This window comes from Equus przewalskii, chromosome 8 (assembly GCF_037783145.1).
Source record: "Equus przewalskii isolate Varuska chromosome 8, EquPr2, whole genome shotgun sequence".
Taxonomy (NCBI): domain Eukaryota; kingdom Metazoa; phylum Chordata; class Mammalia; order Perissodactyla; family Equidae; genus Equus; species Equus przewalskii.
Window position 1 is genome coordinate 9,539,877 of NC_091838.1, and position 144,179 is coordinate 9,684,055.

Sequence of the window (144,179 nt, forward strand, 5' to 3'; positions counted from 1 at the left end):
ACACACACACAACATGTGAATATAAAAACATTAAGTTCAAATTACAATTTAGAAAATTAGATAATTATGTATGCTAATCATTTACTGAAAGCATATAAGATATGTCAAAAGCATAGTTAAGTTACATAGTGGAGGTTAAAAAATTGAATTATAAAAGATATAAAACTCCAGTTTTTAAAAATGTTTTGAGGGGACTGGCCTGGTGGCACAGCAGTTAAGTTCGCACATTCCACTTCTCTGTGGTCCAGTGTTCTCCTGTTCGGATCCCAGGTACAGACATGGCACCACTTGGCATGCCATGCTGTGGTAGGCATCCCACATGTAAAGTAGAGGAAGATGGGCACAGATGTTAGCTCAGGGACAGTCTTCCTCAGCAAAAAGAGGAAGATTGGCAGTAGTTAGCTCAGGGCTAATCTTCCTCAGGAATAAATAAATAAATAAATAATAAGGTTTTGAGAGGACGGGCCCCATGGCTGAGTGGTTAAAGTTCTTTGTGTTCTGCTTCCACAGTCCAGTATTCACAAGTTTGGATCCTGGGCACAGACCTACTCCATTCATCAACCATGCTGTGGAAGCATCCCACATACAAAGTAGAGGAGGCTTGGCACGGATGTTAGCCTAGGGATAATCTTCCTCAAGCAAAAAAATAGGATTGGCAATGGATGTTAGCTCAAGGCAAATCCTCCTCACCAAAAAGAAAAAAAAAATTGATCTACACTTTCCTTTTTATGATTCCACTATTATTAGGACCCCTAATAATATAATTGCCTCATTCAAATGGCACCTTTTAATTTAGGATAACTAGTTCTTTAGTTTTATCCTGATTAGGATAGTCCTTCTTCCTGAAAAGATTAAGGTTGATGGAAGAGAATGGAAGTCTATGAAGTTCTCAAAGATGAGAACAATGTATGAATCCATTTATTAGAACACAGAAAATGAAGCGTGGAATTCATGATGAAAGAATTAAAAGGAATAAAAAAAAGTAATTCCTAGAAAATCTAGTAATTTTTAAAGGTTGACCTGAAAAAAGTGTACACATGAAAATCATAAAATTAAAAGACCCACATAGATTCATAGGTGGTAGAATGAAAGTAGATTATCACAGAAAAATTGTACAGAATCACAATTCTAAAATATAGGATAAGCCATGAAAATCTAAGAAGCTTGATAAGTTTGGAGACAACTCAATGGGAAGCAAAAACTTCACTTTGCCTCACTTGTCTTTAGCCCACTCAGTATAACTACACGTTTACAGTGGAAATATTGATGTGTTTCATCAGAACGGGCTGCTCCAGACTGCGGTGGTGCTCTGTACAATGCTGCAGATTTTCATTCTAAAATCTGAAATGTTCTGAGATCCAAAGATCACCTGTTCTCGAGGGTTATAGACAAGATATCGTGGACATCTGTAACATCGGACTTGGTTCTCTCCTCCCTAATTTCCATTAATTCACACTCATCCATAGTAGCCCTGAGACTTTTTTCCTCTGGGCCTCCTATCTTCCTCCAAATCAATTCCTCCTTTATCTTAAAGTTCATCTTACAATCTAGTGTGTTTTTTGGGTAGGGGACTGACAAGGAGGGGTGGATAGGAGTTTGGGGAGCATAGTTCATAGAAGGATGCTTAATTACTATTATTTTCCTGGAATGTGTTTTAGATTTCATAGGGAACAATGTAGTAGGGAAGTGTGGTGTTTCTTATTTCAGTAATGATTTTTCCCCTTGAGTAGCACTGTATACGATGGAATTCTCTGATGTCATTACTTTAAAAGATGTTGTATAAAACCCGATATTTTACTGATGTATTCTTCTAATTTCATGAGACATCAAGGAAAAACATCACAATGGTAAATTGATTGAGATAATCTTACAATATGGTGGCTACCCTGGGTTATCTAGAGGATTCTAAGTTTTGCAGTCTACCATAGGATTTCTTTAAGTACAGCAGCATCTTAAAATTCCAGATATATCAGCAACTAGAAAACTATTTCGTAGCATCTATGATGTGCATACACTTTAATTTCTCAGAAGCTTGAATATAGAAGGGGTGCCAAGGATGTTATGGTCTGACCTCCATATGCTTTCCTATGCATAGAAAATGAAGATGCAAAGAGTTAAATTTTAACTTTCTTTCCCTCTTTATCTCTTCAAAATACAGTATTTGAATCCTGGCTCTTCTTTCTAGCTATGTTATCTGGGAAATATTTCTTAGTTTCTGTGCCTCAGTTTCCTCATTTTTAACACAGACGTAATAGTAGTATCTACAGATAGCATTCTTAGGAAGATTAAAGCTCTTGGCAGAGGGCCAGGAATGTCATAAGCTCTCAATAAATGTTAGCATTTACTATGGTATGGTTGTGGCTTTTGTTGTCTCACTTCCTAGCCGAAAGATGGTTTGTGGGTGGTGTATATGAATATATCCAAAGGGGAGGTTCAGAAGAAGGTGAAACTGATCGCTTGACAACCTCTGATTCATTCCTTTATGTTTCAGACAGTGTGTTGAATGCTCAGGGTACTTGCCTCTTATGAGGCTTATGAACCCACAGATGAGATAGAAATAATGTACTAATAACGATGGAGGATAAATGTCCCAATGGTAAACAGTATGCTTACCAAATACACACTGATTGTGATTTTATTTTAGGTAAAGTAAAAGTAATTAAGTAAGGAAGAAAGATAGAAGATAGATAGATGGAAATTATATTTTTAGCTATAGCACATATAATTTTTAAGATATGAATAAAAAAGCATTTGATAGGTTAATAAAAATGTGTGCATGTTAAAATTGGTAAGCATGGATGTAATACATTCCATCTGCCCTAATTACAGTTTTATTGTCAGCATGCAAGGATTACCAACAACCTTATATTATGCCAACCATAAGTTCTCAACATTAGACAAAATGTATAGAAGCTCACGCATTTCTCTAAAAAGTTAACCGCATCTAACATTGCCAAACGCAGCAAAGCACCGCCTTACAGGGGTAACATTCAAGTTGGTTAATATAATATTTTTCTCTCACAAGTAGCATCATGTCACTATAATTCAAAGATATTGATGAAGAAGTAATGGCTAAAGTGAAATTTTTGACATCTGGCAATATAGCCATATCATATAGATCATTTCTGTTATGTTTTGTCAAAGAATGTTAAATTTTTCCTATCTCAACTTTCACAAACACAAATAATAGATCTCTTTCCATATTCTCCGCAATAACATTTGCAGTAAATTTAATTTATAATACTGTCCGAAGTATCCAGTGCTATACTGCCATTGAGATTATTGAAATGATAGTTCTGCTAGATAATCTATCAATCCAAATGGCAGAACTTGGACCAATCTCGTCTATATTAAAATTACCTTCCCTGTAAGAAACCTATAATTCTTTTCTTTTCTTTTACAACTTTGTCTCTATTTTGAGTTTTCTGAATAATTGCTTTCCTACTGATCAAAAACAAATTCTGATATACCAGGTACACTGTCATTGATCACTCTAAGTACTAATGTATGCATAAAAATATGTTTATGTTTCAGACTAAAACTGACATGGCTGTAATAAGACCCCATACACAAGGTAGCACATCACTATCTTTCTACCTAGGGAGGAAGCCAGCTTGAGCTTTATAAGAATCAAGATTTGGTCTAAAAACATACTGATGACCTGCTTGCCTATTATTCCTTCCATGTCCTCCTTGCCTACTCTGATTTGTTACTATAATACAGTGAATGTATTGCTATTAATTGCTACAGTGCCACAGAGTGCAAAATGATGACAAAAATTTTACAGCTATATATTTTTCCCATCATAGTCATGAAAAGTATTGTGTGAGCAGTTTGTCTAGCATGGTAAAGGATAAAATAATATAGCATGCTTTTAAATCATTCTGTATGATGATTTAAAGTGGTAGCTTGTAAGACTCTGGAAACTGAATTTACAGGGTTTTTTTCCACTACAAGGGCATCAGTCGTATTGATTTTTCAAATCTTTAGTAAGCAAGAGAAAAGCCATGCATAGGAATCTCCAAACCGGAATTTCTTTTCAAAGAATTTTGGAAAGCTTGAAGACCAAAACCTAAAATATAAACGTAGCTGCAGCATTCAAACAACTGACTTTGCGGATTAAATTGACTGATTTCCTTAACTAAATTAGTTATTGTTGTATCATGGTCCGCAGAATTGGAAATTCTAGTTGAAGTCCTTGATGTCCTTTGCTTCTTCATTGTTATCTATGTTTTTTCTTTTTTGAAGAAGATTAGCTCTGAGCTAACATCTGTGCCCATCTTCCCCTACTTTGTATCTGGGAAGCCTGCCACAGCGTGGCTTGACAAGTGGTATGTAGGTCCACACCCAGGATCCAGGCCAGGGAACCCTGGGCCACCGAAGTGGATCACCATAGCTTAATCACTAGGTCACTTGGCCAGCCCCTTCCTTGATATTTAAAAGACAGAAGTCTTCGGGGTTGGCCCTGTGGCATAGTGGTTTAGTTCACATGCTCTGCTTCAGCAGCCTGGGGTTTGCAGGTTTGGATCCCGGGCACGGACCTAGCACTGCTCGTCCAGCCATGCTGTGGCGGCATCCCACATGAAATAAAGGAAGATTGGCACAGATGTTAGCTCAGTAACAATTTTCCTCAAGCAAAAAGAGGAAGATTGGCAACAGATGTTAGCTCAGGGCCAATCTTCCTCACAAACACAAAAAAAGATAGAAGTCTTTCTTCAAAATGGAGAGAAAGGTTGTTCCTCTCCAAAAGGAGTTGGAAACAAAAAAAGATGATTAACAATAGAATAAGCAAGTTCTCTCAAATAACATCTGGGTTAAAAATGTCATTCACAAATTTTTTGTTTTAAAAATTGAAGGAGCAAATAACAGCAGTTATGAAAGCAGATGGGGAAACTGAAACTTTTAATGGTCTGGGTTCTGGTGTTAGTTTCTCTGATTTTCCGAGAAGACATCAAAAGATGAATATCAGTGGAAATTAATAGGGTCTTTCAGATAAGTTTCACATCTCAACAGTTTGGGAAAGGCTAAAGCAATCAATGAGGTCAAGTGAGTAGAAAAATAATCGGCTATTTCCCACTGAGTAGATAAAGCAGCTTAACTGCTATCATTGCATTCTGTAGCCTCTTAGCATTAGGTATTAAAAAATGCAGATGAATTTACAAAACAGTAAATAGAAGTTTAGTTAGAGAATAAGCCAAAATATGTGGTTGTGGGTGTCAGTGTTTTAACAAAGAAACACTTTTTTTCCAATTCTACTTCAAAGCACCTAATTCAGTCATGAAAGGAATTATTTCTAGAAGGAGGATCCATGAATGCCTACTGAGTGGGGGCGCTACCTGCTGCTACGCATAGGGCAGAAAGAAAAATACTGTTCCAGACATGAATCCATGGGAATTTGTACGCACTTACCTTTTATTGCACCTACAGAATTAAGAAATTAGAAGCAAACAATTTACTACCCTTGAGGGAAAAAATAGAAGCAACCAGCCAAGGATCTGATGTTTTTTGTAATTTAACAGTATTTTTCAAGTAGGTAGTTCAATCATATGGCTCACAATCAAAACAGTACTAGAAGTTAGAAATTAAGATGTTTCATTGTGTCTGCTGTCTTGGTCCAAACCATTTCTACCCCCCAAGGGCTACCACTTTAAATGGTTTCTGGTATAGACTGTTCTTTTTTCGGTACAGTCAAGTGTCACATAACATTTGGGTCAACGACAGATCCTGTATACCAAGGTGGTCCCGTAAGATTAGTTGTCTAGATGTACAGTAGGCCACACCATCCAGCTTGTGTGAGTACACTCTGTGGTGTTCACACAACAATGAAATCGCATTTAGATCATATCCCCGTCGTTTGGCGATGCATGTCTGTATATAAAGAACATACAAACATATGACTAGATGTAGAATATACAAATATATTCTTATCTTTTAATTGAAAAATAGTACAATTTACTTCTCTTTGTTGTAAAGTTCTGAGTTTTAATGGAAGTATAAATTTGTGGAACCACCTCCAAATCCAGAATCCAGATGAGTGCCATCACTCCCAAGAATTCCGGTGCTATCCCTTTGTAATCACACTCTCTCTCCATCTCTAACCCCTGGCAACCATTGCTCTCTACTCACTCACTATAATTTTGTTTTTAATAAGGTCATTTCAATGGAATTTTATGACATGAAACCTTTTGAGTTTGGCTTCTTTCACTCAGCACAGTATCTCTGAGATCCAGTTGAATCATTGCATCTCATCAACAACATGTGTGAGTGCCTTTTTCGCCAAAGCCTCTCTAATTACACTTACAAACCTACACACACGCATACATACACACACGACTTCTTTAGGGAAGAATTAGAAAGGTTATCAGGACAGGGCAAGGCAAGAACTCTGGCGTTAATCACTTAACTTGGACCACTGTGTCAGGAAAATTGCTTTTAAAAGGCCAAGAAATATTCTGAAACGATAATTTGAATAAGGTTTGTTAAGTCAGTCTGGATCTCTTTTAATAAATTTCACCCATTCTCTTGTTTTTATGCATCCATTCCTTTTCCAATGAGTTGCTTTGTTTTATTGAACTCATACATGCTCTTTTTTTTTTTTTTTTTTTTGAGGAAGATTAGCCCTGAGCTAACCTCTGCTACCAATTCTCCTCTTTTTGCTGAGGAAGGCTGGCCCTGAGCTAACATCGGTGCCTATCTTCCTCTACTTTATATGTGGGGTGCCTAGCACAGCATAGCTTGACAAGCAGTGCCATGTCTGCAGCCAGGATCCGAACTAGCGAACCGTGGGCTGCTGAAGCGGAATATGTGCACTTAACGGCTGCGCCACCAGGCTGGCCCCTCATACATGCTCTTTTTAAACACAAAGACAGAAACATTTCCTCCTACGTTTTGTGAATATTTCAATACAACTCTATATATTTGTTTACTTGCTTTTTATTGAATTACTTTGCTAATTGTCTTCATTTCTTAATTTACTTTGGCTAAACACAGCAGAAGTTCCAGGCAGGAAAATTTAAACTTAGACTATTCTTCCTAATATAGGATCCCACAATTCTGGGCCTGGATTTAAGTACAGGGACTCATAGTTGTTGTAACAGATACATCCAATATTTAAGGTTTAGTTTCTTATTAACTTTGAAACTTAGTATTAATTCTTCAATTCCACCTTTTAATGATCCTAAATAAAGGAATTTTTGTTGTCGTTGCTATAATATTGTAATTTATTATTTATGAACAGGGTAATTGCAATTTGTCTCTAAGCATTAATTTTGGATTTATTCAGGATTTCCTATTTAGGTGTTGGTTCTATAGTTAAAATGACTCCTTCACAGCCACTATTCTATTTCATTAGCATATATTTTCAAGCTTTTAGAAACAATTTATATGAAAAATATACTTATGGGCCTTGAGACTTAGAATTATTTATTTTTGACATAGGCCACTAGGTGGGAATTATTATACTTTGAAAGTGAAATGAGAATTATATACCCAACATTAGAAAAATGTTTAATTAAGCAGGCTTGTTCCAAGTATAATATTAAAATATAATTACTCCACATACAAGAAATTTAAGGAAAATAGATATAAACCAGACAAATTTTCATGTGAGATTTGAGTAGTCTTATTACTTTCAAGTTAAACCTTTTGGATCCTGTTTATTAAATAGTCAAATAAAATTAATTTTATTTGCCCAAAATTGCTCGTTTTAAACTTTGGCATAACTTAAAAGTTATAGCAAAAACATATACACTAAGAAAGAAAAAATTCTCTGAATTAGTTTGTTTTCAATAGTCTAGTCACTGTTTCCTAGTGGTTTTGGTTTAATTACAAATTGATTTTATTATAGTCTAATATAGACTTGTCCTGGATTTATACAGATAAGTTGGATGAATGAAAATAATTTCTGACTAGATTATTTTCAATCAAAGTACAGGTACCAGGTAAAACCACTTCTTTCAGCAATTTTTAGCAGGGTTACACCTCACATAGTGCTTCCTATGTTTAGTGTTAGACGGATGTTTTCAGTGGGACTTTGAGAAGCTTGAAGTTATTCCAAGAAAAGTGATCTAAATGTTATAAATTGTCTGAAAACCATTTTATTAGTTATGGTTTATTCATTCCACACCTCCATATAGTGCATGTATGTAGTTGCATGCCAACTATGCACAGATGTTGTTCCAGGTGCTGAGAATGTATCTGTGAACACGGCTATTTGCGTCCATGCTAAAATGGCTGGAGAAGTTTGACCTGCAAGCAAAGATAACGTTTTCACTAATTTATACATTTTTGGACAGAATCACTTTCAAAAATCTAAAGCAATATAGACAACAAATATTTATTGAACATCTACTATGTTGTAGTCATAGTGCTTGTTGTAAAGATGCCAAAACATAAGTCATGGTCCCTACCCTTGAGAAGGACACAGCCTGGTACAATTACCAAAGCAGAACCATGGCTGGTATAAGAAGGAGCCATATTTGGATCAATACAAAGTAATTATTAACTATCATATCATTTTATTACAAGGCAGCCTCAAAAAGCAGTAGGCTGACTTATACTGTAATGAGCTCCTTGTCACTCAACAGCTGAATTATTACTTTTCAAGGATATTTAAGTAATCCTATAGAAGGCAACACGGAATATTACATTTGAAATGGACCTGGTTTCTATTTCCCACTTGGCCACTTCCTGAAGATATTAAAGAGAAAAGTGACTCATTGAGTCTAAGTTTGTCATTACCTTATAAAAAGATAATGCGACCTGCTTTTTTGGGCTGTGGTAGGAATGATCTGAGAAAACACGTTGAAGAATTTATGTGATCTGCAAAATGTATGCGTAAATGTAAGATTCTAATATTTTGGTAAGAGCAACAATGTACTGTTTGAGATGCTAAAGGCTAAATAACTCTAGGTTTCCTTCCCAAACTAAAGACCCCCAATTCTAGAGCTGGAAGAGACCTCCCAATTATGTCATTTTGTAAATGTTAAAACTAAAGACATACGAAAGTAAATAAGTTATAGATACACAGATATAAAATTATGCATATGCTAGCTAATGGCCAAGAAGATCCTATAAGTAATTTATTTTGCCTTTTTTGTCTTCTCTCCTAAAAATCATGTAATGTTTGAAAATTTGTTTACTGAAAGTGTTTTAACTCTTCTTTCTATAATGTTCTTCTGGACTCCTTGTAAACAGAATAGATATTATATAATAAAAATATTGATACTGGAAATTTTCACCTACTAAAATAGGATTTCATAATTATTATTTTGAGCTTTCTTCATTTTAATAGGATTTTGAAAGATGACCAGTAAAAAAAATATTGTACGATGCTAAAGTATTTGTCATCTGTGTAAGAACATATTTTTATGACTGCTGAATGCAAATAATAATATTTGCAGTTAGTATTTTACAATTTTCAAACATTTTTAGGTATGCTGTAAAAAATGACATATTACTGATTTGTTACAAATGAAACATTGTTATAAATAATAACTTTAAAATAAGTTAAATCTCAGAAAAGTCAGGACACATAAGCTGATAATCTTGTAAAATCAGTAACCAGTGTACATTTCATGACTCTGAAAAGCCAAAAGAATAACAGTTTCTTATAAAAATACATTTCTGGTACTACCTTATTATGGCTTTTTATTGGTTTCAGGTGAAGTGGGGAATAGTTAAAAATTATATAATCTGACAAACTATAATTAATTTCCATGAATAATTAATTTCAAGGAAACTGACTTTATCTGAGACCATTAATATGCCAACAAACATGATAACAAATTCAAATATGAACTATATATTTAACTGAGCTGAGTGAATAGAATTACAACTTCAAAATAATTATAAATAGATCTTAAAGACTACAAAGGCAATATGATTAATGACCTTTTACCTAAACTTAGATTATAGAGCATGTTTACTTGCAATTGAGTGTGGATGTTTTTGAGAAATACAAGATATTCTTGGAATACTCACTCTGTTTATGGCAAATGTTTTGAGTGGTTTTGCCAATAAGACTGATTAACTGAGTTTATAATCTCTTGGCTGGCCCTGTATTGTCTTGAGATCATGTTTAAGAGCAATTTTACACAAGACTTAGATTCTTCAGTAACCAAGAACTATCACCAAATGGAAATCTCAATGAAAGTACCATCACACAGCCAGTGGTATTTCTTTGCAAATATAACTCTGCCACTGTGACAAAATGTGACTGGCTGATTTATGCAACCAATGGCCTTCTCTCATTAACAAAGGTCACTAACCAGTAGTGTAACCAAGTTTTGGTTACTTGTTTGTTTAAAAAATATGTAGTCATGACAGAATACTCACTACGAATATCTAGTAGGGCTTAATGTAATTGAAACATGTCCTTTTTTGGTCTTTGGTTATCTGTGGAGACAAACTCCAAAGAGAAGAGAGAATTTAATTATCTAGTTAAGTCTGAGGAACAAGGCATTTTCATCAAAACCTTTCAAGATATTAGAAAAATAATATTTTTGGAAATTATCCAAATACTGTAACATTGGTGGCTGTGTGCTAAAATTAACTGATTGCCACAATTTTCCAACTTATTTTCAGTTTGCACAGAGAACCTAAATAGCCATTTAAGTTTGATAAAAAAAAAGCTGCAAAAGCAAAATTTTCTATGTAAGAACAAAAAGCGTGTTGAACTTATTTTATTAATATGTTTTAATGGGAAACAAATGGGAATGGTTTTGTTAGTTTCTGAATTGCATTTTCTTTCCTAAACAACATTATCTTACAAAAGCAGTAAAAACAAGAGCTATATGTTAAACAAGGACTTTTAAAAATATACAATCTCGTGTTTATTTTAGTCACTTTTCATTTCATGACCAAATGAAACACGCATATAATTTTGGAAATCACATAACTGAAGGAGAAATCAAAATCATGCTCAAATATATTCGAAATAATCACCAGTCGGGAAAGCACGCCCTATTTATTTTAAAGGTGCATTATTGCCTGATTTAAAGGCAGACAGGGGCTGTGGGGCCACATTCCATGACAGAGAGCCTCTAGAGACATCTTTGATCATTCTTTGTGATGCATAAAATATGTCACAGTTGTACTATAAAAGATATCAGCCATCAGGTAAGGCTGTCATTTGCCCTTGTAGTATTATATTGGAAAAATACAGCGTTTTTCTCTTGTTTTTGTATGGGATTGCTGCTCATGAAATAGCAGCCTATTTAGTCTGTGTGCAACCATTATCATACTCCTGGTTTCTTTCAAAAGAAAGTAGTCATAAATAAACATGCTAAAGAGAATAGATCTGGTAGATATTTTGTTTCAACATTCACCCATTTCATAAGTTGTTATAAGCTGTGAATATGTTAGTACTGGTCTACATTAAAACTCAGTTCTACAAAAGGATTGCATATTTCTCCAGAGAATAGCGGCTTTCATTTGATTTCTATTATGCATACATCTTAGTTTACTTCAAAATCTGAACCTGTGTCATAAATAATATTCCTAACAAAAGAACAATAGCAGTAAACTATTCCAAAATGTTATATTCTTATTTCTCAGCTCCTCACATATTTTTCAAATTATACGTGTCTGTGTGAATTGGCTTTGCTTAACATATTTAAGATAAAACAAACTAAAATTATTCGGGTGTTATAACAGCAGTATCTTTCCATTAAATTTCCCTTTTGTGTATTAATAAACATAAAATCTTTTTACCTTATACCAGAATTAATGTTTCCTCATACTTTTTAAATGGCAATGAAACTGATTTAAATATTTATTTGTGAAAAAAGATTAAAAAATTGTATGAAAAATTTGGGAATATTATAATATGAAACACAATTGAAAAGTGATTTTTACCTTTAAAAAAAGTCTAAGTAATTACTGAAATTTTTACCTAGTTTAATGATTTAATTGACTCTTTGAATATTGGCAATATTTAGTGAAGAGTTTGTCAAGTATAATTTTCCTGTCTGAAAGCATTTGGCTACTAAAGCAACAAAAACCCAAACAAATAAGATACATAAACTCTGTTGAATGTGTATTAAATGTGAACATCTGACAAGAGTTTTGCTAAAAGAATACAAATACAACTTTCAGATATATTTTACCTTCTTATTAATTTGTTGCCTTTTGAAAATACAGATTCTCAATTTATCATTTGTGTGTTGCAAAGTATTGCTTCTTGCACTTAAAATTTTTTCAACGTATTTATAAATTGGGAAAGAGGAACCCTTTTTAATGGAGAAATAACATACGGTCTAACAGACCAGATCGATTAAGGCCTCCATCTGGCTCAAGTCTAGAAAAGTTGCTGCCATATGTTTTGAACAGCACAGCAAAACTAACTGTTTTATACTGTCACCACCTCCAGATCTGTTTAATAAATTGCATTTTGTTTAATATATATGCGTATATGTGTATATGTACATATATATATATGAAAAACATCAGGTACACTTTTATCTGTGGTTGTCGGCTTAATTGGAAAGCAGACACTACAGAACATTTTTAAAAGACCCTTCGTCTTCATGGTTCAGTGTGAAAGGCAGACAGCTTTAAATAACAGCAACAAAAAAAAAATAGGAAAAAAAGAGAGAAAGAGATACAGAGTTTGCTGTAATTTGTGTACTCAGTAATGTTTTAATCTTAAATGACTTTAGATTATTGTACAATGATAGCTCATATTTGAGGATTACTAGAAAAGATAGAATAATAATAATGACATTTTAAGGGAGAAAATTTTATAAAACTCGTGTGAATATTAAAGACTGGTTATATCAAAAATGTATTCAGTAGTCTTGTTTTTTTAAAGCTAAAATTTCATAAAGATAAATTTAAAAATCAGAATATATATGTTGCTGTTGGAAAAATAACATATCAGGTTCAAATGAAATTTAGGAATGTTAATCTCTTTTGCAGCTGCTATTTTTGTTTTATGGTATTTTTACAGCTGTTTTTAATTTCTTTTAAGAAATACTAAACCTTTAGGAGAATTCCCAAGTGAACAACCACAGTACAGATAATTGGTTTCATTGCAATTCAGATTATGAACATCATTTTTCAGTTGTTACTTTCAAACTATATTCATAGCTAAATCTGTAAGCCATTTTCTTTATTCAGCTACTATCAAAAGGGGAAAAATCAGTTAAAAGCATCGCAGAGCCCTACTCTATCTGATAGGGTGTGATGTTTAAAAATATTTACCTTCCTCAGTAGAACCTTAATATATCCTATATAGTATGTGCAGATGTAACCTATATTTTTTATCAAGAAAAGCAGAACAACATAAATTATGAAAATTCTTTCAGAACTATGATTACTTTAATCAATTTCTGAATCAGCATTTATCATGCAAGCCTATTTCTATACCTAACATCCTTTCCTTTGATTAATTATTACTACAGACTGTATATCTTCATTTAGAAGCATCCTTGATTAGCAGCCACACCTATACCATGCAGTTTTTAATAGAAGCCACCCTTCCTATGCAAGCCGCAGGGGAAAGTAATTAAATTTAATAGAAGCCGTCTTTGTTTTATAGCCACCCTCAATTTAAAGCCACAAGGGTAAGTAATTAAATTTAATAGAAGCCATAGCTTCTAAACAAAGATATACAGTATCAGTTAGGTATGCAGAGGTTTAGAAATAAGAAATACTCCACCTTGGGAGTTGTGAAGAGCGTAGGTTTATACGAAGCAATGTTAAAAAATGTAAAAGTTCACAAAATACCTTAAGTGATTCAAAATGGGCGGGGAAGGTGGAGTTGTCACCCTGCAGTTTTCAAACGGCAATAAGAGAAGTGGGGCTGCTGCATGTCCTTGTGAAACCACAATAGCTTGGACAATTGCCTGCTGTGAGCACTCGATGCTTCTTTCTGTCTAATATCAGTTGGACAAGACCAGCCTTTCCTACTCAAACGTATAATGCCTTAAATAGGTTAGAAGCAACTCATGGGAACATAAGAAATTTGATGTTCATGCTTGTTTATTTTAGATCTGAGCCGATAAGCCTTTTGTTGTGTTGTGTTGTGTTGTGTTTGTTTGTTTTTTAAATTATGGCAATGATGGGTCCTCAGTTAGTTTACCGTGTCTGTAGCCAACGGCTTGTAAAACCTGTATCTAGACCAGAAGAGCCGTTTGGATGGTGAATTTCAACCTGGGGACTGTTTGGGTGCCTTGTCTTACCACACCATCTAAGTATTTTGATGGACGTAAAAAGAGGCTGATGAAAAGTATTCTAGAATTCACACTGACCACATGAAAATTTTTGAGGCTTTTCCCCACAAAGTAGTATGTGCCATGTAACCAGTTTTAACTCTTAAATTTTGAGTTTTACTACTGCTTTTAAAATTTCAGTTTTTCAAAATCGTTAGGAATGTGTTCAGTCCACACTTTGTTGTAAACAATGCTTTAATAATGCATAAGCTTCAGATAGGGCAGAAGGTCAAAGTGGCAACAAAGCAGCTGGTGGCACATCCAGTGATATTCTAAGTTCATTGCCCTTAAAAGATAGTTCACAGTTCCCTAAAAAGAGAGGAGAGGAGGGATTCCGAGATTCACCAGCCCAGATGGTAAAAGACAATAAGAGCTTCCTGTAGGCATATGGTGCACAGAGAATGTACTAAGAATGTGTTAATAAGGAAATTAAAACTTGTATTTTAAGTAGCATGTGACCACAACATGGACGGTGACTAGGAGAGTTGAGAACTCCGCTCCAAGAAAGTCTGTATGTAAGAGAAGTATAAACAATGGAAATTTATAACATGCAAATTTACTGGTCAGATAGCTGCATGTGCTTACAAATTGCTTGTTATTAAGTTGTTTTTCCTGAACACATGTACAAGCTTATGTATTTTGTGATTTATCAGTAGAAAATGAAGGTTTGTAACTAACAACTGTTATCTAAATTATTTCAAAGAATACGAATCCTCTATGTGTGTAATAGCAAATTCTTTACAGTGAATTGCTCTACCTGTCATACTATCTGGTAGCAACTGACAAGTGTGGTCTCTCCAGTTGCGAGGAATTAAAGCACCTCCAAATTTAACCAGCAACCACAACTTTCTTTCGATTAAAGAAATCTTAAGTATCAATGGAAATAATCTGGTATTTGTTACTGTCTCGTCTAAGTACGTATAGATTTTTTTTTCATTATGAAGGTTCAAAATATTCAGGGTTATACATATGGACCGTTTTAGATTTTATTATTATTATCCTAACTCATCTGAGAAATTTTTTCATATTTGTATTCCCATTTTTCCTTTTTATCATTCTTTTCATCAATTTTCCACTTTTCTCTCTATCAATTTATTTCAAGCAGGATTTTTCTTCTGTTTGGATTATTGAGAGAGAATACCTTCACACAGTATGCTCCCCGCCTTGAGGCAAACCCATAACCTTTTTCTGGTTTTCTGAGGGGATTCTAATATTTCCAGAGCAAGGAAAAAGTTAAAAAGTCTCACTTCCCTGCCTTGTCAGGAAGTCTCCCGTTGCCCAGCTTGATTTTACCCTGTGTCACTCAGGTCAGTCATTGCCCCTACACGGACGAACTCATTTAGATGGTGAAATCAAATTATTTGGAACAGCTTGTAATGAATTACACAACTCTACTAGTGGAAAATATAATGTCGAACTGTATTCTTACAGTCTCAAGGAACTACAAGCGGCAGGTTTCCTATTTTATTTACATATACATTGACATCCACCTGGAATGATCTGGCAGTAATGAGAGGAAACGCTTTTAAGGTCTCTCCAAACCCAGCTTTAATGGCAAATGGCAACTACTTCTGTTGAAATCATTGTCTGATATGATTGTGCCAAAATTTTCAATTTTACTGAAGTCTATAAATCATCATGTGTTTTTACTATTTAAAACTCTAAGGAACAAACTCTGAATGGAAAACATTTTGATTTTCATTAACAGCGTTAAAGAGTGTTGCAAGTCCCTAAAGGAAACCGAGCAAGATGGTTAGGAATTTGAGAGTAGCGTGTTATAGTTTATCAAGACATATGTGCCAGCCCTGCTTCTCCCATTTTACACATGCACAACACACACATGCTCATACACACAACACATTGAAAACTGATTTCTTCCCCTGGAAATTGTGAGAGAAAGATAAGTTGTAATTCATTGCAAATGGTAATCATGGCAATACACAAAGCACTAAGGAAAGCTCAAGTATTTAGATAAAGTGACTTTATCCAAAAGATTACAACACAGCCCTATTCTAATTGCCAGAGCAGTCTCAGCTTCGGAGAAGGGGGAAAAAAGTGAGTGGAATGTGGCAGAACATCAAGCCTAGCAAATTGAGAGTGGAAATACGGTTAGCAAAGCTATGGATTCAATTCTCTCTCCATCAACGGAGGTAAAAAATGAGTCCAGGGCCTCTCTATTCTCCTTCCATTAAGATGGAGGGGGTGCGAGAGAAGAGGAAAACCCGAGCACAAGAAGCAGCAGGGGCAAGGGAAGAGATATTCCTCTGGCCATCTGGTCACCTGACTGGGGACAGCAATTCTCATATGATAACTGGGTTCTTACTTTAATAGAAAGGACATGCATATACTGAGACCAACCAGAACCCAGATAGCAGCACCAATATTCTGAAGTTCTATTCTGCAAAAGTAACACATACGTGGGCCACGTTAAAATGAATCTCTATTGATGTATTTTTCTGAAGCCTGTATATTTGATTCCAAACTAGACATATATTGTGCCAGTCTCCCTTTTGAAAAAAAGTATTATAGTTAAATAATTACTTTTTAAATTTATGATGTTCCATTCAATGATGGATATAATGATCTAATTCTTCATATATATTTATTTTGAACAAAATTCTATTTACATTGACTAACAATGATGTTGGAATGAAACAATGAAGAACTTTGAATGTTGAACATTTGCAAATACTATGAAAAGATTGGTTTATGTTTAGCATAGTTTTTGTGTAAGTTATTTCCTTCTAATTATTATTTTATTGCCCATTCTGAGATAATTCAAAATTCTCTCCCCTAGACTCCTTCACCACTCCTTTTCCAATCTTATTCTTTCCAGTAACATAACCAACAGCTAACCTGTTAATGCTGACTACGAATGATTGTAGATTTTTTTAAATTGTAGCAAAAAACACATAACATGAGACCTACCTTTATAACAAAATTTTAGGTGAACCGTACAATTTTGTTAACTATAGCACAAAGTGGTCCAGTAGATCTCTAGAACTTTTTCATCTTGCATGCCTGAAAGTTTCTACACATTGCGTAGTTACTCCCATTTCTCCATCCCCCCAACCCCGGCCAGCCATGGTTCTGCTTTCTGCTTCATTGAGTTTGACTCTTTTAGATACCTCATATATGTGGAACCATGCAATATTTGTCCTTCTGTGACTGTCTTATTTCACTTAGTATAATGTCCTCAAGGTTGACTTATGTTGTAGCACAAGATTTCCTTCTTTTTTAAGGCTGAATAATTTTCCATTGTATGTTTATACCACATTTTCTTTATCCATTTGTCCATCAATGAACATTTAGGTTGTTTTCACTTCTTTGCTATTGTGAATAGTGCTGTAACAAACATGAGGGTGCAAATATCTCTTGGGTATCCTGATGTCAGTTCTTTGGGATAAATACCTAGAAGTGTGATAGCTGGAATCATATGGGAGTTCTTTTTTTAATTTTTTTTAGGAACCTCCATGTTGTTTTCCATAGCGACGGCACCATTTTACATTCCCACCAACAGTGTACAAAGGTTTCAATTTCTTCACTAGCAATTGTTATTTTCTGTTTTGTTTTGTTTTTAATACTAGCTATCCTAACAAATCTAAGGTGATATCTCATTGTGGTATGGATTTATATTTCCCTGAAGATTGAAGATGTTAGGCATCTTTGCATATGCATGTCAGCCATTTGTATGACTTCTTTTGAGAAATGGCTATTTGATTTCTTTGCTCACGTTTTAATCAGGTTATTTTTTTTGCTATTGAGTTGTATGAGTTCCCTATATATTTTGGATATTAACTCCTTATCAGATACATGGTTTACAGATATTTTCTCTAATTCTGTAGGTTGCCTTTTCACTCTGTTTATTGTTTCCTTTGCTGTGAAGAAGATTTTGGTTTGATTTAATCCCACTTGTCTATTTTGGCTTTTATCGCCTGTGCTTTGTTGTCATATCCGAGAAAATAATCACCAAGACCAAAGTCAGGAAGTTTTCCCTTATATTTTCTTCTAGGATTTTTATGGTTTCTTTAAGTATGTAATCCATTTTGAACTGATTTTTGTGTAAGGTGTAAGATAAAGGTTCGATTTTGTTGTTTTGCATATGAATATCCAGTTTTCCCAATATCATTTGTTGAAGAGACTATCCTTTCTCCATTGTGTATCCTTGGCAGCTTTGTTGAAGACCAGTTGACTATGTATGTACAGGTTTATTTCTGGGCACTCTATATTGTCCCATTAGTCTATGTCAGTCTTTATGTCAGTACTGTACTATTTTGATTACTGTAGCTTTGTAATGTATTTTAAAAATCAACAAATGTTATGCCTCCCACTTTGTTCTTCTTTTGCAAGATTAGTTTGGCTATTTGGGGTCCTTTGTACTTCCATATGAATTTTAAGACCTACGAAAAATGCCATTGGGATGAGATTTTGATAGGGATTGTGTTGAATATGTAGATGGCCTTGGGTAGTATGGTCATTTTAACGATATTAATTGTTCTGATCCATGAACACCGGATATCTTTCCATTTATTTGTGTCTTCTTCAATTTTTCAAATGTTTAGTAGTTTTCAGTGTATAATATTTTACCTCCTTGGTTAAGTTTATTTTTAGTATAGTATTTTATTCTTTTTGATGGTATTGTAAGTGGGATTGTTTTCTTGATTGCGTTTCTGAATTGTTTGTTAGTGTAAGAAATTTCACTGATTTTTGTATGTTGCTTTATATCCTGCAGTTTTACTGAATTCATCTATTAGTTCTAATAGTTTTTTTGTATGTGGAGTCTTTAGGGTTTCTCACATAAAAGATAATGTCATCTTTGAACAGAGTTAATTGTACTTCTTTCTTTCTTATTTGAATGTGTTCATTTCTTTTTCTTGCCTAATTGTTCTGCCTAGAATTTCCAGTGCTATGCTGAATAAAGCAATAAGAGTTGGCATCTTTGCTTTGTTCCTTATCTTAGAGAAAAAGTTTTCAGTTTTTTTTTACCATTGAGTATGATGTTAGCTATTGACTTTTCATATATGACCTTTACTCTGTTGAGGTAATTTCCTTCTATTCCTAGTTATCAAGTGGAAGGGTGTTGAACTTTGTCAAATGTTTTTTCTGCTTCTATTGAGATGATCGCGTGATTTTTAATCCTTTGTTCTATGAATGTGGTATATCACATTGATTGATTTTCATATATTGAACTATCCTTGCACCCCAGAGATAAATCCCACTTGCGTAAATCCCAGATGGTATATGATCCTTTTAATGTCCTTTGAATTCAGTTTGCTAGTATTTTGTTGATGATCTTTGAATCCAGTTTATGCATACTGGTCTGTAGCTTCTTTTTCTTCTGGTGTCTTTTCCTGGCTTTAGTATCAGGGTAATGTTGACCTCATAAAATGAGTTTGGAAGTGTTCCCTCCACTTAAAATTTTTTGGGAGAGTTTAAGAAAGAATGCATTAATTCTTTAACGTTTGGTAGAATTCACCAGTGAACCCATCTGGTCCTGGGGTTTTCTTTGTTGGGTGGTTTTTAATTACAGATTCAATCTTGTTAATAGTTGTAGGTCAGTTCAGATTTTTTTCTGTCTTTGTGGTATGGTCTTATTAGGTTGTATATCTCTAGGAATTTATTCATTTCTTCCAGGTTATGAAATTTGTTGATGTAGAATTGTTCAAGTAGTCTTTTATTATCCTTTTCATTTGTGTGGCATCACTTGTAATGTTTCCCTTTTCATTTCAGTTTTTATTTGCTTCTTTTTTCTCTTAGTTAGTCTAGCTAAGAAATTTTGTTGATCTTTTCAAAAAACAAACTTAGAGTTTTATTCATTTTTGTCTATAGTTTCCTATTCTCTGTTTCATTTATTTCTGCTGTAATCTTTATTATTTCCTTCCTTCTCCTAACTCTGGGCTTACTTTGTTCTTCTTTTTCTAGTTCCTTGAGGTGCATATTTGGGTTGTTTATCTGAGATCTTCCTTCTTATTAATGTAGGCATTATTACTATAAACTTTCCTCATAGTACTGCTTTTGCAGCATCCCATAAGTTTTGCTTTGTTGTGTTTTCATTTTCATTTATCTCAAGATACTTTATAATTATCCTTTGATTTCTTCTTTGTCCCATTGGTTATTCAAAAGTGTTTTGTTTATTTTTCACATTTTTGTAGATTTTCCAGTTTTCCTTCTGCTATTGGTTTCTAGTTTCATTCCATTGTGGTTAGAAAGATACTTGGTGTGACTTCAATATTCTTAAATTTATTAAGACTTGTTTTGTGACCTAATATGTGATCCACACTCGAGAATGTTATACTTGAGAAAACTATCTATTCTGCTGCTGTTGGGTGGGATGGTATACATATATGTCTGTTAGAATCATTTGGTCTATAGTATTGTCCAAGTCTTCTGTTTGCTTATTGATGTTCTATCTGGATGTTCTATCCATTATTGAAAGTGGGGTATTGAAATCTCCTACTATAATTGTGTTGCCACCTCTCTTTCCCTTTAGTTTTATCAATGTTTCCTTCACATATTTAGGGGATCTGATGTTGGCTGCATATGTTTATAAGTGTTTTATCTTCCTGATGAATTGAGCCCTTTATTGTTATATAATGTCTGTCTTTGGCTTGTGACGGTTTTTAACTTAAAGCCTATTTTGTCTAATGCAAGTGTGGCCATCCCTGTTCTCATCTGGTTACCATTTGCATGGAATATCCTTTCACTTTCAGCCCATGTATGTCCTTAAGTCTAAAGTGAGTCTCTTGCAGACAGTATATAGTTGGGCTTTCTTTTTCTTTTTTAATCCATTCAGTCCCTCTGTCTTTTGATTTGGGAGTTTAATCTATTCACACTGACAGTAATGATTGATCAGTAAGGATTTGCTATTGCCATTTCGTTAGTTGTTTTCCGTTTTTCTCATAGCTCTTTTGTCCCTCTTTTCTTCTGCTGTCTTCTTTTGTGTTTCATTGATTTTTTTAGAGTGATATGCTTTGATTTCTTTTTCGTGTTTTGTGTTTGTCTATTATAGGTGTTTTCTTTGTCATTAACCTGGAGCTTACATAAAACATCATATAGTTATAACAATCTATTTTAAGCTGATGACAATTTAAGTTCAATCACATCTAGAACCTCTACACTGTCACTTCTCCCCTAGACATACTTTATGCTGTTGATGCCACAAATTACATCTTTTTGTGTTGTTCATCCATTAATACATTTTTATAGTTAGTTATTTTTATTCTTTTGTCTTTTGACTTCTACACCAGAATTAAAAGTCATTTAGACACTGCCATTATAGTATTACAGTAATCTGCATTTGTCTATGTATCTACCTTTACCAGCAAGTTTTATATTTTCACAGGATTTTGTGGTACTGTTTAACATGTTTTTGTTTCAATTTAAAGGACTCTCTTTAGCATTGCTTGTAAGGCAGGTCTAGTGGTGATAAACTCCTTCATTTCTTCTTTATCTGGAAAAGTCTTTATATCTCTTCTTCATTTTTGAAGGACAATTGCTGGATATAATATTCTTTTTTCTTTTTTTTTTTTTTTGAGGAAGATTAGCCCTGAGCTAACATCTGCTGCCAATCCTCCTCTTTTTGCTGAGGAAGATGGGTCCTGAGCTAACATCTGTGCCCATCTTCCTGTAGTTTATATGTGGGATGCCTGCCACAGCATAGTTTGACAAGTGGTGTGTAGGTCCACACCCAGAATCCGAACCAGAGAACCCAGGGCCACCAAAGCAGAGCATGTGAACTTAACTACTGCACCACCAGGGCAGGCCCTGGATATAGTATTCTTGATTGGCAGTTTTTTCTTTCAGCACTTAGAATATATCCTCCCACCCCTTTCTGGCCTGAAAGATTTCTGCTGAGAATTTCACTGATTCTTATGGGCTTCTCTTGTACATGATGAGTTTTTTTTCTCTTGTTGCTTTAAAAATTCTCACGTTGTCTTTGACTTTTGAAAATTTGATGGTGTATATCTCACTGTGGATGGCTTCAGTTTCATTCTGTTTGGGAGACATTGGGCTTCTTGAATCTAATTGTCTGTTTCCTTCCTTGATTTGAGAAGTCTTTGGCCATCTTTTCTTTAAATAAACTCTCTTTCCTTTCTCGTGCTCTCTCTCTCCCTGTCTTGTCTCCTTCCGTAATTCCCATAATGCGTATATTGATCCTTTGTAGTGTTCCATAAGTCTCTTAGGCATTCTTCTCTCTTTTTCATTCTTTTTTCTTTTTGCTTCTCTACTGGATAATTTCAAATAACTGTCTTCAAATTTGCTGATTTTTTCTTTTACTTTATAAAGTGTGCTTTGCAACTCTTCCAGTGATTTTTTTTTTTAGTTCAGTTATTACATTCTTTGTCTCTAAAATTTCTGTTTGGTTCTTTATTACATTTTCAATTTTTTTGTTGAAATTCCTACTTTGTTCACACATTGATTTCCTGATCTTGTTAACATCTTTTTGACTGTTATTTTGAATTCTTTGTCAGATAATTCATATAGTTCTGTTTCTTTTGAGTTAGTGTCTGGAGATTTACTTTGTTCTTTTGATGGGATCATATTTCATTGTTTTTGTATTTTTTGTAACTTTATTTTGGTATTCACACATTTGGAAAAAAAGCCACCTTTTCCAGTCTTTATGTACTGGTTTTACCTGTCCATAATCCTGTCCAAATTTGCCTTTCCAAAATCAGCCTGGCTAGATATTCTGGGTGCCTCTCAAACATTGTGTTTGGATTTATCGTCTCTGTAGATTCCTACTTAGAGGGATATGCCAAGTTCTTTTTTCCAGGAGTTTGTAGTTTCTTGCTACCTTGGTAACGGTCTTGCTGTGTCACAGGTTTTCTAAAGCAACAACACACAACATAGCTCTTTTTTGTTCTCAGCACTGTTTAGTTCATTTAGGCTGCTATAACAAAAATATCAGAGATTGGGTGTCTTAAACAATAAACTTTATTTATCATAGTCCTGAAGGCTGGGAAGTTCAAGAATAAGGCACTGTCAGATTTAGTGTCTGCTAAGAACCCTCTTCCTGGTTCATTATTCGCTGACTTCTTGCTGTGTCCTTACATAATGGAAGGGGTGAGAGATCTCTCTGAGGTCTCTTTTTTAATAGCATTATTGCCATTCATCAGGGCCCAAACCTCGTTAACTAATCACCTCCCAAAGGCCCCACCTCCCAAAACCATCACAATGCAGACTAGGTTTCTGCGTATGAATTTTGGGGAAATAGACATTCCATTAATAGCATCAGCTCCCGAGAATCTAGAGCATAGAGCATTCTGTCTGTGTTCTGAGATAAGTGAGACAGAAGCCAGTTCTTCTAGCAGACTGCTGAAAAGCTGAAATGTTGAACGCACGCTTTACTCTTCTTTTTCTCCTTGAGAGAGAGGCCACTGAGCTGTCTCAGCCTCTGTTTGCTGTACTGCACATCCTCAGGAGTTGCAGCACAGCACTGGGCTTTTTTGTTCTCAGTGTCCCCTAGGCATCTAGAGTACGCTGGATCCCATCAGTGCTCTGAGACAGGTAAGACAGAAGCCAATCGCTTAGGCAGCCTCCCTGAAAAGTCAAAACGTTGGGCATGTGGTCCAATCTTTTCTTTTCCTTCCCAGGGAGAAGCTGGGAGCTGGGAATTTCCTCCCAGTTATGTAGTGCTGTGCCAATAGCTGCACTATGGTGAAAGGGTGCCACAAATTTTTCTACCAGCTTTGATGTGGCTGGTTTCATGCTTGCCTTGGGTGCAAGAGCCTCTTAACTGGTATTTAGACTTCTCTCAAAGGAAATTTTTCCATGTATTATTGTTGGTTCAGTGCTTCCTTGGGAGAAAGGAGGGTGCTGGCCTTCTTATTCCACTATCTTTCTCTCCTTCTAATTACTTTAATATGAGAAAACCTTAATATCTTTCTGGTAAACCTTACAAAATTTAAATTGATAAGAATATATATTATTAAGAAAAAAACAGAAATTTGATAGTATAACGCACATTTTAATATCCTTTTTGTTTAATTTTAATAAAGATTGCAGTCTTTTGCTTATGTCAAGTCTAGAAATTTAAGTAATCTTATTTACAACATATGTATATTGTAATGTGTGTGTCTGTGTGTGAATGCATCAAATCCAATTTTAAATATTACTGTATAAATATAACTTATAGCAATAGAAAATTAGCCATGCAGTTACACAGCTTATAATATTAAAAACTATATTATAATGAATGTTAGTTTGCATTTGGTGATTTTTATTTTATTTTTATAGTAATTTTAGAAAGAGTGTTCACCTAATGGGCATATGAAATGTAACAACGTTGACTATGAACCCTAAACTGACTTTTCATAGAGAATTTTGTTTTAAAATTTGAAACTCTGTCATACAACTTTAAGTGGTGTTTTAGCTATAATAGTATCCAAACAAGGGAAGATTAAAGGACACTATTAAATGTAAAAAAAAAAATCCTAGAAAAAGAATACCTGCTTTTCCAATTATGTGAACCATTAACCATAAAACCACTGAGGCTTTAAAGCTATAAAAAATTGGGAGGGAAATGTATGAAAAAATATTGAAAACCAACAAATATTTCTAAGTTGAATATAAATTTAAAATACTGCAGAGAAAACTAGCTCAAGCTGATGAGTGAAAAATCAAGGGGAAATTCTTGCCTCTCCAGTTCTGTCACATTATCTAAAGATTTATGTGGTCTGAGTTATCATTCCTTAGAAAGACAATAGAACAGGATTATTTCCTCATGATTTCTGGCAAAGAAAGACTCTGCAAAGATTGATCCTATAATATCTAGTGACAGGAGTGTGGCTTCATAAATTTCCTTCTATTGGCATATTTTTGCTAAAGATGCAGCTAAAATGTTAGAACAGACTATGCCAAAAATACGTTATATAAATCATAAGCTTAGGTGAATTTAATGTCCCCGAAACTCATCTATGCCCCTCAAAGAATATCTTTATTGAAGCAAGTGAAACTAATATCTATTGCTGTAGAATTCAGATACAAATTTTGGCAATAAGTAATCAGATTAGAAGTGTAGAACTACATATGTTGGCATGATTACTCTTACTGGGGGGACAAATCAATTAATAGCAGAATTTTAGTTAAGAAGAAAAGAGGAGGAAAAGAGAAACCAATGGTACATTCCAATATGTCAATCAAGATTGTGATCTAAAGTCATTTGATAAACTAAAAAGCAAAAACCCTGCTTCAGGTAGAAATAATATATCATCATTTGCCTCAGTTATGTAGATAATTTAAGTGAAAGTAGACAATGTGATCAAAACATTCTAGATAACAGCTTTAGTTTTCCATTTCACCTTTTTATTTTGGAAATATTTTATGCGCTACATATATTATTAGGGGAGAAGCTGGAATCAGGGCCCCCAGTACTGAGTCAAGAGAATACAGTGAAGCTGTTAAAGATAGTAAGCCATAGAGAAGTATTAACCATTTAGGTAAAAATGTCTTCTATGATTGTCCCATCAAATTTGCAGAAATTATGGTGTAGCTGAGGTTGATTTTATCTGCCTGTCTATCTAATTTTCTCCACCAACATGTTTAACTGTTAAATAAGGGGCAGAATTAAACTTCAATTAAGTTTTACATAATTTCTTGAGATATGTTTCATAGATCCATCAGATATAAACAAATACACATTTACTTTCTGGTGTATTAAAATATTCTAAGGACCCTAGAGCATTGAACGAGTGAAGATATTTATGAGAAAGACAAATATGATTTCTGGCAACATTTCATTTTATTGCATAAAATGAAGTATGAAAATCTTTTTTTTGGTAAGGAAGATTGCCCCTGAGCTAACATCTGTGCCAATTTTCCTCTATTTTATGTGTGGGACACTGCCACAGCATGGCTTGATGAGTGGTCTGTAGGTCTGCATCTGGGGTCCAAACCCCCAAACCCCAGCTCGCCGAAACAGAGTGTGTGAACTCAACCACTATGCCACTATGCCAGCCCCTACAAAGATATTTTTAATCATAATTTAGTGGTTAAAAATATCTTCCCTGTCCTACAAAGTAAGATATGTTTAATTTAACTGTAACGGAAGCTATACAGGTATATGAAAATAAGTGAAACCTCAAGTGACAGAATTATAGATTCCATTCAAGTGGAAAGTGGAAAATTATTCTAAACCTAGCAACACTGTGGAAGGCCCAATGGTGCCAATGAAATAATGTGGAAACAAATGAAAAAAAATGAGCAGATTTGTAGCATTTTATGCAATGAGAGTAGATATGCAAGATCGTGACAGTAATTTAGGCTGAGATATTTGCATAAAATCTTTAAAGTTCATAGAGCAGAAAAGACAGAGAATTGTGAAGAATTAAAGTATTTCCAAAGTAGAAAATAAAGTAAAATCTCACTTTCCATCCACTCCGTGCCTGCATTTATGTAGCTAAGTGCTGCTAAAGACTAACGAAAAAGCATACTGAGTCTTAATTTAAATTTCTGTCCTTTAAATTTAAGTCTATAGGTCCTGCCCAACAACCCCTTGTCTAGTCCAGTTCTTTTACCCCTTCTTCTGTCCCCAAACCTTCAACCTCTCCTTCCCCCTCCTGGCACTCAGCTCATGATATTGCTTCCTCCTTCAAAGAGAAAACACAAGCAATCAGAACAGAAAAGCCACAAAATCCCCAAATTGTATCTATTTACTTAATTGCATTTTGGACTATATATTCTGGTGAGTTTCTCTGTTCCCATCTAAGACCATTAGAATTCATCATTTCTTGTTTACTCAAACGCTTCGCTTCTTCGCACACATCACTCCAAAAATTCTCCTTTGTTTATTTTGCATCTTCAAATATTTCCTTTCTAGTGATTCCTTACTATCAGGATACAAATTATATAGAATATCAATTATAATACTAGTTAAACTAATATTTTCTTATGTGTCACACCAGATGTTCTTGCCCTCATCAGTCTCAGAATTTTGGATATTTTTTCCCACTTCAGCCACCTCAGGGTTCACAAACTCTGCATGGACTCCAACCAACTTCATCTTCTGCGTTACAGAATGCACTACTTCCCTCTCACCCCAGGCTGTCCCTTTTTATGCAGAAGTTTGGGACACTATAAGATACTCTGGGTGCTAAGCACCCACAACCCAGAAATGCAGAGGAATTAACACCTTGCAAAACATTTTGCTAACAGAGAAAAGGAACTAGCAGATAAAATCTTTCTTACTCTCCTGACCAGAAAGCCCTGAAACATAATAATTCATTCGGCTTCGGGAGAGGCAATACCATGAGCTCCAGCTATGAGTCGTGTTTGATATCAAGAGGTGGTCAAGTCAACCCCCAGCCCCATTTTCCTCCTTCCTCGCTCAGTTCTGATTTTCCTCACTTTCTGGGATTATTCTCTCTAGTAAAGTAATAGCACATATAACTTTATATCTAACTCAGCCCTGGGAAACCAACATGCTCAATTTTAGTCCTTAATAAACACACACACACACGTGCACACACAGCTTTATTAATCTGACCTCATTTGTTTGCATTCATAGATAAATGTCTTAAAATATATTTTTTTAATACTCTCTATCTACATTTCCTCCCTCTCCATCCTCTCTTTCTCATTCCTCATATCTCCCTGGATCCTGCACCCAAATTGCTCTGACAAGGTCGCCAGTGACCTCCATGTTGTTAAGTCAAATAGACAACCAGTTCTTACCTTTACCATATTTCATCACATCACTTCCTAGAAACACTTCACTCCACCGGCTTCGAGGAAACAATGGTTTTCTGATTTTCCTCTTCTTTCTTTTTCAGTTACCATGACTGGTTTCTTATCCTCTCCTGGAATGTTCCAGGATGTGAGTCCTTTGCCTTATTCTCTTTCCTATTTACACTTAGTTAGTGATCTCATCTTGCCTTGTGGCTTTGAATATCAGAGAGCTGCAAACTCTCAAATTCATATCTAGCACACGATCATCTCTTGTCTTCTTGATTGTAACTTATCGCCTCCTTGAGATCACTATTTAGATATCTAATCATCTCAAAATTAAAGTAATCGAAACTGAACTTCTAATTTTTCGTTTTAAACCTGTCTCTCTCTCTTCTCCAACAAAATCCATAGAAACTCCAGCTTTCCTGTTACTCAGGCCAAATCTGGAACCACCTTTGGCTCTTCTCTTCTACACACCATGTCCAGTCTGTCAACTAATTCTTTTAATTCTACATGTGAAATATATATACATATTTTTACCTCTTTCTGTTTTCTCCACTACTGCCACACCAAACCATGTCATCATTTAGCTTCTCCTGGATTATTTCAATGGCTGCTAGTTATACCAACTATCATCCTTCTGTTCCTACTATTTCCCTCCTATAGTTTATTCTTAACAGACTGTGTTTTCTTAATTTTTATTCTTTCAAAATTTCATGTCATGTCACTGAACAGCAAACTCTCCAAAATCTTCCCATCTCACTCAGAGTGAAAGCCCAAGTGCTCTTTATTCTCCTGAGGCCTTGTTTGATCTGGTCCCTCCTTTCCTGCTCTTCTTCCCATTCATTGCTCACTCTTCTCCAGTCAACTGACTGTCCATGGAAACTTCTAGACATTCTTTTGTTTCCTGTTTCCTCTGCCTAGAGTGTTCTTCCTGAGATATCCAACTGCTTGCCCCATACCTTCTTCAGGTCTCGACTAACTCATCTTTTCAAAACGGCCTAAACTGAACACCTTATTGAAAATTTCGAAACTCTCACCCCTGTACTTCATGTCCTCTTACCCTGCCTTATTTTTTCTGTAACATATCACCATCCAATATGGTGACTTATCATTAATTTCTTTATTTGGTGTTTTTCCCACTGGGATGAAAATTTTATCATGGTACAGATGTTTGACTGTTTTCGTCACTGCTATGTCCCTAGTGATATAAATGGGCCTGCCATAACTATTTCTTGAATAATTTATTGAATAATTATTAAATTAAATATTGAATAATATTTATTGAATAATTTATTCAGAAGGTAGAATTTATTTTATATTTCAAAATAAAATGATTAGTGAAACATAGGCCTCATAAAATCAAATGATATGTACTCTTCAAATGAAAATCAATGGTACTGTTTTATTAAGATTATGTGTTTGAAGATCTTGCACTTCTGATTCTTATCCACGTTAAAGCTGTAGCTTTGGGAGGTTGTATTTTTTTAAGGTTATAAGAAGAGCTCTTCTCAAAAATTGATCTTTTTAAAATGATAGAATTTTGCCAACATTTTATGAGTTTCATATTGTATCTAAAAAAAGTGGAGATGTGTAGAAATAAAAATCTGGACTATAATTAAAATAAACTACTGAAGATAAAGATGATGAAATTATCTTTGACAGTGTAACTGTTACATGAAAGCTATTATTTTAAAATATGTGTATGTAAAAAGACAAAGCTATTCAAAATGCAGGATTAAAAAAATTCCAAATAGCATGAAAATTAAATATTCCAAAAATAGAATTTCTATGGAATATTAGCCCTTAAGATCTGATGGAATTCTGTGATTAAATGAGGCTTGCTTACATGTTTTAGGAAATTCAGAAATATATACTTCTTTGCAAACAAATATTAAATCAAAGATGTACTGGCTGTTAAAAGAACAGTCGAGCTTGAACTAGACCTACTAAATCAACCAAAGTCAGATAGACCTGGAATTGTCTTTGACCCATTTACAGTTCTGCCTTACTTGTGTGAAATCAGTAAGTTCCTATCTTTTCTTTGTTTTGTGTTTGTAAACTTCGCTGTGGGTGGTTGTCCTGGAGGCAGACATTAACGTGGTCAAGAGGACTTAAGAAGAGCAATTTATTTCTTAGTCACATTTAATAAGTAGCAAAGTGGAATATGAAACTTAGCTTGCCTTATTATCAATGTTTTAATACTTAAATGTATGTATGTATTTAATTTGAGCCTTAATGAAAATTGAAAAACTAGCTTAAAGTCTTTCCATGTGCCTTTTATACAGATCCCGATGTTAACTTTTTATTAATTTGCTTTGTCTGTCTTTGTGTCTATTACTGTCTTTGTTTCTATCTCTATCTACTCTCCACCCAGATGCTCTTTTTCCCTTTACTGTTTGAGATTAAGTTGTATATATGATGAGCCTTTATCCCTAAATACTTCAATGTGTGTTTATAAAATCTATGATATTCTCTTATAGAACCACAAAATAATTATCAAAATCAGGAAATTAATATTTACATAAAGCTATTGTCTAAGCAATATACTTTATTCAAATGTCAATATTTCTCTCACTAAAAAAAAAATTTGTTTTCCTTGTCTGTGCTCCAGTCCACTCATTTGTTGCATTTAGTTGTCATGTCTCTTTAATATCATTTAATCTGGAACAGTTTCTCAGTTTTTCTATTAATTTAGTTTTTCTTTCTTTAATGACCTTGACATTTTTGAAGAGTAAAGGCCATTTATTTTGTAGAATATCCCTCAATTTGGATTTGTCTGATATTTTCTCATTATTAGATTCAGATCATGCATTTCTGGCAGAAAAACCACAAAAGCGACACTGGGTCCTTTTAAGTGCACCATGCAAAAGGCACAAGACAATCAATAGTTATTGAGCAAGGCCACATTTGCACTTTGCAAAACATGACTTTCTTCCTGTATTCCAAAAGCATATTTGTTCATTTTCACTTAAGGAAACATATTTATAGAGTCTCAACCACCATGTGCCAAGCAGAAAGTATGTAATAAAGTGTTATAAAAGTTCCAGAAGTGGTGGTCAAATGTTAGTATAACTGAGGAAAATCCCACAGGAGTAGTGGAACTTTAACAGGACCCTGAGTTATGGAAGGATGAAGAGTAGAATGATAAAGGACATTCCAGACAAGGAAACCTGGAAAAATGGAATTCATCACCATACAAAATTGGTTAACTATGCCCGGTTCATTCTGAAATCTTATGAAGTGGCTGTGGTACATGTGAAATCAATTTTTCATCACTCAAACTATAAACCACAATTAATAAAACTATCCTCAGCAGAGATTAATTTTCAGAAATCCAGGATGTCTTTTGATGTTCATAATAGTATACAAAGTCTGAAGAATAATATTTTTCCTTGGTCCAACCATCCAAAACAGACTAGAGGTTCAGTATTTTGCTTCCATATACTTAAATATGTTTGACTCCATTTAGCTACCATGCATTGTTGTCGCTGTTGTGGCTTATTTATTTGTTTGTTAATCAGTGGAGGCTCATCAACTCTGAATTATCTGCCAACTGAGCTTATCTGATCCTTATTTCTGATGCAAGAGGCCATTCTTCATTCTAGATCAGCCCTTACATAAATCAAAACACATATATAGAGCAAGTAACTGCTTTAACATTCCATTAATTTAAGTATTCAAGGACTTGAGAATATAGATCTGGCTAAGAAGCATATTGTACGTTCAAAATTTGGTAATGTTCTTAACAGCAAGCGTCTCCTTTTTTATGGTATAATTATCTGATTATTCCTGAAGCTTGCAAAAAAAGAGCCAAACAATCCTGCAATTAGGGTACAATTGTGCCTGAAATCTTAGAAGTTCAAAGCCAGAACATTGCAACTTACAACTTATAACTACCACAATGGGTACGTCCCATATGCATTTGGTTTCTGTATAGCACATTACTCTATCCCATAAGAGATATGTGAGCTGCAGCTGATATGCATAGCTCAGTAATGAAGGTTAAACAAAAAAAAGAAAAAAAAGGAAAGTTACTCTCTTCTAAAGCATAAGTTACAAAATCACAAAGGTGAAAAGGTTTGGAGGTATTTAATTTCCTTTTCTGCCTTGAAAAAAAGCATAGGAAATAGAGCAAACACTAGATACATTTTATTAATCACATAGTCCAAGTCAATTCATTGCATACATAGGAATGTGAAATGTCAGGTTCAATTAAACGAGCGCCAGTAAAGTAAACCATTTCACCACATGAGCATATTTAAATCATAACACAGTCGGCTAAGTGCTCTAAACATTCAAATAAGCATATGTGGCTACTTGACTCTTTAATTATTGAAATAGAGACATTGACTTCCATGTGTGATGATGCAAACAGACCACGTCTTCTTATAAATGTTTATTCCTGGATTTTGGCTTGTAATATATTTTTTAAAGTGGTGTTTTATAGCAAAGAGTAGTGGGATTTCTTCATATAGTAACAAAACCCAGTTTTTCAGATGCTTCAGCTGGTGAAGGATGTTGAATCAGTAATTAGCACACATTTAGAAACAACATATGCTTCAGTATTTAAGCAAATGAAAAATTAACTGTTTAGCTCAAGACAGACATCTCAGGAAGGTCTTCATATCCATTATTATTGTAAATATATGCATACACATCATAGGTATAAAGAGTTAACTTTTGTCATAAATAACAGGAATATGCAACACTGGTTGAGCGCCAGCTTTCTACTAGACAATGTAACCAGCCTTTTACAAACAGTTCTAATCGTCCTCTAAATCCTGCAGAGTCAACATTAGTGTTCCCATGTTACAGGTGAAGAACCTTTTTTGGACAGGTTAAATTACTTGCCTAATGTTGTTTAATTAAGAATATGGTTCAATAGGGGGTTTCAGGTTAGATACGTTGAATTTCATAACCACTGTAATTATTCTAGTGTTAAACATAGAATCAGTCATTTAGGTGACATTTCATGGAGATTTTTTTCACATACTTAAATTTTATTTTGTTTATCCTATAAGATAATTTTATTATATAAGATTTGTAATTTTATTTACATTTAAAAATATTTATTCTGATGATAAAATAAAGATACACCCACTGAAGAAAATTTTTTTCTTTCTTTTTTTTTTTCTCTGAGGAAGATTCACCCTGAGCTAACATCCATGCCAATCTTCCTCTATTTTTTGATATGTGGGCCACCACAACAGCATGGCCGCTAGCAGAGCAGTGTAGGTCTGCGCCCAAGAACTGAACCCAGGCTGATGAAATGGAGGGCACTAAACTTAATCAGTAGGCCACTGGGACTGGCTCTGAAGAAAAATATTTAAAAAGTAAAAGGAAAAACAACAAATTTCTACAATCCTATAACACAGATGTAAACACTGATAGGAACATATTTGTATATTTCTTGCTAGTCTGCCAAAAGGGCATTTATCTGTATAACACACAATTGTATACACTGTAATCTAACAACGCAAACATTTATCAAGTACCTATTATGTACCACTGCCTCAAGATAAAGAGGTGAATTGATAGAAAAATGCTTGATTTCTTATTGCATAGACATGCACATATACGTATTTACTTATTTTAGACAATATCAGATATAAAACTGTGTTCAACTTTTACTTTCCATGATATCGAGCAGTTTTTCAAGTTCAACCATTATCAGACATAATTTTTAATAAATGTTATAAAGTAAGTGGATACATCATGATGTTTGCAAAATCTGGGTTCAAATTTTAACTTTGCCACACTCTGTATTCCCTTGAGCTAGTGACCTAACTTCTTTAATATCCGTGCCTTCAAATTTCAAATGAAAATAAAAATTAGTACATATTAACAGGACTCAGGGAGAATTCATTTTTATACTTTATGTAATAAAACTATCTTTAAATTATACTTTTATTATTATACACTCATTTTATTATATCATAGTCAGCTGATATGGTCTATGAAATGCCTGGGAACCCATCTGCCCATATTAGCAATTGGTCCACTTGTTTTATTCTGACAGCCTTCACATACTTCCAATAAAATATCAAAGAATCAGTGGGCTTATCAGGCGTGAAGGCTTAGGACCTGTTCTGAAGCACCACAGACAGAAAAAGAAAATCTGACCAGACGCTTAATCCCGCTGCTGAGAACTAGTCGATGCAATCCTGGATGGTGCTGCCTATTGCTGGAGCAATATCCGTCTGATTCATTTCCCTGCTCAAGCTGAAAGGTGCTCCACATCCAAGATGCCGTCCTTCAGGCCACAAACACACATAGCCTTCATTCCCAAGCACAAGTCCCCCTACCGAAAGGGGACTTCAAATTTCTGCTGCACCGAGCCAAAATCAGTTTCCCCAATATCATCTAAGCCTTGGATTTTCACTCAAGTCACCCGACCAGTCCCTTTTCTTTATGGTGAGTTCTTATTTAAAGATAACTCAGTGTTGTTTCTTGTCCGTGTAACATAGAGTAGCTCATCTTAGATGCTCACAGATGCTCTAAAAACATGGACCTATACAGGAGCACGATCAGGATCTCTCTGTTCTCTCAGGCTGCTCCTCACGTTCAGTGCGAGAGTGAAGAAAACCCAGACGTCGTCTGCTTCCCAGTTTTGGCTGAAATGTCCTCTCTCCCACCTCACTCTGTTATTTTCTTCCCTCTCCTCCCACTCAAGGCACGTAGCATAAAATTCTCAATAAAGATGGCTTTTAACAGGCAGGAATAGAGATTGCTTTTAAGCAGCTTTTGCTTTTAATCTGGTTTTCCCTGAGGCAAAGGAAAACAAAAGTCTGGCTTTTTGATTGGGGGGAGAAACAGTAGAAAGTCCTAGTACAATATATATTAAAATATAAACTTATATTTTAATAGATTATCCTTCTATACTGATTTTGTTGGACCTCAGTGTTCTGATGTAATGTATATCTAGTAAGAAGAAAAATTTCATATCCTTTGTATACATTAATTTATTAAGAGGTAGTTGGTTTATGGAAAGGTGAGTATAATCTCTGATGTGCTATTTTACAATAATGTCTGGAGATCTTTGTAAAAAAAGTCTTCTTAATTCTTCTATTTATAGTTACCCATCTAAAAAAGTTTAGCGGTTGAATTTAATACTTAGCAATTATGCTGGCCAAGCAATATGTAGGCAAGTATTTTAAGCAGTTATGTCTCTGCCAATTCTGTGCTGCAATTTTCAACCCTACTATTCTTGATATTATATAAACTGTAGAGGGAATCGGTTATGTAAACAGACTTTTTCAGAGCTAAAATGAAAACTTGTGATTTACTTAAATCTTACTTGTCCAGACTATTCTCTGAAATCAATAAATTTTATAAATCTACACTATATTGAATTGGTTTGGAGAATAATGGGAATTGCACATTATGTTTTTATAATAATTTCCATTTATTGAAATGTACAACATGACTGGTAAAGTGTTTAATGTTGTACATACATCATCTCATTTAATTCCTGCAACAACATTGTGAAATAAAGATTAGCATTAGACTCTTTTTGCGGTTGAGAATTCTGAAGGTTAGAAAGATTAAGTAATTTACTGAAGACCACTTGACCAACAAACGGCTGAAGAATATAAGCCTATTTTTTTAACAAACTGTGATGTATCTTGTGCAAAGATGGCTGCCCCAAATTTCTCCCTTTCCTGTATGAATATGCTGCTCCTCCTACAGAGATTGATTCTATTTCCCATCTCCTTGGATCTTGGCTGTCTCTGTGATTTATTTTGACCAATTTAGTATGTTGGAAGTGATGTTTTCTGCCAATTCCAGGCCTAAACCTAAGAGGTCTGCCAGCTTACACTTTGTTAATCTTGGACAACAACTGTCATGTAAAGAAGCCCAACTACCTTGCTAGTGAGAGAAACATGGAGAGAACGATGCCTTGGAAGAATGAGTGTCTACGAAAGCAAAGAGAAATAGGTCCAGCCAACCCTTGGCATTATAGCCGTCTTATCTGAGAGACCAGCCTTATGCATGAAGCCATGTGGATCCTCCATGCTTGGTTTAGCTGTCTCAACCAAATCACATAAAGGAGAGGACCAGATGGCTCTGCCAAATTGCAAAATTATGAAAAAAATATGTAGCAGTTGAGTTTTAAGCACTAAATTTTAGGTTTGTTAGGCAGCAAGAGATAACTGAACCACCAATATAAATTACAACTTCTTTGCTAATAAACTCTTTTATTGCATTTATTATTTATTATAAAACAAATCTCTTAATGTTTACTTAATTTAAGCAAATTATTTGGTATTAGCGTTTCACAGATGGCAAGAAAAAGTCATGATACAAATGTGAGCAAGAAACTGAGTGAAGAGTAAAATCCTTTGTTTTTATCTATATTTTCTGCTACTAAAACTCTCCTCATTAGCATTCTTAGTGTTTAAATATTCACAGTCACCATAAAAAATTGTCCAAAGAAAATCATCTCTGGTAATACCACTGTTAAAAGCATCCTTTTAGTTGACTCCATGTTCCTAAGGAAACTATTCACATTTATTAAAACCTACAATGTGGCTGGTAATGTGTTTTAGGTTGTATATACCTCAGTGATGTTCTTAATGAAAATATTAAGGATACTTAAAATATGTTTAAAATCTGATATGAATTTAAAATAGTTTATATATTTGAGACATTATTATGAAATACACAGATATACTCTTTTAGATTAATTAGGAAATTGTCCACCAATCTCTATTAATTTTACATTTAAAAATTCTCTAGCTAAAAGCAATTTGCATATAAATCGTAATTCCATCTCATATATCACAAGAATTTACAAATTCTTTCCAACAAAAATGGTATTTTAAAAAATATTTAAAACACCAAACATTTCAAGATGGACAATAAGTGTTAGTTTCCTTTCTTTTGCTGATATTACTTGGGGGCAAGTATGAAAAATTTGAAACATAGTTTATGAACGTGGGGATTGTTAAATAAATTATGCTACACAGCAAGACGAAGTGCTATGAAACCATTTAAAACTTTACCCACATTCTAGGTAAGAGATACTAAGAGATACTAGGTCAAAAAGTATCTCATAAAGCAATATGTAATAAAATCTCATTTGTTAAAATAGTTGCATGTATAAATATACAATTCTAAATTTTTACAACTGTAATGTTTGAAAATTATGTAATAAATGGGTTTTACTTATACATGCGAGGAAAAAAGAAGGAACATGGACACTGGAATCAAAAGACCTAGATACAAACTCTGACTTTACGACTTAGTAACTCTGTATGATTTCCAGCAATAGCCTAACATCTGGATCTGTTTCCTCATCTGTAAAATGGGAAGAGCCATATTTACCTTAAAAATTATGATAGAAGTCTAAGAGTACCTGATGATGCTCAGTAAACGGCAATAGTTCAAATTACTATAAATGCGAGCACAAGTCAGATCCTGGACACTCGTCTCCATCTACCAGCTCTGTGCTGCCCTGTCAGAGGAATGGTTTTCCGTTCCTTTCCAGTGGGTCTGGGTTTCTACAGGATGTTCTTGGCATTACCCAAAAGTCTGAACCAAATTTCAGTGAAAATGTAACAATTGTTAAAAATCCCTAATATACTCGTGGCTCAATTAAATGGGAGTGAAGTTACGGGGCACCTGCTCATGGAATGTTTTCCTCAGAGTGGAGTTTGCTCAAGAACACCATCTGAGTGATGATGTGGTCATGGTGAGCATTTATTGGAAGAGTTTTTGTTTGATTTGTATACTTGATAAACGTTACCTTTATTGAGATGAAATACTTACCTTTACAGTGAAGAAAAAGTAATTGATTATAAGTAGAAAACTGAAGGACTGTTTGATGTGAATGTCACAAGAGTGATCAGGTTTAAGGAAAAAAAAAATCACTGTAACGAACACCAAATGATTCACATTGACCGGAACTACTGAAGAAATAGAAAAACAGCAGTGTGGCCAAAACACTCACATAAGGTCATTCAGTGACAGAAAACAAAATAACACAAAAGGGAGATTCTTATTATTAACTTTTGGGATTTATATATTATAACTGAAGTTCGGAGTGGATTTCATGCAGTGAAATTTGACAAAATAGTTCTTATAACACAGGCCAAGTTCTAATGCTATTTTGAAAAAATATGCAATGTAGGAAAAAGATGCTTCTTCGAATATTTATTACAATGTGAAGACATTACTCTTATTAGTTATAATTAGAGAAACTTAGAATATGAAAGTGAAGTGTCTTCTTCAAAGTAGATTAGTTTGTATTTGAGGGAAAATCACATCCATTGGATGGGAAAGCATCTGAACCCCAGTACTATCGGCACTGACATCGTTGTATTTGATAGCTACACGGGCATTCTTCTGTGCACTGTAATGAGATGATTTTGTACAATTTTTTAAATAGATATCTGCTCATTTTGACATATGAATCTAAAGATTTCATTTATGTTAAAATTCTGATTTCTCTGGGTTTTCATGTGTATGTTGCCTTTGTTACAGTGATGAAAGCAAATATAAAGAAAATATACCACTCTGTAAAAATGTTTGCCATATGCACACACGATTACAAAAGGAGAAAAATCACGTACTTAAGTTATTCTCGTACATGATTTATTCCTTTGTTTTTCAATATTCCTAAATAAACATTTAGCAAGTGTTTACTATGTGCTAAGTATGTGGCGTGGTTATATGGATAAGTTAGTTAACAGGAAAAATATGAGCTCTGAACAAAATGCAAAAGTGATGTCAAGAAATCCAGGGGCCTCTAGGTTTATTACATAGCTGTTTTTGAAATGTTTCCACATAGTCACTGCAAGTTACATAAACTAAAATTAACTCACAGATAATTGGGCATTCTATAAAATAAGTCAAATAATGCTATTTATAGTAAATATAAGAAAGGTTCGTATAAACTTTCCACTTTTTAATTTGAAATTATATAGACAGCAACTACAAAACTATAATTTTATGTTAAAATAATGGGCTATCTCAAGAGCAGCAGCTACACTCAATATTTAACTGGGGCCCGTTCGATAAGATAGGTAGATTTCAGTTTTGATATTGATATATCAATAAAGGAATGCCATTAGCTAAATCTCTCTCTCTCTCTCGGTCAAGAACATGGATAAACTACAGGACATCTTGCTGTATTTTTTATACATTCGACTCTGACAGTGTTTGTTGATTGTAAATGTTACATGCTTACTAATACAGCAATGACATCATTTGAATTCAACTCTTAAAACAAAATGCATTCAACTACTTGGAAATAAGGAGCGAGTTTTCAACAGTAATAACATCTGGGCTTTCTGGAAAAAAATGATATTGCATAATTGATTAATTCATAATATTACACGATACTTTTAAAACAGTATTTTTCTACCAAAAAAGTTAAGCTATACACTGGCTGAGAAAATCATCACTTCTCTCTATATTAAACGCTTACAAGAACAAACAAGAATTTTGGTTCTATTAATTTTTTTTAAAAAATCCTATTTCTCCTATAGGATCAAAAGCTAAAAAGCTTTTGGCTCAGGTTAATTGAAGATTAAGCAGAAAGTGTCAGATAAGCTGTTTAAAAAATGAGTTAACATTTGCAGCTACCTTCTTGAATGAATCACAATGATTTGTTAATGAGCACACACATAAAAAACAGAAATTAAGTGGACACTAAGCCGGAAAAAAAAATCATCTTTCTATAACCCCTCATTTCAATTTAGTACTCACAAAGCCTTCTCATCTTTTTTATTGTTGATTGACTTATTAATGTATAAATGTTATAAAATCATTTCACAAGTTTACTGACAAATAAGTGCAGGGACACTTGCCAAAGTCTGAATCACTGATCTGTGCAATATTCCGTTTGGGAAAAACAAAAACATCTCTCTACTGAAAAATCAGTGTTTGAAAACAGTTGTTACACTTTTCAGATTCAGAGCAATCAGAGTTTTCTGTAATTATTAGTGGCCAAAACTACATTTTGTTTTCTGAGCACTGTTTCACGTACTGCTGAAAGCAAGTAAATAATATATCACATTCTATTTAAATGTCTCTTTAAGATTTATACATTTTTTGATTTAAATCTATTTAGGATGCATTATAAATGTTATGCTACTCTAGAAACCTTTAAATACATGTGTAGGGAAAGGTGCAAATTGAGAAGCAATTTTAAATGGGATGCAGTAGAAACAAGGAATAACGTTACTGTCTTCCATTCTAATTAGCAAAGAAAGGCTACTGTCTGCTCCATCTACTGTCTCCACACTTGACGGTGCTGTGGTCATAACTCATCAAGCACTGGGATCCAGGAAATTTGTTAGACTTCAAAAATGAAAAGACCTGCATAATTTTTATTTCTTAAATAAAACAAAGTCTGATTTAGAATACAGATGTTTCTGTCTTTGATGTTTGAATGTTCTGGGTAAGCATATTAATGAGACTCAGCTGTATTAGTTTAGCTCAGGTAGATTGGAGTTTTATGATCTTGTGAAGTTGAAAGAATAATTGTGTTTTTTTTATAAATGCCTTTTGTGGGTCATCCCAAAACAAAAAATCTTTAAAGCATAGGTTTTCCTTTCTCATATGGCATACTCTTTTGAACCAGAGGACTAAGAATATTGACAATATTTAGTAAACCTGCATCAGGGGGAACTTTCTTGTTGAAGAGGAGTTTGCTGGTTACACTTAAGTGGCTCAGAAAATTTTAAACAAGAAGAATAGTAGACATATTTTCCATGGTTGGCCTTTTTCCATGCAATGGGGTGTGTTTTTTAAAACACATTCTTGGCCTTTATCGAAAAACCACAGATAGCTATAATTTGGGTAGCTTTTACAGATAATTTATGACTTTTGCACTCAACTTAATGGCCCATAAAAAACTCAAACCAGCAGTGTTAGGACATTGCTTTAGCAGTCAAAAGGATTCTGCAGCCTGAGAGGGTATTTAGAAGGGGACTTCCATGTCAAATGGAAATGTTGAATTGTACTTAGAACGTTTGTTTCTTGATACAAATATTATCTGTTTCAAAGTTACACCCTGGCTACTCTAATTCTTGCCAATAAGGTTGAGAATTCTACAAAACAAAATCAATACCGTTTCTGACTACCTCCTCTTTTTAATATGCTCATATTGGATAATTCAAATTATCAAGTTAGAAAACTACCTCAAATCTGCTTGTCACAATTTACTGCAGCTAAAGTGAATGGATATATTTCAGCCAGGGCAACAGATGCCTATGATTTTTTTCCATGGGTCTTGAAAGTTACCGTCACCTGCTGCTGTTTGTGATGAAACCCCACAGGAAATGAATGCCAAAGGTACAAGATGAAAGAGAAAGTAATTTTCGGGGAGGAGAGTAAGAGTAATTTTGCACTGTGAGGTGAAAGGGTGAGAAACCAAAAGACGTGTGAGGAATTACTTATGAAACTGGAAATGAAGGTAAAAGTTAGAGGCAAAGGAAACAAATATAGGAAAGAGAAAAAGAAGAAAATACTTAGAGCCACAGAGAAAGATATAGGAACTATAGATTGAAATACACATTGAAAAGGTGCTATTTAGAAATAAAGTCATTGTTACATACATAGAAAAATCACAAACCTAATAAAATATCATATACAAACTCTATATATGCTTGATGGGTGAAAACATTAACAGACATATTCTTAGGCCTTTCCTCTTACTCTCCACCATTACGGATAATTCTATCCATTTTTTTTTTTCTTTTTCTGGTCTTTTTTTGTGAAGAATCAAGGAAATGTGCAGTGAGGAAGAGCAGGAGATGCAAATCTATAATTATTATTGGAAAGGAGAGAAAACTACAAAGAGAAGATTATATATAATATATATATATGAGAAAACTACAAAACACTGTGGGCTGAGTTGAGAAGTGGAAGGGGTATGGGTGGTTACTGGGTAATAGATAGGCAGGAAAAGGAGGTATGAAGTGGAGACATTATTGCTATGTATTTTCAACTGGGAGACATCAGAAGATATGTTTAAACATGTTTCAATAAGCTGGTTGTTGTTGAAACTATGTTTATTTCAACGTAGCACTGTTTTAGCACTGGGACACTATATGGGTTTATGTGAAATGCACACCAACAAAATAGAGGGTTTGTTCTGACTGAAAATCATTGTTAACAAACCTTTTTATCACCGCTGATGAACAAACATATTCACCACTGCTTGTCAGTATGAACTGCATAAGTCAGCCTCTTTCTCTTCTTCTGGATACCATCCCACAAGCAAAAAGAATAATGGGGGCAAATCTCTGATAACTCCAATTTGCATTAATTCAGGAGAAAGATATATGCTCTAAGGACCATCTAAGTGAGTCAAAATTAGTAGAGATGAGAAAATAGCTGCTCACAATGAAACATAAAAACGAAAAGTGGAGAGTGGCAATATGGTTCAATAGTAGTAGCTCTAAGAGCGTGAAAACAATATTGCAATTCCTAAGAAAAAAAGACTCCCCCTTGAAGTCTGAAAGTCATGTATGCTGATTGATAAGGGGTACAGTCTCTGGGATGAAAATGCCACATGATAGTAGGTTTTCTGAAGCCAGTTGTGTCCATAGAAGCAGAAGATTCAAGACTATACAAGTGATGATGAAAGTGAGCCCTGTTAGTAGAGAGCAGTGTTTCTCCATACAAAAAGAAGAAAGGCCTTCAGGAAGAACTTAGAAATGTACAGAAAAATAAAGCACACTAATGAGTAACATATACAGAACAAGCACACCATTTGTATTAGTTTTCTATTGCAGCATAACAAATTTCCATAAACCTAGCAACTTAGAAGAAATCTATTATCTTACAGTTTCCATTCTCAGCAGTATGGGCCTGGCTTAACTAGACAGCACCAGACTGAAATCAGGTATGAACCAGGGATGCAGTCTCATTTAAGGCTTAGGGTCCTCATCCAAGGCCATTCAGGTTTTGCAGAATTCATTCCCTTGCAGCTGTGGTCCTCAGTTCCCCATTATCCTTCTGGCTGTAGGCTGGAAGTTACTTTCAGCTCCTAGAAACTGGACTCAGGTCCCAGACATATTCCCCAACATCACAGCGTACTTCAAAGCCAGCAAAAGGATATCTCTCACGGAGCAGCCCAGTCCAACTATTAAAGACTTACCTGTTAGGTCAGGTCATCCCATGTTAGTCTCTCTTTTAGTTAACTCAAAATCAACTGATTAGGAACTTTGGTTATACCTGCAAATCCCTTCATCTCTAGCCACGTATTATTGCTTAGAGGTATGACAGAGGTTCCGTCTGCACTCGAGAGAAGTTTACAAGGGCGTGGACCATTTAGGCCTTTGTAGAATTCCATCTTCTACCCTATTTATGAAAGATACTACAATAAAAAGTAAAAAAATAAAAAAGTAGTAAAATACAAGAACATAAGACTTTTACTAGAAAAAGTTCTTACTCTGAAGCAGATGAAAATTACGACCAAACATTTTGCAATGAATTTTTAAAAATATTAATTCAGCAATCATTTCTATGAATAAAGCCTATAAAGGGATAAAAGATGAAACATGAGCTGCCAAATCTCAGCTATAAAAGGAGAGGGAAAAAACACCTTTTACAGATAGGAAGATAAAAGAGAAAGGACACAAGGGAAAAACAGATATTGTGTAAAGCAAGGTAAAGGACTATAGCATAGAAATGAAAGAAATGAAAAAATATACAAAATTAAAGAAAATATAAAGATGATATAAAAAGAGAAAAATGATGACTAAAACAAATAAGATCCACTGTTCGTGTCATGGAACCCCACCCTCTTAGGAAAAAATAAAAACCTAAAGAAAGAGACTAAATATTTTAAAACATATGATTTCTAAAAATGAGAAATAAATATATGAGAATTTTAGCGTAACAGAAAAAGAGCAAATACAAAAATTTTAATTGATGGAAAAGTACTCAAAAATTATAAGAAACATTTAGTTCATCTCTTTTAAACTACATTTGAAAATTTGAACGATATGGATAATTTCCTAGGAAAACATAATTTATAAAAACTGTGTAAACTCAGTAATTTCCATATAAAATATAAAAAAAAGTTATTATGGAGCAATCTCACCTGAAATGAATAAGGCCATATATTTCCAAAGAATTGTTATTAAGCCATTAAATAAAAATAATTGTAATGCTTTCAAAATAATTTCAGAACCAAAATGCATGGAAAATTTCAAGTTCTTTCTATGAAGTAATATATTTATAAAGCCTCGTGAAGAGAATGAGGTATAAAAACTACAAGACCATCACCCTAGAAGTTTAACAAAGTGGCAAAATTCAACATCCATACGTGAAAGAAAAACATGTACTAAAACAATAGTAGATAAAAAGTTCCTTAATATGATTAAAATGTAGTTCTATCAGTCCCAAACCCATTATCAAATTTAGAGGAGTTATACTAAATGTATCCCACTAGTGTTGGAAAAATATGAGTGTCTAGTATTTATCACCATTTAAAAAATTAACAAAATCCAGATATTATACGTGATTACACAAAGTTTAAAATCTTGTATATGGAAAAAAATAATAATTAAAACAACATAAGTAAAGTCAAACGACAGTTGAAAACTGAAAGAAAATATCATAAATCACATTACAAGTTAATTTCCTTAGTATATAATGAGCTACTACAAACTAATAGAAAGATTAACAACCAGAAAAAAATATGTGATTAAAGAGCATCAACAGAGTTCACAAAATATGAAATACAAATAGCCTGTAAACCTATGAAATAGGGTCAAATGTAGATTAAAATTATAGTTAGTAAGCAGTTTTCACCAAATTGGCAAAAAGTCAGAGATTTGATTGACCAACACTGTGTCTAGGAATCAGGCATAAAGAAAATACTCCTGATAAGAGTATTATTAATATAACACCTATGGAAGACAATTTGTCAGTCTACCAAAATTACAAATTTATGTAATTTTTGATGGAAAAAAATCTACTTCTAGGTATAGATCTTGCACACATAAAATCATGCATATGTTATTAATTGCAACATTTTATAATAGAAAATATTGGAAACGACCTAAATGTCTACCAATAGGGGACTGATTAAATAAATTACAGCATACTCCCACAATGAAATTCCATGCATCCGAATTCCATGCAACAGAATGAGGAAGCTCTCTATGGAAATATATGATAATACCTGAAAGATAATTTTAAGTGTAAAAAGGGACAGAATTGTACATATTACACTCCTGTCACTTATGGAAGAAGTTCAGGTTGACATGTTCAGAATCTATTCACATTTTTTTGCATAAGCTTAAGGCTAATAAAATGTGTGTTGGAGTGCAAGTAGGATTAGGACAAGGTTTGAATAAGACATTTTAATATATTTAATAAATATAAATATAAGTATATAATAGATACTTTTTTAACTTATTTGTATTTTTGAACTACATGAATGCATCCAATTAATAAATGCTTTTTTTAAAAGTCATAAATGAGTTATTTAAATATATAAAATCACTTAAACATTTAAATGTTTGCTTAAAGATGAGTAATAACTGAATTAGATGTGAGATCAATATGAAAATGTAACTCAATATATCCAGGTTATCTTAGAGTTAGGGTTTATAACATACTAATAGAGGAAAATGTTACGAAAACATTATCGTATACAGTATGCCTTCTCTTAAGTGTGGGTGAAATTGTACTTGAGTTGGATAGAAATGAGAAGAAGATAAATACCGGGTGCTGTAGTTCCCCTCTCCTCTGAACACATTTTGCTTTTCCCTGGCATGAGATTTTGGTTGGTCTTTGTTTTTTTCTTATAAGTTTTCTCCATTTAAAAATTTTCTTTCATGAGCATACACTCCTGTATTTAGGATGAAGTAATTAATATTCTATAAATTGATATTTTTCTGATTTTTAATAAAGAATGGGACAGTTATTTTAAAACTTCTTATAGAAGATGAAGAAATTAGTTTATTCCATACTCTAATTTGTTCCTTCTCCAACATTTGCGAATTAAATCTGTGTATCAGTCTTTCAAATCTGTCTCTCTTTTCTCTAACACTTATCTATTAAATCATTCCTTGAACATTTACTTTATTACACCATTAAAAATGTATTTAATTTTTTTTCTGTTTAGCTAGTTGTTTTCAGTATATGCTGCCAATCTTTTCTAAGTTTCTCGTTTTGAGTTCTTAATTTCATTTATACCTTTTAGCGGGTAAATTATATAAAAAATAAGTAGTTTCCTTTTTTTTCCCTCTTGCCTCTTTCAAGATTTTTTTTATCTTTGATTTTTTGAAGTTTGAATATGATGTGCCTAGATGTAGTTTTTTTGGCATTTATCCTGCTTGGTGTTCTGTGAGCTTCCTGGATCTCTTGTTTGGTGTCCGACATTAATTTGGGGAAATTCTCAGTCATTATTGCTTCAAATATGCTCTTTTCTTTCTACTCGTTCTGGTATTCCAATTATGTATGTTATACCTTTTGTAGTTATCTCACGGTTGTTAGATATTCTATTGTTTTTTATTGTTTTTCTCTTTGCTTTTCAGCTTTGGTAGTTTCTATTGACAAACCCTGAGACTCAGAGACTCTTTCCTCAGGCATGACTGGTCTACTATTGAGCTCATCAAAGACACTCTTCATCTCCGTTATAGTGTTTTTGCTCTCCACTAGTACTTTTTGATTCTTTGGTAAACTTTTTATCTGTATGCTTATATTATCCTCTGTTCTTAGGTTTTGTCTGCTTTTTCCACTAAAGCCGTGTCAATGCAAAATAGACAGTGTCCATTCTATAGATAGGAGAGAGAAGCTGTTTTACTTGAGCCAAATTGTGAATTACATAATTCAAGAAGGCATTTTCCAGAAAGAAAGAAAGTGTATTGCAGAGGCATGGTTTTCAGTACACTCTTATACCTTTTTAGAACAAAGAACATACATTGAACACACCCAGGATACATATTTATCAAAGTTTCAAACAGGTATTCAGTTGCAAATTAGCAGGTCAACATGACCCTGACGTCAGAAAGGGGTTAATATGGACCTTACCAATAGGGCCTTATGGATACCCCCAGGGAGGGAAGTATACATTCTTTATCTTAATGGTAAAGCAGATGGACAGTGTATGTTTGGTAAGCCATAAACCAGGCTTCTTTAGTCCCAGCCAAATCAGTTTTGAACCAGAAGTTACTCTCATCTACCTCAATATGTGAAAATCTGTTGTCAGCCCTTAGCATATTATTCATAGCTTTTAAAAAATTTCTGGTCTGATAATTCTAACACGACTGCTATATCTGACTCTGGTTCTGATGCTTGTTCACTCTCTTCAAACTGTGTTTTTGGCCTTTTTTGTGCTCTGTAATTTTTTTGAAACGCGAACACGATGTACCATATGGAAGGAACTGTGGTAGCTGGGTTTTTGGTGATGCAGCGCTAAGGTGTGGGGGAGGGGATGCACTTTATAGTCCTGAGCTTAGGTCTTAGTCTCTTAGCAAGCCTGTGCCCTTTGACTGTGAATTTTATCTGTACTTCTCAGTCTCGCTTCCCCCTCCCTTCCAGGGGACAGAATGGCTTGAGTTGGGTACTTTCCTTCTCTCAGTTCAGTTAGGCTCTGCTAGGACACCAGTTGGTTAGGCTCTAGTAAGCTTCTCCTGAGGGCAAGCCTTGTTACCTAGAACAGAGTGTTCACGAATTTCAAATGGCCCGTTTTGTCCTTTCCCTGCAGGAAGCACCAGGGGCTTTTTCTCCAATGTTCAATGGGAGATCCTAGCTGAACTCCTGCAAGTGAAACTCACAAAAGTGCCCCTGCATCCCTGACCCGGCATGACTGGGTCCTCTGGAGTTTTTTTAACTCATAGACCTGTCCCCATGGAGCCTCCAGCAATTTGTCAATTACAGTTCAGATTTTCCCTCCCAGGCAGGGGCTAGTTTCCCATGGAGGTTTCTGCTTCAGTAAGTTGTGATTCTCTGTATCTCTCTATCTGATTGTTCAGTTTGTTCAGGGTTTCGCTTTGTTGTTAGGAAGAATGGCAGCTTCTAAGCTCCTCACGTGCTGGACCAGAAGCCATAAGTCCATCTTGTTTTGCTTTTAAGTTTATTTGTTCCTTTGGAGTTTCTTCTCCTACTCAGAAAAATTGAAGATGTGTTTTTGAAATAACACAAAATAGATTCAAGAATATATCTTACGGGCAATTTTCCCCCTGTTCTGTAATCCTTCTTAATATCAAAACTAATGGCATTTTTCAGATATTCCATTTTAAAAAGTTTCCACCAAATTTTTAGAAATGCATGATGATCAACTTTTTAATCATTGATAGTTGGAATGTATAAACATGCAATATAACATAAAAATATACTCACGATTTATAATATTGCTATAGGTTCGAAGCCTTAAAATAGGAAATTTGAAAAATTCCTTTTCATGTGATTCCATCAATGAAGAATAAAATGTGTGATGTATTTATACTTGTATATGTTGCATAAACATGTATATTCCTGACAGGAAATTGCCTCCATATTGACTGGGTTTGTATGATGATCAAATCTTCCACTTAAAATATATGTTTGATGAGTAGAAGAAATTTCCTCAGACTAACTTCTGACTACATGCATTTCAAACCTGTTTCTTCAAGATTGCTGACACATTTTTGGTAGCAGCCCAAATCATGTTGCTATATGGCATTTTAGCTTGCATATTTGGGCCATGGCACGAGATGGGTTAGCACAGTGGGTAGGGAGGTATTCCTATACTGGGACAATTATTGATAAATAACTAGCAGAACTGACTACAATCCACATACACATATCCCACTAAACCAGAATAGGCCCCCAATGAAATTAGCTAGATCTGGAAAATGCCACTCCCTTGACTATTGAAGTCCACTTGATAAGAAGAAACATGTCAGGAAGGAGTTTGGGAGTGAGGGGTCCTGAAGCCTAAGCTTCATTAGGTGGCTGTGAATCAGTCTCTCAGAAAGAAATACCTTACTATCCCTCAATGGGCCTAGAATTGCAAAGAAAGCTTCAGGGCAGGCTGACTTCCAGGAACCTGACAACTTTTATCTTTTTCTGCCAAGTACAAAAGACATTAGCAGACTTCTGAGATGAGGAAGCCCTGAATTAGGAAGGTGAAGATTTGGCTTTCCTCACAAATGTGCCCCTTACCAATGTGACCGCAATTCAAAAAATAAATAAATAAACAACATGGAAAAAAAAAAAAAAAGAGGTAGTTTTCCTAGCAGACAAAGAGAAGAGATCCTCGGAGGTAAAGAAAAAAATGTTTTTCTTTAAAGAATTTCTTAGAGTGAGACTAAGAAAAGTACATACATCGATAAGTTTTTTGCTCAAATTACCATGAAAATTTATTTTACAGATTAAAAAGTCTGACGTTCAGAGACAGTGAACTCATTTATGTAAAATCGCACAGTTACTCCGTGTCAGAACATATACTAGCACTCAGTTCCTTGCCGCTAGGCTCAGTGTGTTTGTTTACCTCATTGTCATCTCACCATCTTTTAAAGCCACCTCTTCACGTCCCAGAGATATATGTCCAACATCATATAATATAAATTTGTTCTGAAACTTGAAAACATATCTGCTCCTTAAGCCTGTTCAAAAATGTTTCCCATTGAGGCGGGCCCGACGGCCAAGTGGTTCAGTTCGAGAGCTCCGCTTCGGCAGCCCAGGGTTTCCCCGGTTCGGACGCTGGGCGCTGACATGGCACCATTCCTCAGGCCATGCTGAGGCGGCATCCCACATGCCACAGCTAGAAGGACCCACAACTAAAATATACAACTGTGTACCTGGGGGGCTTTGGGGAGAAAAACAAAAAAATAAAATCTTTAAAAAGAAAAAAAAGTATCCCATTATATATTGGGCTAGACCATATGAAATTGCAACACCAGTGGACCAAAAATGGTCGAGTGGCATTTTCACACAATTCAACTAACATTCACTGTATGAAGATTTTTGAACTCTGGGGCATATTCTCCCCTTTACTATAAACTTGGAATTCCTGCTTCTTAATTCTACACAGAAACACTTCTTATCATTTCCATCAATTAGGTTAGCAAATTGTTGTATTTGTACACCAAAAAATGATTAAATATAGGCAATTTCATATTGTTTGATCCAACATTTCAGATGTTTAGAATACTATAGCATGCCCTCTCCTTGATGATGCATTTTGAACTTTAGAATTTGAAGATTCAGGATTCATTTATGAAGTGAACTTTAAGATTTTTCTAAGATTCTAAACAGCAACTTAAAAATATTAAATGAGCATTAGTTTACTCAAATGGAAAATAAAATAAACAATTTTTTTCCTCATATTTGGAAATGTTCCATTTGGAGAAATACTAATAACTTATCTTCTTTTAACAACTTTCTAAGTCTAACTAGCCTCTATTTTGATTTTAGTATATTCAATTTCCAGGAAACAATCTTCAGTATTACATTATTACGTCTGTTGTATAACACTGTAAAAATTAATTATCTTTTTGTTTTTTTAATTTATTTTTATTTTATTGAGGTCATAATAGTTTATAAAATTGTCAAATTTCAGTTGTACATTATTATTTGTCAGTCACTATATACATACACCCCTTTACCCCTTATGCCTACTCCCTAACTCTCTTCCACTCTTGTACTCACTAATCTGTCCTCTTTGTCCATGTGTTTATCTTCCACATTTGAGTGAAATCATATGGCGTTTGGCTTTCTCTGTCTAGCTTATTTCGCTTAACACCGTACCCTTAAGATCCACCCATTTGTTGCAAATGGTATGATTTTGTCTTTTTTATGGCTGGGTTGTATTCCATCACACATATATACCACATGTTCTTTATTCATTCAGCAGTCAATGGATACTTGGGTTGCTTCCACATCTTGACTATTGTCAATAATGCTGCAATGAACATAGGGGTGCATAAGACTGAATTATTGATTTCAAGTTCTTTGGATAAATACCCAGTAGCAAGATAGCTGAGTCATGTGGTATTTCTATTTTTAATTTTTTGAGAAATCTCCATACTGTTTTCCATAGTGGCTGCACCAGTTTGCATTCACACCAGCAGTGTATGAGGGTTTCCTTTTCTCCACATCCTCTCAAACATTTGTTGTTTTTTGTCTTGGTATTTACAGCCATTCTGACAGGTATAAGGTGATATCGCATTGTAGTTTTGATTTGCATTTCCTTAATGATTAGAGATGTTGAACATCTTTTCATGTGCCTGTTGTCCAACTGTATATCTTCTTTGGAAAAATATCTGTTCATATCATCTGCCCATTTTTTTATCACATTGTTTTTTTTGTTGTTGTTGAGTTGTATGAGTAAACATTAACTTTTGATACATTATAATATCCATTTACTAAACTAAGAAACATATCATGATTATGCTTTCTTTTGTAAAAACAGAAACCACTTTTTCTTTAAATAGCAAAGCTACCATATATGCACTTAGACTGGTATGCAACTACTTTCGACCTACAAAGATGACAGTTTCATGTGGTTCAAGCTCATATGTATTTTTCTGTATTAATTGTCCTAACAATATATTTATTTTAGAAGATTACATAAATATATATATAATACAAACATATATAATATACTATGAGTCTTTAATTTTATAAACATAATGGAGAAATTTATGTAATTTTTTCAAACTTAGTGTATATTCACCGAGATAAAATAGTCAAGATTTATCTGCATTATTATTTTATTTGTTAATATCTTTGCTATCATTACAACAAAGGATGAACCTCAAAGAGTTATAGTTCTCAGGAATAGTTCACTGCATTCGTGTATATGATAGCTAACGTTGAATTAGGCAATGTTCTTTTCTTCACAACATACTTACAAAACAGTCAATTGAAACACAACATTTTAATTAAGTCACACGTATTTTAACAAACATCACTTTAGCTGGTATTTCTACCTGGTTTATAGAACTGAGAAATCCTTCTTACAAGGGTTTAATCAGTGAAAATGTAGGAGCTACTCTTTCTAGGGGACATTCTTTTTTTTTTTTATGAATGACTTCTCAAATAACGTAAAGAAAAATATGGTGATTAAATTATGCCTGTCTGTTGTATAAAATTTGTACTACACAGAATATCACAACAAAAGAAAATCAGCTACAATCATATCACCAAAGAAGACAGTCAACTCTAAGTCCATGTATTTCTAGCCTTTTTACTCTCGTATTTCCTTCTGCCACCCCTGCTCCTGAGTTCCAACCCTAGGCACCATCCAGAGTCCTGCATGGCCAGACCTTTGGACCCGCTGTCTGCCCTGCAGGCCATGGGAATGAACCAGCTATTTTCTGAGCAACCATTAGATTCTTCAGAATGTAATGAATTACATGTTGATCACTTTAAGTTTGTTGAGTAAAGGAGACAATTTAATTTTCAGCAACACTATATTCCTCTCTGTTGCATTTCTTTTAAATCCGCTTTAAAAACTAATAATTAAAGAGAAGCAGTCATTTTTGGCCCCTGCATCTTTGAAAATGCTTTTCTATCAATCTGCAAGCTATCCTTATTCCATTTTTTTTTTTTTTTTTGAGGAATATTAGCCCTGAGCTAACTACTGCCAATCCTCCTCGTTTTGCTGAGGAAGACTGGCCCTGAGCTAACATCCATGCCCATCCTCCTCTACTTTATATGTGGGATGCCTACCACAGCATGGCTTGCCAAGCGGTCTCATGTCTGCACCCGGGATCCAAACTGCCGAAACCCTGGCTGCCGAAACGGAACATGCACACTTAACCACTGTGCCACTGGGCCAGCCCTCCTTATTCCATTATACTTCCTCCTCCGTGGTGGCTAGCTGTGGCTTAATTCTCAGCTTTCTATTTCAAGATGACTTTTGTGCACAGCATCTTTAAAGCCTGTAATTTTATTTTTTTCTTTTCATTATTTGAATGCCTTTTTTTCCTGTGGTAAATTTCTTACCTTGACAAAGGAATCTTGCATGTTCTTTAAAATATTTCTCCTCCATCTCTGATTATTTTCCATTTGATATAATTGTAAGAAATATGTAACTCAATCACCCTACAGAGGCATTCTGCACCCTTAAAAATAATGTGTACTAGAGACTGCCCAGTGGCACAATGTTTAAGTTCACACGCTCTGTTTTAGTGCCCCAGGGTTCATGGGTTTGGATTCGGGGCATGGACCTATACACTGCCCATCAAGCCATGCTGTGGCAGCATCCCACATACTAAATAGAAGAAGATTGGCATAAATGTTAGCTCAAGGGCAATCTTCCTCCAGCTGAAAAAGGAAGATTGGCAACAGATGTTAACTCCGGGCCAGTCTTCCTCACAAAAAATAAGTAAACAAAAATAACAATGTGTACTAATGTGTTAGAAAAAGAGTGGAGAAAATCCACAAAGGAAGAAACAACCACTTAGAATGTGTTGTGTAAATATTCTAGAGTCAAAGGAAAGGGGGATAAAAAGAAAAACATAATTTCATATACCTTTTTCTTGGGTTTATAGCTATTTTCCATTGGGTATGAAATGGGAAGTAATATCTTCATCAAACATTCTGAAGCTGTGACCTTTAAATCAAACAGTATGCAAGGAAATAATTTTCCACTGTAAAATTTCATGTTCTACAATAAGTGGTATGTAAGTATCTGCATATTTATTGTATTAAGGTAAATGGGTAATTTGTAAAATGCATTTGAAGATATTAGAAGAGTCGGACACCCTCTAGCAGCTCATGGGATGTTGCTAATCAAACTCCTCAGCTTCAAAGGGCTGATGCAACATCGCCACATTCTCCATAAGAGCAGCAGTTCCAGGCATCAAGGTGATATAATGATCACAGACGCAAGAGAAAGATTTCAATTAAGGGTAGCATAGCAGCACGCCACTACAGGCACACAGCATCATGCTAATTAAAGTGCAATAAGCCAACAAAAGCCATTGAACATTATACTACCAGAGGCAAAATAGAAAACTGATGAACCAAGGCAATTGTTTTGTTTTTAAAATCAAAGTGCCGATACGCTACTGACTAGCAAAATAAGAATGAATACGGGTCTCTGAGGAATGGAAAAATATCAAATATTGAAATTTTAAATCAATTCTTTAACCAGCTTATAAAAAGTGGAAGAGTGAAGCCCTGAATATGCAACCAAATTATAGTAGGTAAATATTAATATACATTTTTACTGCATTAAAATTAATGCTAAACATTACCGAACAGATATCTTTATTGAACATCTAATGTAAGAAAAGCAATAAGTTGACTAAATTATCATGTGTTCTTATTCTTATCAGTGAAAAAGTCTCCTTGAAATTAAAACATGTTTATGCTTTAACATTTTTCTTTGTGCATAAAACATCATTGTCTCTGTGGGAAATGTGGCATTATATCAATGGTGGGTAGACTGAAAGAAATAGGCAAGTCAAATAAGTAAGCATCATAGTACACAATTGTAAAAATCAATTAAATAGGTCAGTTTAATGCTTAGGAGTATCCTATTCTCTAGGAACTGAAATTGAAAACAAGTCTGTTTCAGCATAGGCTATAATCACTGGATAGACGTAAATAAGTGAAGGAAATTATTTTATAGATACAATAATCAAAACCATTTCAACTTTGTGGCGATGTAATTTGGGTTTGTAGTCTGTGGTTTGAGGGCACGGTGCACATGAAAGCCTGTAAGACAGGTCCAAAACATTTTGAAGAGATAGAAAGAGTATAATTAAAAATATGATGGGTGCTCAAAGGAATTCTTTGAAAGATCTCAAATAAGTAGGACATTAATGAGAATGTCATAAAACTGTGGCCTGGGCTATGATTCTTAGTTGTATAATGTGAATTACAACATGTAATTACAGCATTTACAATCCAAGTTACGAAATCAGCTTGCATTTATGGACAATGTCCACACATGCTGTTGTCAATGGCTGGTGAATATACACAGCAATCACTGTGGTATAACAGAACTCCAACACTCATCTTTTATCTTTGAAAGCCAATTCATTGAAATCTAGCATTTTAGTTAAACCTTCCGCAAAATGTTTAAACAAGCATGCTTGAGGCATTTCCATAATATTTTTAAATGAAAAAAAGACACAGAGTGTCACAATAAAGGATTTCCAATCAAGTTAATGTTTAATAACTCTGTCATTACTTAGTAGTTAAATATGATTGTTCCTAATTCTATCAAATATCAAAAGTTGTAAATCATTTCAGCCAATGTTGAGAGATATATATTCACAGGTCATAGGAATATGTTAGATTTACTGATTCTTTTGTGGACTGGAAAGCACTGTAGATTTCACAAAATATAAAACAACAAAAAGAAGTTGTCTATCTCCAGTGTTTTTATCTGCAAGTATATATTACCTTTAATTGGATGAAACTTCTTCACCAGGTAGTAGAAACAAACAATAAATTGGTGTACATTTCAAAATATGGGTTATATATCTATATGTTTGCTTTAAAAAATAGAGCTTGAAAGGCAAGATTCAAAGGAACCTGTTATTCTGCACATGTACAAAGGAAGTGGTTTCCTTAGCAACAGGAAATAGGTGAAAGCTCTCAGGAGTGATCCTTCCACCCATGCTCCTTTTGAGTTTGGTAACATTTCCAAGCTCGTGAAGGAAAGATCGAGTGAATTTATTACGAAGAAACAATACTGCTATTTAGGGAGCTTTCGCAGCATTTGTGAATTGGCAAATGCCTCATTGTTTGCTCTTATGGGCATGACAGTAGTAGTCATCCTAGAGTCTAGGCTTTTCTTTTCCCCTTCTCTATATTCCACAGATGTTTATGCCCTTAAAACTATGTTGGGAATTCTTAATAACTTATAAGGCCCATCCTGATAAAAAAGCTACACATAGCGACAAAATCACGTTTTTGTACACATCATTGGTTATTCCATTAATATCTGAATTCACCTACCACTGTGTTAGCTTCTTTTTTTTTTTTTAAGGGAGACATGGCAACACCTCTTCTATAGGAAAATTTTTAAACACCTTAAGAAGAACTTTATATTAATTAGTTAATGCCATGGATGGGTCTATGGTTAGTCTAAATCTGAGGCATATAGAGTTTTTGGTTTTGGTTTTGTTTTTCCTTATGGTCTGAGCACTACCTTTGTCTTTTGGAACAATAAAGATGTGTGAGAAATGGAATGAATGAATTGTTCACTTTTGACATGTTTTTTCTTCGAATCATCAAATCCTATTTCACTGTAAGAAACTATAGAAATAAGAACTTTCTAGGCAAATTCTATTTAAATACTTAATTCATCATGCGCTATGCTAGAGGCACGGAATATAAAGACGAATAATGAACAGCCGTGACCCCCAAAAGGCCTGCAATCATTTTTACTATGTAACTTCAAGAATTCGAAATAACTTAGTGATTAGGTCTATTTCTCCTGTAATAGTTCATAATTCTATAAATGAACTCGCATCCGATATGAATTTTATAATTATTATGTTTAGTAATAATAAAGGACAAAAGAGAAGAGTGATCCCATGGAATTTGCATTTTTACTGACAAAAGTCTTGAGCAGAAATTTGATGAATTTAGATCTTTTGAAAAAAATTTTAAGTGATAACTCTAATGAAGCAAACGGGACTAGGGTAAACACATTTCATAGAAAGAAAGCTTAAGTGCTTAGAGTGGAAGTGAAGGTTGAAAAAAAGGTGACTTGATTTTATTGAAATAGTATAATTATGCAAAATCCAATAGCATATCTCGCAAAATGTCATTTATCTCAAAATAAAAATAACTTTATTTCTGATTGTAAGTAATCCATGTGCAGATAGACAATGCAGAATAGCTCATAAAAGTAAATAGAAGATGCTAGCAATCTCATCATCCACCTGATCTTATTCAATGAAACAAATACAAATAATAATTTTAGAGTAGTTGATATTTATTAAGTTCTCAGTGCCATCTCTTGTGCAATATGGTATAAGTACATTGAGTTCATCTCATTTAATAAACTTTCAAACAATGGGGAATAAGTAATATTAATATCATGATTTTATAGGTGATGAAACTTTGGCAAAATAGAGACTAAAACAGTATGGTCATGTCAAGCAACTAGACATAGAATAGAGATGTCTATTAAATTGTACAGATATATTATCTTTCTTTCCTTTCAAAGAAAGCAGTTTCATACAAGTTATTCTATTCTACAATTTTATTTCTACCAATTTATTTCAAATGCAAAATGTAGCATTAATGATAAATCAGTAAGTGATATTATCTGAATAATCTAGTTTACCCATTTTGCAGCTATTAAGGAAGTTTAAAAGGAGAGAAAACAGATTATGACTGGAAAACAATGACCATTTATTGCTAAAATGCCAACATGGTCTTTCTCAAATGCTGTACAAATCCACATTTGCATATTTCTTTTGATCTCCAATAGTGGCTGTGCAGGATTAGAAGGGAAGACATTAGCTTCAACGACATGACTAAATTTATTCAGGCATTTGTTCAAAAATATTAATTGAATTTTGTGCTAGTTTTTTTTTAATTCAGTAAGTTCTGTAGATAGACCAATGAGTAAAATAAATTCATTGTATTCAAAGATCATACATTCTAGATGGTCCCTAAAATCTGTTAGAGAAAGATGAAGAGAAGAGTCCTGGTGCTCCATGAATGCAGAGAGCACAGGAAGCGAAGGAAAGGTGTTGTAACCCCCAGTGAACATTTTGTTAATGAGAATTCAAATTTTCCTAGCTTTTGCCTCCTTTGTTTTCTTTTATATGAGGATCAGGGGTGGTCTTTCCTTTCTAAGGAATTCCTTACCTCTTTTCAGCTTATCTTTCATGTTGTAAAGTCTTATCAGAGTTCCAAAGCTCCATGGGGTGCTGTTCCAAGATAGAGTTAAGAAGATTGCATATTCAGATTTTGCATCACTGTGCACATTTGCAGAGTTAGAGGTTTGATTTTATTATATATTCCAAGGTTAAATATACGAACAACCACAATTCCTTGCTTTATACAACTTTTTATATATTTAAAAGTATGGTTATCCTTCATACTGCTGTTCATAGCATCATTTCAGGTGAAGAAGTGCTTAATATAATGGTAAAAATTAAAGTCATTGAAGCATTAGAAAGACTAATGCCCCCAAGTATGGAGTTAATGTCACCATGGCAGAGAAATAAATCTGAATTTCCATACTCAATCTCTACATGCTAGTTAAGTAGTCTCTTTGGTCAGGTCCTGATAAATTCACTGTAAACAACCATGTATTCATTTATTCAGGAGACAGATTTGTAAAGCTGAAAATCAATGATTAATTAGCCACACTAAATATATTTAAAGGAAACATTAATATTGGTCATGTGTATTGCTTTTTAGATAGGCTATTTCAAGATATTTTTCCCCCCAAAATAGGGAGTTGCTTCATAAATATAGAAATGGTTCATGAGAATTGAGAAGTTTCATGAGGGTGATTCTATCAAACGTGGTAGTGTATTGAATTATATGCTACAAATTTGAGGATACTTCTGATTATTTAGAATTGGAGCATTTTCATCCTAGGGACTGGCTAGAGAAGTACTCGTATATTCTTCTTCCTCAACTTCTGTTTTCCCCCCCAGGCTCTTTGATGATGATTGGCATTTAGTTTGTACCTGTTATTATATCATTCTTTCTCATTTTAACATACTCCCTTTCCATATTAAAATTTTAAAATTTCCATCTTCATTTACATTTATTAATGACTTCTGGGAGGCACCTTAATCATATCAGTAATGAGTTGTTAGCTTCAATTAAAAAAGGTGGCCCTTCTCTAACCTGGGTGTCCTTTGCCTGATCTTTCTCTATCAAATTTTACAGGTTACACTCAAAGCCTGGCTGTCCATTGATTCCATGAACCAGTTTTCCACAGCTCTGTAACTATGCCATTGATTCCTTCCCTTCTCTCTCTGGGATTGTAAATGACATTTAAAAGTACAATATATGTTGTGTAGTTTTTATAACTACAACATAGAGAAAGACAATATAATACATAAAAAAACGATCAAGGACTCCTGACATAGAAACAAGTAACTTTCTTGTGGCAGTTTTTCTTATAAAATAAAGATATTGAACATTAATGTGGTAGAAGGTAAAGGAGAATCATCACCTCATTTTCAGTTAGACCTTTAAAGCTTGATGGAATACATGGTATCAGGGTGCCCTTAAATAGGAGAAAGTAAGGATGGGCAGAAAGTGAGAGGAGAAGGAAAAGTGATATGCAATGTATTCTAAAAAAATCATGTAAGTTGGTAGAAGCTTTAAAAATATTCAAATTCTGCTTCTTGTTATACTATTAATCATAAGTGACCTTGGATATGGTAGACTTTGATAAAACTCTCTGCAGAATGCTGAATAACCAGATGTCTACCTTAAGATTTAGACAGTATAAATTTATGAAGCTGCGTGATAGATTTGTTGCTGTCGAATGGAGTGATGGGAATCACTCACACACAGTATATCAAAACCTGCTATTAGCTAATAGGATACTTATGAAAACATACGTAAATGGATAATTCAAATTAAGTTAAGTATGTCCATTTTTTACATAACATGCTCACTCTGCATTTTTAACGTTCCCAACATCCTTCTTGGTGCTAAGGTCTCTGATGGAGCAATCTACCTTCCATCTTTTAAAAGAGTCTACACGGATAAGATTAGGCATGAAGATTGAGTCTCTACCAACCAGTACAGTAATCCAAGCTTTTGCAGGAAACTTCACCTCTCCATCTCACATTATATTCAAAATCCCGTATCTGCAGGAAGATTTCATCACAATGTTTGGCAAATAACTTTTTTAAAATGTGGGTAGGAAGTGTAGGAGTCTCTTGCAGAAGAAAAAGTCACTAAGACCATAATCTGGACAAAATAGGGCAGCAATAAAAATGTAATAAATATGACAATTTGGAGAGACAAATGTGGGAAAATGTATATCAAGTTGGATAATGAGAAATAAGACTATTTGAGAGAAAAGTCAAAATACCACAATTATATGATTATCATAGAGGGAAGAGCTAAGGTGAATATGAATGAGGAAGACAAAATAAGTGAAATACATAAAATTACACAGAAAATAAAAAATTTAGCTGTAATTGAATTTTGTTAGAATAGTCACAGGGATAGAAATTTACTTCTCAATATGAAAGAAAAGTGTATTGAAAGGCATTGAAGATCAATTTCTCTATTGTAATTTAGCAAGTGCAAAGCAGGACTTTTGCTTTGATTAAGGGACATTAGAAGATGTCTTGTATAATCAACTCTCTCTCATTCTTCTTGTTCTTAGATTTTATTGTTATTTTACTGTTCAAAGAAAGGGAAATAATGGTTTTGAGCTTTAAGGTTTGGATAGGTGGCAAGATTTAAAGGATAATTGCTGTATTCTTCTGAATTTAAAGGGTGCAGATTGAATTAAGTTTTCTTCCCTCACTGAAATAAACATGTGTATATATACACACATACATACACAATTAAGTGTTTTGAGTAACAAGTACATAAAAAAGATAACACAGAACAAAGAACATAGATGAACAAAGTAGCATTTCAGGAAATCAAACACTTCCTCAATCACAGTATTTTTTATTCTAAATACTTTATATAATGTATGTTAAAGTATTGTTTTAACCTAACTCAAAAAATGAAGAAAAAGGTAATGAGAAAAATGAACAGGTTCATAAAACCCTTAGTCATGCTTTCATACATGAACTAATTATCATTTAACATTCAACTTGGTCATTATATTATTCCTCCTGAGTCACTGAGCAATCAAAATGAACAATTTATTAAAGTGAACATATTATTAAAAATTGCTCACACTAGGTCTACTGGTAACATATGCGTTTATTTCTGACACTTTCATATGGGACTAATTCAACTCAGGTCAAAAGAATTTATTAAGCAACTGCTAATTAGCTATCATGGAGAATCAGAAAGAAAAATAAAAAATGAGGAGAAGGAAAGGACCTTTTATTGAAAATGTTATCCTTTCCCCATTGAGTGTTCTTGATTAGTTGACTGTAAATGCATGTGTTTACTTCTGGGCTCTCAATTCTCTTCCATTGTTCCGTGTGTTCGGTGTTTTATGCCAGATCACGCTGTTTTGATTACTATGACTTTGTAATATATTGAAATCAGTAAGTGTGATGCCTCCAGTTTTGTTCATGCTCAAATTGCTTTAGCTACTTGGAGATTTTGTGATTCCATACACATTTTAGAATTGTTTTTGTCTATCTCTGTGAAAAATGCCAATGGAATTTTGATAAGGATTGCTTTGATGGCTTTGGGTACTACGGACATTTTAACAATAGTAATTCTTCTAATCCATGGACATGAGGTATCTTTCCATTTGTTTGTGTCTTCCATTTCTTTCATCAAAGTCTTATAGTTTTCAGTGAGTAGATTGTTCACTTTCTTGGTTAAATTTATTCCCAGGTATTTTATTGTTTTTGACGGTATTTTAAAGGAGATTGTTTTCTTTATTTCTTTTTCAGATAGTTTGTTATTAGTGTATGGAAACACAACTGATTTTGGTATGTTGATTTTGTATTCTGCAGCTTTCCCGAATTCATTTATTCGTTCTAACAGTTTTTTGGCGGAGTCTTTATGGTATGTATAATATCATGTCATCTGCAAAAAGAGGCCATTTTACTTCTTCCTTTCCAATTTGGATGTTATCTGTGCAATACTCAATGGGGAAAGGCTAGTCTCTTCAATAAATAATGTTAGGAAAACTGGATGTCCATATGCAAAAGAATGAAATTGGACCCTTATCTTACACTACACACAAAAATTAACTTAAAATAGATTAAAGACTTAAATGTAAGACCTGAAGTCATGAAACTCCTAGGAGAAAACAAAGAAAAAGCTTCTTAACGTTGGTCTTGACAAAAACTTTTTGGATACGACACCAAAAGCACAAGCAAAAATAAGCAAGTCAGATTACATCAAACTAAAAAGTTTCCATACAGTGAAAGAAATAATCGACAAAAAGAAAAAGCAATCTATGGAATGGGAGAAAATATTTGAAAACCGCATATGTGTTAAGGAGTTAAAAACCAAAATATGTAAGGAATTCATACAACTCAATATCAGAAAAACAAATAATCCAACTTAAAAAATGGTCAAAGGACCTGAGTAAGCATTTTTCCAAAGAAGACGTAGAAATGGCCAGAAGATACCTGAAAAGGTGCTCAACATCACTAATCACCAGGGAAATGAAAATAAAAGCACACTGAGATATTACCTCACACCTGTTAGATTCAGTATTATCAAAAAACCAGAGATAAAGGGCCAGCCCTGGCAGCCTAGTGGTGAAGTTCTACACATTCCCCTTTGATGGCCTGGGTTTGGTTCCTGGGTGTAGACCTATATGACTCTGTCAGCTGCCATGCTGTGCTGGTGGTCCACATGCTAAAAAATAGAGGAAGACTGGCATGGATTTTAGCTCAGGGCAAATCTTCCTCTGCAAAAAACCAAAAAACCAAAAACCAGAGATAACAAATGCTGGCAAGAATGCTGAGAGAAGGGAACCCTTGGACAAATGTAGCCACTACAGAAAACAGTATACAGCTTCTGAAACAAATCAGAACTAGAACTGCCATATGATCCAACAATTCTACTTCTGGGTATATATCAGGAGGAAATAAGTTCACTATCTCAAAGAGATATTTGCACCCTCATGTTGATTGAAACATTATTCACAACAGCAAAGGTATGGAAACAACCTAAGTGTCTGTTTATGGGTGAACGGATACAGAAATGGGATATATATATATATATATATATGTTATTTATTAGCGTTTTGAAGTCAGTTCCAACTCCTAGCAACCTTGTGTACAACAGAGCAGAACCCTGCCTCATCTTTTTGTGCTATCTTCTTATCTTCAGGCTCAGTATAAGACAATGCTCTACTGCTATTCATAGGGTTTTCATGGCCAATTTTTCAGAAATGGGTGGCCAGTTCGTTCTTCTAGTCTGTCTTAGTCTGGAAGCTCCAGTGAAACCTGTCCACCATGGGTGACCTGTCCGCCTGCTGGTATTTGAAATACCACTGGTGCAGCTTTCAGCATCACAGCAACATGCAGCTGCCACAGGATGACAATTGACAGATGGGTGGTGTGGTTCCCTGACTTGGGCTGCAGTCATGAAAGTACCGAATCTTAACCACTGGACGATCAGGGCTGGCATGTATATATATATATAAAATGGAATATTCCTCAACCATAAAAGAAGGGTATTGTGCTATTTGAGACAATGTGGATAAACCTTGAAGGTGTTATGCTAAGTGAAATAAGTCAGACAGAGAAAGACAAAAACTGTATGGTCTCACTGTATGTAGAATCTGAAAAAGCCAAACTGAGAGAAACAGAATGCAGATTGGTGGTTGCCAGGGGCAGGAGATGGGAGAAATGGGAGATGTTGGTCAAAGGGTACAAACTTTTAGTTTAAGAGGAGTAAGTTCTGAGAATCTAATGTACAACGCAGTGACTATAGTTAAGAATATTGTATTACATACATAAAAGTTAAGCCAACAAAAGCTAAGCCAAGGGAAACTTGTTCTCATCAAGCAAATAGAGGTATTTCTAGACATTATTGGAGCCAATCCAGGCCAAACGAAAAGAGTAAAGTCTGGTATCATCTACATTGACTAAATATGTGGTGACTGAAGTGCAAGGAGTACACAGAACCCAATAAACAGCAGAAGTGTGGAATAATAAAGATCTCTCAAAGAAGGAAAAAGACAGATGTCAAATTATTGTTCAGTGAAATTCTCATTGATCACCTCCTTTCATTAGAAAGCTTAAAATGACACAATCTTATATTCTTTACCAATATAGAACTCTTCACAAACTAGCTATTTTCTCTCTAGCATTTCTAAAATGTTTGTTTCACCATTTGTTTGATGGGTTGAGAAATTTATTTGAGCAACATTTACTACACATTTTTGCGTCTTTCTAAATTTCTGTCATGTAGTACTTGTCACATCTTTAAAAAATGAATATTCTATAGTCTGAAATATAAGGAAAGTAGCTTTGTATGTGCATTTTATATACATCGAAAATGTGACTTTACTGTTGAATTGATTTTCTAGTGGGATTATTAGGTTTACAGATCATTTGAAGAGTTCTTATAGATTTCCTGGACACCACATTATCCAGAGAACTGGAAAATAATTCTGTGAATAAGAGATGTTATTCTGAAATGCCAAGTAATCTGACACATTTTTTCTCACATTATATCTTGTTGATCTGACAAAAGAGGAAGAAAGAGACAGAGATTTTTGTTAATATTACTACTAATTCCCTGTAGTTGGATTGAAACAGCATCAGAAAGGAAGTGTCAATATGAATTTCTTATGAACCTCTCTTCCTAAGTTATCTTCAGAACCTGAACTCAATTTTGACATCTCAAATTGATACTTCATATCTTATGAAGTTCTCTATTGTGCACAGTCCTGACTCAAATTTTTGGACATTTTCTAAAACTTGATTCTGCATTCCAAGAATAAATATCTGCTACAATATTTAGTAGGAGCTCAAGCTCCACTGGAGACCAGTTTGGGAACTTGTGGAATAAATAATAAATGCTTTTACTCTCCGTTAGGGACAGGGTGCTTCATCCCCTCATGACAATGAATTACCAGTTATATAACTTCACAGTCACATTTCACACATGCTGTAGTTTGAGGACCAGACTCCAAGTAATGATCATTAATCGCAAGCCTTTGAATAGATTCTGGTTGGTTTTCATTTACAGATTTATTTTTCTGCAAAAAAAATGTTTCTCACCTTGATTAAAGTTATCTTTAAAAATTAGGAGGAAGTTGGGGCTTGCCCCGTGGCCAAGTGGTTAAGTTCACACTCTCTGCTGCAGGCGGCCCAGTGTTTCGTTGGTTCGAATCCTGGGCACGGACATGGCACTGCTCATCAAACCACGCTGAGGCGGCGTCCCACATGCCACAACTAGAAGGACCCACAACGAAGAATATACAACTATGTACTGGGGGGCTTTGGGGAGAAAAAGGAAAAACTAAAATCTTTAAAAAAAAAATTAGGAAGAAGTTAAAGTTATTTACATAATTCATGTCAAACATAAATGTTCCTGGCTACAGAATAAGTAATTTTTTGTTTTGATAATTTATACCAGTATTTTTGTTGTTTGGTTATATAGTACAGCTTTGGTTGAGACTGAGTTACCACACTTGTTTTCAGGAACTAAATATGGAACAATCAAATAATTCGTAATCTTTAATGTAATTTTAGTTGAAAAAATCATTAATGGTTTTATCCATAGGATTTATCAGATACAAGTAACTACCAAACTCTATTTCCTATAGTGATATATAGACCCAATACTAAATTTTACAATATGGACCTTGGAGTCAAGTGTAAATTTTGTACTAAGTGCATAGCTGTACAGGATTCTTTATCAACAAACTTGCTATTGGTTTTGTAAAGTCCAGAAAAGAGAATATGTTCTTCTCCTATATCATCTATTATTATATATGGCCAGCCAATTTCAAATATGGGAAACTAACTATTTTTTGTGGCTTTAGAAGTTGTATTGGTTATGTTTCATTTTTCATGTGAATGCTGACATCATCGTGATCCTGCTACACAAACTGCTACCCTAATTTCAAGCTCCATTAGAAACATGGGAAATATTGTATTGCTTACATTTATAGAATTGAGGAAATACAGGGTTTCAAATAATATATAACAAAATAAAGGGTAATACTGTTCAGCTCTTGAAATATACAGATTATATATCTAATGTAATTTGCCTTTTCATTATTATATTTACAGTCCTTAGAATTAAGTAAATGTTCTAAATAAAATTATTTTTTGAAAATTTTCAGTGATCATTATATTTAGAATCCCAGTATTTTTGGTAATAATCCTGCACTTTGGGACATAAAAATAATTTAAAATAAAAGTTCACTTTTGAGTTCAATAATGAATTGTTCATGCGGATGTATCTCAGAATGCATAATACATTCTAGAGTGGGAAGAAGCTTAGACCAAAACTGTAAAAATTATAATTCCTTTTAAGATATTTTCTACAAAAGTATGTTTATTCTTGAGCTGATAACTTCCAAATTTGCAACCCTCCAACCCTTACATCTCACCTAAAGATCAGATTTTAATAGAAAACCAGCAGCTTGTTATCACTACATATGTTTCTGATAGGTATATCAGACTGTGTGTGTCTAAACGGAATTCTTGATGTCTCCATTCCACTCATTTCAAATAATGTCACATTTTGCTCAAATAAAAAATCCAGGCTTCTTCATTTTCTCTCAGGAGTTAACAGGGGCATTTCTAATCTTTCTTATTTTAATAAATATCCCAGAAAAATAAGAGTACCACTTACCCCACTCTCCCATCTCTGCCTGTCCTTTATGATGTATTTATTCAGTTGTTTCCTAAATAGTAGGAGCAACATGAAAGTCAATAAATGAGGAAAAGTGGCTAGAGATTGCATTTAAACACATATATGCAAAATACTCACAAACACACATATACGCATGCACACACTCAGCAGTAACAAGAAATCTGGTCATTTTGCTACATGGCTTCAAGTGAAAGCTCCATTTTCAGATTTACCACCACAGACCCCTGTCCATTAAAAAAAAAAATTCTCAGCTTCAGTTTGGAATCTTTCATTCAGCAGTTCTTTCAGTTTTACTTCCAAGAATCCAATAACCTCTTCATATTTCCACCACTGACTACCCACGTTCAAACCAACAACATTTTTCAACTGATTATTGCCACTCCCCAGAGCACCCGCCAACTCTCTTTTTATAGAGTAGCAAAAGCTTTCTTCTCAAAACCTAAAGCAGAATATTTCTCCCTTCTGCTTAAAACTCGGCAATGACTACCACGCAGTCAGAATAAAGTTTGAGCCACTCATTATGGCTTAGCTTTAGAAGATTCCTGTGATGGTCCTTGTTGACTTGCCTGATATCATATCATAAGATTTTCCTTTTATTCACTACATTCCAGCCACCTTGACCTTCTTTCTGTCCTTCTAACACTCTGAGTAAATCTTACCATGGGGTCTTGGCACTTACTCCTTTCTTTGACCGGAATTCGTTTTCCTCGAGTCTTTTTATTATCCGTTCCATCACAGTTCTTAACTCGAATATCACCTCCTCAGAGAGGCTCTCCTTCAACAACTAAATAGAGTAACTCCAGCCCAAAGCTCCCCATTCCTTCACTTGTTTTGGTTTCTTCATAATTATCACCATTTGAAATTGTGTTGTGGGGTTGGCCTGGTGGCACAGCAGTTAAGCTCGCACATTCCCCTTTGGCGGCCCGGGGTTTGCCGGTTCGGATCCCAGGGGGGGACATCCCGCCGCTTGGCAAGCCATGCTGTGGTAGGCGTCCCACATATAAAGTAAGAAGATGGGCATGGATGTTAGCTCAGGGCCAGTCTTCCTCAGCAAAAAGAGGAGGACTGGCAGTAGTTAGCTAAGGGCTAAACTTCCTCAAAAAAAAAAAAAAAAATCGGAGTGAAATTGTGTTGTTACCATGGTTATTGTAACCACCCACAATGCCAACTCCACTAGAATATGAGTTCCAAGAGGGCAAGAAATAGGATTTGCCTGTCTTATTCACTTTTTGTACCCATAGTACCCAGTGCAAAACTTATAATATATTAGGTGCTCAATAACTATTTTAAATTAATTATAACTAAGATCTTCCTTTCACCATGAGATCCAATCTTTGACACCCACGGGGTACTTATTTGATTCAAACAATCAAACTTGATTATATCTCTTCAAGCTAGGTAAAATGTGAAGTATGTGCAGATCAGTGAGGAATTCTCTTCCCTTTGACTGTTGTTGATATTGCCCCACAGTTTTACTGATGAGAATTAGGTATTTTAGCTTTCCTGGTATGCTTTATTTCTCATTGCCTGATGATACACAATGACTGAGACAAAGAAAACTATCAGTTGTACCCGGCGTAGATACTACTTCAGTGATCAGGTGTGGTGTAGCATTGGTCCAACCTTAATTATTCAGGCAGTATGATGGGCAAGTACAGAAGAGGGGGCAATTCTTTCCACCAGTGCTGTCATTAGTTTTGGTCAGTCCATATTCCTTAGGCCTAAATTTCCAATGTTATGGCTCAGAGCTCTTATCAGCTCAGAAGATTCTGTTTCAGGGCAACAAAATACATAACTAAAGGTTCTTTAAGCACTAAAGAATATTTACCATTTCACCTGATAAGAAGACAGGTTGAGCTATTCAATCCTGTCATCAAGGAGCCAAAGCTCTTACTGCTCTTCATTCTTACCTGCTCTTCCTTCTCAGAATGGGTGCCTGGTTCTCTGCCTTGTCCTGAATACATTGTTAGAAGGTAGCTGCAGCAGTTTCAGGCATCATATTTAAACAAAGTCACATCTGGTTTAACATGAGGACATTTACATCTTGTACATCTTTTTAAAGGGGAGAAAGTCCTTTCCTAGAAGCCCCGGGACAAAATTCCTTTGAGATCACATTGGCCAGAATTCGATCACACGTTCACACTCTAATTGCAGCAGATTATGGGAAAATTAGTTTCTGCAATCTTCTTTCTTTACAGAGAGAGACAGATTCTAGGCATAAGTGAGAAGACATAACTTGGTCTGTCTTGGAACTCTGTTGTTTGCTATACACGTGGAGCCATTTTCCCAAAGTCTTGGCTAAGTACCAGAATGACTCAGCAAGAGAGATTTTCTGTGTTAAACATGAAGTGGTCCCTAAACCAACTCCTTTCATGGCCACTCTGGCAGATTTCTGAGGGTCTGGGTAAGTGTCTCTTGGACCCACTTCATTTCTACCCTCTGAAAAATTGACTTATCTCTTAGTAGAAAGCCCTACATAGATATAGCTGAAATAGAGAACAGAATAACCAAAGAATATGCAAAGGCACAGAGGAGTTTTCCGATGAATATACAATCAATTCTTTTTGTTAAAGCAGAAAATGCAAATTCTAGGATTGTGAGTTTGATATAATCATGGATGTACAAACAGTTCTGTAATATTTAAACATAAAGTGCTTTAACTCTTAAAAAGAGTAGTGCATAGGTAATGGGCAGACCAAGGAGTGCTTTGTTTGACAGTTAAAGGGTTTAGAATTAATCCTGTAGGAGATACAAAACCAGGTGAGCAAAGCTAAATCTAAAAGTAGTGTGATCATATCCATATTAATTCTTGTCTGGACTACTAAGTTTCCTATAACTGTTGTATTTTCCAGTGTTTCCCCATATTAATCTTGATAAGTCCAATTCCCCATGAAACAGCCCAGTATCACCTGCCCTCTCCCTGACATACAGCATTCCTGCTCCATGCAAAATAAGTCCTCTGGCTGTCCCATCACCCACCTTGGAGGCCCTATGATGTCAATAGCTCTCTCAATATAAAAATTCACATGTCAAATAAAAGTTATGTCCCTTTCTGAGAAGATAAGATAGACGTACAATATATTAAAATATATAATTAACAAGAATTTCCATATTATTTGATGTTATGCATAATTGATATGGAAAAGTCATGAAATCATTAGTGTTTCAAATTTCGCATATTGGAAAATGTTGATGCTGTTAAGCATTATTGGGGAGCACTGAAATAGTAGTTTCCAGAAAAAAAACAGAAACCAGGGTGTAAATTACTAAAGATTTGGGAAGAAATTGAGATAATGGCCACAGACCATTCACCATAAAACTATCTGATGTTGGAAAGATGAGTAAGAGGGTGAATTTGAAGACTTATAAGAAGATAAGTGATGTTAGGATGTATGGGAAACTATGACGTTAAGAGAACAAGAAGAGGAAAACTACTTTTGAGGGATCAACCTGTGGAAGGTGGAAAAATCGTTCTTTTGCTGAAGATGTTTAATTTGTTGGAGTCAACAGGAAAAAGACTGAGGGAGCTTGAATTGGAAAAGTTGTATGTGTACATTGCAATTTAGTCTAAGATGGTTGCTTGTGGGAGAAGTCTCAAAGATAAAGTAAATTGTTTAGAAACAAAAGTGAAAAAAAAAAAAGGATTGCTAAACAGAAGAGATTGCCCATTTGAAGCTGGCTGGCATACAGTGTAGGGAAATTGAGCAGAGCTGTTTTATGACTTTTCCAGCTGAGCAATTAGCACCCAGGAAGAGAAACAGGAGAAGCTAATGTTGTCAGGATTCTGATTTGAGATTGACAAGGTAGGAACTGTGGAAGAGAGAACAATGGAACCAAAAATGCCATTGAGTGCATTCTTGAAAGGTTGAAATTGGAGCCCAGGAGAGGTACAACAGGTCAGAGGAAGCTAGTGAAGGGGACAGTGACCAGAGGAGGAAACCAAAACAAGTATATTAAGTGTGAAATTTTGGAAAAGATAAAAAGATAGTAGGTTGTGTTTAGAGACTGAATATTTAGAATGCAAAATCTTACATAGAGAAATCTTCTAAGGAATAAAAAATTGCGGTCATGTCAAAGACAGTTGAAGACAAATGAAGAGGACAGTTACAAGAATGGAAACAGCAAAGAATTGTGAGGTTTGCATTTACCTCTCCAGTTTTTCTCTACTCCTCTTCTATTTCCTCTTCTTTTAGTAAATTCCTGCTTTCCTTAAGGAAACATTCCTCTTATTTTTAAGTCTGTGTCATTAAGGTTGAATCTGGTGACTATATCCCTACCTCAAGGGTAGTTATGAAACTCACCGTGGCCAATCAAAGCAACATATGAATATGGCCACAGTAGTTAATTTAGGACTGGCTGAATACGTGATACAAACTAGTCCAAAAAATATTCCAAAAAATATTTGTAGGCACTTAAAGTTTAAAACGTAAGCTTGAAGGTGTTTTTAGTCATAATGCTACCTCAAGGGAATCATCCACCTCAGAATGGAGCCAGAGTCAGAGAAAAGCATAGAAGAGACAGAGAAAGTAAAACCTTATGATGCAAGAGCCCCTTGATGCAGCCATGTCTGAAGTTGGTTTCCACAGACTCTCCAGATAGGTTCTACACTGATTCCTTTTTCATTTGATGTCTGTTTGAATTGGGCTTCTGTCATTTGCAACCACAAAAGTTTCTGGTTGTTAATAACTACCACCAGGTTTTACATTTCTTGAAGAATAAGGATAAAGAGAAAAATACAATACCAGAAGCTTAGCAGTAAATTATTCCTGGTAAATATTTTCATGTTGTTTACTCTTCTATTTTTATCCCTGTTCATTTCACACAAGTCTTAATTGCTCTAATCAGGACATAATTAGATCTAATCACATTCAGTGTAGCTTTTTCTTTTTTCAGCTGATGTGACAGAATTTAAAACAAAAGCAATAATTGCAGTCTTTTATATCCTTAGGAAAAAAATATGGAAGTAGTGATGAACAAAGGTAACTTTTAATCTGCATAGTTTTCATTGCCTTTTGTGAAAATATGTGTTCTTTAGAAAATAGCCCTGTATACCACAGAGTCACCCCTGAAAAATGTGGGGAGTACTATCTCCTAAGTAAAATAACATATGTACAACTGGAAATAAATTAATATATTTAGTGTAGAAATAGATGTTTTCTTTCAGTGACTTGGGTAGAAAAGCTACAATTATGGAGCTTTCAATGGTGATAGCATAAAATACAGTTCTTTACCTGATTTACAGAGAATGCTGCCATTTGAAACAAAGGAAAGAAGAACAAGTAGGACAGAACGTGCTCAAATTAAATGACCACGATGCTCAGATTTTCTTTCCTTTTAGGTAAGAAGATATCATTTGGCTGAAAGAATGAAGAAAAAAAATAGGTGGACTCTATGGCGTAGGTGACTGCAAATGGAATACCTTTCACCTCTAATTGACTGACTGAAATGGAGGCAGTCTCCATAGAGACTGAAATTCCTCCGTGAGAGATGGCAGTTCCGCAGGGAGGCTGGAGATGGAGGGCTGTGTCTCCATCGCTAAGAGCTAGGGAGCATGACATCGGGACTGGATTCACTGGTTTCCATAGCTAATCTGAGCTCTTATCAGCCCTCTATATTTTAAAATACAGTGCTCTTTAAGAGGATTCAATTTAAAGAATTATAACTTGTTTATGTTAATACATTGAGGCTTGGGGAAATTTTTGAATCAACCTAGTTCTTAAACTACTGCTCACACTATTAAGCTTCATGTCATATCCATCAATATATATCGGATTTTGCTCCTTCTGTATGATTCTGCTCTGAAATCCTGTGATTATATTGTCACAAATAGGTGTTATGATTTAAGGATTCATGAATTGTGCCTCTCAGAGATAGGTTGAAATTTAATAATAAAATAAAACATTTTACTAAAAAAATAAAGTAGAAAAGGATGCCTTCCATTAACCCCTAAACCATCCTTTTGCTTGTGTCCTCCACCCCACGTTCTTCTGTTTCTTCAGTGACCTCACTGGCTGCTTCTCAGCTTCAAATATTTCTTCTCTTGAATTCTCTTGCCCTATATGGCATCTAAGTGTTGGGCCTCCTCAGAATTATATTCAGGCCCTTATCATATCTGCAGTGAAAGGCCTCCTAAACTGTTGGTCCCCTGTCTTCAAACTCCCATCCAGGTCTCTCCACTCTTCAACTCTGAGGAAAGGATTTTTTTAAAACCTAAATGGGATCATGTTACTTCTCTGCTTAAATCCCTTTCATGGCTTTCTCTTACAGAAACAATAAAACTCAAAACTCTTTGCAGGGCTCTGCATTCAGTGTTCCTTATAATTGCCTGTCTCTCTTCTTTTCATTCAATATACTGCAGCCATGTTTTTGCTCATTTCTCAAAGATGCTAAATCTGTATCGTCTACTTCTAGCATTCTTTACACAACTTTTCAGATGACTAGTTCTCTTTCTCTCCCTTTGTTCTCATTTTATACACAATTGATTCAAAGACGTTTTTCCTGATAATCAATTTAAAATATCCCCAAATCTTATTCCCAATATTAATCCTTATGATACCCCCTTCAAAAACATACTAGAATCTGGGGCCGGCTCCGTGGCCGAGTGGTTAAGTTCGCGGGCTCCGCTGCAGCAGCCCAGGGTTCAGATCCTAGGCACGGACATGGCACCGCTCGTCAGGCCACGTTGAGGCGCCATCCCACATCCCACAAGTAGAAGGACCTGCAACTAAGATATACAACTGTGTACAGGGGGGGTTTGGGGAGATAAAGCAGAAAAAAAAAAAGATTGGCAACAGTTGTTAGCCCAGGTGCCAATCCTTAAAAAAAAGAAAAAAAGAAAAATAAGCAGCTGCTTCTTAAAAAAAAAAAAATACTAGAATCTGTACTAATTTTCTGATTTTGCCTATTTGCTTATCTCTTCTCTTTCTTCTCCACTAGAATATAAACTCCGTGAAGCCCAGTCCCTTCGGTGTTAGTCAGCATGGACTCACCAGTGCCAACGCTGCACTGGATGAATATTTGTTCAATGGATTATAATTTAGTACACTGATATTTTCACAAGCGTTCTTCTAAATTGTGGTACCAAACACAGGAGTTCCACCTGATCTTGCCTTTGATGTCAATATGACTTACTCCCTTACCCCTCATCTTTTTGCTTAATTGGTACCTTCTCATTGAGGTAATCTCCTCCCAGCATTCCAAATTCCTGGCTCCTTTCTATTTGCCCCCAAAGCGTTTATTACTTTCTAACGTACAATGCATTTAAATTAGTTGTTTATTTATTGTTTCTCTTCTCGGTAAACTCCATGAATTATTTTGTACTATTTTTTATTGTTGCTGTTGCTATTTGTTCGTTTTTCCACTGAGATGGCCTCAGTGCTCAATAAATTTTCGTTGAATATTTGATTGATGTTCCAGACTGAGTCTAAAGAAGGGTTTTTCGGCCAAAATGAGTTTGGGTAAAAGGCATTGTATACCATTGTCTTGAGCTTTCCCAGTGTTTGTAGGAATATTAAAGTTCTTGAGAAATGCTACAACAATAAAACATTCTTTGTTTAACTCAGCTTTATTTCAGTGTATTTAACCACGGAACTTCTATTAACATCTAGCAGAACTAATGTCCTATAGATCATATTTTTGGTGAAAAACAAAAGCCTTTGAACATAGACTCTTAATACTGGTTGTGGCCTTAGGGGTCATCTGATCTAACACTCTCTCTTTACGAGTGAGGAACTGAAGCTAGGATTCCATTGCTGTGACCTCTCCAAAGATGCAGAGCTCACCAGGGGCAGAGCCAGGCTTAGATCCCAGTTCTCATCACCCAGGAAGATGTACAATGTAGCTGAAGAACAATTCTGATTAAACTGACAAATACCTGTGGTTACATCATTCACAATTAAAGACAAATTTATGTGGATTGAAAACACTCTTATCATGCATGTATAGCTCAGTGCCTGGAGTGTAATAGATGGTCACTAAATATTTGTTGTATTAATAAATGCCCAAATACCTTACTTTCTATAGTACATGAAATATTTAAATCAGTATGACATGTTCTATTAGGTTAGGAAAAGTGTAATGAACTACAAGAGTTGGGTGTAGGTGGAGCAAGGAGAAGTTATTTTTTTATTTTTTTTTAAAGATTTTTTATTTTTTTCCTTTTTCTCCCCAAAGCCCCCCAGTACATAGTTGTATATTCTTCGTTGTGGGTCCTTCTAGTTGTGGCATGCGGGACGCTGCCTCAGCGTGGTTTGATGAGCAGTGCCATGTCCGCGCCCAGGATTCGAACCAACGAAACGCTGGGCCGCCTGCAGCGGAGCGCGCGAACTTAACCACTCGGCCACGGGGCCAGCCCCAAGGAGAAGTTATTTTAAAATGCAGACGTTCTCCAAAATGTCTCTAACGGGTCTGTTGTTGTCAAGCTATCTTGGAAGGAGCATCTATACCACTGGACCATCAGTACCCTGCGTGTCATGTGATCTACCTGTGATAAGAATTATATTGAAGAAAACTCTCCTTGGTCTAGTATAAGAGTTTTGTTTAAAAACAACTAATATTTTTTGTTTAAATGAGTGAAGAGGTAAAAATATACTTAAGATCACATTTTGTTTGTTTTTATATCTGCAACTCAGTCTGTATTGGGATTGTTAGGGTAAATCTGAAAAGAAGATGAACTCCTCCTGTTCAGTGGAAAGGAGCTTATGTCATCAGAGAAATCTGGCCCACGTTAGTGGACACCCACCTCCAAAAATCTGCTTGAGCAGATTCTAAAGTGCTCAAAAATTGCCCTTGCTTTCCTATTGCCTTGAGAATGATAAGCTATATTAGTGGTTACTAATAAAGGATGAGAGATTTAGACACTCTTGTGAAAATGGAAAAATGACCCTAGTCATTTCTATAAATGTTAACATCTGTTTAAATTCACAGAAAAAATAACCGATATAAAGAACATACTAATATAAAAATAGTTCAATTGGTGTTATTTGGAAAGGGATCAAGCACAATGAAAACAAATTTTTTTTAACTTTGAATATTCCTGCAAAGTCATTCCTTCAACAAGCAAATATTGAGCCTCTTCTATGTTCAATAAAAGCTCAATGAAGCCTTCTAGAAATTTCCTAAGACACACAGCTGCCCTGTACATTTGGAGGCTTTCCTATATCAGAATAAAGTTCAGGTGTCAAACAAGTAAATTATGTCTAATGGGAGTTTATCACCTAAGATTGTGTCCCAGCCTTATCAAATGTTCTTTTAGCACATGCCAAAGAAGAGATTCCAGGTCTAGAATCTACAAGACATACACCTGCTCTCACCCTATAATTCTCCTCATCCTGCTGGAGCCACTTATACATTTATGTTTTTGTCTTGTTCAAAACCTGACTCTGCATTCCTCTTCATCCTCTTGGTTTTTCTTTAGGTCAGTGCTGGTCAAGCACCACCATCGACTTTATCTTCTATTACCAGACCTTAGGTCAATTTCCAGCTCCATACTGTTTTTCATAGTGGCTGCACCAGTTTGCACTCCCACCAGCAGTGAACATGGGTTCCCTTCTCTCCACATCCTTTCCAACATTTGTTGTTTCCCATCTTGTTAATTATAGCCATTCTGACCAGAGTGAGGTGATACCTCATTGTAGTTTTGATTTGCATATCCCTGATAGCTAATGATGTTGAGCATCTTTTCATATGCCTGTTGGCCATCCGTATATCTTCTTTGGAGAAATCTCTGTTCAGATCTTTTGCCCATTTTTTAATTGGGTTGTTGGCTTTTTTGTTGTTGAACTGTATGAGTTCTTTGTATATCAAGGGACGAATGAATAAAGAAGATTTGGTATTTATACCCAATGGAATACTACTCAGCCATAAGAAATGATGAAATCTGGCCATTTGTGACAACATGGATGGTCCTTGAGGGTATTATGCTGAGTGAAATTAGTCAGAGGGAGAAAGTCAAATACCTTATGAACTCACTCTTAAGTAGGAGATAAAAACGACACACAAACACATAGCAATGGAGCTTGGATTGGTGGTTACCATAGGGGAAGGGGGGGGGAGGGCAAAAGGGGTGAATAGGCTCACATGTGAGGGGATGGACCATAATTAGTTTTTGGGTGGTGAACATGATGTAATCTACGCAGAATTCTAAATATATTATGATGTACACCTGAAAAAAACCATTCCTTTAAAAATATGATAGAAATTATTTACTCCAAAAAAAAAAATTACAACTCCATGCTTGCCTTCTTCTGCTTCCTTGGGTGGCTTATAAATTGCCTTGTCTTTTGCCTCATGGTGTAGTCGCTTCATTCATCCTTAGGAACAATCCTCAAAAACTTTGGTGGATCTAGCTTCATAGCTTCCTAATTCATTTTTCTCTCTGGTACATGACAGCAAACAGCCATTTGTTCTTCTGACGCACTTGGCATTTTACATGTAGTCATTATTCGCAGCTATATGATGGACAACTGGTGTAAAATTTCCCAAATTCACGCCTTTGAAAGATGTATAGCAAGGACAACAAGGCATTGATTCACTTCAGAACCCAGAGAGGCTCCTGTTCATTTAGACTGTGCTAATTGTCTAAGCAGAGTTTAGCCTAATAAGGATAAACACGACAATAGTTGTTGGGGTATTGGAAACAGCCTTCTACCGGTTTCCATGACTCCATTCTTGTTCCAATTAAAACCGTTGTTTATACTTCCAGCAGTGATCTTCCTATAAAACGATTAAAATTATGGCATTTCTTCACTTATCCTTCAAGGGCCCTCTCTTCCTCCCTTCATCACTCTTGGAATAGACTTTAAATTCGTGTAATAATGTACAATGCCCATAGGGTCTTACAGTTCACATCCCCTACCTCTCTCAATTGCCTAAACAAAGGATGCTCTTTTAAATCCTAGAACTTCACATTCACTCCACCTGGAACATCTCTTTGTGTCAAACCTTCCACCTGCAACCACAAACAATGGCCACCCTATTCCTTTCTGACTGGTTAATACCTACTCATAATTCCGGTTACAATTTAGCCAACGCTGTCAAGGTTCTGTTGAGTATTTCTTATGCACTCCGTAAGCACGGTTTGCCTCTCTTTTTCATAAACTGTCTTTCCTACCAATTATAACTCTTGACAGCTCATAAAAATAATACTTTAAAAAAAATCATTGTAGCTCCAGTGTCTCTTCCAGCACCTGGCACATAGTAGGCCATCAAAAACTCATTGAGGGATAATGAAACACGGGCCATCTATCTGTAATTAGCAGACCCTGTTTAGGTGCATGTTCTAGGTCATCAATATTTTTCTTGAGAGTGTTAAGAATATCCCTGGCCTTTAAATGAGCTTCTGTATAAGGTTTTATCTAGATTAAATAATAGTAGCACTCCCTTTTTTGTTTCCAACTTCTCAGATCATATTTTGAGCAATCTGGAAGGACAAAGGAGGAAGATTAGCAACAGATGTTAGCTCAGGGCGAATCTTCCCCTGCAAAAAAATATATATATCTCTTTGGTGCATACATGAATAGAAGAATGAGTGAAGAACACTTCTAGAATCTGTACTACCATCTCAAATTTCTAACTAGAGTTTTTGCACTAATTTGCATAGTTCTAACATTAAGTTTTAGGTTTGAATTGATTATGAATTTATGGTGGCTAAATATCTTAGATTCTGCTGACATGAATATCAAGAGGTATCAGCTCTAAATCTGGACATTACTCATTATTAGATGTTTATTCATTTATTTCTATGATATGTTTTGACTCAGTCTCACTAAATAAGGTAATCAAAATATTAAGCATGGTTCAGACAAAGGTCATACTTTTAATATCTTATGAAGTGCAAGCATAAAGCAAACTTACAACTGTCAAAGAAGAGCCAGAGCTGGACAGTAGTTGAAGCAGTAAAAACAGATTTCATTCAGGACTATTGCAATAGAGGAAAAGAGACTTCGGTATAAACCAGGTACAATTCCAAGTACAGCATGGGCAAGTGGGGTTTTATAGCTAAGGAGCAAGTTACGGGTCAGTGGATAGAAAATTACTAAGAGGAAACCTCAGGGATAAGGGGGATTCTGACTAAACCAGCTTAAAAGTCTCTTTGCTGAAGACAGACTAGGATAGTCAGGCATGACATGTGGGATGGTGGAAGATGAGGAAACGATCACATGTCAAGGGTGGGCAATTCGGGTTAAACTAATTTAGCAGGGTAAAACTGGATTTTTACAAGGAAGTGCATAGCTGAGTCGAGGAGAAAGTTCAGGAGCCCGACTAAAGTTAGGTCAAGCAAAAGATCTTTGTCATAATATATTCTTTTCATTTGTTTGCTGAGAAAAATGCTGCATATCCGGTATATGAGAAGCCTCACTTTTTCTGAGCAGTTAACTTCATTTATGCAATTAAAGAGTCTAGAAATTTATAATGATAATCTCCTGAATTATTTTGCTTTTATCATATAAGCCTTAAGAAACTCTTCTTTGCAGGTAAAACAGATTGGTAAGAACCTCAAAGAAGGGGACAAATAGGGGCTGCTTTCCTTCAGGAGTTTCCTTTTACTTGCTTCAAGATACAATAAAAGCGTTTCAGCAGAGGAATACGCGAATGCAGGGTCACCAAAAGCAACTGCTTAAGTATGTCTCAAGCAACTGTCTATATGTAATGTCTGCTCAGAGTCTAAGGTACAGGCAACATTCAACTCTACAGTAGTAAGAAAAGAAAGCCAAGTTTCTTTGACTGGCATTTTCTGTTATTTCTAACAGGCTTGTTCTCATTGCCAAGAAATTGGATATTTTATAAAAATGTTTTGTATTTTTGTATAGAAGGTGTTTTAGGCATGGATAAAATTACAGACTGGCAAAGAACAGGCCAAAAACTGTTCTTCATCACCGAAGAACTACTCTTGCTGTTTAAGCTATATCCTAGGGGAATCGAATTATGTTACCTTATTAGAGCGAGATCCTACACAGATCATCCAATTTAATGAGAAAAGCCTTCTCTTTTGTTTTATATATGCATATATACACTTTTCCTTAGTTTGCGTCATTTTTAAGAAAGCATGAACTTTCTCGTGTAAAGTTGTACGAGTGACTCTACTAGAACCTGCATTTTTTGAAGCTCCCGATGACATATGCGAATTGGAAGAACTCACACTTCCTCTTAAAAAGTTCTACCCCTCTCTTCAGGGTCCATATTACTAGCCTCACCTTCAAGTTATCATGCATTATGTACTGGCCTTGCTAGAATCAGGTTTTCTTCTCTTCATTTGAATGTACTTGAAAACGATTTGGATTTTGTTTTGGTCTTCTTCTGTATGAGTCTTGCTCATATAGGCCTGAGATATCCCAATGAGGCCAAACTGTAGAATTCATAAAATTTTCCCAAACTTTTCAAGACATTGGGTTTCCATTTTCACCAGTTCTCCTCTCAAAGGCTCCTCTCTTATTTTCATTCTCCACTCGTGTTCAATGATCTCTCAACCTGTTGCTTTCTCAGCTCTCCTCCAAGTCCAACCTCGCCGGGTATCTGAAGATCGTTTTGAAGGTGACCTTGGATTTAAGCCTCTTTACTTTTTTAGCTTAAACCAAATGGAACTGCATGTTTTGCAGGTCAAATGCAGTTGAATATCAGCAATCTTTTATATTTCAAGATTATGAATGAGAAAACTGAGACCTAAAAACTTAAGAGACTTGCCCAAAAATCACATCTTAGGGTAAGCCAGGAGTCAAGACCATAAACCAGATTTTCCATAGATATTATCTTCTACCTGACTACTTTCACATTTGTGTTACTTGCCCCACTCCCAAAGGACATTCAGTTGGGGACTGTAGGCAGGCAGTTACCTATTACACCCACTCAAAATACTGGTCCTGTTCGTGTTGTAGAGACGCAAAACAGACTTCCTAACATTTTAGGACTGCAGAAGATCCAGGAAAAGTACCTGCATGTCCCTTAGTCCCAGTGGGCAATGCAGTAATGAGCTGTTACTTCCCTATACCCCCCCTTCGAATATCATCCACAAGAGGTAAATTTCAAAAATGGTGACTTTGACAGCCACCTTTGTATCTCCCACAGTATAGTGTTTCACAAAGGTTTGTTGAATTGAATATAATGGAATTGAGTGAAATGTGAAACCCCCAGTTCCTATGGATTTTTGTCAAACACATGCTCCCTGGTTGTATTTCTCTGTTCTCAAGGTCTCAAGTTTCCATCCTCGCTATTTTTGCATGTTGTTTCACTGATGCTGCAAATTTAGTGCTAAAACTATTTTTGGTTCATAAGGTCACAGTTTAAAATTACAATTTAAAAAAGTTGGAGGCTCCCTATTTTGTAAGAATTCTTTCTTTCTATAATAAAAATCATCATTACACTAAAAATATATGTGAAAGAAATTAATTTTATCCTGACTAGACATTTGGAAATCCTATTCTCTGATTATAAGAAGGGTCATTAAATATCTGTTGGCTCGCCTCATTCAAATCAATTGTTTCCAGTGAATTCAAATAAAGAACGTCACTGAAATAAACCATCCACTTGAATATGCAGGATTAAACGGCTATTTATCAGTTAATAACCTGGATTCCCCAAATCAATGTCTGTATATATTAAGAAGTAATCATTTTGGTAAATTAATTAATATTGAACAGTTTTATAATGTTGTCACTGAAAAATTCACTGTTAGGCATTTTTCCCCTTTGTTTCTAAGTTTTATGTGTTTCTTCTAATAGATTTATTTTGTACTTAGAAGATACTTTTATGTCAAAATATAAAATATTTGTACCAAATCTTTCAAAATCTTTCAAACTCTAAGGCCCACCAAAAGATCAATATATTTAAGGACTAGTTTAACTTTTTTATTGCAATTGAAAGTGTCTTCATACATGCTAATATCTATTATAACTGTGCACCCAAAATGTTAACCATTCCAACATGTGCTGTGTACTAGATAATTAGGACATCACCGTCAAAGCCATGATATTAACTAAGGTTGACAGTAAGGGACTAATGAGATAGGAGAAATGAAAATGTAAGGAAAATTGTAGGAGAAAATCTTTTAATGTAAAGATCAGCAACAAAATATAGAGCATAACTACTTGACCTAACACAAAACAGGTCATAGGAATTACAGATCTCCTACTAATCATATGCAATACTGATTGAAAGCATCTATGAAAATAATCAACTAAAATCATATATGTGTTGAATAACCAGTTGCAAGTATTCAAGTCTGTAAATTGAAAACTGCAAACATCTGTGCTTCCCTTGAGTTTTGTTCCGTTCACCACTTTCAGTAAATTTAATGACACATGTGAAACCTTTTGGCAGTCGGAAAACTACATAGCTTAAAGACGAACTTTGGATATTTTAGTCCCTTTCAGGATATGTCAAACATTGCACACACACACGAAAACAAATACTCGGCAAATGCATCCATCAATCGGTAACAGTTTGCTGGTGATATTTTTATTTATTCAACTTTTCTCTTTCTTTTCTTTTCCTCTTTTTTCTCCACCCAGGGTCAAACGCCATCCTTCTGATCTGCTACGATCAGGTGCTCTCTGTAGAGCTCGCTCTCTGTTCTCCAGGAGGGCATGCATTCACCACACCGACGTGTGCTTTTTGATGATCAGAAAAATGTGGGTGTTCCTCACGGGCTACTGATCCAGATGCCTTCATTGCTAGAAATAGATCAAGGGAGTCTTTCTCCAAAAATCCGGAGTCACATCACAAAGAAAACCAAGAAGATTAAAAGTCTTACTATGAAATTATATTCTCACTACTAAGCAAAACCTATGCTTCCTTTAATTTTTTGGTGGAATTACCAGGGAAAGTAGCTACATGAACACGCTATATTCAATAACTCAGTCGTCTGAAAAGTGAATAAATGATCACAATCTTTTAAATTTAATGATGAAGCATACATCTACCAGAATTAGCAATTTATTTCAGAATTAACTTATCTGCCCTGCTAGGAGTTATTGTGACATTTAAGTCTGTCGAGGCACAAGGATTTTGGAAAAGAAAGTGAAAATATTTATCTGTTTGGATCGTGGTTGCAGCAACTTAGAAAGGGATACAGAACTGAATTAACAAGTAAAGAGGGAATTGTGCAAAAATGCATGTTAGAGCTAAATACTGCACATTTATTATAAGTAGTCTTCGGCAACAAATGACATATGATATATACAGTATGTAGAAAACAGTGTTGATAAATGTAATAACTTGACACCTTTATTTGTGGTGATAATGATGATGATGGCAAAACCTGAAATAATCCAATGTACCAACACCGTAAATTAATGCTGCTTTCCAAAAAGGGAGATTGGAAATTTAATCACAGTAACTTCATTTTTACAAAACGTCTTGATCAATAGTCTAGCCTGAAGAAGAATGCACTCTACCTGAAAACATAAGCTGAATGGCCTTTTGATTCTTGCAGCCTATTCTCACATTCTCTGATATCCAGTTATGTATTTTTGCCATATGCACAACTGAGATAAAATTACTCAACATCCTACCTAGGGGGCAAATGTCACCCCTCCTTGTTCTTCTGAGCACTGAGACAAACTCTCAACTCTTATATTGACATTTTATTATCAGTAAAATAAAGAGAATGAAATGTGTACAATAAAAAATAAAATTAGAGGATTGTGAAAAGGAATAATATTCTTCAAAATACCCGGTGATATTTGGAAAAAAGACCAACAGTAAATACAAATTATGATTATTAATGACAAAAAAACTCATCACTATACGGAGTTTGAAGAATTGGGAATTATTTGGTGAATCTTGGATCAAGTCACCTGCCAGATGTAAAGCTGTTGCAAATTAAGTGAAGGGGAGCCTGAGTTGAAGAGGAGACAGGACCATCACAAAGAGCTTTTAGTCACAGCTTAATATTTATAGTTCTTTTAGGCAGGGTGAGATTAGTCAAACTTGTCTAAATTGAATTCAAAGTGATACCATGTGGCCTGGATTCTGGATCTACGAAGACTTAATGTTGTTTTACTGAAATAATTGTCTTTAAAGTAAGCAACATATTGCCCTTTTATGTGCTGTTGAAATTTATACAACGTGAAGGTAATCTTTGAAAGAGTAAGGATAAGGGTGAAATTAAAGATCCTAAAAATCAAATAACTGATAAAATCTTGTATCCTTTTTTAATGTTTCATAGTAATAGTTATCTATTACTGATAGAAAAACTCAAGGAAGCAAAGATTTTGAATTTAAATTTTCATAAATAAGTATAGGGTCTGACTTTAAGGCTTAAACTGTCGTATCCCCTGCGATTAACTCTACTGAAAATTCAATCCTTTCTCATAGTATTTAAAACTCAAATTAAGGACACAGTCTTATGTAAACCCAGCAGTAGAACTGAAAAAAGTAAAAATAACTTTAAGAGTTGTGTTATTTCAAAAGTACTTTTAAAAGTCTATCACATTGCTTATATATATGTATACTTGTATATATAATATAGTAAGACCATTTTTCATCACCAAATTCGGATGAGCACAATTTTAAGAAATACAATATTCAAATATTGTTTTCTCTCGTGTAATATCAATTTATGGCTCTTTCATGATTTGAATCAGGCCATGTCACTCTAAACCAACTTTTTAAACAAAGAGTAACCACAGTGAGGAACAAAATATTTTTTTATAAGAAGCAAAGTGACATCATACCCGTGATATTAAAAAGTAAAAGTTCTTGAGCAAATGAGTAGACGTGAGTTGATTTCAGTCTGAAGTGCTTTGATATCCCTGATAATCAGGTTAACTTTCTGGAGAATTATTTGGACCCATTTGGATGTTTAATATACTTACATTGAATGTCCTTTTTGGTATCAGAATTGGATGATATGTGTTATATTGAATATTTTACACCCACAAAGGAAAAAATAAAACCACTATTCAGCAGGAAGTAGGCTGTATGTTAATAAATTGCTAAGTGACTCTTGAACAGAAAGGAGCTTCACTAAGAGGCTCTCAAATGGGAGAGGTCATTGCCCTCTCTCTAAGAGATCAGCCTGTGTCTCTATTTTACAAGCTATTTTAGGAGAATTCTAAAGAAAACCAAACTATGAATATAATAAATGTCCAATGTAGCAGGGCAGTTCCTTGAAATGCCGAGCTGCAAAACTTCAAAATCCATTTAAGATGCTTCTAAGGTGTATCTTGTTAAAAAATTATTTTTCCTTAAGAATATTATTATTCTGTATTATTGGAATATTGTATAAATGAGTCACCATCAGTCATAGGATTAGACTATGGAGATATGAAGAAGAGTATTGAACGTCATGGTAGTGTTCTGCACAAACGACTGAATCAAAAGATCGTGTCACTGGGATCCAACTTGCTATATAAAATAAAGAACAACCACCAAAATGTTATGTATGGTATGAAATATAACTAATCTTTGTTTTCTCCTCCATGTCCTTCTTCCTCTCATTATTTGCCAACTTCCCTTAAAATTATGGTCTTTTTAATACATTTATTTTAGTATCATATCTTCAACTTCAAAAGATATCCAACTCCCTTTGTGTAGGGTACCCTGGATATTTCACTGTAAACCTTCCTATTATAGTGTGCTGTATTTATTTTCCTCTCTCCGTTCTTTGCAAATTGTGTTTCTTCTAGAACACGTTTCCCTCAGTGGTTCTCAAAGTGGACTGCGTGATAGAGTTAACTGAGGATCTTAAAAACGACCTTTTTGTGGGCCACAGACTTTATTTCATTATTTCCTCGTTTGGGGATGGGTCTTAGGGAATCTTTTTTAAGTTCACCAATTGATTCTACTGTTCAGCCAGAGTTAGAAACCACTGAGCGACCAAATCCTGCACAGTCTCAGAGATCCAGGACAATAACAGCTCCAGGTTATGTTGCCTTCCATAGTCACACCTTCTGAGGGAAGAATCTTTCCTTTTCTTCCAAGCAATAGCACTTATGCCCCATTCTACTTATCAGTTCTCAATACATACTGGTTTAGACTTTTGCTATTTATAGGGATATTATATTGTCATATTTTCCTGCTTCCTTGGAAAATTCTTATGGTCAGAGTTTATGTTTTATATGTCTTTGATTGGTGCTGTACCTTGTAGGCTTTAGATGAAAGTACCATTTTACTCCGTTAGTGTAGTGAACTAATGCATCATCCACAAGTAAATATTTTCTAGGTCTCATTAAAGCAAATATACTTGTCCTATAATTTCCAAACGTAACTCATCATGAATTATTAATCAAATAAGGAGTGTACTCTTGGGGCTGGCCCAGTGGCGCAGCGGTTAAGTTTGCACATTCTGCTTCTGTGGCCTGGGGTTCACTGTTTCGGATCCTGGGTGCGGACCTACACACGACTTGTCAAGCCATGCTGTGGTAGGCGTCCCACATATAAAGCAGAGGAAGATGGGCATGGATGTTAGCTCAGGGCCAGTCTTCATCAGCAAAAAGAGGAGGATTAGTGGCACATGTTAGCTCGGGGCTAATCTTCCTCAAAAAATAAATAAATAAAAAAACTACAGAGTGCACTCTTAAATACATATGCATAAGTAAATATTTAGAGTGGGTGTGTATTAATATGAAATAAGGATTAACAATAACAAAAATACTTTGAAAAAGAAAGGGAAACATCTCCAAGGAAACATATCTTTTCATTTTCTGAAAGAAACAAAATGAAAAGAGGATACCAGATCGTTATCTTTTTAAAGGTATACACATAGTTTTGTTTTTCTCTGTATTCTCCATTACTTGAATAGCACTCGGGCCAAAATCGAGACTCGATAACATTTTATGGATTTAAAAAAATTAAACAATGAATCTATTTTTATGTCTCCTAGAAAACAAGCATATTTAGGATATTGAATCATGGATTTAGCCTAGAAGCAAATTGAATTTTCCATTATAAGAATTAAGGAATGGTAAGATAAAACATACCTCAGATTATAAAACTTCTTCCCTGAATAGCAGGCCCAGCAACCTAAGGAATTATTTATAGGGTGGTTTAGGTATATTCCTTTTGGTTTAACTAATTGACCATTGAACTCTACTTTCTTTGCAAGATAATAAATTTTAAGAGAACAGCTATGATTTATGAAACAGAATTTTTAGAAAAATAAGATGAAAACTCAACTTCAACCTATAATGTGTGCCACACACTTTGTTAAAGTGGCTTTCTTCGCTAGAGTAGCATAAGTTTTATACCATGCTTATTCTGAGTTGTTGCTATGGTAACTGTGTATGTCTTGTAAAACTGTAAACAATTGTGTAAAATGGTTAAATAGAGCACATGTTTATAGCTTTACTAGCTCAGTTCAAGTGTATACACACTCCATTTTTAATATTATCTTCACAAAGAAATATTTATTCATTTCAGATGGATGCTCAGAACCTTCTTCCAAAAGATCATGGCTATTTGTGTGTGGGTACCTGGTGTGTAATTGGGGGAAAGTGACTTTTCTGTCCATTTTCCAAAACATAAAATGAGATGATTATAATGCAGACAACTAGAATCCACGGCTCATCCATATAATTATTATGAGTAGTCTACGAAAACATGCCAAAAGCTTTTCTAAGAATGAGGCCCTCAGTTATAAAGATTAGCATGGTTAAATCGACTACTGGTGATTTGAACAACCTCTAAAGGCTCTGCATAAAATCCATTGACAATGAAAATTTTCATTAAAAAAATGTACTGCCCTGGGCAATCCATGCTAACCAATTTATAGTCTCTATTTTTATAGGAATTTGGAAGAAAATGCTTTTAAGTCAGCCAAACAAAACTCCCTGAATTTGTTATAGATAAATATGTGAAGACTTTGCCACCACAAAAAAAAAAAAAGACAGAAATTATAGGAAGTCAGGGGGCACACATCTAAATACCTGAATCTAGCCGTGCTTACAAGTTTGAATTGGAGAGTGATGTTTTTGTGGTGTCCTATATGCTAAATCCCTGAATGAGACAGTGGGGTGTAGGGCTAAGGTTCTCGGTGTCTAAAAACTGTCATTCCCAAGGAAAATTTAACCTAAGAAAAGCGCTTATAAGACCGATGATGATTGTTTGTAGCAAATTACAGTTATCTTAGAAATTCATATGTTTAAAATGACACAGAGAAATAGTAACTATATATAGATTCACTGACTCATTTAATAAGCATCTTTTCTAATCAGAAATACATAACCATTGTCACATTTGGGATCTCCTCTGGAACTTGGAAAGTGTTATTCAACAAAGAATGTCCTAAAACTCTTCAAACAATTTTGAAAAAATAAACTTTTAATTATGTCTTTTTTTTGTTTTTATTTTCCTATTTTCTGTGTATGTTTTCCATTTCTCTTATTTGACAGACTTGATATATAAATTAAGAGCAATGGATAACATTAAAATTTAAGTACGTGCATGAAACAAAAGTCTAGACAATAGACTTTTCTAACTGGAATGGGAAAAATAAGAACGCAAGAAATTATGTGTTTCTTTAAGGAAAATTACCCTCTGATTGTGAGGATAGGCATTAAATATCTAGGATATTTAGTCGTTACTGTCATATGAAAGATTGCATTTTATTATTCTCCAAAAATGTTTACTTTGTTTCAGCTGTCTTTCAAATATCAATACCGAATAAAAATTATAGAAACAACTAAGTAAATTTGAGAAAAAATTGCTGTTGTAAAAATTATAAATATATCATCTAGCTGCTTAAAATTTCAAAGTCTTCAGACCTTTTTTAGGTCAGACACCAAGAATATGTAATCACCTTAAGCAGTATAATAATGTAATAAATATAAAAAGATAATATCTGTAAACATCTCATAGTAACAGAATCATAATAATAAGCAATAGACTGTGCAAAGAATGCTTTATACCAGGAAAAAGAGATTGTATTTTTAATAGAGTTATGAGATTAGCAGATAAGTTAAAATGCAGTAGCAAATATATTTATATTTTAACAAAACATTGAATACTGTTTCATAAAATTTTACCTGTGATAATTCAAAAGTCAGCTAGCAATATGAACGTTTTCACATGCACTGAAAACTTTCTAAAGACTTCAAAAAAGTTTCCACAAACAATAGCTTTTCTTCCTTAGCTTTTCATCCTGCCATTGAAAGTCAAATTTAACTTCTGTTATATGACTTTATGTGAGTTAATGGTGTACTAATGTTACTTGAAGGAAATTAGGAGAAAATAAAAGAAATTGAGAAAGTATGACATCATACACGAGGAGATATGGCTGGGGGTCCCCTGTCGTCCCATGGCCTCTGCTACCTACGAGGTTAGCACTGCCTCTGCACGCTAGAGGGAGAAGCAACACACATTCTGCAAATCAGAGGAAATGTACAACACATGGGCTATCAGGGTTTCTCAATTCTATTAGTATAATGGACTTGAAACATGCAACAAATATTGATTGAGCAGAAATTGTGTGCCAAGTCCAGATCTAGGCACTGGAGACAAAGCACAATATAAAACATAAACTCTCTCTCCTGCTTGTGGAGCTTACAGTCTAAAAAAACTAAAACTAAAGCTAAAACTAAAATCTAAACTCTACATTAATGGGCTATGGGACAGATATTGGATGGGTTGTACGAAACGGCATTTCAAAAGCAAAATATGAAGTATTCACTTCAAAGCAAAATAGGAACTGTTCATCAATTGCATGTCATAATATTGCCTGATTCTCACATCATTTCTTTATTTTACATTCATGCAACTCAGGCAAATTTTGCACCAATTATCAACAATAAAATAAACACAGAAAAAGCACATGGGACTTTGAAAATAACAATATCAACTGGGGTACTGAATTTTGGTTCAACCAGCATTTTGTATGTGTGTGTGTGTGTGTGTGTGTGTGTATCAGACGCTGGGCTACAAGCTAGCTATAAAGAGGAATGATTACCACATAGTTTCTGCTCTCAAGGCTGCTAGGCGAAAGGTAAATTGATATGATGAGTTTTAAGAAAGAAATAAGAAGTGATGGACAAGAAGCACAGGAAATGGGCCCAATATAAGGAAGAGGGGAAGATTTCTGGAGGCAAAGGTGCCTCTTACTAAGCGGTAACTAAGCAAAAGGTGTTGGAATAAGAATTCTATGTATGGGAGGAAATATAAATAAAGACGCAGAATAATAACATGTGTGGAAGAGGTCAAAGAGCTCTGTGTCACTAAGTCACTACACACAGTGCGGGGAATGAGGCATATTTAAGTTACAGGCAAGTCAGATGTTTCCATCCTAAGGAGTTCGGTATTTATTCTAAGAATGATGGGGAATTATTAAAATGCTTTAATAACAGGAAAGTCATAGTCATATTTGCGTTTTTGAAAGAACAAGCTAAAAGAAGCGAGCTTAGGAAGCCAGTGGTTCAGGCAAGAGAAGGTAAAGTTGACACGAGGGGTGGAATAGCAGGAGTAGAGAAGTGGAATACACTGGATGTGTATTTAGGAGGTGAAATCACTGGGAATTAGTGATGAACCGTATCTGGGTCTGGAGTGTGAGAAGATTGAAGAACTTCCTAAAATTGTGTCTTGGCTTAGCTGAGATGGGATTGCCTTAACAGTAGTAGGCTTGAGGAGTTGAAGGTAATGAGTTGCAATTTCAGCTTGCTACATTTTTGATATCTGTAGGATATTGACAAGATCATAGTCCCCCATCTGGAGTGACCTTACCTAATTATTTTCTACCTCATCATCGACTTCATTTCTTCAAGAGTAAACTGTGAGATTGATCTGGAGGTTTGTTGACAATAGTGCAGGAGAGTGTCTTGAGAGCACTGATGTGGTCAGCCATACTCTCTCTGCTGGGTAAGGAGGGGCATCAGGCCAAGACCAAAGATGGGTAGAGTAAATGGTACATAGATATTTATAATTTGATTTTTAATTGCTCTTTCCACTAAGACAGGTATTTTAGTCTCCTAAATATTTATAGATTAATAAACTATAGATCATGCATTATCATTTTCAGACACTCTACTGTGATCAATCAACTATGTTGAATGTTACTGTCAGAATTAAATTATTCAATATACGTAAACTTCAAAGATCACTCCTGCAATCCATTGAAATAAAGCAATGCTATTCATTTCTGCACATTCAGATTTTCAAACGTCTAAAAAGCATTTATTTCCATGTTGGTGACTTCTGCTCTCATAAATAAAATAGTTATTTGTTTATAAGGCCATTGAAGAAAAAACAGCACAATTGTCTGTAAATTTAAAAAGGTAAAGCATATATGAGATTAAATTTTGAATATTATCTTCCTTATAAAAGATTCTTCAGAGTTAAATTTTTCAAATTTTAAAATATAGTTCCCTCATCTTCATGAAAAGAGAAATATGTGAAAAAAATTAACTCTTTGAACTCAGCAGGTCTGTCCCTTCAATGTTAACATTCATCTATTTCAAAGGCCTGTGTTTATGACTTGTCAGGGTGTCCTAGCTCTTGCTATTGTAGTATCTAAAGAACAGAGTGATGTGTATTCCAGTAATATGTAGAATGCTTTCATACATGTCCTGATAGTAAATTTCATGAGAAACTTTTCCTGGATTAAGGAAGATATATGAATTACAATGATATGCTATGAGTTGGTTAATAAATTAATCGAATAAAATTTAATATTGGAAAACAGTAAAAAGGATAAAATTTTTTTGTCACAAAGAAAACCTGCAGCCAAGGATAAAAACCAAATAAATACTAACATCCAGAACCTATAAATTTATAAAATTGTAAATCCAAACTCAGATTCATTATACAATGCAACTGATAGACAGTACTGCTTTGTAAAAGTAGAAAATGAACTTCAAGTGCCTGCCCTGGAAATTCTCAAGTGGAAAAAATGACCTGAGGCTGATTACTGTCCCTGCTCTGGCTCTGGTTGAATGAGCTCTAATTTGACCCGCAAGTGACGATTTCACCAAAGAACAACAATGAGGAATACATGGAGACAGCCATTTCACCACAATGCTTTCAGAGGTGGGCTGACCCAGTGTCAGTGTCGAAAGTGGGAAGAAATTGAATGCATTTTCTAAAGGGTGAAAATCCAGAAACATTTAGCATCCAGCTTATCAGTAGCCAGTCAAAAATCTTCAACAGGGAAAGTAAATGTGAACTAGATGGACTGTCATATTCAAAGCAAGCATAGTGGGTATATGCTATTACCTAAGACTATACAAATACAAAAATTCGGTATGTGTGAGGGTGGACATATTGATTTACATTAGTTCATATAAATGTATGTAGTGTACTATGTGCAAAGCATCACATGATCTTATGACGTACTATTACTCATTGGGTCCTATAATTATAGTTACACAATCCTAAAACCAAGACTGCTAATAGAATGGTCCACATTTTGCAAAACACACCTTACTCTTTTCTCCAAATTTGCTCTTCCCTCCTGGGCTACACCCTCTGCTTTCTATTCAATTAGTCCAAAATATTCTATTCTTCATCTATAGCACAGATCTAACTTCTTATACCACATATCTATGGCACATCTATAGCACATCTCTAAAGTTTGCTTTTCTTTCTCTGAATTCCTATTTTATTTATTTTTATGACAGTAAAGTAAGTTTTTTCTCCATTAAGATTTTATAGGCTGCTAGGAGTTGAGACATGTTTGAGGGTTCTAGAATCACCATGATTTTATTGTTATGATTTCCTTTAACAATAATTTAAAATTAGTATCACCCTATTCTGGATGGTAACAATATTTAAAACTATTGCCACTAAATTTTAACCAACTATATGTATATGAAGACCTAATTTTAAGTTTGCACATATTAAAAATATTATAATACAAATAATTTGTGTCAATAGGAGAAAGTTTGAAAGGTGTTTATCTCTTTAAGAAAAAGAGAATCTCCTATAAGTTAAAGCCTACTAAATTTTTGTCAAATAATAATTTAACATCCAGTTATTCACAAAATTAGTAACTTAGAAAACATCTCCCTTCCTCATAGCCTGGTTATAAAATACTTAAAGAAAAGACGTCTTTGCATTACTTGAAGTCTTCAGTAATTGGTTTGCATACAAAATTCCTCAATGAATACGTGTTGAGTGGTTGGTTACATACTCCAAAAAAGGTATTCTACCTATCTTCAAAACCTTTATCATCCTTAAAGTTAACATTTATAGATCACTTTTATGAAGTGTTGCACATGTCCATTTCTCCAGCATATCTGAAAAGGGAAAAAAAGAATGAGAATATATAACCCTCACAGTGGATGCCATGGGTGCCCCTGTCCTTTAGTTGGGGCAACCCTTACCCCAGCTTCTGTGAGTGTTGGCTAACAACAGCTCAGAGCTTCTGCTGTCTCTGAGAATTGCGCTCACCCAATGGGGTCTTCCACTCCATGGAGGCTATGTTCCCCTTACTTCAATAACTGTCAGCAGGATACAAAAGGCTGGGTGACTCCCTCAAGAGAGAAACTAACTCTGTGGTATGGTTGTGTTCCATAAATTCCATGAGCTCAGACTCCAGCTAATCTCCAACTGAGACAAAGTCTTTGTTCAGCCCATTCCCTGCGCTATCTTCTTCCCTCCCTCTGCTTCTGAGAGCGCTCCCTCAATAAAACACTTGAACGACAGCCCGTTTCAGCCTTTGTTTCTAAAGAAACTGATCTAACAAAATCATTGAGAAAGAGAGCCATTGCATTTCAGAGGGAATATGAAATAATGGACATATTACTAACATACTTCAAACTGAGTATTAAAAGTAATGAAAGAAGAATATATATTTTCCTTAAAAGGTAAAATGAAACCACTAATTTTTCATTATTTGAAGGTAACTAATGCTTAAAAATCTGTTACTTCTTATTTAAACAATTACTGACCTTCAGTGCCTTAAGGATCATGTGTTATGTTCCCTGTTTGTTCAGTTCACAAATCCTACATTCCAGAAAGAGATAAAAGAATAGACCACAATCCCTGTTTTAAGAGAGTAAAACTGTATTTCACTGTGTATTAATTATCTGTTTATGCAAAGCAAATTCCCACAAAATTTAGCAACTCAGAACAGCACACGCTTTTTACCTTGCAGTTGCTGTGGGCCAGGAATCTGGGTATGAGTTAGCTAGATGCTCTGCCGGAGGGTCTCTCACGAAGTTGCAATCAAGGTGTCAGACAGGAGGTCTCATCTGAAGATCCAGCTGGTGAAGGATTGATGTCCAAGCTCAGTGACTGTTGACAGAATTCAGTTTTCTACCTGCTATAGGCCAGAGGCCTCCCTCGGTTTCTTGCCCTTTAGGTCTCTCCAAATGGTAGCTGGCTTCATCAAAGTGAATAAGGCAAGAAAGCAATGGAGAGAATCTGCTGGCAATATGGAAGTTACAATCCTTCATAAGCTAATTACAGAACTGACATCCCGTCAACTTGCTATATTCTATTGGTCACTAGGATCAGTCCAAACTTGAGGGGATGGAATTGCACAAAGCCACGGGTACCAGGAGGTAAGTTTCATCAAGAATCGTCTTAGAAGTTTTCTTACTACAGTGGGAATAGAAATTAGTTTTTTTCTAGTAGTCAGATCTCTAGAGAACCATTTTTTAAAATCTCCGCTTCACTTTCACTAAAACAAAGAAAGTATCACCTAACTACTGACTTATAACAAATGTGTCCCAAGAGAGTTGGACACTTGTGGTCTGGCCAGACATATTTCTAAAGCGATTCCTACCTCCTTAACAAAGATAGAGGGATATGAAGGAAGAGGAAAAAAGTTACAGCAATGGCTAAATTTTGTTTATTTTTTTAATGTTGACACAATGTGGGGAGTTAATGGAGTTTCAAATTAATGCAAAGGGATGAAGAATGAAGCCAGAGTAACTTTTTAAAACTTGTATCCAATCATGCCACTGATTTTCCTTTAACCCTTGGTAGCGTCTGACAGTCCTGAGAATTAAACGCATCAGCTGCCCGGGCTCTACACAGCCCCTGAGTGATTTGGCTCCCACCTAACTTTAAACTCAGTTCCTGACTCAGCCGCACTCCATCCCTGCCTCCCCGTAGTTCACAGGATCTATCTTTAAGGCCACATGACCTGCAAAATTTTTGCAACCTTTGAGGTACTTGCTTTTTCCTTTGCCCAAAAGTGTTTCCTTCGTATTTCCCGTAGTGGATCCAACCCAAGTTGCTGTGTGTTCTCACTGATAACAAGTCTCAGGCACCCCTGCTCTGAGACTTGCTCACAGCCAAAAGGAGATTTCAAACAGCAGGCTTTTCCTCCCAACCTTCCCCACTTTCCCAGACTTGAACCAATGATGTGCTGACAACAGGGTACAAAAGGCATAATTGTCTCTCCTTCAAAGAGACATGTATGGGTTCACATCATTCCTTCATAGTAGGTATCACTTTTATAATTATTTATTCGTTTTCTTACTTGTCCATGTCTTTTCCTCCCATTTGCCTGAAAGCTCTCCAAAGGAGACAGGAACCATATCTCCCTTAATCACTGTTAAAACCCCAACAAGTAGTGAAATGTCTAGTTCTTGGTAAGCTTTCAATGAATGGATTTTGTTTGTATTCAGAATGACAAACTACTTAATTGCTCAGAACTGGATTAGTTTCTTTTGGTCCTATTTAAATTCAAACTATGGGAAGTCTTGTCTATCTTGGCTCCCTACGTCTAGAGTTACAATACATCCTAGTTTGCCCAGTTTACGCCTAGGTCCCTAGGTAATTATTGATAGCCTCCCCTTTTATTTTCAAACTATCCTGATTTGAATGATAAATTAAATGGTCATCGTGTTTATGTCTCTGGAAACCTCTCTCTCCTAGTCCTATTGTTTTTTTAATTTTTTTTCTTTGTGAGTTTGTTACTGCCTTTGGAAGAGTAAAATTTCACCACCTCAAAGTATAAGACTTTGAACAGTTTACTTAAACCTCTTTAAGCTAATATTTACTATCTCAAAAAGGTATTAATCACTGTCATGATCTATAAAAAAACAAGGAACATACAGTATTTGATATTAGATGTTTAAATGATAGTTCCCCACTCTTAAGATAAACCTGAAGGCCAACATACCATCAGTTTATTAAGCATATTTTATTTCCCTATCTACTGCATTAGAATACATAATATATCTAAACGAAGCTTGGAAAAAAGTTAGTACACAAGCAGTATACTTTCCAAAATTTAGTTCTCTCCATAGCCATTACCTAGTTTGATAAGCAAGCACTAAAATGTATGTAAATATTACTTTCAAGATTTAATAAAATACATTAAACATGTACATTTAAATTAGATGTAAATAACTTCTTTCAATGTATATTTCAAACCTAAATTACAAACATTAATACAAATAACTAAAAAGTAATGATTATCACTTTTTGCTACTTTAGATGGATTTTTCTTTTTTCTTGAGCAATAAAAGAGAGTAGCTAAGTCAATATCACTTGAAAATGAAATTTTTTTTTTTTTGTAAAGTTGTATATCTTAGTTGCAGGTCCTTCTAGTTGTGGGATGTGGGACACCACCTCAACACGGCCTGATGAGGGATGCCATGTCTGCGCTCAGGATCTGAACCCTGGGCGCCGCAGCAGAGCACGTGAACTCAACCACTCGGCCACCGAGCCAGCCCCAAAAATGAAATTTTTAATTTTATGCTACCACTGAGTAATAGTGTGGGTACATGTGCTTAACAATACTAATATTACTACTGATTTTTACTTATCCCACTTTAGTCATCAAAGCAAAGGGAATCCTGAAAAACTATGACAAGGAGATTAGAAAACCAAATAAGTCCCCTAACCACAGCTAAAAAACGTATTCTGATTAGAAAGCCTGAGTGCTTCTTTTTGAAGCCCAACTACTCAAACAAATTGAAAGGGCTGATGTTTCTCATTGAGGCCAATAGAACCCAATAACGTTGACATTCTCTCTCCCAAAAACTGGCAAGCAAATACGTAAGCACACTTTAAGTTTCTAGTTATATGCACAGAAGTATAGGAGAAGTGAGTCAAACGCCAGGATAACTCACGCCTAAAAAATGTTTTCTAAAGTATTTCATAATTGAGACCTCAGATTTTGCCACCTTAAATAAGGGCCATTTTACTAAAAATTGTTTAAAAGATCAAGTGGAGAAAAAAACAATTAGTCAGAATGTGGACTTTTGGTGGCCTCAAAAGTACAATTAACCAACCTTTTTTTCCTCTACAATTGCAAGTAGTAGCAAGGCTAGAAAATGAGGAACTATTTAACCAGAGAGACTGGTAGAGAGGAAGATTATCTTGTATCTATCAGAAGCCCTGAAACATCTGGAATTGTTCAATTTAGTTCACGTGGGCAATAAAATGGAGAGCTGGTGAACAGTAATTTAGTGGCTTCCCACTTCATTGTGCACCTTTTTATTTGTGCAATCTATTTGATAGGTGTTTTTATTTTTGAATGCTAAATGGTGTTCATTATATAAATGAAATGAGCCACTTGGTGACTATGGAGACATTGTTTCTACAACCTGCCAAAAATTAGCTGAACAACAGCCATGAGTGATGATGGGGAACTAAACCCTTGCACATGCTGAAAAAAATATAAAAAATAAATTCCACGTGTATTGCATGTCCTTCAATTCACAGCTGGTTAAGCGATTAAAAGTACTGCGTTGTTTTTCTAATTTGCTTTACACTGAATGGAATTTATGATTCTATTTGTAAAATGAACATCCATTCCCCTCTGTTATTCAGATGCTGATGGTTTTGTTTTCAATTTCCAACATTACAAAATTAACTCTTTCCCCTTCGAGTCCTCTATTTTACACCAATTTGTTCATTAGTTGTTGTTGTCAAACAGGGCTTGGGAAGTAGAGAAATGGTGATAAAGAATTGTGTGACACAGGAGATTGGGACATACATAAGTAACAGATGGGTGGATAGATAGCTGATGACAAAGGTGCTTTTACTTCCTATTCGATGCCCAATTTTACCCATTTATCAAATGTTTTTCGGAGAAAATCAAGATTCAAGTCCACTTAATGGCTCCTCATTTAATAGCTGTGTCTTTAAGAAATGAAGTTATAGTCATAATTTTATTTACCTCACAAGAAGATTGTAAGAATTGAGTAGGTAGCAAACGTGAAAATTCTTGTACAATATGATGTATACTTAATTAAAGGAATTACTAAAGGCTAGGACCATGCACAATCCACGTTATGAAGCACGTGGTTTCAGTCAATCTAATGGGCCATTCACACACATAGCAGTCAAGTAAAGGGTAAAATAATAATTGGGTTTGACTTCTCTTGTTTGTCAAATATAATGTTTCACATATATTAAAAGATGGGAATAAATAAATCAAGCATCCCTTAACTATGTGCTTGAAATGATCGCTTTTCTACTAGCTTTGATAGAAAAAAATTCTTAAAGCATTCATATTAGAAAAACAGTTTTGTTTCAACCCTTGGGATTATAATGAAATGTGATTTTTTCTTTTTTTAAATTAAAGGCTGTAATCAATAGTGCAAACTTGTATATTAGATTAATTTATAACAACATATGCATAAAATAAACTGATTTTTACAAAGAATCGTTATGAATACAAGAACAACACAAATGAATAAATGCAAGTATTCATTTATTTAATCATGTGCCAGCTTTTAAAAATGTATTTTTTAAAAAAGATAAACCTTAAATGGATCGTATACTCTTGTTTGTATCATTGAATATGACGACCTTAAATGTGCACATACCATAATAGGGTTCTGAATATGAAACAAAGGGGAATTAACTCTGATCTTAATTTAATTTGATAACAAACCAAGGTTTAGAATATTAACCATACATGAAAGAAAACAAGTGGGCATTGGGGAAATGGGGGAAAATGGACAACCTTAATATTTTGAGACCCAAGACATTTGCATATTTTTCAGAAGTGTTTTGAGAATAACAGATGTTTGCACATTTTTTATATTAAAAACAATTTCAATTGCCAAGAGGAAATGTTTGTAATTCCCATACCCTCACAGGTAACGTAAAGTTTCTTGGAAGAAACAGAAATTATCATTCCATGTTTTTAACAATTATAAAAGTCATAAGATGCAACTTACTTTTCTCAAAATTTTGCTAAAAATACCTTTCCCAAGTTAAGTTCACAAATATTGCTAAAACTAGAGAATTTGAAATATTACAGATCTGTGTGCTTTTGCTAGTTCTTAGGAAAAATAGAAGAGTTTTATTATGCCAGCTATTTATCTAGTAAGTATATTAAACAGTAAAAATAGAGAGGCTGTAGAGAAACCAATATGCTGTTGAGGTCAAATTAGTTTAGAAATACGCTCTTCAATTAAGATGAACTCTTCTTTATATTGGGCCTGGGTGATAAAGAAGAGAAAATAGTATTTATGTCAAATTTTTTCCTATAATATGCTTGAGGCATCAAGAGTGCTGTTTTTCTCTGTTTTATTATTCCATAATCTCTTTTCATATCGTAACAAAATCAAGATTCCTTAAGACAGATAGCCTACTCTTTTGTTTTAAGCTAATAATCCAAAAAGTATGTCTGCCATCGTAAAAGTCTTGAGAAGTGCTTCCAAGAGATGATCTGGCCTTAGCAACTGCTTGTCAGTTTTCTCCATTACAGGGAGGTCCAAAAGGGCTGCGAATTCTCCAGTCCATTGCCGAGGAATATTTGTCCTAATGGATTAAGAGCCTTCCAAAGAATACTCACGGACTCAACTCTGATTCTAAATTATGCCTGTCTGTCTGGTAGCCAGGGTTCAGAGTGAGATTATCTCTGAGGTTTTTGTGACCCAGTGGGCAGACTGCCATAATCTGGGCTGGTGAAATTTTGGTATAGCCGAATGAAGACATAAATACTTCCACTTACTAAGTGCGTATTGTTTTGCTTAAAATGTTTTGAAGGTTATCTCTATGCAAGAACTTGGCCAAAGAAAAAACTTCAAGGGGCGCATGACCCAGAATTGAATCTAGAGAATCTTCCTGCGTTGTTAAACAATATATCAAGGTGCATTTTGTCTCCATATGAAAAGAAAGAAATAGGCTTATGAAAGGCTAAACAAAAATGTATGGTTATTACTTTGGGACTTGAGTTCATGCCCTTTGGATGAACAAGATGCTTCCAGGGAACAAAGTCCATCCAGTTCAGAAAGAGGTCTGCGTGGAATAGGGCTGTACCTTGAGAGTTTGGCTGGGAGTTCCACAGTCTTTCTCATTTGACAAAGTTTCCACTTACAGCTGTTTTAATCTACAATACAGTTCTTTTTACCCCAAAATATGTGTGCTTTTGACAAATGCTCTCCCTAAAAAGCTCCAAAATAAAGTAAATATGAGAAGCTTAATAATAGGCATAATTTTATTCTGACAGACAATGCCATTAATGATCATTCAAAATTCCAGAAATGCTGATACAAAAACATGATGAATGCTAAAGTAATTCAGGGGGAAAAATATCATAAGAAATAACAATGTTTGCCTTTATTTCATGAATACTATCATTATAGTTATCAATTAATGATGTGAACTACAAACTACGAAATAAAAAATTTTTGAGTATCAGTGACATAAGCAAATCAATTCAAAGACAATTGCCTGTTTATTTTGGTTTATCAATCCATTATGAGTCCTTGGTAGATGATTTATCATAAGGGTGGTTACAGACTAGGGAAAATAGGCTAGACTCATGTAACTATTTGTTTATTCAACAAAGTCAAATCTCATGAGGTGCTGGAGTTTAGAAACAATATTCCAGGAAAAAGGCTCATTTTTGTGAGGGAAATAATACTTCCAGTTTATTGAATGCTTACTTTGGCATTTTACTAAAAGTAATTTCATTTACTATTCCAACCACCCTACAAATAAAGGTACTATCAATTCTATAGTAATAATAGAAAAATTGAGGATTAGAGACCTTGACTGCATTGTCTAACTATATTCATAAACCTGCAGAGGCAATACTCAAACCAAGAATTTGGTGATTCCAAACCATGAGACTCAATCATTCAAATTTTGGCAGGAGAATGAGCCTGCAAGTGAGGATAAATAGATGCAGTTAATTCCAAATTTAACATCATGGACAACGGGGTACTCAGTAGCGGAGTGTTGGCCAAAGGTGGTGAGAGAGGCTACAGGGTTCATCTTAATGATTAAGGAATTCAGAGTGAGGACAGGGTTAAGCAGACTGGAAATCAAGAAGAGTTCAACGAATCGCCTTTGGCAGCTTCTCTAAAGTTTGGCTTTCTTGCATTTTGAAATTAGCAATCATGCTCACAAAAGCAATTTTCTTTTCTTTTTTTTCCAGTCTGCACCATTAGAAAAGACAGTAAAAGTGAGTATCCTAAATCCTCAAGACTGTTTGAAGATGTGTTTCTAATGGCAGAAAGAATGGATGAAACTTGCTGATTCAGAAAAGTTCATATCTTGTCCTGAGTTAAATTATATATATAGTAATTTTGAAATTAATGTATTATAATATATTGAAAGAACGTTATGTGTTCTGATAGCCAACTATTTGAATATGAATTAATACTAGACAGTGAAATTCTAATTACTTACTATTTTTAGTTTCTATAGATAAAGTATTGCATCATTCATCAGTTGAAATTCTCCTTTCAACTGCCTCAAGACCAAATAAATAAAAGTAAGCAAATTTTGCAATTTATATATTTTTAAATTTATATTTCCTAAAATTGAATTTGAATCTTCTAAAAAAGCGAATTTATTAATTCACTACAATACTTTATTTGTCAAAAACATTCTTTTGTTTGGCTATAATGGAAAACAAATGGTATGGTAAATATTGGTTTTCCATGTTCTTTTGAAATGTTTTTTTTTTAAACAAAAGAAGTGGAAACACTTGAACTTCCTATAATTCAACATCTTGTCATTTTACAAGAGAGGCAGAAAAGCAGAGCAGCAAAATGACTTGCCTAAGGTCAGAGAACAGAGCAAGAATTAGAATTCTAAACTCCAATTCAGTGTGGGGTAGTTTACAAAATCGTCCACACGTTCTTCCCCTCCCAGCAAGAGGCCTATTTCTTCATCCCTTCTGTCTTTGCTAGTCTTCTGAGTTGTTTTGCCCAATGTTATATTAACAAATATGATGCAAGTAGATGCTTGGAAAGTGCTTCTGTGTTGGGTCTTGCTCTCTTATTGCTCTTGGAACTCCAGAAGCCTGGGATAACTTGTGTGATGATAAGAAACATGCATCCCAGTTGTCCTTCTCTTCCTGGCAAACTGCCTGGCGAATCCCTCATGTACGAGTGAGCTTATACTAGGTCATCTAGCTGCTACGAATCAAAAAAGCAAAAGAAAATTGACTAAGAAGAAAGCTTGATAACTAGATGCTGATGCAACTACATCTAATAGAAGAGAAAAGAAACTATGGTGACAACACAAAACGGTCAACAACAAATAATCAAAATTCAGAGGGAATCCGGAGAACCTTAAAGAGCTTGCAGGTTGGAATAAAAATTTTATTAGTCAATCACGTATATTTTCAGAAGCAAAAAACAGCACTGCTTAACCTAATTAACTCTGCCTTAGGTAAATATTTAAACTATCTTCAAATCTTTGGCATTTTATTAATAAAACTAAAAAGTCAATGCAACAAAGAAGTCACAATAAAATAAATTGCATGAATGCATAAAATACATCTAGAATTGATACTAAATTCCATGAGCACTAGCAGAAAACTGTGAGGAACCATGAGGACGTACAATGTTTTGAGGCAAACTATTTCCCTGACTGTTTAGACATCAGGGCTTCTAAACAGCTGGAGTTGAAGAGCCTTGGAATGCTAGGATAGTTTGGTTAATTGGTAGCTAGCAGATTGCAGTGCTCACATTCTGAGAGACAGGGCATAATTACATGCTCTAGTTTCACCACTTTGGGAATTAGCAAAGATGAAAGTACTGTTAAGCACATTTTTGCAGTAATGCATATTTAAATTTAAAATTTTAGTCTTAAAATTTAAGTAACTGACGCTAACATTAGAATTAACACTGGAGGGTAATTATAAGTACAGTTTTGATTACATAAAGCGCCATAATATACTACAGCCAGAAAAGAGATTCTGCTTTTTGTGTACTTAATAAGCAAGCATGACAAATAGGACAAATTTCAAATCCTATAAAGGATATCGATACTTCTAGAATGGGTAAGGCTGATGCTCCAAGTAATGAAACATTTACCAAGATATTTGGAGCAGTGTTAGTGAAAAAGCTCAGGAAATGCTAAGTGTTATGTAACTGAAGATGATTGGAGGGAATGATTGCGGGGATGGGGTGAGGGGAGTGTGGGAATTGCAGGAAGAGGAGGAGTAATATTTGGGAGGGGTAATTTCTGATATATCCTCTGTGAATCCAGCACACCAGTAAATTGCATTCATGTCCCTTCACTTTTTGTGAACAAATATTAAACGCTTAAAAAGTTAAACGCGTTCAACTTGAAATGAGACCATTTAAACTTTAGCATCATGAATTACGCAGTCAGGTGTTGCAAGCAAAGGCAGCCATTTTCCCACTCTAAGGGAATTTTAGAGAAATGCTATTTTCACTCTTTATCTGTTCAGATTGTCAAAGATAGATTCTCTGACTTTTACCAAATTCTCTTTATTTCTGTTAGAACATTTCTTGCCCTTCACCATGGAACATTTTTTTGTCATGATAATCAGATTTAATAGAAAGAATATTTTGTGGAAGATTTATTTTCAAAACTATAGAATCATAGCCTATTTTAGAAACTCCCTCAGCAGGCAGTTCTGAAAGTGCAGGAAGGTCTGGGCACATCAGAACTAAGACAAAAATGTTGATTGGCTTGTTTGCCTTGGTGTCATTGTCATTGTTAGATATAGGATAACCCAAACTGGTATGATGGCTTTAATTTGACTGTGTTCCTTAAATTTCTATTGTTTAAAAGTTTCCAACAGCCATGGAGATGGACATGTGAATGTGTACACAACTGCCCATATATGTGTGTGGTGTGAATATTAAAATTATATGTATATTTTAAGTAACTTTTTATTCTAATCACTTGAAACACTGGTTATTCTTTAAGCTAAAAATATGCAATATTCTGAAAGAAGAAAGGAAAAGAGAAAGCAAGAGAGAGAGGAGAAAAAAGGGGGGAAGAGAAGAAAGAAAGAGCAAAGAAAGAAAGAAAGAAGAAAGGAAAAGGAAGGAGAGAAGGAAAGAAAAGAAAGAAAGAATAAGAAAAAAGAAAGAGATCAGGAAGTTATAGGTAAGAAGAATGGCGTAAGTAGAGAAGTAAATTATGAATGTTTTAATTGTTTTGGCCCATAGGAAATGAAATCAGATTTTTAAAAGGACCCAATTTCACTCACTTTGGTGCTTTGATCCACTGATTACCGTTTGCAACCATTAACTCACTTTCCTGATGGAGGTGACTGTCAGATGGTGCTGCTTCCAGAGCCAGGCGCAGAGTTTCCAGCTGTGGATGCAGACAGATCAAAGCATATGATGGACTCTCTACAACACAGTCTATCTGGAATACTAATAATAGCCTGTACTACTTGTAAAGAATCAAGCCATTTTTCTCCACTCCTTCAAATAATCAGGGTTTCCTTGTACATGCTATTAATTGATTCAATATGCGGAAGGAATGTCTGAACTTTTCCCACGCCTTACACTTACTCATTTTTTATTATATACATTAGTCTACCTCCAGAGGTTGTTTTAATTCAAGGCAGGTTTTTTGTTTTTTTTCATAAAAATAGAATGGGTATTTGTTATGATTAGCTTTATATGCCATGCATTTTCTTATGTTTTATAATTGTGTGTATATGTGTCATCACCTACTCTGTTCAATTTCGATGCTGTTTAACTTGCTTGGCATAGAATTTCATGATCTACTTTGATAAATATTGAGATTTTTACTACGGATCCTTTATAAAGATTGTTTGGTCCTGTTAGACACTTCTTCAGATTTTGAACCCAGTAGTTCAAGCTCCTCACTCATGATGGATGATGATTTTCGGGCTTGTCACACTGTGAAAGACTGAGATCTTTTCATCTGTTTATTCGCTTGTCTGATGGTTGGTCTTAGCTATGACAATAGCTGTTGGCTTTTATTTCATTCCTAATTTACTGTTTGCATGTTTATAGTTTATTCTCTTTTCAGATAATTCCGGAGATTTTTCACCTAAGACATAGTTTCTGTTGTCTGACTCTTTTAAGGTTGTGGAATGTGAAAGACACACCCACAGTTGTGGTGTAGTCCTAATATCTTCAGAACATAGAAAGTTTAATGGGGCTAATCCTTCTAATTTCTAGTCAAATAAGCATTTATTAAACATGTGAGATGGACAAAAGCTGTGTGATTAAGGGTGAGAGAGCAAGAATAAAAAGATATTGAAAAGCAAGACCTTTTCCCTCATGTAGCTTATACTCCATTTTTCTAAGATTGTTCAAAAGATTACAGGAAACTCTCTGCACAGGCATTGCTTGTGTCTGTGCCGAGTATTTAGAATAGTGCCCTTTAAACTTTCTATATGCTGGTGAGTGAAGGAAATGCGCGATATGAGCCGTTGAGGTTTATAGGGCTAATAAATTTATATGCCATGAAAAATGCACTTGAGACAATCTTTTTTTGTCATCAAAAAAGGCTTTGAGTCATCCCACTACAAATTTCCCATTTCTAGCTTTAACGTTTTTAGTTGACTAAAAGAGTTTAACTCAGAGTGTTATCTATTTGATTGGCCTTTCATGCATGACGTAAATGTGTGTTGTTTCTTTTGTAACATATATATCAGAAGAAAGAAACATAGGATTAACTCAAAAATTTTCTCTGAAATAATGTCAATTTGCTGGGAACTTATTTAGTATCAAAATGCAATTCTATCCACAATTGTTTAATTTGAGAGTAAAGTAGTTAGACTATGTGATCTGAATGATTTTCATTCATCATGCCACTCTTTCCAGGAGGATGCATTGCAGATTTGCTGCTTGTATAATTCACTGGTCAGAAGGAAAACTCAATGGTGAGAAGGAAAACAGGGACCCAGCTTGCACTTCTTTTTGGTGGGCATCACAAGAACTGAGAGAAACAAAATGCAATGTTCCTCACCTTGTGGCTAGGCTGCGGGAAACGAAGCAAAGTATGTTCTGCTTAATTAAATTTGCCCATGGCACAAAGAAGGAGAGAGGGAAAGAATTTCTAAATCCAATGTTTTCTCAAACTACAAATTTTTTAAATATTACATGTAAATGCTAATCTAGCACATTTTTTGCTAGTTAAAAATCTGGAGCATTAAGAAAATGGACATAAAAATGTTAAATCAGCATTAACTCTTTAAATTTATAAGGAATGGTTGACAATGTATGATTGTTCTGAAGCTGAATGTATGGGAAATATATGAGAGTAATGTTGGTATGTCTTCCAATGGAAAGTATTATCTTTCCATCTGAAGCTATTTAAGAACAATGCACATATTCATATTTTTCAAATAGTGGTGTAGACTTTGAAAACACTGCTTCTTTTTATAAAGAATATCATTTTCTCAGAGTTGAAAAAAATCCTGCACCAAAACTAGCATACTTTTTGATCATAATTCAATACGTGACACCATTGGTATTTTAAAAATTGGTAACGTAATAAATCTTTGATTATTATACACAAAAGCCTATTATAGTATTAGTGTGGATAATACGTCATGAAAGAGCTAATATATATCTAATCAAAGTCAAATCAAAATTAATAGTATAATACTCTTCTGAGGCTCATCTGTTATGTATGTTAATGTTATGTAATAGATAGTGAAATGGGAGCAGGAACAATTTATATTTTGGAAAGGTCCTTGGAATGCGCGTTATGAAATCAGACAGAATTTATTCTTATTTTGTCTCATAATAATGTAAAAAAAAATGTAAAAAAAAGCTTACACTTAAAACTGTTGGGGAACAAATATTCTGATAAAAGAGTGCACAAATAAAAATTCTCCACAAAATGTCATCTTCTATGGATAGATGTTGTCATGGAAGTAGGAATTTTCAAATTTCCATATTCTAAGATATGTTAACCGAAAATATGTGAAAACTTGAAATTGCAAGCGTTTTGAAACTTTGTGCTCCATAATTTTATTGTATATTCTCTGAAGTAATTACCTCTTATGATGTATTTTTTAAAAAGACATAACAAATGGGAAAGTTGACAGTGGAGATAGGTAGATTTATAGATCTTTGAAGACCTATAATACTAACAGTCCTATTTATTCTGCATTTAACATGTCTGTCACAGTTCTATGTCTGTTACCATGCTTTAAGCCATTTAATTCTTACCACAACCCTAAAGTTAAAATCTAATTTCACTCCCCATTTTACAGCTGAGCAAAGATCACAAAGCTATTGTCAACAATGGAGCTAGAATTCATGCAAATACAGGGCAGTCTGGACCCGTAGTATCTCCTCTTAACTACTAAGCCACAATGTGTAGGATTAATGGAATTATTGTCAATCTATAAGGAGATTTCTGGGGCTAGCATTTTTCGTCTGTTCCTTGATTTACTTGGAAGACTGACTCATCAAATCTGTGTATTGAGTAAATTGACATAGTAAAAATGTTCTTAAATTGAACATTGGAGATGAACTTAAAGTTAATTACAGTAGACACCCTTATGAAGTTCTAGCTGTGAAAGTACAAAAAGTCCTTTGTAGAGGAGACGCCAGTCTCTGTCTCCCCTAAAGATCAACAATTAGCTATCTACAAACAAAAACAGCTCTGAGAGAGCCCTAGAGCCCACTTAAGAAACTTCAGCAACACAGTGGAACAAAAAAATCTGAGAATAACCACACCAAAAGAGAAGAAAGACAGCTTTATTTTGCCTACATCATCCCATCCTCCAAGCCAGCATTGCTCGGGGCCAAGAGAGACTTCCCAAGTTAGAAAGAGTTAACCTCATCAGGAAAGGAAGAATGGGGTGAGCAACCAGCTTCCCCAGCCTTTCAGGGCACTGCGCAAAGGTCCCGCTTCAATTTCACCCCGCCCAGACCAGCAAAGCTGAGACACATAGAGATGCAGCTAGGAACAAGGAAGAAAAGCAGGGGCTACCAATAGCAGCCATGCAGCAGAAGCAATCACAGTTCACAGTGACCTGCTCTACAGAAAATTTCAGCAGCTTAAGGCACTGAAGAAGGAGCCAATGGCTACCACAGCTGCTGCAGTCCCCTTGCAGACTTCTCCAACATTTGCCTCATAGGATTCATGCTTGCTGATACAGCCACCTGAGTCCCTCCCTGCTGCCTCCTTCTTTCCACCCACGTCTGTCACTGTTGGAGCCCAGAAACCACACTGGCAGCAAGCCCAGGCCTCTGCAGTTGCATGAGTACAAGACACAAGCCTAGACACCTGTCGCTAACCCCCACCACCTTGCATGCACTTGGAGCTAATCCCTCTATCTGTGTACTTGTGTGCTGCTAGCCTGATACCTGTCACTGGTGTCCACTGTGTGCACATGCCCAGAGAAAAACTGCAGCCACAGGAGGGCATGCCTGACAGCCAGGATCTCTGCTGATGCTTGTAGGCACTGTGCTCATCTGCAGCTAGCCCCTCGAGCTGTGCACCTGCACACACCCCAGCATGATTCTCATTGCTGGCCTCCACTGCTGTGCAAAACTTGGAGAGATCAAGCAGCCACAGTAGTACACACTGACAGCCAAGTCCATCACAGCTACCTGCATGCCTGCAGTTGGCCCCAGCCCTTTCTGCCGGCCTTACGCCCCATCACTACATTGTCTGTGACTGGCCCCTCCCACTACATAAGCACCTTTAGCTAGCCTCATCAGCCAAGTGTATGCACACAACCAGCTCTGGCCACCACCGCTGCCTGCCCTGATCCCTAACCATTTCACCTGGAGGGGATTCTGAGGACCCCGACAGCCCTTGCAGCTGCTTTGGACCCCTGCAGTGCTCACCAATGGCCATGCAGTTGTCAATGCTATAGACTCAGTTTCTGGAACTGAAGAGGCATCATGACCCCCAGGATCTGGTGCCACCATCTACTTGGCGCCCTGCACCAATAGATCCAGGATCACAGCTCACTCCAGCATACACCATGCCAGAGGTTAAAATCTTTCCTTACTGAAGTCCCTCCATAGAGTTGGGAAGAGATAACTGCTTCTTTTAATGGGCAGACAACTATGCAAGCCTACAGTGATCATTAAAAATCAAGGACACATGATGCTATCAAAAAGATACAGTAAACCTCCAGTAACCAGCCCCAGGGAAAAACTGATCCAGGAATTACCCAGCAAAGAATTTAAAATAATTATTCTAAAGATACTCAGACAGCTACAAGAGAACAAAGATAAACAATTTAATGGTACCAGGAAAACAGTACAAGAACAAAATGAGAAGTTCAACAAAGTGATAGATAATATTACAAACAAATAAACAGAAAATTTAAAGTTGAAGAATATAATTATTAAGTGAAGAATTCAACAGAGAGCTTTATGAATACACTTGGCTAAGTAGAAGAAATAATTAGTAAGCACACAAGAAATCAATTGAAATTGTCTAATCAGAGGAGCAAAAATAAATTAAAAAAAGAATGAAGAAATCCTATATGATCTATAAGATACCATCAAAAGAACCAATATTTGAATTCTTTGATTTCCAGAAGGAGAAGAAAGAAAGAAAGGGAGAGAAAGCTTATCTAAAGAAATAAATGACTTCCCAAATCTGGATAGATATTTGGATACCCAAGTTCATGAAACTCATAGGTCACCATGCAAAATCAACTCGAAGAGATCTTCTGCACAGTGCATTATAATAAAACTGTCAAAAATCAAAGACAAGGGCAAAAGCATCAGGGGAAAAAACATCCTTGTAACTTACAGGAGAACCCCCATAAGGCTATTAGCAGACTTTTCAGGAGAACCCTTACAAGCCAGGAGGGAGTGGGATGATATATTCAAAGCACTGAAAGAAAAAACTGTCAACCAAGAATACTTTACCTGGCAAATTTGTCCATCACAAATGAAGGAGAGACAAAGACTTTCCCAGACAAACAAAAGCTGAGAGAATTGGTTGCCACTATATTTGCCTTCCAAGAAGTGCTAAAAGGAGTTATTTAAGCCAAAATGAAAAGATGTTAAGTAGTAACATGAAAACATATGAAAACATACAACACACTGGGAAAGGTAAGTATATAGTCAGATTAGAAGACTCTAATACTGTAATATGGTGGAGTGTTAACCACATAACCTAGTATAAAAGTTAAATGACAGAGTATTAAAAGTAACTATAGCTACAATAATTTGTTAATGGATACACAATCTAAAAAGACATCAAAAATATTACAAGGGGGGAGTAAAGGGTTACAGTTTTTGTAAGTGATCAAAATTAAGTTGCTATCAGTGTAAAATAAACTGTTAAATCTGTAAGATGTTTTATGTGAACCTCATGGTTACTCTAAAGCAAAAACCTACAGTAGATTTACAAAAGATAAAGAGAAGGATATCAAAACATACCACTAAAGAAAATCATCAATTTACATAGAAAGGGAACAAGAGAGGAAGAAAGGAACAAGGAAACTACCAAAAAGAAGAGAAAACAATTAATAAGATGGCATTAGTAAGTCCTTACTTATAAATTACTCTAAATCTAAATGGATTAAATTTTCTGATGACAAGACATAGAGTGGCTGGATGAATAAAAAAGCAAGATCCAACTATATGCTGCCTAGAAGACACTCACTTCAGCTTTAAGGATACACATAGGCTCAATTGAAGGGATGGCAAAAGATATTTCACACAAATGGAAACCAAAAGAGAGTAGAAGTAGCTATACTTATATCAGACAAAATAGATTTTAAGTCAAAAATTGCAACTAGAGACAAAAAAGTTAAAGGGGTCCATTTATCAAGAAAATAAAACAATTGTTAATATATACACACACAACATTGGACCACCTAAGTACATTAAGCAAATAATAACAGAGCTGAAGGGAGAAATAGACAACAATACAATAATTGTAAGGGACTTCAACACCTCACTTTCAACAACGGATAGATCATCCAGACAGAACTTCATCACAGAAATGTTGAACTTTAACCGTACTTAGACCACGTGGTACTAACAGACAGGCACAGAACATTTCATCCAACAGCAGCAGAATACACATTCTTCTCAAGCACACATGGAACATTCTACAGGTTAGATTATATAATAGATGACAAAATAAATCTTAGGAAATTTAAGATTGGAATGATACCAAGTATCTTTTCCAATCACAATAGTATAAAACTAGAAATTAACAGTAAGATGAAAGCTGAAGAATTCATAAATATGCGGAAATTAAAAAACACACTCCTAAACAACAAATGGATCAAAGAAGAAATCAAAAGGAAAGTAAAAAAAATTATATTAAGACAAGCAAATACAGAAATAGAACATACCAAAACCTATGGGATGTTGCAAAAGTAGTTTAAGAAGGAACTTCATAGTGATCAATACCTATATTAAGAAAAAAGAAAGATCTCAGTAAACAACCTAATTATACACCCAAAGGAACTAGAAAAAGAAGAAAAAACTAAGCCCAAATTTAGCAGAAGGAAGAAAATAACAAAGATCAGAGGAGATATAAATTAAATAAAGATCAGAAAGACATTAGCAAAGATCAACAATACTAATAGCTATTTTTTTGAAAAGATAAACAAAATTGACAAAACTTTAGCTACATTAAGGAGAGAGAAGACTCAGATAAAGTCAGAAATGAAAGAGGAGACACTACAAGTGTTATCACATAAATACAAAGGATCATAAGAGACTACTATGAAAATTATACTCGAACATATTTGACAACCTAGAAGAATTGGATAAATTCCCAGAAAAATACAAACTAATGAGACTATATTGCCAAGAAATAAAAAATCTGAACATACCTATACCTATTAATGAGATTGAATCAGTAATGAAAAACCACCCAACATGGAAAAGCCCAGGACCAGATGGTTTCACTTCTACCAAACATTTAAAGAAGAATTAATGCTAATCTTTGTCAAGCTCTCTTGCAATATTGAAGAGGAAGGAACACTCCCAAACTCCTTTTATAAGGCCCAAATTACCCTGTTATCAAAACTAGATAGAGACATTACAAGAAAGTAAAACTACAGATTAATATCTATGATGAAAGTAGATGCAAATTTTCTCAATAAAATATTAGCAAATCGAACTCAACAATAGAGTAAAAAGATCATACACTATGTTAAAGTGGAATTTCTCCCTGGATTCAAGGATAGTTTTAACATGCAAATCAATAAATTTAATAGACCACATAAAAAAATGAAAGATAAAAATCATGTGATCTTAATAGATGCAGAAAAAGCATTTGGCAAAAACAACATCCTTTCATGATAAAAATGCTCAACATTTTGGGTATAGAAGGAATATACTTCAACTCAATAAAGGCCATATATGACAAGCCCACATCTAGCATCATTCTCAATGGTGAAAGTTTGGAAGCTTTTCTTCTTAAGATCAGGAACAAGACAAGGGTGTCTATTCTCACTACTCCCATTCAATGTAGTATTGAAAGTCCTTGCAAGGCAAGAAAAAGGAAAAAAAAGGCCTCCAAATCAGAAATAAAGAAGTAAAATGATCCCTGTTTGCAGATAATATCAACTTATACAGAGAAAACTCTAAAAACTTCAACCAAAAGCTATTAGAATCAATCAATGAATTAAGTAAAGTTGCAGGATACAAAATCAACATCAGAAATCACTTGCATTTCTATACACTAAAAACAAAACATTTGGAAAAAAAGAAATAAAACAATCCCTATTCAAAACAGAATCAAAAACAATAAAATGCTCATGAATAAATTTAACCAAAGAGGTGTAAGATCTATAGATTGAAAACTATAAGTCTTTGATGAAAGAAATTGAATAAGACACAAACAAATGGAAAGATATCTCGTGTTCATCTATTGGAAGAACAATATTGTTGAAACGCCTATGTTACCCAAACCATCTATAGATCTAATGCAAACCCTATCAAAATTCCAGTGGCCTTGTTCACAGAAAAAGTAAAACAATCTTAAAATTTCTAAGAACCACAAAAGACCTCAAATAGCCAAAACAAGCCTGAGAAAGAAGAGCAAAGCCAGAGGCATCACACTTCCTGAATTCAAACTATACTACAAAGCTATAAAAATCAAAACAGTATGGTACTGTATAAAATAGCACATAGAATAATGGAACAGAATCAAGAGCCTAGAAGTAAATCCTCTAATGTATGACCAACAAATATTTGACAAGGGAGCCAAGAATACTCAATGGGAAAAGGATAGACTCTTCAATAAATGATGTTGCGAAAAGTGGAACACTAAATGCAGAAGGATGAAATTTGACCCCTATCTTACATCACTCATAAAAATGAATTTGAAATGGATTAAAGACTTAAACATAAGACCTGAAATTGTAAAACTCTTACGAGAAAACACAGAGAAAAATCTTCTGGACGTGGTCTTTTCCAAAATTGTTTTGGATATGACATCAAAAGCATAAACAACAAAAGCAAAAAGTAATAAATGGAACTAAATCAATTTCTGCACAGAAAGAGATACATTCAACAAAATGAAAAGGTAAGCTACAGCATGGGAAAACATTTGTAAATCATATATCTGATAATGGTTAATATCCAATATGTAAAGAACTCATACAACTCGATCACAAAATAACCCCCACACAATCCAATTTAAAAAATGGACAGAGATACCTAATAGACATTTTTCCAAAGAAGGCATCTAAATGGCCAAGGTATGTGAAAAGCTGTTCAACAACACTAATTATCAGGGAAATGCAAATTAAAACCACAATGAGATATCGCCTGGCACCTGTAGAATGGCTATCATCAAGAAGACAAGAGATAGCAAGTGTTGGGGAGGATGTGGAGAAAAAGCCACCATTGTGCACTGTTGCTGGGAGCATAAATTTGTACAGCCACTACAGCAAACAGTACGGAGGTTCAAGAAAAAATTTAAAATAGAATTAATGTATGATCCAGCACTCCTACTTCTGAGTATATATCCAAAGGAAATGAAAACAGAATCTTGAAGAGATATCTGCACTCCCATGTTCTTTGCAGCATTATTCACAATAGCCAAGAGATGAAAACAACCTAAGAGTCCATCATTGGATAAATGGATAAAGATGTGGTATATGTATACAATGGAATAATATTTAGCCATGAGAAAAAAGGAAATCCTCCCATTTGCGACAACATGGGTAAACCCTAAGGGCATTATGGCAAGTGAAATAAGATAGAGAAAGACAAATATTCTATGATATCACTTTTATGTGGAATATACGAAAGCTGAAATCGTAGAAACTGAGTATAATGGTGGTTACCAGAGGCTGGAGGTGGAGGAAATGCGGAGATGTTGGTCAAACGGTACAAATTTCCAGTTATAAAATGAGTAAGTTCTGGGGACCTATTGTATGGCGTGGTGATTATAGTTAATAACGTTGCACTATATACTTGAAGGTTTCCAAGAGAGTGGATCTTAAATGTTTTCATGACAAATAAGAAATGGTAATTATGTGACAAAATGGAGGTGTTGGCTAACGCTATGGTGGCAATCATTTTGCAATATATAAGCGTATCGAATCAAGACATTGTACACTTTAAACTTTCACAATGTTAGAAATAATAGCTCAAAGCTGGGAAGAATGCATGTTTAGAATTTAATTTGGTAATATCTAACAAAAACCTGTATTTGTATGCTTTGTCCCATCCATTAAGAGAAATAATCACAAATGATAAGAAAAAAATTTTTGTTCACAAAATTTCCTTTTAAATCAAACCAAATTGATTACCATGTAGCTGTATGTGGTAGCATTTTTCAAGGATTATCCTAGAATAAAGAATGTTAAAGCATACAAACTTTGCTTTCCCCACTGAAAACTTTCTACTGATTGTAAAAGATTGTGTCCCTAAGAAATCTGTAGACCTGATGCTCTGAAGCAGGAATTTACCTAAAGGCTTTCCAGCAACGAACCTTAGAGTTGAGCCAGACTCTTACCTTTTGGGTCACAAAGAATTTGGGTTAGTTATGCCTCTTGCCATTCTCATAACACTCAGTACTTACCCTATATTATTATTATCTACTATTAGATATTTATTGTCGAATGTCAATTTTTGCCAGTTAATACAGTCCTTGGAGGAAAAGGCTAACTTTTGTTTGCCGTGGTATACCCAGACCATGCATGTGAGTCCACAACAAGTATGTGAATGGATGGATGAATGGATTAATGTATAAACGTCTACAAAGAAAGGGTATCTTTTTTTCCCTTTCTGATCAGCTGTATATGAGGGAGGAAACACAGTTGTTTCACTTACATTTCTTTCACCAGAGAATTGTAAGCATAAGACAAAACCTTGTAACTCAAAAATGGAAAATTGCTTTCGAAATTGTTATCACTAGAGAATAACAACGAAGGAAATAAAGAATGAAGTAAGGTGGATGAGAGGTTTTTCTTTGAGTTTTAAAAACTCATGGTCTTATTAAATGAAACTTATTAAAACACTCTTTAGCTGTATTTACGCTTAAAAGAGTGTTGGATAAATAAGCAAAATAGTTAAATAAATGAAATGGTTTTCTTATGAGAACGTGTGTACATTTTTTAAACATGGACATTGCCTCTACTACTGTCATTCGAACCATCCTCATCTTTGTGTGTGTGTGTGTGTGTGTGTGTGTGATGTGTGCTGTTAACATAGTGCAATTTTCTTCTAAATGGCCTATCCCACCACACCTAATCTAGCAGGGGCTTGCTGCCACTGCTCTCTCTCTCTCTCAGCCATTCCATTCTCCACACCTTTAAAAAGCAAATCTCGTCATGGTGCCCCTTTTCCAAAACACTTCACTGTTTTATTTTTGCTCATAAGATAATTAATGAAATTCTCATCATGGCTTTCGAAGATTCAAGTCTTGTCCCACTCAAATTTCAATCACTAATTTCCCACAAATTTTCCAGCTTTCTTTTGTCCGTGTTCTTTCTTGCCACAGGATTTTGTATGTTATTTCCATATAATTAAAATGCCCCTACTCTTCCTTGGCCTTTCCCTGGCTATCTACTTACTTATTCATTCTTAGGAGTGCTATCTCTCAAACACCTTACAGAGAACTCAGTACAATATGTATACTCACAGATAGATGGATACAAAGATGCATAGATAGATACGTAGATACATAGATAGACAAATAGGTAGGTAGATAGATAATCTCTCTCTCTATATCCAACCTGTATGTTTCCATCCATGCGTGTATATATAAATATATGCATCCCACAAGGCTACCTAAAGCGGGGAACCCTAAGTTAGAGATAGCTGGCACTTATCACAGCTAAAACAGTACCACAGTTACAACTAAATCATCATATTCATAACTATTTGATAATATCTGTATCTCTCACTCATCTGTTGGTTCTATAAGTCCACCAGAACAGGGATGGTGCCATCACCTTGCGTTTATTGTGAACCCAAAATATATATTAATACTGTTTAGGTTGGAAGTGACTAAAAAAACTAAAACTGACTGAAGCAAAAAGCACATGCATAGACCAGCGTGGCTGAGCAAGCAGGGGCTAATCCCAGCTTCCATATGAATGAGCGGAGCCTCGCACAGTGTGGCTGGGCTGAAGCTTTCTTGGTCTCAGTATTCTGACTTCCAGAGGGTTGGAGTCAGAGAATTCTCTGTAGCAGCAGCTCTTGCTTCTCTAGCTGCTCATGTTCCAGCTGTTGCAGGAAGAAGGAGTTGTCTTGGCACATTTCTTTGGCTCCATTAGATGACTTGTCCATCTCTGAACAGTCACTGAGGTCTGATGAAGGAAAGGCACTGATTGACTTGAGGCCTAACTGACATGGTCTACTCATGGAGCTGGGAAATCCTCTTTACCTGATACAGATGGACTGAGGGGGAGTGGAGCGGGTAACCAAAGCCCAAACCATGACCTTGTTACCGTAAGAAGAGACCATGAAGGTTGGGTGGCCAAAACCATAAATACCCGTATCGCCTGGTACCTCACACAGTGTATGTCACAGAGTAAGAACTCAGCAAGTATCTGTGGAATGAATGAATGAACAGTGCCTCACGGGAAACGGTGCATTTAAAATGCCATCGAAACCTGATACATTCAATAATATGAAGCTAAAGGCATAAATAAATGCATTGTACAATGAATAATATCAAAGAAAGCCTAAAAATAAAGCAGAAACCTTTAAAAAACTAGTCATATATAGAAACTCTACAAAATATTATTCTTTAAAGTATTGAAGGAAACGAGCCAACATTTGTCTTTCAAACAAACTTTATAGATAGAAATAAAATATAGTAGAGTCTTTCTGTACTGTATGTACAATATTAAAAGGAGTCAGAAAACTTTTGATGTAGTAATCTCATTTTGGTTAAATATCCAAAGAAAATAATTCCAAGTGAGAAAAATAATCGATGTTTGCAAAAAAAAAAAGTAATAAAAACAAGAAGAAAGAAAAAGGAATGTCAGTGTTCTTATAACAGAAAACTAGAGGTAGAGGAATTATTGAAGTGATATTTTGGTTTTAAAATAATAATGCATAAGTTAGTGAAAACTCTTAAGTGAAGTAAAACCATATCCAAATACGCAACAAATTTATATGTTCAATTTAATTACAATTTCATAAGAATTCTGCTTGAAATGATTAAAATCAAAAGAAGACTTGGGTGATGGTAAATGGTTGATGGTTTACAGGAAAAGTAATCCACTTTATGTTTTCTTTTCTCAATTTTTATTAACGCTTATGGTAAATTTGATGAAACGCTGATTATAATATATATGGTATATAATATAGTTTAAAGTGGTGGAGTGGCCAAACTTGCATTGATATATAATTCCAACAAGTTTCTGTTGTAGCTCGTCTTCTTTGTGGGTCTGGGGAGAAGTTACAGCCACATATTATTCTTGCTTTGGGCCCTGGGTATTAATATGAGTCTTTCTCTCACTAATATTAAATCACATCTAAGAAATTGGGGATTTCAGAGATCAGTTTTTGCCTTTAGCTGGAAGTCCTTTTGTTTCCAGTTCAGATCAAATATGGTGAATAAAAACAGAAATGGTTTCAATGTAAAAATTGTTTTCTATCGTATCATATTTCACTTTTTCTCAACACACCCAGCACCATCTTTCTCTTTCATAAAACAGGAAAGACTATACTATTTTCAATTGTTGTAAAAGAGTTTTTTCAAGCAATAGAAAACATTTTCGTATTTTCCCACACATCTCAATTTTCCCAGCAGTCAACCATAGAAAAGCAGCAGACTTCACTTTAATTATCTGTGGTCATGAAGAACTGAGAAAGCCCTGGCATAGATAATCTGAAACCTTATATAACATGTAATGTAAAGCCTTTCCCATCCTCAGTTATTTCTAAGAGTTAATACAGTGTTAGCCAAGCTGCATTGACCCAAAGACGATGCTCTCATTTTCCTTTTGGTGGCTGTAAGCAATGCAAATGAGGGTATATGGAGTTTATGGCAAGCAGGTGAAAGAGAGAAAGCTAATCTTTTCTCTGGGTGTCCAATCTCTAAATGATTCATAAATAGCTGTGTTTTCATCACCTTGGAACTAGAGCATATTTGAAGACACAAATTTTTAAAAATTAGGTTGTTTTATAGTATCTTTTGATTTACTGAGTTTCTACTCTATGCCTGGGATGATACAAGCATTGGAGTTTGAAGAGTGAGACAGACATCTATAAGGAATGCAAATCTATCCTTATGACTGTGTTACAAATCATAATATAACAGAAAGTAATGATAATTATAATTTAATTTAATTATATCGTGTTGATGTAGTATTCACAGTTCCTTTTTCCTAGTGCCCAAACATTATTTGGTTCCAATGAAAAGATCAATACAAATTAATGGACTTGGGGAGATGTTGATGTGCCTATGGTTCCTCATACAACTGAAGAAGAATGAAATTCTGTCCTTATGGAATTTCTCTTTTTCCTATTTGTCATATAAAATGTCAGTATGAATTTTTTTCCCATACTTATTGAGATATAATTGACAAAAAATGTATATATTTAAGATGTACAGTGTGATGTTTTGATACAGATATACATTGTGAAATGATTACCATGATCAAGCTAATCAACATGGCCATCACTTCACATAGTTATTTTTTTCATATGCAATGAGAACACTTAAATTCACTCTCTTACCAAATTCAGTGTTATTAACTATAGTCACAGTACTCTCCCAAATTAGATCTCCTGAATTTATTCATCCTGCATAACTGAAACTTTGTATCCTTTGACCAACATCTGACATTTCTCCTACCACCTAGCCCCTGGCAAGCACCATTCTACTCTCTGCTTCTGTAAGTTAGATTTTTTTAGATTCCACAAATAAGTGAGATCATGTCGTACTTGTCTTTCTGAATCTGACTTATGTCACTTAGCTTAATGTCCTCCAGATTCATCCATGTTGTCACAAATGACAGGATTTCCTTCTTTTTTGAGGCTGAATAATATTCCAGTGTGTGTGTGTGTGTGTGTGTGTGTGTGTGTGCGTATGCGTGTATTTTTTCTTTATCCATTCATCTTTCCCATTAGGCAGTTACATTGTTTCCATTTCTTGGTTATTGTGTATAATGCTACAATGAACATCAGAGTGCAGACATCTTTTGAGTTAATATTTTTGTTTTCTTTAGATACATACCCAGAGGTGAAATTGCTGGATCATATAATATTTCTACTTTTAACTTTTTGAGGAACTTCCATACTGTTTTCCATAATCTCTATACCAATTTACATTCCCACTAGCAGTGTATGGGGTTTCCTTTTCTCTATATCCTTCTCAACTCTTGTTATTGTTTGTCTTTTTGATAATAGTCATTCTAATACGTGTGAGGTGGTATCTCATTGTGATTTTGATTTGCATTTCCCTGATGATTAGTGCTGTTGAACACCTTTTCATATACCTGTTGGCCATTTGTATGTCTTCTCAGGAAAAAAATGTCTGTTCAGGTTCTTGTCCATTTTCTCACCAGGTTATTTCTTTTCTTGCTTTCAAGTTGTTTCAGTTCCTTATATATTTTGGATATTAATCACTTATCAGTTAGACGATTTGCAAATATTTTCTTCCATTCAGTAGGTTGTCCTTCATTCTGTTGAATTTTTTTTCTGCTGTGCCTGGGCTTTTTAGCTTGATGCAATCCCATTTGTCTATTTTTCCTTTTCTTTCTTGTGCTTTGATGTGGCAGCCAAAAAGCACTTCTCTATGTTTTCTTCTAGTAATTTTACAGTTTCAGGTCTTGCACTTAAGTTTTAATCCATCTTGAGCTGACTTTTGTATACGGTATAAGATAAGAGATCAATTTCATTCTTCTTCATGTAAATATCCAATTTTCCCCACATCATTTATTGCAGAGACTATCTTTTCCCCATTGTGTGTTCTTAGGACCTTTGTTGATAATTAGTTGACTGTATATAAGTGGGTTTATCTCTGGGTTCTCTGTTCTGTTCCTTGGTACATATGTATGTTTTTATGCCTATACCATACTGGTTGGATTACTATAGCTTTGCAGTATATTTTGCTTTCAGATGGCGTGACGCCTCCAGCTTTGCTCTTCTTGCTCAAGATGGCTTTGGTATTCAGGGTCATTTGTTGTTCTGTGTGAAGTTTAAGATTGTTGTTTTATTTTTTAGAAAATGCTGTTGGAATTTTTAGAGGGATTGCATTGAATCTGTAGATAGATTTGCGTAGTATGGACATATTGAGAAAATTAATTCTTCCAATCCATGAACATGTGATATCTTCCCATTTATTTATGTCTTCTTCAATTATTTTTATCAATGGTTTATAGTTTTCAATGCATATGATTGTCTTAAAAATGTGGAAAATGCATTTGACAAAATACAACATCCTCTCATGAAAAAGACTCTCAACAAATTAGATATAGAAGAAAATTACCTCAACATAATTAAGGTCATATATTACAAACACAGAGCTAACATCATAATCAACAGTCAAAAGCTGAAAACATTTTTCTCTAAAATCTTGAACAAGAGAATGATGCCTACTCTTACCACTCCTATTCAACATAGTACTGGAGGTCCTGGTTGAAGCAATTAGACAAGAAAAAGAAATAAAAGACATCCAATCACAAAGATAGAAGCAAATTTGTCTCTGTTTGCAGATGATATGATCTTATACAGAGAAAACCATAAAGACTCCACAAAAAATCTTTTAGAACTAATAAATTGAGTAAAGTTTCAGAACACAAAATCAACATTTAAAAATCAGTTGCATCTCTGTACGGTAACAATGAACTGTCCAAAAAATTAAGAAAATAATCCCACTTCATCAGTAGCAAAAACAATAAAATAGGTAGGAATAATTTTAAGAAGGTAAAGGATATTATTATATATTTTTTTAAGTTGGAAAAGCTTGCTCTAACATATAACACTGAATGTTGGCATTTTATATAAAATCTCATGGAGAAAATCATCTAATATCAGAATTACATTATTTTGTTTTTATTTTGGGGGGTTTTTTTGAGGAAGATTAGCCCTGAACTAACATCTGCCACCAATCTTCCTCTTTTTGCTGAGGAAGATTGTCCCTGAGCTAACATCTGTGCCCATCTTCTTTATTTTATATGTGGGACACCTGCCACAGCATGGCTTGATGAGTAATGTGTAGGTCCCTTCCTGGGATCCAAACCGGTGAACCCCGGGCTGCCAAAGCAGAATGCACAAACTTAATCTCTGTGCTACTGGGCCAGCCCAGAAATTATTTTATTTTTAATAATATTCACATAAGTTTATTTGTTCATTAAGTGTTAAATTTATACATTATTTTATCATAGCTATTAGCAATGCAATTAGATAAAATAAATCTATTAGAGTCATAATTACTAAAGAAGAAGTGAAAGTGTATCTATTAGAAAATGGTATAATAGGATACCTGGAGTTGAGAATCAAGGATAAAATCCAGTCTAAAATAAAAGCATTTGAAAGGTAACAGCAAGTGGGTGAGGGGACCAAAAAGGAAAACAAATGACAAATGAGATTAACTGATAACACAACCACACTGATGGGGGCCTGGAAGAAAGAACTAATCTTTGGAAAAGAGTATTTGAGTATGTAGTAGAAGTTTAAAGATGAACAAGGAAAAAGAGGAGGCTAAAACAAATGCTGTGGTATTGAATTGGAATTTGAAGTATCAGTCTGAATTCATGGTTTTTAATACTGACCTAGATGAATAAGTACAGAAATAAGTATAAGTGTCTGTGTGTGTGTGTGTGTGTGTGTGTGTGTGTGTTTGGTGGGAATATGTTCAGGAATTTCCTAGCTCTCTTCTCTGAGAAGGGCCTAGAAGTAATGACACCCAGTAGCAATGAGTACACCTAGAGCTCAGATCTTTATTTCTAAATTCTTTTTTTTTTTTAAGTAAAAAGATCCAGAAGTCCTTAGAGAAATTGTTAATTCCAAGACTGAGGTAGAAAAAGTGCAAAGAAATCTGGTGCACTCTTTGTTGCCAAAAGTGAGGAAATACTCAAAAATGGTGGGGTATGTTGAGAGGACATGGAAGCCAACACAAGTGACCCAATATTTAAGTCTGAAATAATTTGTGCAACAAAATAAGTAATAGTAACGGATTATAACTCACACAATAAAATAAATATGCTCAAGTCTATAATTTAATTGTGTAAATTAGTAAATGAGTAGAGGGGATAACTCTTCCTTAATATGGTTACTGTAGAGAGAGACAACAAGTAAATGCAATGTGAAATCCTAGATTGGATCTTGGACCAAAAACATAACATTAGTAAGAAAAGTAGAGATTCAAATACAGTCTGTAGATTAATTAATAGCATTGAATTCACATTAAATTCCTGGTTTAGATAATTCTACCATTTTTTTCGGTGAAGAGTATACAGGAAATCTGTGTAGAATTTTTGCCACTTTTCTTGCTATTAGGCTTATCAAAAAGTTTTTTTAAAGATTTTATTTTTTTCCTTTTTCTCCCCAAAGCCCCCCAGTACATAGTTGTATATTCTTCGTTGTGGGTCCTTCTATTTGTGGCATGTGGGACGCTGCCTCAGCGTGGTTTGACGAGCAGTGCCATGTCTGCACCCAGGATTCGAACCAACGAAACACTGGGCCGCCTGCAGCAGAGCGCATGAACTTAACCACTCGGCCGTGGGGCCAGCCCCAACAAAAAGTCTCTTTAGAGAAAATATATGAAATATACACAATTATATTTGTTTTGATGCTATTGAAGGAAAATCAATAGGTAAACCCGTATTGCAGTCCAGACTCTGTTCCTAAATAGTTGTACAACTAATAGCAAGACAATTACTGTGATGATTAAGTAATTTTATGTGAGTGGCTAGGCTAAGGGATGCCCAGATAGCTGGTAAAACATTATTCTGAGTGTGTCTCTGAAAAAGATTAGCATTTGATTCAGTAGACTGAGTGAGGAAGATTGCCCTCACCAACGTGGGTGGGCATCATCCAGTTTGTAAGGGCCTGAAAAGAACAAAAAGTCAGATGAAGGGCATTTTGCTCTCTGCTTGAGTGGGGACACCCATCTTCTCCGTGGACACTGGTGCTCCTGGTTCTCAGTCCTTCAGACTCAGACCAGGACTCACACCATTGGCTCACCCGATTCTGAGGCCTTTGGGTTTGGACTGGAACTACACCACTGGATTTCGTGTGCCTCCAGCGTGCGAATGGGACTTCAGCCTCAATAATCATGTAAACTAATCCCTCATAATAAATATATTTCTATATATCTATATATGTCCTATTGGTTCTGATTCTCTGGAGAACACCAAGGAATAAATGACCCAAGTGAAGCAATGGGCAACACATTTATAAATAAGATTCAATATTTTCGTAGTGGAAACTTTACATAATTTCTAATCCTACAAAATGAATTGCTACAATAAGTGATACTACCATTAAGGATCCCTATGGATTCTAGTAATCACAGTTGTCTTATATTTGAAATATTAATAAAACACTTTAGAAAACTCATTTTGAAAAAAAACTGAATGCTGTCCTAAAAAATTTTTATAGTAATTTATGCAAAATATTAGTATGTCTTATTGAAATACAAATTATAATTAGAGACTTCAATTTATGCAGATTGCTTTCAGACAGTAGAGAATGAAGAAAAAACCTTTTTAATGAAGCACAAATATTCTTTTAAATTCGGATGTATGTTTCAGCACTTTTTAATTGCATTTTAATTCTATAATTGCTATTTAAATATTTGGGTAAATTTAAATATAAAAGAAGATAAATTTATATTTGTCTATATATTCATATACATGTGTTTAAATATTTGGAAATATATATATTTCTTTCATCAGCATATTATTCAGCCTTATTATTAATTAATCTGAAGCTCTAGCGTTAATCTAGTTTATACCTGTAGTCTGTGTTGCAGTTAATATTATGAACTGGATTGACTAATCTATTTTTTTATTTTAAATTTATGTGTTTCATTGAAGAAAATTATTAAAACTTACCACTTACAACTTTTGATCTTTACTAGAATTTATTAATTCTTATTATTTAATATGAAAATATTGGCTATATGTTTAACAAGTAGGATTTGATATAACAGAGAAGCATACCACAAACCTGGTAATCTCTCTCATGCATGCACATGTTTATAAGGTAGAGAGAACCACCAATTAAACTACTAGAGGATTGAGTGGAATATGAGATGTTTGCTTTAAAATACACATTCTTAAAATTGCAGTTTGAAGGCATATTCACAGCTGCTAATTTTGTTTTTATAGTTTCTGACCTTAAAATTTCAAAGTATTTGTAGGTATTCTCCAAGGTGGTTAGGAAAAAACTAATCCTCATTTGAAATCTTACTTTTATTAACATAGTTTAATATTTTTTCCTTTTCAATAGATTGGAAAAGAGGATATCTGCAAGAATATATGCAATGTTTGAAGGAAGTTTCTTTGAGAAAATAAATTAGAAGACACTTTTTCGAACTGTATTTAAAATAGCATTAGAAAATAAAAGCATAATTAAATAAAAGGAGGTAGAAAAGATTGTCCTCGGAATATTTCACCAAATGTTGATCTGATGAAAAGAAGGCATCTCAGAAGCTTAGCAAGAAACAGGGTAAACTGCAAAACCACATCAAGACGGAATAAAAACAAGTGGATTGTAACAGTTAAGTTTAGTAGCTAAAAACACATTACGCATCCAATGCCCAGGAGATAAAGTTTTGCAATTTCCTTAGTTGATGATATTGCTTTTATGATACCAGGATACCCACTTGTATTGAATCCATATATATAAAATTCTTAAATCTATCTATCAAATTTAAAAATCTGGCCAAACATCCCACAGGCTCAATGTTAAATTTCTCCACATTTGTCAAACCCGCTTATATTGAATTTCCACTTATATCAACCTATTAGTTTCCCCAGTAATGCTGTGTTTTTACAGGGTTTTTTACCACTTCCTGGTGCCACAGAGAGGAGGCCGAACAACACAAGTGGATACTACCGATGTGCTTTCCTACAAATATTGAATTACTTTATTTTATCGACATTTCTGTCTGATCTCTGGAAATTAGATATATAGCAAGCTTGTTTCACTTTCTATAGAGTTAGAGCGAAGTTGACTGAAATTGTGAAGATACTAAAGCTTGATGAAACATTTAACTGCTTCTATCTGTCCCATCCTGATTTAGAAGATTATTATGTGAAAACAAATCCTGCAAATATTTCAGGATAATTTTTCTATTTTTGGAAAAAGCAGCAGATAAATTTATTTTCCTTTTAGATTGTAAAATGTGGTTTGTTTTTAATATATGGGACATAAATTACAGAGAGCCTATCTTGGGGTTTTGTTTGGCACTAGAGTCCATAGAGTGGCTGTAAAAACCAGAATCTGGTAAAAGCATGGGTATTGATGTCACAGTATTTTTTTTGTTGTTCAACCATTCTAGGGTAGGAATACTTAAATTTACTTTTATTACAATGAAAGAAGGGAAGTTCTTGCTCTTGTTGCATTTTGCCTGATTGGAAGGAAATTTTATAAAATGTTTCCTAAGTGGTACCATGTAACGTTCATATTCAGAAAAGACATTTGCAGTTGGATTGGGTTTATTGGATATCATTTGAATTTTTCTTTGATTTCTGTAAAAATTACCATTGAAAATCTGTTTAAGGATAAATCATTTTGAAGGACAATGCATTATATAAAGAACTATGTATTTCCTTTAAGTAAATTAGTTGAGAGATGAACACTCAAGGTCATTGTGAACGCAGTTATATTCTAAATAGTGAATATGTGATGAAAGATGAAGAGTGAAACAATTTAAAGGCAAAAAATACCTTCTAATTTTAGCCAACATTTCACAAACTGCATTTTATGAGGTGTTAGTGTTCTGTGGAAAGGAGGCTTCTGAATTGTTTACAGACTAAAATGGAAATTTGTGATGTGTGTTAGAAAAATAAAAGTTTCAGAAGTATTCTGTAATTATCAAAATTAATAGTTCCTCTGAACATAGTACAGCATTATTGTGGTATAGAGACTGAAGATTTCCAGAGCTCACTTAGCTCAACCCCCTAAAACCTTATTATTGAGACTGGTCTAAGAGACGATTGGCTAGAACAATGAAACTGTAAAAGGATATCTATATATCATTGCATGTAGAGAAAATGACAATTCAGAATTTCCTGGTATGAAGCCTGCCTCTCTCTCAGGCAAGATTCTTAATCTTAATGTACTTAAGTTTTTTGTATTTTTTTAAATCTACATAATGGGGATAAAAATTCACTATGTCATATGATTATGCTGAGGAATAATGATATACGTAAATGATGTAGAATATTGCTTGAAAATAGTAAGAAATCTCTTTCCTTCTCTCTCTATGTATACAGCATATATATAATATACAGAAAACTATAACTATATGTAATATACACTTTTCATTTATACTTTATGTATTTTTCTCCATAGGTTACTCATCTGAATATTTACCATATGAGTATGTACTGGTTGTAGAATTATTATCCAGAATTCTGAAGTAATGAAGGGGAGCAAATCTGGTCATTATAAAAGCATCTTAACTAACATAACTCTTATAGCACTGAACATTCAAAATTTGCTGTCTGTTTAAAATTATTTACTCCATCCATTACGTTTAAGTCTCTGCAATTGCTGGACAGTGTTCCCAGAAACTAGGAAACACTACAAATCCTTTTAAAGGCAAATCGTAAATCTTGAAAAAGTTGCAGGATTTCTTGCCTTAAAAAAAAGTGATATGGGAAGAGACATACAAATTGCAGTTGAAATTCACAAATGAAGATTTGGCTTATTTATACTGATTAACATGTAAGGAGAATATTGAAACAAAGATGAGGACAATAGGCTATCAAAGGATCAAGAAACATAATTGATAAAATTGATAAAGCCCTTTAAAGACCTTATTTGTGATTGTCCTCAAAGTTATGCTCAAATCATAGACAAAATGGAATGTCATATAGGATTTATCACACAATTTAGTTGGAATACGTATCTTCAAATCAATATTTTATTTATTCTACTTTCTAAGACATAGCACTGAAAATATAAATTTTGTTAAAGTTAAATGAACTTATTTTGATAATTTTTCTATGCTTTTCAAAATCAGTTCCTGGTAAAACTTTTTAGTTTTCGTTATTTATTAGGAAACATTTGGTATCCGTGAGTGACGTTCTGATACAAATTCTACTCTAGTAGTAGAGACTTTCCAAAAATCTGAACTCGGCTTAGAAAATGTTAACTAGTCGCATGGCAAATCTCATGAATGGATAAATATGACAGCCTTTTGCATTCATTGTTTAAATCACTGCTTCTAAATTCATTGATTCATAATCATATAACAAACATTTATGAAGTGCTAACTACTGTCTGTAAAGGAACTAAGTGCAGTAATGAAAAAATAAGAAGAAACATAGTACAGTGCTGCACCGTGGCATTTTGTAGCATATGGGGGAGATTGACATATCATTGTACCTTGATTCAAGCTATCAGAAGAAATGCACAAATTACCATGTGAGCCATAAAGGAGGATGGCTTTTTGTGATCAAAGAAACAATGTTCTTACATAATTCAAGGAGCCAACCCCACTCCTACCCATGGTAAATTCTGTACACAATTTGTTCCATTAATTTCTTCATTCAACAAACGATTTGGGCATCTTTTATCTGTGGGAGACACACACATGAAAACATATGACAATAGAGTATGAGTAGTTCAAGAACATAGATAACTAATTAACTCTGCCTGAGACAGTAGAAAGAGGGTTCGGCGGGGGGGGGGGGGGGGGGGGGGGTGCGGTGCAGAGGCAAGCTTTGAATAGTCTCTGGAAGAACAAGTAGCTTTCCATACCAGAGGTAAGGGTCTGGAGGAGAGGATGCGGGAAGTGTCCTGGGCAAATGGGGAGCGACATGTGCAAAGAAAGGATGTGAAAGATCAAGTATTTAGGAGTCTTACCACACTTTACAAAAATGACATTATTTTCAAGAAAGAGTTACCTAAGCAAAATTTCTACCTTCCTCATTCCTGCCCGAGTTGTAAATTCCAAATTAAAGATCTACTAAGGATTCAATAAAAGCACGGTGACCTATTTATCCTGAATTATACATTTAAATAAATAACATAAAACATATTTTTGATTATTTATTATTTTGTAATTGAGGTATAACTTACATAGATCATGCAATACACTGTGTTCAGCTCCATGATTTTTCCTTAACTTGTGCAACCACTCATGTGACCGCCAACCACATCACGTACACAAAATTTTTAGCTCACGTCTCCCTCACACTCCCTCTCCCATTCACTACCTACCTACCAGTGTAATCCGTAGTCTGGCTTCTATCACCATAAATTAGTTTGGGCTGTTAGATGAAATCATATGGCGTGTATTCTGTTGTATCTGGCTTCTTTCAATCAAACATATTTTGAGATTCATCCTTGCTATTGCATGTATCAGTATTTGAGTTTTTTTCATTTAACTTGTATTGTATTCCATTCTGTGAATATATCACAATCTATTTGTCCTATTTCATTTCGATGCCCATTTAGGTTGTTTCCAGTTTGGGGCCATTAAGAATAAAGCTGCTGTGAATATCTTTATAGCGAATGTCAGCGTGCATTTCTGTGGGGCATAGATCCAAAAATGAAGTCCTAGGTAATGTTTAGCTCAGGTAGGTATTAATATTATTCTTTTTGAAGTTAAAATTTGATTTTATATTTTGACCCTGTAAAGTATTATAGAAAAACAAATAATGCTAATGGTGGTTGTATTAGTCTCCTAGTGCTTCTGTAACAAAATACCAGAGACTGGAGTGGCATAAACACCAACTTATTTTCTCACAGTTCCGAAGGCTGGAGGCCCAAGACCAAAGTGGTGGCAGTTTGGTTTCTTCTGAGGCCTCTCTGCATGGCTTGTAGATGGCTGGCTTCTGGCTGTGTCCTCCCATGGCCCTTTCTCTGAATGCACGCATACCTCCTGTCTCTCGGAGTGTCCTAATCTCCTTTTCTTATAAAGACATCAGTCAGATAATGGCCTCATTGTAGTTTAATTACCTCTTTAAAGACTCTATTTACAAATATAGTCCCTTTCTGAGGGACTTAACTGTAGATTAAGGCTTCAACCTATGAATTTTGAGGAGGGGATGAAATTCAGTCCATTACAGTAGCTCAGTCAGATTCTCTGATTGCCAGATATTTTTTTTTATCTCTAAATATCCCTTGACTCTTGAAAGAATAATTACATGAATATTAATCCGTACACCTAAGTAGATGTTATACTTCTCTAAACACTTTTAGAGAATAACTTACATGCCCTGAGTATTGACAAATTGTTAAACTGATTGCCTCTGTACCAAAAAAGAAATTAGAATTTCCTCAGATATATACATCTATAAGTAAGAACTATTTCCAAGTATAAAGAACTTTTATTCAAAGTCAAATGATTTTATTTCCACTATATAAAAGTATAGTCCTTGTTTTATCTCCAACAAGATACAGTTAATAAAAATGTTTTCTGATTTCACACTAGCTTAGAAAGAATATCCGTTAAAAGAAAAAAGTGGAAAGCTTAAATAAATGAACCTTATATATGGTGTGCCTAGATTATTTCATCTTAATTCTCTCAACACAGTGATATAAGGATTATTATCTCAATTTTACAGATGTGAGAACTGGAGACCAGATTGACCAAGGGTTCTAAGCTTGGGTGACAACATCTTTGCCTTTAAGTCAAGGAATCTTTTTTATAATATCTAAGTTTTAATTCAAATATGTATTTCCATAAGATAATGCCTCCCATCCATAGGCTAGTGGGCCATATACTCATCATTCATTCATCACCACTCTTCAGGCAAACAAAAATACATATTCACTTACTTGTGCCAGAGTCTGTGCTGGGTTCTGAAGATAGAGGAGTGAGTAAGATAGAAAAGGTCCTTGTTTTTACAGAGCTTACTGCCTACCAGAGAGTTACATAAATTTAGAGAGCCAATAAATATATTCAATAAACCTTTGTTGCAACCAAGTAACTATATTTCTTCTTATAACTGAACTTAAATTATGTTCTGGCTCTAATTTATTAGTGGAAACATTTTCTCTGAGGATTTGTCCAAATCTGGAGAATGCTTTGTAGTCAACATCATCAATGTGGTGCTGGTGGTGATAACAGAGGGTTTTCATGATGCATCCGTACCTGCCGTTTGCTGACATGTCTTCAGTAGTCTCTGTCCCGGATCTAATCTTTGTGTATTTCTGCAGCACTCTTTTCCTACCTGTTTCAGTTACAATAGTTCTCTAAGGAACATCTACGCTGCTCTTAGGTACAGGAAACCCATCTGCAGCATTCTGGGGCTACAGGAATATATGAAGTTGTTTCAGGCTCAAATGTCTAGAAACATCAGTAGAACTTTCTTCCTGCTCCTACAACATGGTGCAGCATGAGATACTTTAGAATCTGGCCAAGTTCATGACTTTACCTGGACACCTTGCCAAAGCAGCTTGAGCTCCTAAATGTCCCAAACATATGTGCTCTTTCTATTGCCTTCTCTCCCTGCTACCCTCATTCTGGGACCTGACAAGCTCTGAGCTCTCTTGTTACCTCTCTGATCCCTCTTTTCCCCTTCTCCAGTCTGGCAGACTTTCCATAGTCATGGGTAATTGGATGGGGTGTAATCCAAGACCAAGCAAGCGATGGTAGCTCTAACCAATTAAATACCTTCTAGGTGGAAAATTCTCTTTGTTAATACCATACTAAAATACAACCCCACAATAAAACTAGTAACAAAATTTAAGAAGTGTGTATTGTAGAGCAAAGCTGACCCAGGCAGGAGGCTTCAGAGATTGTCCTGGAAGATTCAGAGAGATTGAATTCAGGACATAACTCTAAAGGATAAATAGGACTGACTGGGGAGAAAGGTCGTGTGTATATGAGATTGTCCTAAAGTAGGGAGGAGGTTGGTGATTTTGAGAGGGCAAAGTGTGACTGAAGAGCCAAAAATAGTGGGATAAATTGTTAGGGAAGAGGCTGTCAGGAAGGCAAGGGCAGTATCATGTAGGACCCTAATAGGTATGTTATGGATATTTGGTCTTTGCTCTAAAAGTAATTGAAAATTGTTAATTGTTTTAATTAGGGAAGAGACCTAATCAGATGTGATTTCCTAAATGATCTTTAAGTGAGAATGAATTAAAGGGGCTCCCAGGCAGATGCTCAGAATACAAAGATCATTTATAAAACCAGTTCCTTTCCAACAACAACAGAAACAGGAACAATTATGCTGTGGATAGATGAGATCTGAGTGTTTGCCAGATGCCAAACATGAGGTACTTTTATTTATTATCCCACTGAAACTTCACGAAATAATGAGTCTCATTTTAAAGTTGAGGAAAATGGAAGAGTGATTAAAGAATTTACATCCAGGCAGACTGAAGCCAGAGCTCATATGCTCAGTAAGTGCACTGTTTTGTTTTAGGTAAAAGAAAACTCACTGCAAAAATACGTTTACTTTCTTACACCCTTGTAATCAATAGGAGACATGTGCAAGATGGCTATAAAGAATTAAAAATAGAAGCTAGAGGGGCTGGCCCGGTGGCACAGTGGTTAAGTTTGGGCTCTCCGCTTCACTGGCCCAGGGTTTGCCAGTTTGGATCCCAGGTGCGGACCTATGTATCACTTATCAAGCCATGCTGTGGCAGGCGTCTCACATACAAAAAGTAGCGGAAGATGGGCACTGATGTTAGCTCAAGGCAAATCTTCCTCAGCAAAAAGAGGAGGATTGGCAGTGGATGTTAGCTCAGGGCTACTCTTCCTCAAACAAAACAAAACAAAAATAGAAGCTGAAGAGAACATAATTTTTCTTCATGCAACTATTAAAACATCTAGAATGTAAATGTAACTAGACCTAACAGAAGATTAACTGGTAATTTAATAAGCTTTACTTTTTGCTATCATTTCTATTTAAAAACCAATTTTATATCTATATGAGTAATGATCTATCATTGCAATATGGAATATTTTCTCATAACTAATATTTAATTCAAATTAATACCTTGAGGATTTTGCATATGTATTAATTCCCATTAATTTGTTCTGTTTTGACAATCCTACTAATACAATATTAAAAAATAAACATATTTAACTTGTTGAACATTTACCTCCCAGTAAATGAAATCATTTCATTTTCACAAAATCACTCTATATCACCATATTCATTATTCTCAATCTCATGCAAAACAGGTTAAAGGTGTAGTTTCCTTCCAAGTTAAAATAAATAGAATACTAGAAGAAATCTAACATTTTATGAGTAAAATGATTCTTCATCATAAATGCCTCGTGTCATAAAATATTTAGAAGTACCAGAATATACCATTTTACCATTTTAACTACAATCCATAAACACAGGATGTGGAATCTCAGAGGTGTTCTTGTTTAATATCAACAATTGAAAAGTGAACCACAACATCTGCTGTTTGTGAATTTTCTCCCCGTGATGTCTATTTTAGTTTTCAAACCAGCTTGTGTGGGGGCTGGAATTTTCCTTTTAAGATGCAGCCTGTTTCCTTCCTTTTCGTTTTGGGCTGGGTGATGCTATGAATTTATATTTTACCATGAGAAACTAGTGGAAGGAAAATGCTAATATCTACATTGCAAGAAGTTAATAACAGAATTTAGTAAAACCCTTTGCTAAGAGCCAAATATTTTACAATTGATTTAATAATTCTAGTAGCAATCCAACTCTATAGCATAGTGATTCAGTTTCTGGAAATGTTCTTAATTCAATTTTCACACAGACACACAGACACACAGACACACACACACACACACATGCTATCAGATCTTCTCTTTAAAAAGATGTAAAAATATGTAGAAAAGAACATAGGATAACACACATACAACTAAGAAACGAAAACATTCTGTCATAATTTCATCAGATCATTTTATATTTTTTGACAAATATATCAATACTGGTGATATTATAATCTTCCATGTTCCTCTCTTCAGTCTCATGCCCCACAAGCAATAATTATAATTCAGTTTGAGGCTAATCGTGTTTTCACGTTTTAGTACATATAAATATCACAATATCTATATATTATAATATTTATAACTGTAATTAACATAAAATGATTTCAAAACTGCATAAAATGTTCTGCACTTTGCTTTGTTAACTCAATATTATGTCTGTGAGACCAATCAAAGTTGATATATACAGTTCTGGTTTCTTCATTTTGACAGCTGTATAATATTCCATTGTTCAGATATGCTAACATGTATTCTTTCATTTCTCTTCTGATAGATGTTGAGTTGCAGTGTTTCAATAAAAATCTTTACATATATATTTTTTGTATAGTCTTTATAACATTTCCTTATGGTATACCCACAAGTATAAATTTTAAGTCATAAAACATGCACATTTTCAAAACAGCAGTTAACAAATGATTCTCCAGAGTAGTTGTGGCAATTCTAACAGTTCTTTTCTTTGTCAATATCTTGTTATTTTTTCTTGATATTGCATTGTTCAGTTTTGTCTATAAGCTTTCTTTGCATATGTGTATCTGAAAAACATAAAAAAAGGAAATGATAAAGACTATGCTTAACTTTGTAATAAGGAATTATCTATTCATGTCTGTCTGCACTCACTGTGTGATCAGCCATTGTAATCAAATTAATACAATCAATATGCTAATAAGTCCCAAATTTGTATCTCAACTCTGGACTTCCATATTAATTCCAGACTTATATAGACAACTGTTTATCAGACTGCTCAATGTGAATGTCTAATAGTCATCCCAAAATTAATTTGTCCAAGTCAGTTTCAGACTTTTTGTCCCCAAAACTGCCCCTCTAACAGGCTTCTCCATCATAGTCAATGAGAACTCCAACCTTCCAGCCTTGTCTCCTGCCATCCTTGACTCTTCTTTAACTCATACTCTGCATGAAGTTGATCATCAAGCCCTGTTGCCTCTACTTTCAAAATACTGTATATGTAATATTGTCACTCTCTAATAGCTCCATCACCACCACTGTCACAATCCACTGTTGAAGAAACCATTACATCTTCCCTCGTTGTTCTGAGGGACTCCTTAATTGTCTCGCTGCCTCCACCCTTGCCCACTTACAATCCATTCTCAAAATAGTAGTTATCTGCTAAAACGTAAGTTCATATTATATCACCTGTCTGCTCAAAATCCTCCAACTCACTCTAATTAAAATTTAGTCTTTGCATGGCGTTCAAGGTCCTACCTGATCTTCTTCTATTACCTCTCAGGCTGCTTCTGCTACAACTGCCTCTGCCCTTGTTCATGCAGCTACAGCCATATTGTCCTCTTCTCTGTTCATAGAGCACACGAGCATTCCCACGTGTGTATCTTGAGCTAGGACACTCTTCTTCCAGATGTGGTCAATGTCTAGTCCCATGTGCAATTTCGCGCTTTTCTCAAAAGTCACCCCAGAGATGCTTCCTAACCTCTATACCTAAAATTTCAACAACCTCCCCATACAACATAGCCATAATATTATATTCCCCTTCCCTGTATGATTTTTTTCTCCTTTACACTTATCAGTAGCTAAAATGCAGTATATTTTACTGGTTCCTCGGCCCTTAGCATTTGATAGGCACATTCAGTAAATATTTCTTTTTCTTTCTTTCTTTTTTTTTTTTTGAGGAGGATTAGCCCTGAGCTAACATCAGCTGCGAATCCTCCTCTTTTTGCTGAGGAAGACTGGCCCTGAGCTAACATCCTTGCCCATCTTCCTCCACTTTATATGCAGGATGCCTACCACAGCATGGCGTGCCAAGTGGTGCCATGTCCGCAACCAGGATCCGGGCCAGTGAAGCCTGGGCCGCCTAAGTAGAACATGCCCATTTATCTGCTGTGCCACCAGGCTGGCCCCAATATTTCTTGATTTAATGAAACATATATTCTAGTGGATGTAACAGTTTTACCATAAGGCATAAACCCCATCATATTACATTTAAAATATGCAATTTAAAAATAATTTACCTATTTACAAATGTTGACTTACTTTGGAAATGAGTCTCTGAACTGATTTCTTTACAGTATCTCTAAAGCATGATTTTTAACACAATTGTCATTTACTTTAATAAATATCAGATGTTTTGCTACTTTTTTTATCATTTTATATTGCTTCTAAAAAGAAGATGCAGCCATCTTCCTGTTTGGATGGAGTGAAATATTTTACACACTAAAGTAAATATTTAACTATATAACCATTCATATTAGTTCAAAATGCTTTTAGATAGTATCCAGTTGTAGCAAGTGTGTCTGTGATATATTAGGTAAAGGGTCTCTTTCGTGATGTAAATAAGATATGAATTATGATCGTTCCTTTGCTTTCTGAAAAGAATCCTTATTCAAATACATTTTCCTTTATATTTACATGATATAAATTTTGCAATATGGCAAATTTCCCTAACTAAAAATATTACCAAGGCTATATATATATATATATATATATATATTTCATACACACACACACACATATATAATCTCAAGTCTTTGAATGCATCAAGTAAATTCAGAACACACTACTGGGAAATAGACGCAAGTTGAATTTATTTGAAAATGAAATCACTTACAATGCCTGCTGTGAGACAATCACTAGAGCATAGTGAGCTCTGGTCTTTTGTTCATTTTTACTCACAGTACCTAACTCATTATAAATTTACCGATATTTTCTTTAATTTAATAGCATTTACTTGTTCCCATCATCTTCTGCCTTTAAAATAAGTGAACCACAAACTTTTGATTATGATCTTGCAGCCATAGAAAACTTGGAAAATGTAATCACAATTTAAAATTAACTCTTTGTCTTTAGGTTGAAAAAAATGCTTTGAATTGCATACCGCCTCTTAACCACAGGTGATATTTCATAAGTTTAAAGTACAGTTTCAAAAAAAGGGTACTTTCAAATAATTTTCCATGCCTTCATTCAGCAGGTAACCCAAACCTTCATAATCCCCAAATGCTGCACTTCAAAGTTATGCGCAGGAAAAAAATATTGAAAAGAACAGCCTCTCTTTCCAGTTGATTTAAAACATCACTAGCTTATTGTCGGTACACATATGGAGTTACTTTTAAAAAGAAATCTTGGAATATTGCCAGACTACATACAGGAAAGGCTTTTCTCCAGAGAGAGCTAAAATTCATTATCTGAGCTTTGGGACACCCATGTTCTTTCAAAATTTGGACACATCTTTGTTCCTCCATGATTAGTGATAGGAGTCTGACTTAAAATAAGAGACTACTCAATGTGTAGCTAGACTTGGAAGAAACAAAATGAGTGCATTGTTTGGAATTGAAACTGGTTAATAATTATACACTTAAATAAAATATTAATTACACCATGACAGCTTTTGAAAAAACTGCAGAGTATTTTTTTGAAATCTGAAATTATGTACAAAAATCTAACACACCATGTGTTTATAAGTAATATAGATTAAAGTTAAATTTTGGACATTTTATCTTCTTTCTCTCCTCATTAAATCATTGGCTTCTCTCATTTAAATCCATCTGATTAATTTTTTTTAGGAGAGAATCACTAAATCCAAAAAATCTAAGAGCAATATGATATTGCTGTTAGTACCATTTTATAGTAATAAATGTTTCAAAAAATTAGATCTATTTTTGATGCCTAAAATAAACCTAACAAAATGGGCCACAGTGTTACAAATTAAGAGGAAAAAAGCGAAGTCAACATATTAATTTCAGTAATAATCCATAACATTTCACTGTGAAATATTACATAGAGATAATTATTTTCTGGATTCCTTATATGTTTTTCCAATGTTAGAATTCATTTTAGTTAGGGCTTTTTTTTTCTTTTTGGTGAAATAGTAAAATCAGAATCCTCATAATTGATGATGAAAAGCTCACCAATACAAAACAAAATTAATTGATATTAAGATCAAACAAATTAAGCAGACACAGATCGTGCTCTCTCTAAGATATATACAAAACCAATGTAGATAGTGCATCCATAAAATTGAACAGATGTTAAGAATGTTAATTTTAAAATATCAGTCTTACACAAAAGAAAGGACAAGTGTATTTTGTTGTATGCTGAATAAAAAGCTAAGGGACTTGTTTATCCCCATTTTTAATTATTCCGGAAAGAAATATGTAGAATTTCAGAAACTGCTTAAAAGAAGGAAGAGAAAGGTTCGTCAGGTTGGGCGTGCATTTTATATCACATGTGAGCGTTACATATCATAGGAGTTTTTAGTCACTTTGCTTTTGCCCACAAAGAAGTCTTTGACACTTTCTGTATCTGCATAATTTGATAAAATCAGATATTATGAACTTAATGATGAATTATTTCAAAATGAAAGCAAAGCGTGAGCCCTATTCCAAAGAGTAATGGTAGAACGGGGCAGGATTACTTCTGTAAAATGAATTAGAGCGCCATGAACCGCAGTATATCAGTGATAAGTCCAGCATATTTCAGTGCTGCAGCTATTGGAGAAATGAGTCTCAATCACTTGAGCATCACAAATCCTAGGCCATATTTTTATTTCCAGCCTTACCCTTTGTGCTGCTTCCAAGTACGCAGCCCTAGTTGATTTCAAAGGCAGTAGATGAGAGATAAAGAGGAGGCAGGATTGTTCTACCTCAGCAATTCATGATCCCTCTAAGGCCAGTGAGTTTGAAAGAATATGGAGACCTTGGCGTCTCAGCAGAATAGAACCAGCTACTCTTTTCTATCCCGCTCCCAAGAGGCAGCATGAGCATTTATCCAGTTTACCATAGCAAATGATTCTCCACAGCCAGAAAATTACAACACTCTTCCTCTCTTCACTCCAAGGAGTCATAAAACCTAAATTAAACAGAACTGTCCAAAGACTTATTTTCAGCTATGTTAACGTTTCAACCAGGAACATAAATGGAACTATGTAATTTGAATAACTTTATAATATTAAATATAATAATATTTTATTACATTTAAACATGGCTTATTAGTTTTTAGATTGTCATCTAAAAATATTTTATGGGTCTAGGGTAAAGTTATATAGTACTTTATTAAAACGTGTATTTCTGATTCCAAAATTGTTAAAGCTTTCTAGGTAATATTTCTTTCCTGTTCCTTATACATAAATACCCTTTGTTCCCTTGAAGATATTCATTTATATTTAGAGTATGTATTTATATACATTTAAAAACTAATCTAATTATAATGTTCTAGTAATGTGTTTTGGTGTCCAAAATATTTTTAACCAACCTACATAGTTTTCTAGGATTTGCTAAAATAAATATATACTTATAATTTTATAAACTGTATTAATTAAAGCATCACTTCCTTCAAGAGCAGAGACTAAAAGATATTGAAAGGAGTAAGTTAAGTTAGGAAGCTTTAGATACATTCACCAAAACAGCTAACTTTTGTTGAAAATTTACCATGCTTCAGTCACTATTTTATTATTATATGCATCATCTCATTTAATTATTGCAACAACCCTGTAAGTTAAGTATTTACATGCCCTGTTTTACAGATACTGGAACAAAGGGTTACAGAAGGTAAGCAAATTACTCAAGATTATAGATGAGGCAAAAATGGAGCTTGAACCCAGATCTATCTGAATTGAGAATTCTATTTTTGACTATGTTTTGTCACTTTTCTGTTTTGGTGACACAATGTTCTGGAATGGAAAAGATCCGAGGTACGATTTCTAGGTAGAGGGGGTGTGTGTTAGGATTGTAGTTGTTCAATAGATGCTTATTTAATTGAGTTTGTAAAATCTATCCTATTCTGAAACTGCTGAGTCTCTTTTGTGTGTCAGCCATGTTCTGAGTGGAACGCTAATTAATGCGTGATCATGGTCCTAGCAGAGCGAACCCTCGAAAGCAGAATTGGGCAACTTTTTTTTGCAAAGGGTCAGATGGTAAATATTTTAAGCTTTTGGGGTCATACAGTCTCTCAAAACTAATTGACACTGCCATTTTAACACAAAATTTGCCACAGAAAATCTGTACATGAATAAGCATGTCTATGCTCTAAAAAATCTTTATTAAGGACTCTGGCATTTGACTTTCATAACGCTCTCAGGTGTCAATAGGCATTCTTCTTCTCCTCACTTTTTCCAACAATTTAAAAATGGAAAAAATCCATCTTAGCTCCCAGGCCACATTAAAACAGGCCTTGGACTGGATTTGGCTGGTGAACCAATGTTGGCCTTCTCCAGTTGCTACTCTGTAGACATGGAAGCTACTAGTCACATGTAGCTACTGAGCACTTAAATTTAGCTAGTCCAAACTGAGTTGTGTTGTGAGTATAAAATACATACCAGATTTTAAAGACTTAGCATAAAAAATTTTAAATGTCTCATATATAACTCTTATTTTGATTATATTTTGAAATAATAAGCTTTTGATATGAGTTAAACGTGTTATTAAAATTAGGTTCACTTGGGTCTTTTTCCCCTTTTTAAACATAAATCCTAGAAAATTTAAAATTGCAATGTGGATCGCATTATATTTCTATATATTTCTAAAATGCTGCTTTAAAGGTAACAATACTTGGAGGTAAACAGATACCTACTGTATAGTTATAACAATTTAATGATTTATTAAATATTGAAGTAGCATGAAAAAGTTCTTAGAGGAAAATTTTAAAAACTTGATCAACTTTTTAAACTTGATCAGACCATGAAGGCTTCTGTTTGCCATGCTGAGGATCTCAAATTTTATCTGCAGATGAAGTCCCTGACCTTGTTAGGGAGTGGTGGACAGTGTAAAATCTTCAGGAAATATGACAGGTTAGATAGTTAGAGGGAAAGAGTAGATAAAGATAAGTCTCATGTTTCTAGTTCGTCACTAGATGAATTATAATGTCACCTGATGACAAATAAAATATAGCACTACAAAAAAATTGTGTTTTCTTTGGTATGTTTAGGCTTATTTACTTGCTTATTTGTTTTGTGGAAGATGGTGTACGGATGAGCTGAGACAGCAGACAAAGTTCTAGTTTAGACACATGGACAGTTAGAAATCAAACGATAGTTTTTCTGGTATGTGGACATTTCCGCTTAGAACCCAAATGGGACTAATAGGATCACAGACTGACAGATAGTAAAATCTGCAAAATAACTTGCAAGTTGGGAGTCAATCACTTACCAGATGCCTGAGTGCCTGGACTAACATGCACGCCAAACAAGCATCCTTATTAAGACTGAAGTCCCAGTAATAGGGAATTTGTCACCTCTTTGATGTAAAGACATTTATGACTATTAGAAAGTCCTTTGTTATTTTTAAAATTAAAATCACCAACCATTAAGTATCCTTCCACAAGCAAGGCCGCCACTATATTTAATTTCAGGAATTCGAATTAGCTGTTATATTTTCCAACGATTGTATTATTGTGTGGATGAGGTAAAGCTTTGGTGGTTAGGCGTCCCTAAGGAGAGAATTATTTATTGGAGGAGTGATCAAAAAGTGTCAAGTTATGTACTTGAATTTTTCATTATGGTAAGCAAGTCAGTGAGAAAGCTCATGACTTCAAATGGCAACGGACTATCTCTGCCTGGCGTACCCTGTAAACTCTTCAAACCCAATATGCCGACTTAAGATTTTTTTTCTTCCATCTGCAAAAATGATGTTCCTTTCCTTTCTACTGGTTAACTATACAATCATGTCTGTCTGGCACATCAAGTTAAAAGAAGCCTGTGTTATCTGTGTCCTTTTGCTCTTCCAACTAACCAACCGGCTATCTATATATCAGCCTTTTAAATCTCTCTCAAATCCTTTCCTTCTGCCTTTGCTGCAACCACTTTCTTATTTCCTAAGTGTTTTCATAGCCTTCATTGTCTCCCCAACACAGATCTGATTTTTCAGTCTCCCTTTGTGTAGTCCTTCTGGCTGTTCATCGTATGGTCTTCTGGAGAGGGTTTTTCCAATATGTGCTTTTCATCTCCAGCGCTTTCTGCTGAGGCCAGTGGGTTCCAGGACAGGGAGTGGCAGAGGGAGGGAAAGAGATCCAGCTTCCGAGCTTACTGACTCTACTTCAATGAATGCAGTTCTTTTAATTTTATTTTTTGGACACAAAAAGATTTCCTTTGATGAAATAGTTCCACTGCTTAGAAACTGGGCTAAGTATTTCAGTCTGGCTTTAAAATACTTAGCAACTTAATTTTCCTCTTCTTTCATACCTCTTGCAATGAAGTTGTAACAGATGATATAATAAAAGATTCTGTGGAGAAAAGAAAATATAAAAGATGTGAAGTTCAGAATTTACTATGGGGACAATAATGTGTTTTATAACTTTAGGACCATGGGTCAGATCAGGGAAATGAGGAAGGGTTAGAGGTGAAAGTTGTAAATTCACATCTTTAGGGAGATGAACAACACTGCTATCCCCCTCTCCAAAGTGGAGAGGGCTCAAGGATATCACGTCTTTTACCGCATGCCTCGCGAGGGGGCACCCACCAGTCTGTGCTATGTGCCCCCTAAACCTAAGTGGGTACAGGGAGAGTGGACTGGTGCCCGACTTACCCCTGGGAAAGAAGTAGGACAAAAGTGGCAGCATCAGTAGCACTCCACCGTGTGTCCTACCTTGGAAGGGAGCCTGGGACACAGACTGCAAAGGAAACCAAGAGCGAAACTGGGTTAGAGGCAAGAGAGTGGCAGAGTGTGTTCCCTAGGGATGGACTCTGAATTTCCCACAAATGCCCTCAGAAAGGACAAGCTCGCCTTAACCCACTCCAGGCTCAGGGAGTGTGAAGTCACCCAGAAAATAAAAACTTCCGTTCAAGCCCCAACCTACCTCTTCCGCCTTCAGCCCTGCAGTGGAAACAGAGGAAGTGAATGGGGACAGTGGACATTGGGTATCCCCTTCTTCTAGAAAGACATCTCCGCTGACAGACTTTAGTATGGTTTTGAGGAAAGAATAAAGTTTGTTCAACTAAGAATAAAATGTTGATTAATATATTGAACTAGATACATTCTGATTTCTGAATTGAGGCTTCAATTTGGAACATAAATCATCTTAGGACTATCTTTTACTGAAGAGCTAACAGCAATTTCAGACGAACTTTTAATTTTGATCACAGCCCATAAACTGTGTATTTAATACAGCATTGATCTAAGGTTTCTTCAGTCACACACACACACACACACACACCCCTACATACACATTCACTCACGCATCATTCACCTTTTGGAGAAGAGATTGCACATTTCTATGTTTTCTACAACAGACGTTTGTACATACTGTTTTCTGACTTCAGGGAACTTGTCAAAGTGCTCCAAAGACCAGCTGTCTCCCCTCTTTATATATGAAGGACCCCTGCTTCCCAGACAGCTTAGTTTTTGTGTCATCAGCAAACACCTAAAACTTGAGCCTCGGCTGTATCAAAGCCAGTTCTAGAATTAGAATTCTGAAGGGAATCGTACCTGTTCCTGTCCTCCAGAATCTCACAGGTGAATGGCAGATGTTTGTATATAAGTATAAGGAGAGGCTCAGGAGAGGAAATGATCTGTTTCTTTAATTTTTTATTTCCTTATTTCCCAAAAAGTGAGTAGCAAAAACTACCTACAAAAACCAAAATGTATATTACATTCAGTATCAGTTCATTGCAGTTATTCTGATTGGAATAATGTTTTTCTTCTCTCACATGGATCGGTCAAAAAAAAAAAAAAGTTGAGCTCAAATTCCCACAAAAGATTGAGGGAGGAAAAATCAAATTACAGCATTTCAAACATAGTTGGTAAATTCCTATTAATATTCCACTTCTTGAAAAATCAAATATTCTTTAACTCCAAATAATATAGAGTATGATTACAGTAGCAATCACAATAACAACAATAATTACAATTTAAACTTTTGTATAAAACTTTTTTCAAAGGGTTAAACCAATTTGGTATGTAATAAACAAAATAAAAGCACTGTGACATGATCCTTAATTTTGATTGCTTGTATATCCTTTCTAAATCTTTGTTTCTTTTTAAATTTTACACACTTGTGAATTATTTCCTTGGATTGCCATGCATTCATCCAATTTGAATCCAGATATTTTAGAAACTCACATGATGGCTTGCTTTGCAGATTGAGAATGATAAGTCTTCATCCAATATAACAACACATATACATTGTTATTTTTTCTAAACCAATGTTAACAAACAACAAAAATTTGTTCAGACAAAAATAATGGGAATATTGCAAAGTTAAAAGAAGCGATTCCTGTATCAGTCTGTCATAGATTTTTCAGTTTAATATATGCCAGAGTCTCTCTTGCTTTTACTGGGGCCATTGGATATTTCTGTGTCTTATAGTTTTAGTTTCATCTTTTGTTTTTTTAATTCACAATGATGTTGGTAAGCAGATTAACATAACATTCACGCTTGCTCCTCTTACAAGGAAGACTCAGTTTAGGTGCTGAGATAGTCTGGAAAATTCTGAACACTAAATAATCTGAGGCGCCTATATTTCCAAACCATAACTAATAAGTTAAATGTTAGAAAAACGGACCTAGAAGTATTTTAGTGTTTTATTTATTCACTGCCCCTTGAGGCTAACTCTGGGTCTTAAAGTTAGAAGTGGAATATGGCAGAACATACGTGATTTTTAACTCTTCCTCAGAACATCTGTTTTCTAATTAATAGCAAACATTAAATAAAAATTTTAATAGTAATATAATTAAAATTATAAGGGAAATAATGTTTAGTATTTTCTTTCATTGTAAAGAATTTCATAAATATGTTATTTACACATATTACTAGGCGTGAAACTGCTTAAGATTCCTTCTGGAAATGTCTTCAAAGATTTTTATTAACAAACTCACTCTTTTTAAATATGGCTAATATGAAATTATTAGAACTAGTATAAATGTGCACTTACACAAAAATGAGATTTTCCCTTTTAATTCATTTGTACAGTTTTTGTCTAAAAAACGTTCTAAAAAAGTGTTGGTCTTTCAAATCACACACACACAAAACCCTACATACTAGAAGTCTGTTGCCAAAAAGATGTTGTGTCACAAGGCTTGTTGGGGAATTCAAAACATTTTTAAATATTACAGTAGTATAAAAGAGATCTTTGGAAATATTGAAATATTAACATATTACTTTTTCTCTTCATTCATTCATCAAATATTTATTAAACACCCAGTAAGCTCCATGCATAATTCTAAGTTGCAAGGGGTTGGAAGACAATATTACCTGCCTTCATGGGTCTTATATTCCAGCAAAGGGTTACAGTAACAACTTTTAAAGGAAGACAGTAAGATGGCTACACTGGAAGCATTGGTTGTGGGTTTTATGATCAAATTTTCTATTAGTGTTTTCAGTGTTCTCAGAGTGTTCTTAGAACGTCAAAAACAACTAACTACTTTTAAGCATTAATTAACTTTTCATCAAGAAGCTGAAAGAAAGAACTTGGAAACAAATATCTATACCTATGTGTACATATTCCACCCAAGCTGAAACTAAAGAAAGTTCTAACAATCAT

General features: G+C 34.8%; 1 long non-coding RNA gene across 1 annotated transcript; it reads left to right on the top strand.

Moving 5' to 3' along the window:
• Nucleotides 1-23,462: 23,462 nt before the first annotated feature.
• Nucleotides 23,463-87,499, top strand: LOC139085021 (uncharacterized). The gene is made up of 2 exons (XR_011542984.1): nucleotides 23,463-23,720; nucleotides 81,737-87,499. It is a non-coding gene; the product is annotated as an uncharacterized lncRNA (long non-coding RNA).
• The last annotated feature ends 56,680 nt before the right edge of the window (nucleotides 87,500-144,179 follow it).